General features: G+C 42.0%; 1 protein-coding gene across 3 annotated transcripts; it reads left to right on the top strand.

The window, feature by feature from the left end:
* Positions 1–6,608: 6,608 nt before the first annotated feature.
* NOL10 (nucleolar protein 10) lies at positions 6,609–85,318 on the top strand. Of its 3 annotated transcripts, none has more exons than XM_030555431.1 (21): positions 6,609–6,774; positions 8,919–8,964; positions 11,856–11,954; positions 13,114–13,191; positions 14,634–14,671; positions 17,977–18,113; positions 19,014–19,079; positions 19,683–19,743; positions 20,325–20,410; positions 20,783–20,861; positions 22,260–22,409; positions 26,303–26,369; positions 37,801–37,853; positions 62,732–62,858; positions 66,725–66,804; positions 66,945–67,043; positions 68,096–68,182; positions 70,506–70,679; positions 71,074–71,321; positions 78,190–78,292; positions 84,610–85,318. In XM_030555431.1, the coding sequence occupies exons 1-21, from the start codon at positions 6,709–6,711 to the stop codon at positions 84,724–84,726; spliced, it is 2,061 nt and encodes a 686-aa protein (XP_030411291.1). In that variant the 5' UTR covers positions 6,609–6,708; the 3' UTR covers positions 84,727–85,318. The 3 variants fall into 3 exon arrangements, with proteins under 3 accessions (XP_030411291.1, XP_030411293.1, XP_030411292.1); XM_030555432.1 differs by lacking the exon at positions 6,609–6,774 and adding an exon at positions 6,951–7,079; XM_030555433.1 differs by lacking the exon at positions 84,610–85,318 and having other exon boundaries at positions 71,074–71,325; positions 78,190–78,265.
* The last annotated feature ends 58,861 nt before the right edge of the window (positions 85,319–144,179 follow it).

A 144,179-nucleotide genomic window follows, 5' to 3' on the forward strand; every position in this document is an offset into this window, starting at 1 on the left:
AATGCAAAGTAATGCACATTGGAAAACATAATCCCAGCTATATATACAAAATTATTAGATCTAAATTAGCTCTTACCATTCAAGAAAGAGCTCTTGGAATCATTGTGGAAAGTTCTCTGAAAACATCTGCTCAATATACAGCGGCAATCAAAAAAGGTAACAGGATGTTAAGAACTATTAGGAAAGGGATAGATAATAAGACAGAAAATATCATAATGCCTCTATATAAATCCATGGTACACCCACACCTTTAATACTGAGTGCAGTTCTGGTCACCCCATCTCAAAAAAGGTATCTTAAAATTTGAAAAACTACAGAGAAGGGCAACAACAATGATATGGGGTATGGAACAGCTTCCATTTGAGGAGAGATTAAGAAGACTGGGCCTGTTCATCTTAGAAGAGAGATGACTAAGAGGAGATATGACACAGGTCTATAAAATCACGAGTGGTGTGGGGAGAAAGTGAATAAGGAAGTGTTACTTACTCCTTCACATAACACAAGAACCAGGGGTCACCCAATGAAATTAATAGGCAACTTAGGCACCACAGGTGCCAACTTTTGTTGGAGCTGGTGGGTGCTCATGCCCCTCCTTGACTCTGCCTCCTCCCTTCCCCATTGGATTCCTCCCCAAATTCCTGCCCTGGCTCTGCACCCCACTGGCCCCACTCTGACTCCACTCCCTCCCTGCCCCATTGGATCCCACCCCAAATCCCCGCCCTGGCGCTGCCTCTTCCCCCAAGCGTGCCACATTCCTCCTCCTCCCTCTCAGGATTCCGTGAAACAACTGTGCTGGGAGGGATGGTGGAGAAGCAGGACATGGCAGCCCATTCAGGAGAGGAGGCAGAGGTGGAGATGAGCTGGGGGGGGCGGAGTGGGGAGCTGGTGGTGGGTGCTCTGCACCCACCAATTTTTCCCCATGGGTGTTCCAGCCCCGGAGCACCCATGGAGTCGGCGCCTATGATAGGAAACAGATTTTAAACAAATACAAGGAAGTACTTCTTCACACAACACACAGCAAACATATAGAACTTGTTGGGAAGGGCTGTTATGAAGGCCAAAAGTATAAACAGATTCAAAAAGAATTAGATGGTACACCCACATCTTGAATACTGTGTGCAGATGTGGTTGCCCCATCTCAAAAAAGTTATATTGGAATTGGAAAAGGTTCAGAAAAGGGCAACAATTATTAGGCGTATGGAATGGCTTCTGTATGAGAAGAGATTAATAAGACTGGGACTTTTCAGCTTGGAAAAGAGACAGCTAAGGAGACATGATTGAGGTCTATAAAATCATGACTGGTGTAGAGAAAGTAGATAGGGAAGTGTTGTTTACTACTTCTCATACCACAAGACTTAGAGGTCACCAAATGAAATTAATAGGCAGCAGGTTTAAAACAAACAGAAGGAAGTATTTCTTCACACAACGCACAGTCGACCTGTGGAACTCCTTGCCACAGGATGTTGTGAAGGCCAAGACCATAACAAGGTTCAAAAAAGAACTAGATAAAGTCATGGAGGATATGGCTATTAGTCAGGATGGGCAGGAAGGGTGTTCCTAGCCTCTGTTTGCCAGAAGCTGGGAATAGGGGACAGGGGATGGATCACTTGATAATTACCTGGTCTGTTCATTCCCTCTAGGGAACCTGGCACTGGCTACTCTTGGAAAACATGATACTGGGCTAGATGGACCTTTGGTCTGACCCAGTAGGGCCATTCTTATGTTCTAGATACATTCATGGAGGATAGTCCATCAATGACTATTGGTCAAGATGCTCAGGGATGGAACTCCATGCTCTGGGGTCCCTAAACCTCTGATTGCCAGAAGCGGGGCCTGGACAACAAGGGATGAATCAGTTGATGAATTGCCCCATTCTATTCACTCCTGATGAAGCATGTGTTACTGGCCACTGTCAGAAGACAGGATACTGGACTAGATGGACCTTTGATCTGAGCCAGTATGGTCATTCTTATGTGCTTAGTCCTGGTCTACATACACAGCTTTTGTACTGGTATACAGTTTTTGGTTAGGGGTGTGATTTTTTTTTTATAATTGAAATAGTTATGCCAATACAATCCCAACTGTGGATATAGTTATACCAGTATAACACTGTTATCACTTACTTTCCTTCCTGGATGGAAACACCTATACCAGCATAATGAGCCTTTATACAGGCATAACTGTATCTGCTCTATGGGCTGTCTACGCTGAAAAGTTATATTAAGAACATAAAAACAGCCATACTGGGTCAGACCAACGGTCCATCTAGCCCAGTATTCTATTTACCGAAGGTGGACAATGCTAGGTGCTTCAGAGGAAATGAACAGATAATCATCAAGTAATCCGTCCCCTGCAGGGCAGGCTTTAGGGCTATTCTCCCAATTCCTGGGAATCGGGCCCCGTGCTTAAGAGGGCCCCGCATCCTCCACCGAAGTGCTGTCAGAAACAGTGGCAATTGATTGAGCTGCCGCCAAATTGCCACCACTATTTTCAGTGGCAGCTCAATCGCTGCTGCTGTCTTCAGTGGCATTTCAGCAGCAGCTCTTTCAAATCAGGCCCCGCACGTCCTAAAGCCGGCCCTGATCCCGTCACCCAGTCCCACTTTCTGGCAAACAGAGGCTAGGGACATCTTCCCTACCCCCCCCTAGCCAAAGCCATTGATGGACCTATCCTCCATGAACTTATCTAGTTCTTTTCTGAACTCTGTTATAGTCTTGGTCTTCACAACATCCTCTGACAAGGAGTTCCACAGGTTGACTGTGCATTGTGTGAAGAAATACTTCCTTTTGTTTCTTTTAAATCTGCTGCCTATTAATTTCATTTGGTGACCCATAGTTCCTGTGCTCTGATGAGCAAATAACACATCCTTATTTCTTTTTCCACATCAGCCATCCCGATCATATCTCCCCTTAGTTGTCTCTTTTCCAAGCTGAAAAGCCCAATCTTATTAATCTCTGCTCATATGGCAGCCTTTCCATTGCCCTAATAATTTTTGTTGCCCTTTTCTGAACCTTTTCCAATTCCAATATGTCTTCTTTGAGATGGGGCGACCACATCTGCACGCATTATTCAAGATATGGGTGTGCTATGGATTTATATCGGGAAAGCTATGTCTCTCAGGATGTAGAAAAATCATCCCTCCTGAGATGTAATTAAACTGACCTAACTCTCAGTGTAGACAGTGCTAGGTCAATGGAAGAATTCTTCCATCGACCAAGCTACTGCCTTTCACGGATGTGGGTTACCTATGGCAGGAATACTCCTCCTATCACTTTAGTGTCTACACTGAAACACTAAAGCGGCGCAGCTTCAGCTGTGCTGCTGTAGCCTTCTAAGTGTAGACACAGCAAAGTGTGCTCTACTGCTTTAACTATCCATCATAATTAAATCAGTACAACTTTTGTGTGTAGGTAGCCGTTAGTGATAGCATTACAATAGCATTTAAGACCCTAATTGTGATTGAGACCAAAATAGAGACAATTCCTGTCCCAGAGAAATCATAGTCTAAATAGACATGACAGACAAAGAGCGGGAAGAAGGAATTATCTCCATTTTTCAGAAGAGCAACTGAGGCACAGAGAGACTAGTAAACTTGGCCAAGCTCACGCATTTCTATGGCAGAAATAAGAGAGGTTTCCTTACTCCTACTTGAACACCGTTAATAAAACTGTTTCTTTCCTCATCTTTTTTAGGATCATTTCCCTCAGGCAAAAAATGCTGGAATAAAAGACCTCAAAAGGGATTGACCACTCTTATTAGGTCAGAACTTGGACATTAATTGGTGTTACAGCATCAATTTAAAGTGGCTTATGTTGTTACATTTTGGACTTGTCCGTGTACATGGGAGAAAACCTATGTTATAATTATGTTAGTCTTGACAAACTATTTTATAACCACACTGGGTACACGGCTTTGCTTGGAGGCATCAAGATAGCTGTCCTATTTTGGCATATTTTAAGCCTTTTTTAAAGGTGGCATGTAGACCCTTTTGTTCTGAATGACACAAATATGGGAATGACCAGGCCTTAAATGGCAAATAACCCTAGATAAGACTAATCTTCACATCAACTCCTGAACACTTTGAAGAGCTTTTCAGTCAGGAATTTAGCAAGAATATACTTTATTTTTTATGTATTTCTACTTGGATGTGTCTGCACTCAAGTAGATCATAGAGACCTGTTTTCAAGATGAGCCTTGTATAGGAGCTTTGAAAGACTGAAATATAACTGCCCATTTTAGTACCAGCAGCAGCCATTGTTCCAGTGTTATTAAACATGATTGCAAACCTGAATTCATGCACTTGAATGTTAGTAGTGATTGGGCATTCTGGGTATCAAACTCTTTCTGTGGAGAGGACTGAACTGCATTTTTAAATATGATCTATGTGCAGGGTCATATACTAACCTTAATAATATAAAATAGATCTTTCACAGGACAATGGTTCACTTGTGCATTTAGATATCCTAATTACATACAGTCATGGTGAGCTATTTATTGAAAGAGAAATACCCTGAAGATTAGACTCCTCATTAGACTTTATCACTATTGAGATGAACATGGAAGAGACTGTCTACCCACATACATGCTTATGTTCACATGGAGAGTTATACCAATATACTTATATCCCTTATGGACAAGCTCTAAGGTCTGGTCTACACTACAGAGTTAGATCAACACAAGGCAGCTTACATTGACCTAACGATGTAAGGGTCAACACTTAAATTTCACTCCTGCTGATATAATTGCCCTGCTATACCAACTTAATCATCGACCTCCATGAGCAGCAGAGTCAAAGTTGATGAGGTTAGCTTGATGCAGAGTCAGTATAGATACTGCATTGCTTAGATCAACTGTTACTGGCCTTCAGGAGTCATCCCTTAATGCCCTACATCAACAGTACAATTGATACAAGTGCTCCTGGTGAGGATGCATGTCTGCCAACACAAGAAGCAAAGTGTAGCCATGCCCAAGCAATGTAATTACTACAGTACCTGTATGCTGACATAAATTAGATCAATTTAATTTTGTAGTGTAGACATGGCTTAAGTCTTACATCTTTACAATACTGTGTCACTATTTCCGGCAGGAGTGAATTGGAGCCAGATCAACAACCTCTGGTTTCCAACCTGTGCTCCTGGATTTAACTTTTTTTTTTTTTTTAATTAAACCTTATGGTTGCAAGATTACATCTGGTTACATTTTTGAAGGTTAACAGACAACCTGAAAAACAGCTCAGAAAAGTGTGAACTGCTCCATTTCTCTCACTAGGTGCTAACTCTGAATTACAATTATGGCATTAACCAGTTCACCGGTGATCAAAGCACACAAGAAAGAAACAGAAGTTGCACTATGAAGTTCTGCAGTATTTTGTTGTAGTATCAGGAGCGGGTTGAGCTGAAATTGTAGAAACTTGATTATTGGGAAAGTAACATCCCTCACACCTGATTTGACCTCTGGTTTCTAGCTATTTGAACGTCAGGTACGCTGATCTCTTTCCTCCCCGTAGTTGGCTTGTTGTTTAAACTCTTGCAGACACTTTGGTCAGGTGTCAAAAATTTCTGTTAGTATGTTCTCCTCTTATCTATTTCTTCAACAGGTATTTTCAGCTCATGATGTCAGGCTCCCCCTAGTGCATTTCTTAAGTTTTTCAGACGGGTTACTGTGTGCTTTAGTCCACCCTGCCCCTCACACTTGGGAAGAGCTGCCTGTAAATATCCACAAGGCTAATTCATTATCTCCCTTAAAACTTTCCTGTTCTCTGATGCCTAAAAAAACCCCTGACAACAGTATCAGAGGGGTAGCCGTGTTAGTCTGGATCTGTAAAAGCAGCAAAAAATCCTGTGGCACCTTATAGACTAACAGATGTTTTGGAGCATGAGCTTCTCTGGGTAAATACCCACTTTGTCAGATGCATCTGAGGAAGTGGGTATTCACCCATGAAAGCTCATGCTCCAAAACTTCTGTTAGTCTATAAGGTGTCACAGGACTCTTTGCTGCCTGACAAAAGTAAAGCTATTAGTGGCCTGAGGCCACTGAACGCTATTTCTTCTTAGATTGTAAATTTTGTATGGCAGGGACCATGCGCTTGGTCTGTGTGCATCAGTACAGCCCCTTGCACCAGGGGCTCCTTGGCCCTTCATCAATACAAATAACGAGACAGACGAGCTCTTTATCCTGCTGCCGTTTCCTGACTCGCCCCTCTGAACCCAGTGACTTATCCCGTTTCCCTCCAGTTTCGCGCTCTCAGTTACCGCCTCCCGACCCCCCATTAGCGGGCTTTCCCCGCTCCTACCCCGGCCCGGCTCTGACTCATCACGCCCACCCCGCCCTCCGGTCTCCCCTGCGGGCCCAGCCAGCCCCGACCCGGCAGAGCGGCTCTAGCCACCGCCAGTGGTTCAGGGCTCGGCGCTGCAGACGCCAAACGGCCCCTAGCGGGGAGGGTCCTGACGCGCTCTGAGGCGCGAGCCACCACTACACCTCCCGTGAGAACGTGGCTAGAAAGACGAATTTGAAGGACCACGACCTAACGGCTACGTTCCGGCCCCCGGGATGGCGCTCGTCACTACATGGTCAAAGGGCATCCGGAAGTCACGGCGCGTGACATTCGTTCCGGGTCGGGGATTCCATCGCGTGCACTGACTTCCGCCTGGCCGGCCACCCGGCAGCAAAGCGAGGGGCGCGAACCGGGAGCCGGAGAAGGCCGCAGCCATGCAGGTCACCCGCCTCAACGAGGTGAAGATCTACAGCCTGAGCACGGGCCCGAGCCTCCCCGAGGTGAGAGAGGGCGGCCCGCACTCCCCGCCGGGCTCCCGGCCCCAGCCATCCCCCCCCGGGGTCTCCGCGAGAGGGGGCGCGGCGCGGCTCGGCGCGGCCTCTATTCCCGGGCGGGAGCTGCACGGAGCACCCCCGTGCTTCCGCTCCAGGACCTGCAGAGGCGTGTCTGCTCCAGGGGAACCGCGGCCCCTGCTCCGTCTCGTTTCCCCGCGCAGTCCCTGGGCGCTCCCCTCCTGGCCAGGCACACGTGTGCTGGGGAGCGGGCCCTCAGGTTGGGAAGACGGTTGCTGAAACCCCTTCAAACTGTGCGTGAAACTGACAGAGCGACGGTGTTTCTCCTAAAACTGCTGCAGCTGCCAATTTTGGGGCGTGTGTTTAGGCACATTTTTCTGTTTCTGTCAAGTCTGTTCCTGTCCGGTTGAAGAGCTGCTTGAATAACAGGCGAAACGGTGAAACTTTCTCGACAAAAATTGTTGCCAAATGCACAAACTTGCGGCGGGGGGGACTCCCTAGATCACTGGTTTTCACCCTTTTTCCATTAGTGGACTCCCTAAGAAATTTCCAGTGAAGGTGGGGATTGGGGCTGTGTACCCACTACAGTTTAAGCACATATAAGTTATGTTCCTCTGATGTGAATAAGCTCCCCCCCCACCCCCCAGTGAGGTACATTACACCAACCTAAGCGCTGGTGTGAACAGCGCTATGTCCCTACGACATAGCTGCTACTGCTCACGGGGGCTGGAGTAATTGAGTTGATGGGAGAGCTCTCTCCCATGCGTTCAGAGCATTTGCACTAGCAGTGCTACCGTGGCACAGCTGCAAGCTCTGTAGTGTAGCCATAGTCTGTGGAACCAAAGGTGTGTGTGGACCAGAGGTTGAAAGCCAATGTCCTAGTACTTTCTTCTCTAGTCTCTGAGGAATCTGGGATCAAGGTTTCAGCAGCATTCAGGAAGAGATTAGATCTGTGTACAGACAATGCTGGTATCCAGAGTTATATTAGTAAAAACTCTAAAAAGTAAATGTTTATGGTGGGATATAATACCTCAGGCTTTAGAGATTAAGACAACCTCTGACTATTAGATGTTGGGGAAATGTGACCCAAGGTAGATTATCCCCTTTTCTGTCATCCTGCAGGGTGAAAATTTTGCACCTCTTCTAAACCTTCTGGTATTGACTACTGTTGGTAATAGGATATTAGGTTAGATGAACCTGTGGTCTGATCTAGCTCTGCAGTTCCTCTGCTTTTACAGATGTTATAAATAGTGGTAATGTCTTAAAAATTGGGGTTTAAGTTGATGGTGTCACCTTAATATTTTTGTCTGTGTCTCACACTGATATCTGAGAAACATAGGAATAGGACAAAGTGAAAAAAACTGAAGAAAAAATATTTTGTCTCCTGACAAAATTCCAATAATTTTGAGTGAAGTCTTTGCTTTTTTCACCTAAATTCACTGCCCCAATAATGACCTTTTGCATATTTGTGGCTTATATCATTATCCCCCACCTCATTCCTAGTCGCTTTCTAGACTGCTGTCCTAAACCTTTGAATTGTAACCTGTAGGGCTTTTAGACTTTGATAAAAGTTGTGTTGCCAGTACATTAGCTAGCACATGCAAACTAATGCATTTGAAAAGTTTAGTATAGACTATGAGGTTTATATACTTTAATGCATGCTAAACTGTTAGAGTTACAGCTAGGTGGGAGCCTTGCCTGCACTAGGCTGTTAAAATGTGTTAGTTAATTAACATGTACTAACAGCACACCTTTAAGCGTCATCTAGGATGGCAATGCTGTTTTTGGGAGGCTGAGAATCTTAAGATTATATTTGGGAAAAAATGAATAACTGCTCTGATTGCAAAGATAAATGTTCTGAATGTAAATAGCTATGATAATCAGGTGAGTGTTGAGAGACTCACTAACAGCACACTAAAGTTTTCAATTACTTATTTTCTTAAGTATGAAATTATTAAATAGCTTCATGGAAATGCTTGCTTTGCTATACATAGCATAATAAACAGAACAAGAATTAATTTGATTTAGAGCCCAGTTTTGTTTCACTGACAAATTTGATAAGCCTAACTCTCTCACGCTTTTCCTAGCACTTGAAATTAACACTGACATCAATTATTTTCCTTTTCTTTCAGTGGATTTCCAGTAAGAAGAAGAGAGCAGTACAAAAGAAAAATGTGGGTAAGTTGTCCTTAACACGTGCTGTTCACTAAAAATGGGTTGCATTTATATAGCATTCTAGTCCAGAAGTAGATCAAAAAACTTTACAAACTGATTTAAGAGCTATAATTATATTTTGCTTATGTACATAGATAGTTGACAGCCACCTCTGGATTGAAGAGGCACAGCTGTAAATTGATCTAGATTATGGTGTCAAGATCTAAATTTTCTTATGTGCAGTATTGTACAGTTGACTGTATAAATTGTGGGTTGTTCTTGAATTCCTATAAAGCGCCAGGTGTTGGCCACTGTAGGAAGTGGAACAGAATATATGCTGGAGTCCTTTTACATATATGATAAGATTGTCACATTTCGGATGTAGATACAATTATGATCCTCAGGGACAATGCAGCTGGTTATACTCACATTTCTCAGCAGCAAGTACAATATCAGAGCATTCTTTTCTGGCAAGAAGTCCTGTCACCAAGATCTGTTGTTCAACTCAAAATGTAAAATCTGCATTTTAATTAAAGCCTCTTCTTCTTGTCCCAGACTCTGTGCTATTAAGAAATGCCCAGCAAACAAAAAAACCTGCAAACAAAAGTTCCTGCCCACGCATAGTCATGCTTTTCTGCCTAGAGATTGGGAGAGAAACAAAACACCTTTTTACTTTGGATTTTTATGCTCTTTTGGTTTAGGTATAAATACCATAGTGATAACTGCCATATGGAAAGCTAAAATAGATATATATTGGGTTTTATTGCGTATGTCCATAACAGAGGGCGATGTGATACACTATATCAGGGTTTCTCAGCCCATGGGTCAGGGACCCAAAATTGGGTCACCGGAACGTTTCAGAGGGTCGTGTGGGAACTCCTGTGGCTACAGTCCTGTGGGGCTGGCTGGGCTGCCTCCCTGCTCCAGGAAACCTCTGGGGTCCCAGTGCCACTCAGGTTAAACCCAACTGTCCTGATGACGGGAGTCCAGGTAGACCAAATTTGAGTGAGTGGCACGACAACCCCATGAGCCAGGTCAGAGCTCCATTCATACAAATTTGGTTTAGCCAGAGTGGTGAGCCCAAACCTGATAAGGCACTGCAACCCTGGAGGTTGCAATGCCTGGAGTGGAGAGCCATGCCCAGCCAGCCCCACAGCACAGGAGCTGCCACTGTGGGGTTAGTGCTGGGCAGAATCTGACTGAAACCACCCTAGGGCCTCCATCCCCAGATTATTTACTGGGTCGTGACCGGCTGTAAACCAGGGGTAGGCAACCTCTGGCAGGCTTGTCGAAGGCGGCACGCGAGCTCATTTGCAGTGGCACTCACACTGATGGGGTCCTGGCCACTGGTCTGGGGGGCTCTGCATTTTAATTTAATTTTAAATGAAGCTTCTTAAACATTTTAAAAACCTTGTTTACTTTACATACAACAATAGTTTAGTTATATATTATAGACTTATAGAAAGAGACCTTCTAAAAACGTTAAAATGTATTACCGGCGCGCAAAACCTTAAATTAGAATGAATAAATGAAGACTTGGCACAGCACTTCTGAAAGGTTGCCGACTCCTGCTATAAACATTTACAAATGGGTCCTGAGCCCAAAAAGATTGGGAACCACTGGACTACACAGTGTCTCAGCTATGTATGGTAAAATGCTATTTAACACACACACTGTACTATAATTGTACTATGTACTACAACTGAAGTGATGTGATTTGTTCTACATTGATATAGTCTGCTTCTGAAAATTCACAGAATGTAATGATCTGTAAATTTATCACTTGGCATATTTTTGGAAGCAGTATTAATCACTCTTGGGGGAATTCTGCGCATCTGTGGACTAGCAGAATTCATTTGTCTTTTGTATTATCCCGCATAAAAAGCACTTTGCCTAAGAAGTGCTGCAGTTCTGCCTTTTGCCCACCAGAGGCCCCTGTGGCACCAGAACAGCCAGCTGCTTTCATGCTCGCTGTTCTAGCTCCACAGCAGCCTCATCTGGGCAAAAGGTGAAACTGCAGCATGTCTTAGGCAAAATGTTTTTTATGTGGAAAAATGCAAAATTCTATGCCCAGTGCTACAGAATTCCCCCAAGAGTAGAGTTCATCACAGCACCTTGCCCGCAGAACCAGGTTAGGGCAGAGTGGGGCATACAGGGCTGCTGGGGGAAGACAGACTGGAGCATGGGCTCAGGATCTAGTGGGGTGACAGCGTTGAGCCTGGGGCAGGGGGGCTGCAGAGACCCATAGGGATGAGGGGTGTGGGGTATGGAGCAGACATGCCTGACTGAATGAGAGAGGCTTAGAGTCTGCCAGGGTCTGCATGGGGGAGGCTTCCTAACAATCTCTCCCTTCCCCCCAAAGAAAAACCTCTCACCCATACCTAGCACCCTCCAGGTTCACTCCTAAGCTCAGTCCTTGGCTCCCTCAGCTTCTCCCGTACCCCTGACTCACCCAAACCTTTGTGCTACATCTGACAGGTGCAGCAAATACAGTTCTGTATTGTGATTTAAATGAATTACACAAAGTTCTGTATTTATATGTCTCATAAGGAATTTATTTTTCAAAATTTTTTTACCAGAATCTTTTTTTTTTTTTTTTTTTGCTCTATGTTGTTACAGACATACTTTCTGACAGATATTTTGAAACAAATTACCAAAATAATAGTAACTGGCTTAATTGTATTGTGTTATTTTGACAAAATATGCAGAATTTTGCATAATTTTCAAAGATCGAGTGCAGAATTTTTAATTTTTTGGCGCAGAATTCCCTCAGGAGTATTATATTAAATGTTCCTGATGCTTAAAATGAGGTTTTTTGTCCTTTGTTTAGTTACTGATGATACTGCTTTAGAAAACTTTGTCTGTCAAACAAAAGATGTTACCAGTTTTCTTTAATAGGAATGTTTTCTCTTCAGACGTTCGCAGAAGAATTGAACTTATTCAAGACTTTAACATGCCCACAGTTAGCACAACTATTAAGGTATCAAGGGATGGACAGTATATTATGGCAACTGGTGAGTTAACTAAATGTTTATGTATGCCAAAAGCTAAAATTTTCGAAAACCTTTACCTGGAGGTAGCTTACTAAAGCAGAGAAGACTTTCTAGATAATTTTTAAGTGTCAGTGTATAGATGCCTTTTTGGCTTACTGTTACCATGTGGTGAACCTGATAGCATACGTCACGATACTCTGTGAGGCACTTCTTTGTAGCACATGGGTATTTATAGAATTTAATTGTTGTTATTTTGCAGATGGAGGCTGCCCTTGATACTTCTATTATGTGTATATGAATCTGACTTTCAAAATAAGTTTTTGTTTGTTTGTTTAAAGTTTAATTGATTGACGATCCCAGTGGCCGCCAAACTATTTAATGATCTAAATTTGCACAAATAATGAAACCTGGTTTTGATTGTTTTTTTCAAAAGTAAAAATCAGTGAAACTCTGTAAACATTTCATGGATTGGCCGACGTTGCTGTAACCATATATTATTTGAGATGAAATATACTATTTTAATACATGATAGCTGCATGTCTTAGTTGGTGAATGAAAAGTAAATGTTGTCTTTAGTTATGAATCTCACTTTAATGGTAAAGTGTAAAGAAAATGTTATCTTCCTATTTCTTTCTATGGGTATTTCAAACCATTTTGGTTAGAATGCTCCTGTTGTTGTTGTTGTTGTTTGTTTTTATTATTCTTGTACAGTAATCGTCTTTTAAATTAATCTAGTATTCTTTACAAGGATGGAGGCATAGTACTACAACTAAACTTCACAGATATAACAACTGAGAATTAGTGATTTAGGTAGACCTGGGCAATCTAAGACTGTACACAGGCTTAGCCTTTTGGACCGATTAGAAGGTACTGTTGTTGTATCCAGTCACAGAGACTGTTATCTTCAGCTTAGATGTGTATGTGGTTTTCAGAATAAATTTCCTGCACCAAGGTCAAGGTTTTCAAAAACGGGTCTCTAAAGTTATGTCCCTACATGGCTTGATTTTTAAAAGTTGCAAGCACTCAGCAGCTACCATTGATTTCTGGGATTGAAGGTTCAAGCAGTTGAAATAACAGCAAAAGTAAACACTGTGCATACTTAAGACCTGACTATGTTTAACTGATTATTTTGAAAACATATTCTCTGGTTGCTTATGTCAGGGATAAAACTGTTTTGCAGGAACATATAAGCCAAGGATCCGGTGTTTTGATACCTACCAATTATCCTTGAAATTTGAAAGATGCTTAGATTCTGAAGGTCAGTAAATTATATGCCTTTAAAGTGTACATGGGAGGCAAGGTGGACCTGTAAGTAGGGCACTGAAGTGGAGTAAAGAGACCTGTGTCCAGTCATTAACCTTCCTGTGATTTTATGCAAGTCACTTTTTTGTACCCTCATTTTCCCATCTGTAAAAGGGGGATAATGTTACTTAACATTTTTTGTAAAGCATTTTGAAATCTGTGGGAACTTAAATAATGTATCTAAAGCAAAGCACAGGCTATCTGATTTACCCTGTAACTTAAGTTTGTAAGATCATAAGATTCTACATTGCACTTTTCTTGGTAATTGTTAGATCCAAATGTCCATGTGTATCTTCGATCAACCCAAATGGGATTTCTGTAAATCAATAAGATTGCTAGGAAGTGAGCCATCAATCCTAGATAAACATGTTTGTATATCTAGCTGGCCTTTTACATATTTTTTTTTAATTACAAAAAAATCTAATTAAATAACCTTTATCTAATCAGCTGTCAAGAAAAGCAATAAGTACAGAGTAAATTTATTAATTTGCATACTCCTGTCTTGAGTAGTAGATACTGTTGTATCAGTATTGCACTTTCTTCTTTCTAAGTGAATCAGTTTCTAGTTAGTGTTCTAGAAAACTCTAAAAAGCTTTAATTTTTTTCATTCGGTATCAAATTTAAATCTGTAAGGTAGTTACGGTTATTAATTATACATTAATTGCTTACATTCTTAATAGAATTTGAACTTATTTGCCTCCTTTGCTATCTGAAAAGCATTTTATATGTTGTGAGTGCTACAAGAAATGAATAAATAATTTCATCTAAAAAACTAAATTAAGGTGATATTAAAGTTTTGTGGTTAAGTGCTCCAGATATGATAAAGGCAAGGTTGTACTTGCAATTTTGTGCATATTCGTTAAAATAACCTTTAATTTCATGATTACATTTCCATTTGTTTTAAACTTCAAATGTGTATAGTCTTCTAGTATGTGAGAAAAACAACAATCTGTGAAAGTCATTAATTTTCACAAAGAACACAGTAAACATTCTCCGCAACTTCCTTCACATTAAGTAGAACAGTTAAATGGTGGACTCCTGCTGGCATATAAAAGCTGCCTAAATTCACCAAAAAATTTTGTCTTTCTCTGACTTAACTAGCATCTGACTAGACTGAGTCCAAAAAGATATACTTGAGTATTATTTTAAGGAAAATACATTGTTTATGAGAATGATAAAACATTGAGTTGCTACATGTGTATCTCTAAGGCTTTAGAAAAGTATATGAAGATTATATTTTATCATGTAATTAAAGATTGCATACATAATGCATTGATGTCAATATGAACTATTTACATGATGGAAGTTAAGCATTAAAGATCTAGGTCAGTGTTTTTAAATCATGTTTACGTAATTGATTCTTAAACTTTCTTTATTCCTCCTCCTTCTCCCCCCCAGTGGTTACATTTGATATTTTATCAGATGATTACTCAAAGGTATGTTTAATATTTTATTTTTAATGTCTGTTGAGAAAAGTGAATTATTTTAGACATCTGTGTATTAAAGGGATACTGCCAATACAAACTTTTGACGTTGATGAGGTTAAAAAAAAAAATAAAGTCCAGTTTCTTTAAATAAAATGTCCTGACTCTTGAAAATGATCTTTAAAATATTTCATTTTTCTCTGCCTCTGTTTGAATGTTTTCTCCTGACTAGTCAGGCTACAAGAAAAAGAACAAAACTGGCAGTTAATGCAAAGTTTGGTCTAAAATACAAATAAAATGAAATGTGAAAAAGAAGGAAATGTCTTTACTAATTTCTTTCAGTTATAGACATCTTAGGCCTTGTCTATATTTGCAGCAGTGTATAGGGTATGTGTACTATATGCCTCAGTGACAATCGGGCTGAGTCTACACTGCAGTGTACAGCTACCCATGGCAGTGGATGGTCCTCTCCCCACTGCTTCTTCCCTTTCCCTGTAGTCGGAGCCTGCCACTTTGGCAGGGAAACACTCCGGCAGCAGAAAGGGGCAAGGCAGTACACTGCTAAAAATAGCAGGGTAGATGTGGGAGGCATTTCTCAGGGGTGTAAAGAGCTGTGTAGGATATGTACTTCCAAGGTTCTGGTGTGTCTTTACTCGCCTAAGCAGTTTCTCACCATCTGCAGTAGTGTTTATACCTATGCTAGGGGGCTGTTCTCAACATGCCGCTGTTAAGTATAGACATAGCCTTAGTTACAATCATTAATAACTACAAGGTAGGTACAAATTTTTCAGACAGAAATGGGATTTTTTTCAGATTAACTGTTCCTTTAAATGTTAATGTATTTAAGGTACTGATTAGTCACATGTTAATAACCTGATTAATGTTAAGCACGTGAGTAATTTCATTGACTTCAGTATGACTACTCAGGTGTTTAAATTTAGACACACTTAAGTACTTTTCTGAATCAGGACCTCATTTTCCCTGGACAGACATTGCCATTTTATTAGATACGTACAGTATGGCTTTTCTAGATACAGAATGTCTAAAATTCTGCCACCTGCTAGAAAACTAAGAATAACTGTGTCTGCATTGAATGGGGGAAGGAGGGAACTAATTTTATGAGTTACAGCAGCCTTCCACCTGCTTTCTCTCTAAAGGTACATCTACACTCTGGAGACTATACTGGCATAGCCTAGTAGGGTAGGCACAGCGTATGTTAACGGAAAGGGGTTTTCTATTGGTGTAGGAACACTGCCTCCTGAGCGATGTTAGCTACATTGATGGAAGCACTCTTCCATTGACATAGCTGCATCTACACTGGGGTTTATGTTGTCATAGCTATGTTGGTCAGAAATGATTTTATTTACTTATTTTTATTTCCATATCTGTGACCAATGTAGCTTTCTAGACAAAGCCTAAGAGAAAATGCTGGCCATGTTAAGGACTGAAGAAAGAATTTGTGAGGTTATCAGAAGACTTTTTTGTTTACAAATTAGTTTCCTGTCTGGTTATAAAAAAAAGTGTTGCTTTTTTGTGTTTCGTTCTGAAATTGGCAATATATTCAGATGCAGAAAAACTATCTAGAGAGCTTGTCTAATTCCATATTTTTCTTTTTGTATGTCTTTTTTTTTTAACGTTATTATCCAAAAACATACTGTAAAGTCAGTAAGGAGAAAAACTGAAAACCAGTCCAAATAAATCCTACTTGCTTAAAATTAGCCATGCATTCAAGATATTTTTGATCAAAGAGGCATTTCTCTGGAAGTATTTACTAATTGATGATTATATGACTCACTGTGTAGGTTTAGAAAGGAATGGTGTTTTTGCCTTTTCAAAAAAGGTTGTCTTTCCCTTTGTCTCTTACCCATACCAGTAGCAAGATACATTGGAGAAGCTGGTCTTGTCATCCAGTGGTTTTATTTTCTAGGAATAACTCAGTGGTGGCAGAAACTGACATGATGCTAAGGAAAAGCTAATATAAAAAAGTTCCACTGAGTTGGATCTGTTTATTAATAAAGGAAAACCTGAGTGTTTTTTGTTTCAGTATTGTAGAGACTTTTCCCAAAATTATATAAAACAACAATTATTGGAGATTGAGGGAAACTTCAACATTTGTATGTCCTTCGGTTACTCTGAGTTTACTTTATGAAGGCATGAAATTTGAGTGTGTTTTATTTTTAAGGCACATTTTGAAAAGTCTTTAAAAATTCTTTTTGTGGGAGAAATGAAAGAGGATGAATATTCAGATTTGTCCTTGAAAATAATCTGCTCCCCCTGAGAATGACCCTTTGATGTCTTTCCCCCTTTCCTTCTGTCCGTGGACTTACAACATGCTATTGAAGCTTAAATTGAATATTATCTCATTTTGCGTTGATCTCTTTAACTTATTTTCTGTAATGCTCCATGCTTCAGAAACTTCCTTTAGTTTTACTAGACTGTCAAGTTAGAACAGAAGAGATTCTAGTTAGACTAGAGAAGAGAACGCACCTGGGCATCATTGTAAAAAGCTTAATGACAAGCTGCTCTTAATGTGCAGCTGTGGTCAAAAGCCAAGCAAGATGTTAGGATGCATGAGGAATTGGATGGAGAATAATTTGAGAAATGTTGTTATGCCATCATATAAATCAGTGGGGTGGCCTCATTTGCAATATTAATCACCCACATTGTAAAATAAAATAAATAAATTGCAGAATGGTCAAGGATGTGGGAAAACTGTTGAAGAGAGATTGAAAAGATCTGGATTGTTTATGTTAGAAAGGAGATGAATAAGAGGGGAAATGATAAAAGTATATAAAATAATTAATGGTCTTGAGGATGTAGATCAGGAATTTCTGTTCTCCCTGTCTCGTAACTCAAGAACAACAGCTATTTAATGAAATTAAAAGGTTAGACATCTGTCCTTCCCTTCCCTTCAGGGAGTGGTGATGGTAGGAGAGCTGTTCATATAGGCATACAAATGAACAGAAAATGCCACCATCATTATGCAACTTTTTAAACACATGTTGAAATTTCACTAAAAACATTGATCCAAAGGCTGCAGAAATCATTTAGAAAGATTCTCTTAAAATTAATTTATCCAACTCTCCATATCCAATTAAATAGTGAAGCAGGATCCATTTTAGTAAATTTTACTATTGTTATTTAAATACAATGTTAATTAAAAATAATAGCCAAATCAGTTGGTTTTGATAAAAACCTGTGAATTTGAAAAATCACTGGAGTTTTCTTTAAAGAAAAGAGTGATGAGGGTGGGGAAGTGAGGAGGAAACCATCAGAAAAAAAACCTAACCCCCAAATCCTTTCCGTTTTGTTTTCAGATTGTCTTCTTGCACTGTGACAGATACATTGAGTTTCATTCACAACATGGCTATTATTACAAGACAAGAATACCAAAGTTTGGTAGAGATTTCTCCTATCACTACCCATCATGTGACCTGTATTTTGTAGGCGCAAGGTATTGATCCTGATGGGCTGGTCTCGGTTTTCATTTTTCTTAGGACTGTTTTTTTCAAGTATAAAATGAAGCTAAAAATATGCTGTAAAAATTGACAATTCCATCTGAATGCATAGTGGAAAATGCTATTCTTTAGTGAAGAGAGAAAATGTTGGTGATAGAAAAAATAAGTTGGTTCATTAAACAGAAGACTTTACAATCAATAACTCTCAGGAAGGAAAAATCATACGCAAATACTAATTTAAGAATAACTCTTTAGGCAGTAGTACTGCAGAAAAAGATCTGGGGGTATCTTGGATCACAAATTGAATATGGGCCAACAGTGCAATGCAGTTGTAATATATGGGAGGTAATTGGCTCTCCTTAGCACTCTTGAGACCTCAGCTGAAATACTGTGTCCAGTTCCATGCATCATACTTTAAAAGGATGTGGTCAAATTGGAGAGAGTCCAGAAGAGAGCAACAAAAACAATAAAAGATTTAGAAAAGTTTAAAATAAATAAATAGAAAATGCTGAGAATTGTGAAGATAACATGTTAGAAAATTAATACATTCCTTATCTGGTAAGGTGTAGTTATTGGTATAGTACCAATACTTTGTTGGTGAACATTTAGAGAGGGAAGGAAGATTCGTCGGGGGACAGGAGTTTCCCTGCTCTATTAAGATTAAGTTCTGAAAATTTATACTTGCTATAAAAATGAGATCTAAACAAGAATTCATAGATTCTAGGACTGGAAGGGACCTCGAGAGGCCATCGAGTCCAGTCCCCTGCCCTCATGGCAAGATCAAATACTGTCTACACCACCCCGGATAGACATTTATCTAACTTGTCTTATGGTTTTCACTCATTTAAAATATTGAGCATTTAGAGAGAGAATAATTAATGTTAGCTTCTTTGTAGTTCTGAAGTATACAGATTAAATCTGGAACAAGGAAGGTACCTGAATTCGCTACAAACAGATGCTTCGTAAGTACCTACAGTTTATCATGTTCATTACAATTTTTCCAGCAGGGGGAGCCAAATATTTAACTTGCTCCTTATCAACAGCACATTCCATGCAAAATCCAAATGCTCCATAATGTAAATTAAGGTATAGTTTGAAAGAAGCATGGTCAATTCTGAGCTTCGTACTTTAAAAAAAATCTTCACTCGGACAATTAGACCTGTTCATCTTATTTCTATGTATATTTTTTAATTGTCTAATCTGCTCTTTAAAATAGATATTTTGAAACTTTCTTTTGATAAATGTGCCTTCATTTAACCATCCCCAGTGCTCTTCAGTCTAGCCATCATATGTTGGCTGATTTCTTGCAGTCTTCATGGCATAAGTGGGTCTTGAGAAGGGACTTGGAGGAGGTGATAGACTTGTAAATCATTTCAGGGAAGATTCCAAATACAAGAGGGGATGAGGAAGGAAACAATAAGATATCTGTGGAAGGATAAGCAGGCAGTTGAGGGTGGGATTGTTCGTAGGATGGTGGTGTTGGGACAAGCATGATCATTAAAATTGTTTTAGTTCTTGTAAGTAATTTTGTGGGTTATCAAACTCTGCCCCTCTTTCTATTCTAGGGAGAATAATGTCTGTGACATAAATCCCATCCACTGCTTATTTGCTACTGGGACAGCTGAGGTAAATGTTTAAATTAACCTTTCTAAGAACTGTGGCAATATTTCTTTCTCATTTCTTGGTAATCATATGCAGATCATAGAAGTAAATCATAATATATAGCTGAAGAATTAATTTGATCCTATTTATTACATTAAATGTGAATTGATTAATATGTTGGACAGCCTGGCTGTTTTCCGAGCACAATGCAAACATAATTTCTTGCACTGTATTGGATGTGGAGATACTTATGATTTCACAAATAAGCAAAGAAAATAATCATCACATTTAACTTTAAAATATAGACGTATGTATAATTTAACTAGCCTATGCACATCCTGTTACTCTTTTAGGATTTAACATTTTAAAGACATTCAGATCTGATCATATTTTTTAAAAATAGAAGAAAACTAAAATGTGGCAATTAGCATGTCATCACTGAAATCCAATCCTTCCCTGAGCTGTTTACCTTCACAATTAAAGTGGATAGTTAATAGATCCAGCATCCTCTATAGTTTGATTTCTGGCTTCCAACAGGGCTAAATAATTGCACTGTTTAATCTTGAATTATATTTTTTTTCATTAATTGTTTATACTGTGTTTAGGGGAAAGTGGAATGCTGGGACCCTAGAACTAGAAATCGAGTTGGTGTGTTGGACTGCGCTTTAAGCAGTGTGACAGCAGATACAGAGTAAGTAATGATTGGCTGTTAGTGCATAATGTTAGGTCCTGATCCTGCTCTACAGTGCAAGTACACATCAGTAATCCCATCAACGGTAGTGTGTAAACGCTGTACAATTGGTCCTTTATCTGGAAAGTTAGGTCTCTTATTTCATTGGTCTGGCAGGCAAAGGCTAAATGCACATCATCCCAGAGTTTGTGAAGATGAACAATAATATTTCTGAAAAATGCATGTCATTGGTGTCCCCATTAGTTTTTGTATCTAATTTCTGAGTATATAGACAGACAATCAGTATTTTTAGCCATTAACTTGAGGCATTTTAGCAAATATTCAAAGTCTTTACTAAAAGGAAAATATAATTGTGAACATTGTTCTTTTCAGGATAGATGGCTTGCCATCTATTTCAGCACTGAAGTTTAATGGAGCTTTGAATATGGCTGTAGGCACATCCACTGGACAGGTAGGCATGCTGTTGAATTAACCTTTCTTGCCATAGATCTTGAGAGATACAGTTCATGTATCAAAGGCCTGGATCTTTTCAGACATTCAGTATAGTTGTTTTGAAGCCAGTTTGTACTAGTGGAAGAGTAAAATATACACACACAAACTTGGCATTTGTGTTTGTATACAAGGTGGTAATACTCAACCTTAAGGTGCAGAGTAACTTCATCAAGAGGAATTAAAGAGCTACAAAATAACAATGTAGTGATGTCCTGATGTGATGCTGCAAAATCCGCCCCCACATGTATAACATCTCAGTGTAACTTTCTGTTGATTCAATAGTGTGAGAAAGTTGCTGTTTTTTGTGATTCTTCTGCTTTTCAATTAATGTATCATATCCACTCTCCTCCTACCCCACCTCCGGGCTATTCTAGTGAAAGGGGTTGTTTTTCATCTTTCTTCCAACTGCTCCTGGGTGAAGTTAGGGATTGCCCAACTCCAGTTAAATGGCTCTTACTTGGGCTGTCCATGTGCAGTGCAATGTTAGGATTTCTTCTGTATTCAGTACTCTATTTGACTGTAGAGCCCCAGGTTGAGTATTGCTCATGTATGTCTGCTTTCTGAGTACCTGTTCTGGATGTTTTGAGAGAGCCATTCTCCTCAATACTTGGGGTGCAAAGTCAAATGTTGCTGATTCAGAAGAATATTTATCACTAGCATAGCTCTGCTCATTTGTAGAACTGGGTGCTTTACAAAGATAAGTTAGCATTAGTATCCCCACTTTACATTTAAGAAATTGAGACACTGCCCAAGGCCCAGTGACAGCTCACTGGGAGAGCCAGGACTAGAGTTTCTCCTGAATCCCAGGCCAGGGCTGTTACCTACTGGACCACGTTACTTCCCATAAAGGGAATGTGAACACTAATGTTTTCAATGAAAGCGTGAAAATGATGTCCCCAGGTAGTAAGTTGATTAAAAACTGCTAAATCCCAGGGGCTTCTAAGAATCTGAGTTACATATTTCACTTGAAGTTGCCTTGCTTTATCACCATCTTGTGCCATAAAGGAAAAATAGCACTCGAATACACTAGACAGATGACAGCACATGTAACTCTTGATTTTTGGTAATTACTAGGAAGTATAGTAAATGCTTACATTCATATATAATTATCATAGTACTGAAGCATCTGTGTGGTATTGGTATAAGAGATTATGAAACAAGCCCAGTTCAGAACTTCAACTGCTTCTTAGTTATATTTTTACAGACTTGTCTAAACACAAAAGTTGTACCAGTTTAACCTAAAGGTGATGTTGCGCAAATGTAGTTTAACTGGTACAACACAGAGTGTAGGCCAGGTCGAGGTTGAACACTCTTGATTAGATAGTACAGGGAATTTCTAATGTCTTTATTTTTCCAGATTTTGTTGTATGATCTCAGATCCAATAATCCATTAGTAATCAAAGATCACCTATATGGCCTGCCTATTAAATCAATCCTGTTCCAGGATCCATTAGATTTAATAATATCTGCAGATTCACGAATCATAAAAATGTGGAACAAGGACACAGTAAGTCTATTAAATTATTTTTTATAATTTTGTTTGTATGTGATTTAAACTTATGTCTGCATTTCAATATAATGAGTTTTTTTGTGTATCCTAATTTGCTTAGTATTGTTATATTCTGTTTGACTTTACAAATAGATCATTGGGAAAATCTTCAGTAAGCTGTTGAGTATACAGATGCACAGACAGTTTTCAACAGTTATATAGCTGCTCATAAGCCTTTTTTAAAAAATAAAGGTCTAAAACATTTGTAAAATTGGTGAGGTGTAAAAAAGCAAAAATACAAAATGTTTTCCTTCCTCTGTCCTTTTGGCGTAAAGTCTGTTTTTCCCAAAATGCACTTAATTCATTTCTAACCGCTGTGATCAACGGTCTGTAATTCAAGGAGTCAGATGCTCATAGGTCCATAACTACAAGTACAAAGAAGCAGAAATTAAGCCTACACTCAAATTGCAATTTGCAATATGTTATATATTGCATTAACTGACTACTTTACAGTAAAAAGCAACACATAATCCTGTGGCACCTTATAGACTAACAGATCTATTGGAGCATGAGCTTTCGTAGGTGAACACCCACTTCATCACCCACGAAAGCTTATGCTCCAATACGTCTGTTAGTCTATAAGGTGCCACAGGACTCTTTGTTGTTTTTTACAGATCCAGACTGACACAGCTACCCCTCTGATACTTAATTTACAGTAGATATTTTTAACCTTATAAGCTTAAAAGGCAGGCATAAAGTTGAGCTTTCAGCATAAATATCCATATGATACAGGAGATGTCATGTTTGTTGGGTGTTTGACAATCTTTGTCTTAATCTGTGCATTCATACTAACGTTGTGTATGGAATTTACTATGCGCGAATTGGCAGATCCATAATAGCGCTGTTGTAACTTAGTTTCGTTTCAGGGTCTTTCATTACTTGCTGTTTTTCCTCTTAGCAGTGCTTGCATTACACTCCTCAAAGGCTCACTAGCTGTTCCGCTCCTGCACTCTTCTTCTCTTCTGACTTGATGATGGACCTTATCAAGAGAAGTCATGGCCCATTCAGTAGCTTCCAAATGCTTTATAGCCTATTTCAGACAGTCATCTAGGGTTGCACTATTATTTCTCCCCCATAGGAAATCTACTTGCCTTTACAAACACCCAGAGGCCTTTTAGGTTCATCAGCTTTCTTACAGTTTTCTCTGATCACACATGGGTTGGTTGGGAACAAGCCCCTTTTCAGTAATTGTATAGTTAGTTACAAGACTTGATAAATCCTTGACTGGTGTTTAAACACCAGTGCTAGCCTCTCTCCATTTTTTTAATTGCATACATTTCTCCCAAGGACAGTTAAGCACCATAAAGGTTAGTAGGTGGCTCCTGAGGTAGGAAGAGGGAGAGTTTCTTACCGCAGGAGGCAGTGCTGGGTTTGGACTCTTTCCTAGAGTGTGTGCCAACTGGCCCCACCTCCACCAGCTGTTGGTTCCTGAATATCTCTGGTTGAGTGCCAACTGCGCAGAGGCAGATTGGGGTGGAGAGTCTCTGGCTTTGATACCAGAATAGCCCCATGCTGAGACGTGCCTTCGGGTGGGGAGTGTGAGACTTTTATCTGCTGAGATGAGGGTGGGAGAATGCTCTTCTGTTAATCATCAGGGAAGAGACCAGAGGTGGGTGGGGTAACAGCATTCACTTGGGAGGTAGAGAAAGCGCCTGGAAGGTAGGTGCGACTGCTGCAGGGAAGGCAGAAGAGACAAGAAATGGGATCCAAATTTGCTCTGCCTTTGTCCCTCATTTTAGAACACTGAGGACATGTATACTCATGCTTTTAGTGCTATGGCCCAATTCTTATAGGTTTCTTTCTTAATGGCTGTTTTACATGTTTGCTTATAAAGGTACCTGACTGTGCTGTCTGGGTTTTCCCACTTTTAAAATAGTCTTGCTTCTGAGTCCCTCTAAATTTGCACAGTAATTCTGGATACAGTGCAAAGCAGGTTCTGACCATTGTGATCATTAAAGCTCACTTGGCACATTACAGATGAGTAAGAGTAATTGTGCCATTTCTTCAGTGATAACAGAAAAGGAAAGAATAATAGGAATAACTACCAGTTAGCAAGGAAGGGTATGAACTAAGTGGGTGCCAGATGGCTATTTTTGGGCTGCAGCTGCTTTTCTCTGCCCAACTCAAAGGGCCAGTTATCAGAAAATTATGCTGGGAAAGTTTTCTATGAGCGAGTGACCCTGCACTCTGCATTCGGAGAGCGGTGCTTGCAGAGAAGGGACCAAATTCCTACATTTTCAAGCAAATCCTTTGCCTTTAGACATCTGCATCTTTGGTGGTAGCCTAATGCTTGAAATAATTTTATATATTATAATTTCAAGCGCTATGTTTCAATGTATTTTTTTGCTGATGTTTCTATAATGAAATAAGACACAGACATCCACTGCTTCCCTCATTCAGTGCCCTGCCACACGCCGTAGTTTCATCGTCCAGGCTCCATTCTAGTTGGTAATCACATTCTTCTTAGCTAAATTCCCCCTGTAGATTCTACATATGATTTTCTTCACTTCGTCTAAATTGATGTGTAGTGTTGCTGTGCATTGTTAAACAAGTCACGTTCCATCCAAGAACAGGCTGTCTTTCAGTTATGGATGAAGTGATCAGCATATATCACTCATGTATCTCACTTCGTGGCTGAGGACTTGAGATCCGCAATTGAATGGCATTGTATAAATGCCAAGTGGTATTAAATGGCTATTTCTGATATAGGATTATACCCAGAATATACTATTTTCCCAGTTTTCACCTCAGTCTAATTAATTAAAAAGCAGGTTTGATACCCTTCTCAGTCAATTGGTTAGAATAAACAGACTCCCATTCCTTGTATGCTGTCAGTAAAAGGATCCATTTTAAATATTTAAAGACAAAACTTTTTTTATTAAAAAAAAAAAAATTGGGTCACAAACTTCTTTGTGCCTGTCTTGCCCATCAGTGGGATTGTGTGTAGCAACATGAACTGAAAATGACAAGCTTGTTCAGCAACAGATCGTACCCTTTTCTTAATGTTGTGCAGCATTGATTCCTGTTTATCTTTGTTTCTCCTGTTCTTTTATTTTGGAGATATATAAAATAATTTCCTTTTCTCTTACTTTACTATAGTGGTTTGGCTGTAAACTGAGAGCTGTCTGTCCCCTCCTCCCCCCGGGCGATATATCGAGTCAAATTCATGAAGTGACACACAATCCTTAAACTGCGTACTTTTAATATCATTATTAAATCACTATTAACCTCTCTCCTGGTCTTTCTAAATTATTTAAAACTGGATCCTTTTATTCAGACCTCCTTAATACGATGTTAATAAATTACAGGTAGTGTAAAGTGCTGTGCCATGCCTTGTGTTCCCCACAAGAGTGAGGTGGGAGAACCAAAGCCCAGACCCAACCTATCATTTCAGCTCTCTAGTATAGATCGGTTACTTATTAAAATGAGACTACATAGAACTGGCACATTCAAACTTTGCCGAAATGAGGGCTACATTAGCAACTTGCCATGAACCTGAGGGCCCCATCCCACTTATATAAAATGGAGTAGATTGCTGACATCTCCATCTTCAATGTAGCAGTTCCAAAAGGGAGATTACAAATCCCGGCATGCAGTGTTGTATTTTGAGTTGTGCAGCAGGTAGGCCACATATTCTTATTGAAGATCTAGTCAGCCAGGGGCTACAATGTAGAATTCCTTGAGCTGCCTTTGCCATCATAGTGCAAAGCCTTATTTGTATCATGCCTTGCTTGCTGTACTCTTCCACTATATTTTTAATTTCCATAAGGGCTACTTTTTAATTGGTTTGTTTTATTGAACTTCGTAATTGCATCATTTGAAGTCTCTAATGTTCTCTTCCACTATTTCAGGGGAAAATATTTACTTCCATGGAGCCAGAACATGCTATCAATGATGTCTGCCTTTATCCTAATTCAGGTATGTAAAATACCCTAAATGTCTATTACATTCAACAGGTAAAGCACCTGCTGCCTGAGGCTGTGATCTCCTTAGCTGTCATAGTGAAGGAGAGTCAGGCTTGGCTGACTTTGGTTGGTAGACTTTTGATGGAGCTTCATGTGGTCATATCTGTATCCTTCTTTTCTCTGAGTCGGTAATGAATCAATGTGACACTATGGTGGTAGGCCACTGTACTGTCATTCAGAGGATCAGAGCTGCTTTTGGCCAATGAAAAGTCAATGCCATTTTTCATAAGAGTAGCGGTTTTAGCTGTGCGTCCAAGTCAGAACCTCATTTGAGTAAGAAAAGTTTTCTTTCTAAAACTGGTCAAAGTTTTTTAATCAGTATTTTGACAAAAAATAACTTGTCAACAATATTTAAAATGTTTGTTTTTTGTCATAATTTCTCATTTCAAAATCGCCAATTTTGATTGTTTTGAAAAATAATAATTTATTTTCCCGTTCTGTCAATTCTCCCTTCCTACAGATGTTTTTTCAGTGTGGGTGGGAAGTTAGATGGATGGGGGAATCTCAAAAAATTAAATGTTTGAATCTGAAATGAAAGATTTTTTTATTAGTTTTGACTTTTTTGGTTGAAAAATTTTTGAAAATTTTGGTCAGATTGGTTCTTTGGCAGTAGGCATATCCTTTGATTCACTTTTGTTTGGGGGGAGGGTAAGAGGGCTGACTGTTTTCGCAGTAAAATCTACCATGTCATTGGCATGTTACGTCATGGCTATGACACTACTGTCTTACAATTCAATTTGGTCTTGCCTGTTATACAGCAAGCCAGCTCTGCTATAGTTAAGATTCAGGTGCACTTTATAATCTGCATGCCTTCTTGGATTGTCTTGAAATTTGCTATGCTTCATAGAGGTCTGGGTGGTGGTAGTTGTCCTTGTTTGGACTCAGAAGAGTAAGGGGTTCCTGAGATACAGCCCCCCTGGAAAAAACCAGCATTTTACAAAATCTGGTTCTTAAAATATTTTTTGCGTGCACAACTGACTCTAACTATGTCTCTAATCATCCTCCAACTGATCTTAGTTGCTCTGTATTTATCTCATCTGGTGCACGGCACCCATTGCTTCTTTGGGAAAACAATATTGACGAAGTTATTAAGGAAGAGTTTAGATCTCTAGAATGCCACATACCAAAACTATCAAGCCAGCAAGACTGAAATACAGATGTGCAGCAAAAGTAGGACAAGAGGGTTTCCAGATAGCCCGTTGTGACAGTATCTGGGTAGCTCAAGAGAACACACTGTGGTCACTGAACAGACCTACACCTGTGCACTCAGAGTTCAAACCCTGGCCTTAACAGGAATCTGAGAATTATCCGGAGGCATACTGCTACTGTCTTTCTCTATTAAGGGTTTTTTGGCTTTTGAGAAATGCTCCCAGTTAATTTACAAGGAGCTCTGTTTTCTTAATGATGATCAATTGCATGTGCTCTGCATAAATATGTGAGTGAGATTGCTGGGTACTTGCTACTTTTCCACCTGCGGATTATTATAGCAGAGTGCCAGCATTGATTAATTGGAAGGAAGATGAAAGGAAAATGTAATCGTGTTTCCTGAACAATGAAACTGTGTGTCATTAAAGGAAACCAGGTCACAGGATCATTTGGTCAAGGGGTTCCTGATAACAGTCCTCTCATACATGGTGCTCATAACGTTGTTAGATTCTAATAACTTTGTTGGTGCAGAGCTAGAGAATACAAGGGGTCAGAACAGTGAGGAGTAATGCAGGAGGGTGTTGCAGTGTTGCTGGAGGTGTGGGGGGGAATAGGAGGAGAGGGGTCTGGGACTGCGATGACGGGGGTGTAAATGGAAGGATGGTAGGGACAAGAGATTGTGGGTGTCAGGCCAAGGAAAGGGAGTGGGGATTAGGGATGGTAGACGGGATGAGTGGCAGGAAGTGGGTGGGGGATTAGAGGTTGGGGGCTTGTCAGCTTCATTCTCCCCTTCTGTGTTCTGAGTCCCTCTCCTTGTTCCCCTGTGTGTGCCATCTGGGGAAATCTGCGGCTGCCTCCCCCCCCCCCCCGCCATGTGTGTGCTGGAATCTGGGGGGAGGGGGGTTCTGCCCCTCTCAGTATTCCCCCATGTGACTTGGTATCTGATGGGACCATGGTTCCCCGGGAGGATCTGAATTCCTCTATCTGCCCTCATGTGTGTGCCAGGATGCGGGGAGTGGGAGGACCTTGCTCCTTTGCGTGGTGAGCTGAGAACAAGCATGCATGGAAAATGCACCAAGTATACAGTGCTGAGTCCAGGATGGGGAGTGGCAAGAGGTGTCTGTCCATCCCCTCAGAAAATGTCCCCACTGACTCTATGCTAGTACCTATACAGGTCCTGCAGCCTCTCCCTAGTTCCTCAGTCTGCAGCTCCCAGCCTGACACCTGCCTCTCTGTGGGGAGGACTCTTGTGAAGGGAGAACCAGGCTGTCTTGAACAGCAGAGACAGACGAGGAGAAGATAGCAGGAAGAGAAGGGATTAACATGTGGGGAGTGCATTCTGTGGCCAGGGTAATTATTGCTAGGAAACCAGAGGCAGTGGAAAGGGAGAGCTGGACTGTGGTACATGGAGATGCTAAGAAATTTTTTTTTAATAAAAACAAGGAAATTAAATGTCCCAAACATCCATTATCTCAGAATTAAGATTGCCTAGTGGTGCCTTGTACCTTTCTGGAATGTGGAGAGTGGCTAAACTTCTGAAAACCAGGAAGTAGAGTTACAGTAATGCAAACTTCTGAAAACTAGTAAGCAGAGTTAAGGTGCAATCCTGAACTCTGCCCTTGGAGTGATGCTCCAGCGTGCCCATAACTTGCCTCCTAGCAATCTGCCTTTGCAGTTAGTGCAGAACACTCAGGGAACAGGGCACATGATTACTGCAGTACGGAGTTTAATACTTTATGTTTGCTAAGGCAAAACTTGTATTCGGGTGAAGGGTACTAGCCAGGAGCTACCTATACCTGCCCTGCATTCAAACACAGCTTTCTCCACAGACACAACAAGAAACTTGCTAAATTGTACAACCCCTTTGCCCTTATGCACAGGATTCCATCAAACACTGTACTTTCACTTACATTCACGGGGTGCCTTGGAGAGAGGCTCAGATCACTCCTTCTGTATATCTCTTTATATCACAACCACAGTTTTGCCAACCTGCTCAGCTTATCCCTCCACCACTCAATGCAACTACACAGACCACAGTGAAGGCAGCTGGAACGCATGCAGATAATTCCCAGTCATCTCGAGGGTGGGGGTGCAGTGTTAAGGTTGTGTTTTCATGTACCTTATCTGTACTTCCTGGTTTTCAGAGGTTTAAATTCAGCCATTCTCTGTTTTTGGAGGGCATGAGGCACCACTGGCCACCCTTAACTCTGCATTATCTAAGTTATGTTAACTAAGTTTTTGGTTGTAAAATATTGTTTGAGACATAATCATATTTCCATTGAGTAGAAGTCTCTCTGCCCCATCTGCTTCTGTTCATTGTAAGTTTCTAAAGAACTTGCTTTTTTCAAACAGGCTCCAAATTAATACTTCCCATTGAAAAGAGAGTTATTTCTTATTCCAGTCTGTGAAATCTCTTGCATATAAGATTAGTCTGGTCTGTGGTTTGATAGGTGTGTCTCTGTTCTCATGAAGGATGGTCAAGGCTAACAAGCTGAGACAGCAGAAACATGAATAGAAGACTTCTTTGATCAAGACTCTCCTTTTCTATTTCTCAAATTTCCCCTCTAGTATACACTCAGGTACTGTCCCTGAGACTGTTTCCTCCTCTAATTGTTGGTGGAAGCTTCCCAAAGATGCTTACCTTTACTGTCTTCTTTGAAGCATTAGGCATAATTGGTAAACTGCTTCTACCGTTCTGTCTTTGGGGTTTTCCCTGTTCATTGAATGAACTGTTTTTCCTTTTCTAGTGGCAGTGAAGTGCTAATGCTCCAAGGCACTGTTAATCCATGAAATATACCATAAATCTTTCTGATTTTGTTTAGGTTGCCTGTAAACTTTTCTGGGCTTGGTTTTTAACCTTGCTGCTGTGACTCTCTTAGTGTGCCAGAAATATCCAGCCCTTTTTTGGTCTTCTAGAGTCCAACTGCATTGTGTATTTTTAATAAAGGGATTGGCTGGAAGGGATTATCCCACCCATATTAATTGTGTGCCTCTATCTGGGTATAAATTGTATTTCTCTCCTCTGGCTACATGATGATTGACCCCGTTATTCATAGTCTCAGTGGAATCTTTTAGAACATTTTTAGGTCAGAAAGTTATCTAAATTGACTTTTTTTTCCCCCACACTCCTCCCATCATGCTTTTCCTTATCTGTATTATTTAAAGGTCATTTTTAGGAAAGTAAAATGACATAAATGCAGAAATGTATGCTGAATGCCCTTCCTGACCAGTTCTTCTTCGAGTGGTTGTTCATATCCATTCAAAGTAGGTGTACGCGCGCCGTGTGCATGCCAGCCGGAAGATTTTCCCCTAGCAGCGTCTGTAGGGTCTGCCCTGGCACCCCCTGGAGTGGCGCCACTACAGCGCCCTATAAAGGGGCCCGCCGACCTTCTACCCCTCAGTTCCTTCTTACCACCGGTGACGGCTAGCTGGAACTTATTTTGCGCATAACAAGTTAGCAGCGTCCTATCCTTGTGTATAGTCCATATATATAGTTACGTTATAGTTAGTTTACTTAGGTCATTGTATATAGTTCTTGGTAGTTGGGGGTCCCCCCCCACAGTTTCAGTTTCGTCGCCTGCTGGGGCATGCCCGGGTCCCCCAGGTTTAAACTCTGCAAGGACTGCAGGAAACTCATGCCCAAGAGTGACCCGCACTCTGCTTGTTTGAGGTGCCTCGGAGAGAGCCACCAAAAGGACTGGTGGTCTATCTGCAGAGGCTTCTGCCCGAGAACTCTTGAAGACAGAGCTCAAAGACTTAGAGTCCTCCTGATGGAGGCTGCCCTGTGGCCACCCTTGGACCCGGAACCGGCCAAGGCGGTGCCCAGCACGTCTTCCTCGGTGCGGAGCGCCCCGGCACCGGCATCAGGACTTAGGGCCCAGTCCAAGTCATCTAAAACCTGGCACCGGATGGAGTTGGGTCATAGGAAGTCGGCCTCGGTGCAGCACCGCTCACCGTCGCTGGTGCCCGCTAAGAAGAGAAAGCCGGTGAGGGAACAGTCACCCCACCAGGACTCGAGGCTGACGCCGTCCGTGGGTCCAAGCGGAGAGGCCTAGACTACAGACCTCGGCTGCTCCGTCGACTCCCGCACCACAGAGAGGGCGATCGAGTCCAGACTGGCCTAGATCCCCGGACCTCAGCGGAGACTTGCACCTCACTTCGACACTGGAGGCATTTGAGGCGGCCTCAGACTTGATGGGACTCCCGGTGCTGGCCTCCCCGCACCGTAGGGAGTTGCCTACTGCGGCCCATCCCCCAGTACAATCGAGGGGCAAACCGACCATGCTGTCTCCTCCCTCCCCGCACCGCGCTGCTAACGCGGCACTGGACCAGATAAGAGGCTCCCCGCCACCTCAGCATCGCTCTCCAACGGCACCGGGTGCTGCTATCCCAGGTCCTCATACTCAGAGACTTCAGACTCAGAGGCAGACTCCTACCGCTCCAGCCGGGCGCGGAGCAGGAGATCAGTTTCGGGGACGAGCCACCAGCGTTACCCACAGTGGCAGCAGCTGTGGCATCCACCCTTGCAGTGACTGTTTTGGGCCCCCTGGGCCTATCACCAGTCGGTAGGCCACGCGTTTGGTCCTCGATCAAGGTCGGCCTCGGTCTCCTTGGCTTCGATGGCCCCAGCGCAGCCGCCTCCTCCACCAGCACCGTCTCTGGGCAGGAGTGTGCCATATCCAAGTTCAGTACCCCCTAGCCAGGCAGCGGCACTGGTAGTGGCTACAGTTCGGGCTCAGCAGGCACCGCCCGATACGCCAAGCTGCTCACTGGCGACCCCGGTACCGGTCACAATGCCGCATTTAGAATCGGAACCGGCCCCGCAACCACAATACTGTGTGCCGCAGGACCCCGAAGGACTGCACGCACTGCAGGAAGGGCCGATCCATGTAATTTCCTCATCTTCATTCCTGGATAAAGCGGTCTCGGGCACGGCTGCGGCACTGGCCCTAGAGGACGCCCGAATCCTCCAACAACTGCAATGGCAAGCAGCTCAGAGCCTTGCAATCCAAGCCGAGGAAATTGAGGTGGATGCGGACCCTGTAGTAGACATCCTGGCTCCCTCAGGGCCATCCAGGGTGGCTCTCCCGCTGATAAAGACCATAGCAGATACGTCCCATACCTTATTTCAAACGCCAGCCTCGCTGGTCCCTACTGCCAAGAGAACGGAGTGGCATTATTTCGTCCCCTCTAAAGGGCATGAACACTTGTACACCCCTCACCCCCCCCGGACTCCCTGGTGGTGGATGTGGCCCACCAACGGGAGCGTCAGGGTTTCAGGGGTCAACACCAAAGAGCAGGGACGCTAAAAGACTAGACCTCTTTGGCAGAAAAGTATACTTCGCGGCAGGCCTACAACTCCGCATTGCCAACCAACAGGCAATTGTAAGCTGATATGGTCATAACACATTTTCAACCATGTTGAAGTTTACAGAGCTCCTTCCCCAGCACTCAAAGTCAGAGTTTTCGGCCCTGGTGGAGGAGGGGAAGCTGATCTCCCGAGCCTCTCTCTAGGCTGCTGTAGATGCGGCGGACTCAGCCTCGCATACCCTGGCCACAGGCCTGGTCATACGGCGGGGAGCTTGGCTCCAGGTCTCGGGCCTCCCCTATGAGGTCCAGCAGGCCATTCAAGACTTTCCCTTCGAGGGGCAGATGCTGTTTTCAGAAAAGACAGACAAGCGTCTGCATAGCCTAAAGGACTAGCGAGCCATGCTTCACTCGCTGGGCTTGCATACCCTTGCGACCCAGCGCAGGCTAGTTTAGATTGCAGAGGGCCCCACGCCCCTACCAGCTTCAGACTTGCCAGGAGCTGGGGCGCAGGCGGGGCAGAAATGGCAGGAGGCGTCACAAACGCCACCCCTCCGGCCAGGCGTCCGGTCGATCGAGACCACCATCGGGGCCTAGACCCCCTATTTGATGGTATGGTTGAGGGCGACCTACCTATCGAGACTCTGGATCCTTCTACCCCTACCTTTGGGTCACATCTGTCCCCCTTCTACCGTGCCTGGTCCCGAATCACATCGGACAGCTGGGTGCTCCACACGGTAGAGAGGGGATATTCTATCCAGTTCTCCTCCCTCCTGCCCCACCAGCCCCCCTCCCCGTCCCTCTTCAGGGACCCATCTCACGAGCAACTTCTAAGTCAAGAAGTGAATCCCTCATGGACGCAGGGGCAGTGGAGGAAGTCCCTCAGAAGCTCAGGGGCAAAGGCTTCTACTCCTGGTATCTCCTAATACTGAAGGCGAAAGGGAGCCTGAGACCCATCCTAGACTTGCGGCAGCTGAACAGGTTTGTACGAAAGCTCAAGTTCCGCATGGTCTCCCTGTCCTCGATTATTCCTTCCCTGGATCCAGGAGATTGGTATGCCGCCCTCGACTTAAAGGACGCTTATTTCCACATTGCCATAATTCCCCGACACCGTCGGTAACTTCAGGTTTGTTGTGACCGACGCCCATCTACAGTTCACGGTGCTCCCGTTCGGCCTGTCAGCTGCTCCAAGGATCTTCACGAAGTGCATGGCAGTCGTGGCGGCCTTCCTGCACAGGCGGGGCATCCAGGTATTCCCCGACCTGGACGACTGGCTCATAAAGGGCTGCTCCAAGGAGCAGGTGGAGACCCAGGTGTTGTTCATCAGGCGGACCTTTCTCAGTCTCGGCCTCCTCTTGAACAAAGCCAAGTCCACCCTGTCTCCTATGCAACAAATAGAGTTCACAAGAGCAGTTCTGGACTCCACCCATGCCAGAGCATTCCTGCCGGAATCCAGGTTCCGTGCGATTTCTGAGCTCATCCTCGGACTGCATCGCGCCCCAATTACCACGGCGCGAGTCTGCCTCCGGCTGTTGGGTCACATGACGGCGTGCACCTATGTGGTAAACCGTGCCAGACTCCGGCTTCGCCTGCTACAGTCCTGGTCAGTGACAGTATATCGGCTGGCCAGGGATCCCTTGGACTCAGTGGTGTCCATTCCCCACTTGGTGCTAAGCTCGCTGCTGTGGTGGCTCGACCCACAGAAAGTGTGCATGGGTGTCCCCTTCGCTGCCCCTCAACCCTCCCTCCCTCTCTCTGGTAATGGATGCCTCGGATTGGGGCTGGGGAGCGCACCTGGGACACCTCAGGACACAGGGCTTATGGTCTCTGGAGGACCTCAAGTTGCATATCAATGTCAGGGAGCTGAGAGCGGTTCACCTGGCTTGTTTGACCTTCCGGTCCCACCTGGCCGGCAGATGTGTTTCAGTCCTCTCAGACAACACATCAGTAGTCTTTTATATCAACAAACGGGGGTACACGCTCCTCTCCCGTGTGCAGGGAAGCCCTCATGGTATGGGATTTTTGAGTCCACAGTGCAACCCACCGGACGGCATTCTACGTTTCGGGGGAGCAGAATGGTTTAGTGGACACCCTCAGCCACTCGTTCTGGGGTCACGAGTGGTCCCTCTGATGGGATGTGGTACGCTCAATTTTCCAGCTCTGGGGCTTTCCCCGGTTAGACCTGTTCGCCTTGACGGAAAACAGAAAGTGCTGACAGTTCTCCTGAGCTGCAGTCAGGGGTCTCTGTCGGACGCCTCCCTACAGTCTTGAGGGGTCGGTCTGCTCTACGCCTTTCCTCCAATCCCCCTGATACACAGGGTGATTTTGAAGATTCGCAGGGACCACACATGGGTAATCCTGATAGCTCCGGCTTGGCCGCGCCAATATTGGTACACGTCACTCCTGCACGTCTGTTCAGGCACCCCTGACGCTGCTCCTGCTCCCGGACCTGATCACGCAGGACCGGGGCTCCCTCCGTCACCCGAACCTGGAGTCCCTTCACCTTACAGCATGGATGCTCCATGGCTGAACCCGGTGGAGATACAGTGCTCCCAGCAGGTCAGACAAGTGCTGCTCGGTAGTAGGAAACCATCAACTAGGGCCACCTACCTGGCCAAATGGAAGCACTTCTGCATATGGTCAGGTCAGCGAGGTCAGAATCCGCAGGAGGTCCCAATCCCCATTGTCCTAGACTATTTGCTCCACCTCAGACGACTGGGCCTCTCCCTCTCCTCAATTCGTGTTCACTTGGCGGCCATCTCTGCTTTCCATCCGGGAGAAAGGAGTACCTCGGTGTTTGCGAACCCCCTGGTCGGGAGTTTCCTCAAAGGTATGGACAGGGTATTTCTGCATGTTCGTCAGCCGGCCCCTTCTTGGGACCTGAATCTGGGCCTCTCCACCCTCTCGGGACCTCCCTTTGAGTCTCTGGCTTTGTGCTGTCTATTGTACTTGTATTTTAAGACCGCCTTCCTGGTGGCGATCACCTCGGCCAGAAGGGTGTCGGAGCTCAGGGCGTTAACATCCGAGCCCCTGTATGCTGTCTTCTGTAAGGACAAGGTCCAACTTAGACCTCACCGGCTTTCCTACCCAAGGTCGTCTCACAGTTCCACATGAGTCAAGATATTTTTCTCCTGGTGTTTTATCCCAAACCACACTCTTCCAATGAGGAGCAGAGGTTACATTCCCTGGATGTCCACAGGGCCTTGGCTTTTTACATTGAGCATACCAAGCTGTTCAGTCTCTTAACTCAGCTCTTCATCGCAGTGGTGGATAGGCTGAAGGGGCTCCTGGTCTTCTCTCAGCGAATCTCTTCGTGGATCGCGACCTGCATCCGAGAATGCTACCGCATAGCTAAGACCCCTGTCCCTCCGGTCACAGCCCTCTCCACTAGGGCGCAGGCCTGCTCTGCGGCGTTCCTGGCTCAGATCCCGACTCAGGAGATTTGTAGAGTGGCCACGTGGTCCTTCATCCACATGTTCTCGTCACACTACGCCGTCACGTACCAGGCTAGGGATGATGCAGCCTTCGGCCGTGCAGTACTCCAGTCAGCAGTGATCTCCGACCCCGCCACCTAAGGTTAGGCTTGTGAGTCACCTACTTTGAATGGACATGAACAACCACTTGAAGAAGAAAAAACGGTTACCCACCTTTTAGTAACTGTTGTTCTTTGAGATGTGTTGTTCATGTCCATTCCATGTTGTTCATGTCCACCCTCCTGCCCCTCTGTCGGAGTGCCGGCAAGAAGGAACTGAGGGGGTGGAGGGTTGGCAGGCCCCTTAATAGGGCGCCGTAGTGGCGCCACTCCAGGGGACGCCAGGGCCAACCCTACGGATGCTGCTAGGGGAAAATCTTCCGGCTGGTGTGCATGCAGCGCGTGCACACCTACTTTGAATGGACATGAACAACACATCTCGAAGAACAACAGTTACTAAAAGGTGGGTAACCATTTTTTTTGTGGGGGGAGGTATAGCATGTAATTTGTCACATTAAACTTGCACAAAGCCTGTTGCCAGTTCTGGGTTTGCTTAGATTTAATAATACTTGACAGTTGTACCTCACTTCTCATCTTCAAAGCATTTCAGTCCGCACAATACCTCTGTACGGGTAGGTATTTTCCATTTTAAAGTAGCACAAATTGAGGTACAGCAGTAAACTGGCTTTTTTCAACAACAACATAAATGCAGTTGCCATCTAAGTCACAAGATCCTGGCTCCCACTTCTGTACTGAGACCATACCTCTGATTCCCAGAATGATGTATCCTGGATCATCACCAATACTGTAAATGGCAGTTGCTTCACTGAGATGGTCTATAGATCCCCAAGTAACAGGAAATTAAAAATTGCTACAGATAAGGACCCTATCAACGTGAGGGAAATTTTTCAAAAATTTCACCCCAGAATTAACATGGTTTCATCTCCACCAGGGTTGTCCACCATGTTAAGCACAGTATTAATTAGATGCCCTCTGAGCAGAGTGAGAGGACAGTAGCAGCACCTGACAGCCCACATACAATAGGGCTCATAACAGTGCTCACGTTGGTGGAGATGAACCAGTATTGGCAATAGTGGGATTTTTTTAAATAGGGCAATGAGGCAGGGATAATCAACTTGCTTGGAGCGCAGTTGGCAGGCTCTATTCAAGTCCTAATCAGTTCTGTTTAGATATGCTGTAGTTAACACTATTTTTTTTCTCAAAGATCTTTCATGTTTACTCAGATTGCTATTCTAATAACTTCCTTTTTAGTCTTGTTTTATTTTAATAAAATTTGCAGTTAGTCTTTTTTCCTAAAGCCCTGTAAAGGCAATGGAATTGATGTACAAATCTGCTTTGTACTGAATAGGACCTATTTTCTTCAAACATTTCTTAATAAAATAGATAAGCTAGTCTCTTATGGCCATTGTTTACACCATGTAATTGTGTTGCTCTTTAGGAATGCTGCTGATGGCCAATGAAGACCCTAAAATGAACATCTACTACATTCCAGTAAGTAATGCAAATAAGTTTGGCCCTGCTAGAAATATTTTATGAAATATTGTTTTTAAAACTGTCAGCACTTTAATGTAGCACATTTTCTTGTCAGATTGTTCTGTAGTAAATTTTGTGTGCAGACTGAATTCATTCTGGAAATCTATAAATAAGGCTTTTAGGCATGTGTAATAATTTGTAAGTAAAATCTATTGCTTAATCTCATGCTAAACTAGGTATGGGAAATAAAGTGTGGTGTTTTTGTACTACATCATTATTTTATTGAAAATCAACCCTGAAGCTTGCCACACTCTTAACAATTCCTAAATTGACTAGTGGCAAGTGGGAAATCCAGTCTGAGCCCAAGAGAGAAAATCTGCATATTTTGTATCAACTTGTTAAGATAGATCATTAAATATAAAATGTGGGGCTTACCGTCAAGATATAAACTGTCTTCTGAAATAATTACCCTAGCATCATAGTACAGCTATAGGCACTGTATCTCTGGCTGCTGCTTTCTCAGCCATTCTATGTTGGTGGCAGTTTTTAGCACCTGGTTACCCAATGTCCTATTTGAATTGGAGCTTTTGATTTCAGAAATTTAAATATATCATCAATCTTGAGGTATATTTTAGCCAGGCTTGTACCCAATCTCCAGTTGCTCACATACAGTTAGTTATGCCTGCATTTTAGTCTCATGTTTGGACTTTTTAAAGTGTGTGCACGTCTCTATCTCTGCAGGGTTCAGGTGCAAATATACATGTGAGCAATTTTACACGCAGAAAGGGAGGCCACCTCTGAAAATAGGCCTTTCACCAATCATTATATTCATGTTGGCTCTTGATCATGCATTTAAACCAAAAATGTTGATATAGCTGAGCACAGATAGGGCCACTAAGCCTTTTCAACAATCTGGCAGTGCTTCCCTTCCACAAATCTGACTTGCTCTACAGATTGGCTCCTTAATTATCATTGTTCATTCAATAATTTGTTCCTTCTGAGTCCAGCATGTAGTTTGTAAGCTTTCTGTGGTAGCATTTGAGTTATTGTAAAGTTCTATCTTTAGGAAGGTTGAAGCTGTGTTAAAAATGTTTCAATCTAGTGTCCCGTCGGTGTTTCCAGTTCAATTGACTAATTTAGTGACTGTATTGCTTGTCTCTAAAACAGCTTGAAAACGTCCTGAATATGTTGCAGAATCTTTTTTGTGCATGTTATGAAAGTTGCATGTGCTTTACAGATGTAGTAACTTACCTATGTTCTATTGTGACAGTGCTGGGTTTTGCAGTGACAAACCCGATGTTGTTTCATAATGAACAAACTGCATGTATGCCTTCTTTTTCATGGACAGGCATGCTGTGTTACAAAATGCTATATTAAGACTTATTTTGGCTAATTTCCTTTCCAATGACTACACTTGTATAAATTGTAAAACAGCTAAAAAGAGAATCCATTTTGTCCATCTCAAAAGTCTGCCATTTTTAAAATCCTCCTAGGACTGTTGAATTTACACAGTGTTTCTGAATGCAACATTTTGCATTATATTTTAGAGTATATCTGAGAAATGTAAATCATGCATAGCCAGATGTTCCCTAGTGACGTAGCATATGTACTTGTGTAGAGCATGTTATTCTAGTTACAGTCAGCATTAGCCTAGGCTCAAAATTTTCTCCTTTCCCCCATTTTCTTCATTTTTCTTCATACTTTCTGGCGTCCTGAGTGATGTGATGGTTCCCTTGCAGAGAGACAAAAATTGCTTTACCCTGTGGCTACTCTGAGCAGATCTTAACCTCCAAGACTCAGCAACTTGCTGTTCTAACTAGTCCAATTTTCCCCAGGCAAGTTTTCTGACTTTTCTGGGATTGGTTTGAGCCAGGATTCAATTTTACCAATAAATAAGGGCTTAATTTATTTATTTGCTGCAATTTAGGCATGAATAGTGCTTCAGATGTCCTGTCTTTTTGAGATGCTGATTTATTATCCTTTAGTTTCACAACCAAATAAATGCCAGCGGAATGGACTTACTAATGTACAAGGCAGTGTTCCTTCAGAACCTTTGGGGATAGTTTAATGTGCCACACTAAAATAGAATCAGTTCAACTGATCCTGTCTCTTAATTATTTAGCGTGTGCCTAGTCGTCTAGCCAAGTGATGGCATCTTCAGTGGCATGATACAGTCCTAGGCCACTGCTGAACCTAGTCAGCAGGCATTCATTGACAATGTCCATCATCGTCTGTGTTGCACCGCAGCTGCGCAAAGGGCTGTCATGAAGGCCCCAGCAATACTGGTTAGCTGCACAGAGACTTTGCCCGGTCCGGAACCCGTTCAACAGGGACAGTTGGCAACAGGGCAGGTCAGAATCAGGCAGGCAGATTGTGGGGTCAGCGATGAGGGACTGGTTGGGGATTATAAAAGAGACCCATTTCTATCACCAGGGTGTTTCCACCCAAACATCCTGGCGTGGCGGATGAGGCCATAATGGGCGACATGACAGCAAACATGCAGCTGCAGATTTCAAAAGGTTATTGTGCAGTTGGAGCCCTCGTCCAGACTAACCCGCGGCATCGGCGGGTTAAAATCGATTGCTCGGGGATCGATATATCGCGTCTAGTCTGGACGCGGTGTATCGATCCCCGAGCGCGCTTACATCGATTCCGGAACTCCATCAACCCCAACGGAATTCTGGAATCGACACGGAGAGCCGCGGACATCAATGCAGCGCCGTCCAGACTGGTGAGTACCTCGATTTTAGAAATTCGACTTCAGCTACGTTATTCTCGTAGCTGAAGTTGCGTATCTAAAATCGATTTTAATTCCTAGTCTGAACGTGGCCGGAGGCTTGGTTTGGTGTGTGCTCTCTCCAGTAACTTGCCAGTGGCAATCTCTCATCTGATATGAGGAGGAACAATATTGCTCAGAACTGGAAGCCATAGAAGTGGAGTCGGATGCAGGGTGCCAGAGATGATGCGCATGGCTGCATGTAATTGCATATCCATGAGTTTGATCTGTGACGATCAACTCCAAACTGGTGCACAGTGCTCCGCCGCCAAATAAGAGGTGGCAAGAGCTGACATCCGCAAAGTTGGAGCACAAGCACCCCCTAACTAACCTACCAGTTTGCCCAGAAGGTTGTTGTCTGTCTTAACTTTAGCTGCTGTCATCTTCAGGTGTCTCTTAATGCCCTATTGTACTAGTAACAATTTAAGCTTTTTGAAGCCTGCATAGTGGAACAGCTACAGGCAACTGTTTTGGTGATGGTCAGAGAGCATTTGAAGGGACTCTGTCTGAGAGGTTCATCTGTATAATGCTTTGGTGCTATGCCTGCAACTATTAAAAGCAAGTTTGATGTTCGGGGAACAGACAGAATAGACAAACATCATTATGGAGACACACTGGCATCTCCATTCTGAAGGCCAAAACTAGCTTTCTGACTGTGATGCTGATTTGAAGATTTAGGAGTTGCAGAGTATGCCTCAACCTTTAGTGCAAAGTTGAATACTAATTGGACAAGGGATCTGAGATAGAAGAATTTATTGCACTGTACTACTTAAAAATTAGGGCTAACTTGTATCATATAGGCACATACCTGTTTTGTGGGGAAAAGGCCACATTAGGACCAACTTTCCACTCATACAAAACTGAACACCCTTGCCCACACCCAGTGACGCCCTCAGTCCCTGCCCCTTCTCTGAGGCCCTGCCCACTCCATCTCCTCTCCTTCCATCGCTTGCTGTCTCCCACTCTCATTCACTTTCACTTTCACTGGGCTGGGCAGCGGGTTGGGATGTGGGAGGGAGTGAAGGTTCCAGCTGGGGGTGTGGGCTCCGGGGTGAGGCCAGGGATGAGGGGATTGGAGTGCAGGAGGGGACAGGGGCCTGGGGTGCAGGCTCTAGGAGGGAGCTCAGGGCTGGGGGAGGGGGTTGGGATGCACGAGAGGCTACGGGCTTCTGGGAGTCACCTGAGTTAAGCGCCTCCTGAAGTGGCCGGCATGTCTGGCTGCTAGGTGGAGGCGTCAGGGGGATCTGCATGCTGCCTGTGCCTTTAGGCACCACCGCTACAGTTCTCTTTGATTCCTGGCCAATGGGAGCTGCAGAGCCGGTGCTCGGGGTGGGGACAGTGCACGAAGCCCCCTTGGTATCCCTGCAGCAAGGAGACGGACATGTCACTGCTTCTGGGAGTTGCACAGAGTCAGGGCAGGCAGGAAGCCTGCCATAGCCCTGCTGTACCGCTGACCGGTCTTTTAGTGGTCCAGTCAGCAGTGCTGACTGGAGCCGCTAGGGTCCCTTTTTTACCGGGCTTTACGGTTGAAAACCAGACATCTGGCAACCCTAGATAACATTTAGTCATGTCCCAAAGGGAACACAGAGGCAGGATGCCTTCAGGAGCTCCCTGGTACACAAGAACACAGATGTGGCTACACTCATATATGTAGCCAGGATAGTCATGGATTTGCCTGCTCTGTACCCCATCGCTACCCCTCTTGGGGTGCAGCATCTACCCTCAGAATAGTTGTAAGAGAGCAATGCCTATATGCCCCGGGCCCAGAGACTGCAGTTCCGTCAAGACCTTGTGCAGACCTTTTAATGGTTCCTTACTCCCTCCCTGCACTGCATAAAGGCCAAGTGGAATTTGGCCCTTGATAAGATGTTTTAGTTTTATTTAGCTTATATGTCAAAGGACCTGGCCTAGAAATTCCATTCTTGTTTTATTCTGTTGGCCTTAATGAAGGCAAGTGCCTCTGAACTGTATTAGGCAGTTTGGCAGCAGCTTAATAGTTACCTACAGCTTATGCAAACATTTAGAACCTGCATCCCATCAGCCTGCTTCCTGATACATAGTTTGATGTGTGCCTCAGGAAGCTTGAAATCAAAGATATGTGTGCTTTGGGATATTTGAAGGCTATTGATGTTAAAAGTGTACACTGAGCCAGTAGTGTACCCAGAGACTGCTACCAGGGAAATGAGGAGCAAAAACTCCGCTGGGGCAGGGAGGTCCAATGAACTGAGATCTGAAATCGGAACCAGAAACTTTCGCTCTAATTGCAGCTGTCAGATAAATTGATTCATAGGTTTTAAAGCCCGAAAGGACCACTGTGATCCTCTAGTCTGTCATCTATTTACATAATGCCATCTGTTCAAGGATTTCAGAACCCCTGATAGAAGGGTTTGAGAGTCTTAAATTATCATTATGAGGTAGAAAAACGTTCTTATCGACATTTTAAAATGAGATGTTGAAATTGAGTCTCTGAAAGGTCATATGATGAATATATAGGGACAACCAGGGTTAGAATCCAGGGTTGTGTGTGTTTCTACCTACAAATTATGGATATAAGATTGCTGACATGTAAATCCTCAGGATATCTCTGTGAGGTAGATGTTTTACTACTGAAAATGGGAAGCTCCGTATTATGGAGGGATAACAATCACTCCACATTTAAGTTTTTGACCAGTTTTCTGTTTAACACAGTCTTTACTCCTTGATGTTGTTAAAATTACATTCATCCACCTGCAGCTTCTTGTGTGGTGTAATAAAATGACGGTGACACTAGATCATTCTCCAGCTGCTAGCTCAGAGCAGTCATAATACTGTTACAACTCCTAGAGATTTGTCATTTCATTTCTGGAGCCAAAGGTCCTGGATTCCCATCCCGGCTGATGACTGTTATATGGGTGAAATATGTGGGATGTTCTCAGTTTTCTCCCATTTCATAAGTGTTGTTTTGTAAAGTTTGGAGCAATTGTATAAGGCTTGTCTTAACTGACAATTTGAAAAATCAGTGTGTTGTACATTTTAAAAAAGTTCTTAACATTTTTGTAATTTGAAACTGAAGCAACTGTGCAGATGCCAGTCTGGCAGATGCCTGCCTACATCGTAAGTTAGAGCTGACTGCTTAATTGAGATCAGAAATCCAGTTACAAATATCCTGGAGTGCCTGTAAGGAGGAACAGTTCATTCAAAAATTCTAAGGCCAAAAGGGACCATTCTGATAATCTAGTCTAACCTTCCATATAATACAGGCCATAGAATTTGCCCAAAATAATTCCTAGAGCAAATCTTCTAGAAAAACATCTAGTCTTGATTTAAAAATTGTCAGGGATGGCGACTCCACCACAACCCTTGGCAAACTGTCCCAATTAATTACAGTTACTATCACTGTTAAAAATGTATGCCTTATTTCCAATCTGAAGTTTTCAACTTCTGGCGATTGAATTGTGTATACCATTCTCTACTAGATTGAAGAGTCCATTACTAAATATTTGTTCCACATGTAGGTACTTACAGACTATAATCATATCATTCCTTAATCTTCTCTTTGTTAAGATAAATAGATAGACTCAAGGAGCTCAATCACTATAAAGCACGTTTTCTAATTGTTTAATCATAAACCTGGCTCTCCTCTGAATCCTTTCCAATTTTTCAACATCTTTCTTGAATTGTGGGCACCGGAACTGGACACCATATTCCAGCAGTGGTTGCACCAGTGCCAAATGCAGAGGTAAAATAAACTCTCTACCCCTACTAAAGATTTTCCTGTTGATGCATTCCAGCTCTACCTTTGCTTCCCTTCCTTTCCTTTTCCCTCCCCTCCAATAGCTAGATTTCATGGTGGAGAGCTGATTTCATCGTCCGTGACATGTTTTTCACGGCCCTGAATTTGGTAGGACCCTAGTGATTATATTGCTCCTGTTGGTCTGATCTATGAACCAGGTTCGTTTATGTGTTGAGGTCAAGGCTGAAGTAGTCTGTGCAGGTGCAAAGTATTGTGCCTCTTTGATGCTATGGAACAGATTCTTGCAAGTTATCTCTGCTGAACAAAGTGCTGAGGAAAGCAAGGGGCTGAGGCTGTTTAATACTGATGCTTCAAAACTGGATACACTGACGTAGTCAGTCCTTGCTTAAGTATCTCCAGGCAGACTAACTCTCATTTCCCAGACTCCGAGACAACTGGTGTGGGGTTACATACTTATACCAAGTCTGGAAACTCTAGTGTGTTGGTTTGGATGTTAAAAGAGGAGGGTGGAATTTTTCTAAATTAAAGGTGTCTGCTTTAGAAATTGTTGATTTTCCTAAAGTTTTGGCATACAGTCAAATAGACTGGCTTCTCTGACTGGAAGCAGTTTAGCTTCTGGTGCGAGGAAGAGATGTTAGTCTCTAAACCTTCCTAGAACATCTTTGCCTTTCAGGTGGCTTTGGAAAATAACTTGATTCCTTAGCCCTTTCCTGGTTCAGGGCTGTTGTCCTGCGTGAAACTTGAAAATGCTTCAAGATTATCTTGTGGGATTTTGCCCCTCAATGATTCATTTTTTCCAAGCAGTATCTTTAAAAGGTTCTGGTTGAAAGCTTTGGCCTTAAGCTGTGCTAGGAACCATCTTGGTTTGCTTTCTCTCTGTCCCTTCATCAGTCTTGATCAGAGCTGCTGTCTCTCTCCAAAGGCCAGCTTTTACCACAGCCGCCTGACGCCTTTCCATTTGTTCTCTGGCTCAAGGCCTTTCTCTGCTTCCCTGCACGTGGGGTGGCCATGGGGGCAATCTCCTGCCTCTTGCTGTTGGTTGCTAAGTGTGAGTGTCCTGGCGATTGAGGTTTCCATTGTCTTTAGGGATCCTCTGCTGATATGGTTTAGTTTCAGCCAGTCCTTAAGAACCCATCATATCACCTCAAGCAGTTGTCTGACCTAAACACCTCATGTCACAGTGCATTTTGATCTTCTGCTGATATGGGTTGGTTTCAGGCAGTCCTTAAGGACCTATTCATATCACCCTAGGCAGTTGAATGACCTAAACACCTCATGCCTCCCACCGTGCTCCAGGTGCATTTTAGCTGTTGTGCACCCACTGAATAGTCACGTAAGTCATTGTGGTGCATATCATTCATAAAAATGTTATGGAAAATTCCTGCCTCATCACAGTTCAGTGCTGACAAAGATGTTTTGGGAGCCGTGGGCTAAAGGGTGGTGGTATTAGAAGCACAATTTTTTTTTTTAGTAATAAGAAAATCATTTCTTATTAAAAACCAAAGATAAACTTGTTTTAAGACTTGGTACATCATCCTCTTTAAAGTATTTGGTTGTTGTGTAAACTTGAAAATAAGTTCTATCCATATCATCCTGATATCTTAAACATGAGTTTGAGCAAATACACTATGAAATGAGTTTTAGTTGAACAATATGTGGCCTGTCTTACAGTACGTTAACAAGTTTAACGCAAAAAAAAAATTTTGTTTGTGCAGACGGAAGTGTGAACTTCCTATCTTTAACCTGAAGGTTTCAGGCTGAAAAGTAGCACATTGGGCATATTCCCAACAAAGGAAATCCTCTATTTTCCATCACCATTAATTGGTTCAGAAGAATCACACCCTTGTAAGCATAAATACCAAAAGCATCAATGTGTGAGATTCAGAAAGCAATTTCCTGGTCATCCTGTGGAATCTTTTTGGAGTTGTTCAGCTAAAATCACATGGATGCATTGTGAAAGTATATGAAGCCTTTGTATTCCCATTATATCTAATACACGATAATCCAATAAATTGTCCAATTGTCCAGGATGATATGGATAGAACTTATTTTCAAGTTTACACAACAACCAAATACTTTAAAGAGGATGATGTACCATTTTAAATTGACACTACTACACTGACTCTAAATGCAGGCTACACCAAACAGCTCAGGTTGCTTAGTTAAACAGGACAACATTCCTTACAAAATACGTTACTCTTGGCTACTATTTTTTATGCTCCAATTTTTACATTCATAACAATTACTGAATATTATTATAATATCAAAAGTCCTTCAGACTGAATTCTAGACAATTAGCAAATTTTACTGTAACTGTGGTAAGGAAAAAGCAAGTGTCTTCAGTCATCCTGTGAGTTAGAAGGGACCAGTAATTTTGAGTCCTTAATTGCAGTGTTCTCTGTCATTTCTCTGGCAGATTTAATATTCCAAGTTGTGCACAAATTTTCGTTGCAGAGCACTCCTACTTTTTGAAGGTTAAATAATGTGCATGAGAATTTTTGAACTGAACTGCAGACTCCACCTTTCACTTGATAGCAGGGAGGGGCTTGAGACAGAAGTAAATTCTTTGCCACTTACATGGTATGTTTCCTTCACCACCATACATGCAGATGCTGATTTTCTGAGAGATTTTGTAGTATGCTTCTAGAGGGGTGAAGCATAAAACCGAGGTGTATGGCCCCCGGAATAACTTTAGTAGTCCAGGAGGGCAGCATGTCCCTGGCTGCCTAGAGGCAGCAGTACTGCTAAGAATCCTGGCAGTGCTACATGCTGTGGCCCCCTCCCAGTCTTATCTAGGACACCCACCCCACTTCACCCCCATGTGTTACAGCTTGCATGTGGAGCACTGTAATTGGGCTATTGCAGAGAAGAGAATTCCTTGGACAGTCTTTGTTGTAAAGTTTGGTAGAAGGGGGGGGGGTCATTGACCTACAGATAGCGGCTGTACCCTGCCAATTGATTCTGTGGGTCTTAGCTGAATATCTTTTACATAGATGTGCAGAGAGTTGGTTTGCAAAGGAATCAGTAGTATAGGGACCTCTATTCTTGGGTTCTCATTTTAAAAATAAAAATAGTTCTTGGATTTTTTTTCTCTTTTCCTTCTCTAAGGAGGCAGAAGATTTGAACCTCAAGCTTCTCTTTAAAAGTTGCACTTGGTAGTTCAGCATATCCGACCTTGTACTCTGTGTGTGTTTTTCTTTGTCATGTTTGTGCAAATATAGAGGCAGTGCAGTAATTTACTTAGCCCTGGCCAATGAAAGGGTGAAGGAAACCATCTGTAAGTATTTGAAGGATGTAATAATGGTGGAGGGAGAGTTTAGAAACTGGTATTGTCTAGCAGTACATAAAAAAGAGTAACTGGATATTTGTCATGGTAGACTCCTTCTAATAAAGCAAGCATTTGTGATTTTTCTCTGAAGGGTAACTTTAAATGTTTGTGCGGCTACCCACTCTCTACGTAGTTTCAGCTCATATAGGTATCAGGTAGATTACTCTTTCCTGTGAGTAATTTATACAGATTATACTATATTATAGTGTGACTTACTATTAAGCTAAATCCTTCCTCGATTATGACTCCTCATAATTATAAACCAACAGTCACAGGATTATGAGGCTATAAAGATGTGTTCCCTTTTCCAACGCCAAAAGCTGTGCGCTAAATACAATCAGCAGATGGATGAAAGCCAACATTAGGAATTACATATTTTATTTTTATATTGAAAACTGTTTTTATATTCAGAAAAGCTTTTAAAAGAACTTATTTCAAATCACTAACTGGTCCCTAACTGAAACTCAGCTCTGTACAGTTGCAGGAATAAACTTTTACATTTTGTCAGTTTATGCTGGAAATCTCTACGTTATCTGAAGAGATAATTGGAGACCCCGACAGTTACTCCTCCTTCCCTGTGTATTATCAGGCTGGAGTTGTGAGAACTGATATGCCAGTCTTCCTTCCTTCAAGGCTTATAAAATAGGACATTGTGAGGGAAGAAATTAGATTGCCATGCCAGTGGCATAGCACACGCTTGCTCATCACCAGATTTCCAACTTAACCTTTCAGTTACACAAGCTAGAAGACATGCCACTAGACCTGGTATTCCTGATCCTTTGTCATCTTTCTCTCACACACCTCCCATTACTCCTCCCCCCGCCCCACCGGATTCCCTTGAACACGGCCAACACTTTAGACTCCACAACTATACTTAGACTAAATGTTTTTGATACATTTTAATTCCAGTGGAAAGTCTAATATACTTTAGAGTAGTCGCCTAAGGAAAGTGTCAAACCATCTATTGCTCTAAATGACTTAAAACAGGGCTATGGACAAGATGACGTGATAGAGCTTTCCATTTCTGGCTTCTAGAAATAACTCTTCTTAGCAGCTTTTGTCAGTTGTCCTCTATAATACAATATAAACTAATACAAGCTTATTGAACTCCATCTCTTGTGTTCCTTTCCTGTATTCTTTAGATTTTACTGCTTCAAGTTGGGTTCTGAGCTACCTTTAGTCTTAATGTTGCTCTAAAAATACTCTTGTAATGGAATTCTTTTGAATTTTGAGATGACAAATTCTAAAATTTAGAACAGCTTTAAAGAGTGGAATCTTGAAAGAAGCTTTTTTTAAAATAAATAGTGGAGGGTCTTCATTAAATGTGTTCTGCCACAGTCCGTGCCATGTTCTATCCCCTGGGATTTTAAAATGCTGTTAGTGGAGAAACGTCTTTCAGAAAATTACATATGAGCTTGGTTGCTGCACTTCATTAGGAAGAATAGGATAAAATAGTCACAGAGGCTATGCTGACCAAGAAACAATAACACACAAGTTTCATGGATAATATTCTAAAACCATCTATGTGTTTGCCGGCATTAAAAATGCAAACTGTGTCTTGGTATAGACATTACCATGCAGCTGGTGGTCAAGATAAATGAGACACATATTTGGGCCGGGAGGTGCTATCCTTGAGCCTCTACCATACTGTATGAGCATAGTATCCTGTGCACCAAAGGTTTTCTTTGGTACACTTGGAAAACAAGGAAAAAATGCTCTGCCACTGTTCAAAGTTACTGGGTCAAATTCTCCAGTCTGCAAAGGCTTCTTTGCCTTAATTCAAGTGGAGGTAGCCAGTGGAAACTTCCCACTGTAGGGGAACCCTCTGCAAGTATAAAGCTCCACTATGTCCTGCACCAACAATGGTCCTTAGAGTAAGAAGGAGAGGGCATTGTAGGATTTATGTTCCAACAGAATATTATTGTGTATTTATGTCTAAATAATATCAAACGACGGAAATTATTTTCTTAGTTAACCAGATTGCCCATGAAAAGAGGAAAACACACACACCAATTATTAGTCCTTAACATGAATATTCTGTTCAGAACCGCAATCGGAAAATACACAGGATGCAAATACCCTAGAGGCTGTAAAGCTTATGAAAAGTATTATTTATTTTTATGACTGTAGTACCTAGGAGCTCTCATCAAGGACCAGGAACCCATTGTGTTACATACTGTACAGTCTAAGACAATATGGACCCAGAAAGGAGAAGACAAGGAAACAGTGAGACGGTATTGAGCAGCATGATGGTCCCCATGCATGGCCTCTACAAATTGTACAAGCATCCTTTTAAAAACATACTAATCTTGTGCTTAAAAATGACACTTAGGAAACTTGTGTGCTTTTTTTAGACTAAAGTGCTTCTATTGATGCAAAACCAGTGTGTCTCCTACTTTTGTTTAGCATTTTCATCTGCTAGGCTTTCCTGCTGTTGGTGAGTCACTATCAATTTTTAGATCAGTGGCTGTCAGGAAGAAGAAATTCAGACGTAAATAAATATAAATAGTTTTGTAGGTTCCAAATCTAATTGGAAATGGAATTTCTGCAAATTTAAAATGTGGTAACAAAAAAAGCTCCCTTAGGGCAACTTATTTATCAGAAGGTTTTATATTGGAATCCATGATCATAGTGTTAGTGCTTCCCAAGTTCATTAGATTGGATTAATGAAGTCTTTAGTGAGCCTTTGATTCTCCTTCCACTTTCGATTGTGAGACTCTGCTTGAAGCTTGTGGTCAGGGTTTGTATTTGTTTTCTATTTTAAGTCCACTGGCAGCCTGTACTCCAATCAGTTTGCTTGAGTACTCTCACATACCTGTTCATGTAGCTGCACTTGCTGCACCACAAGTGTGTGAAAGCACACACAGTCATAGGTGTGGCTGCAGGGCATAGTGGTCTAGTAGGAGGATCTTCATTAGGCCCAGCTCAGATGCTGCACCTTAGCAAGCTGGGGGTTGTGCAGAAGTAATAGTCTGGCATGTGGTAAAAGGAATGTTGAGTGTCACTAGCCCTGTTTGCTCCCACAGCCCTTCTTAGCTTCAACTGATTAGTTTATCTAATGTAGAGCCATTGGGATTTTAGTCCCGTTTCCCTGCTCCAACCCCCCTCCCATTCTCTTATCTTATCAAGGCCCCTTCAAGAGTTAAAACAGTAGGGAGCTACTCCTTCTTGGATGTGTGGCAAGCCCAGTATGAATGGGAATGATTTTTTTTTACTCTCAGGGTACGTCTACACTACAGGATAAATTCGAATTAGCTTAAACCGATTTTATAAAACAGATATTATAAAGTCGATTGTGCGCATCCATACTAGGCACATTAATTCGGTGGTGTGTGTCCGTGGTTCAAGGCTAGCGTCGATTTCTGGAACGGTGCACTGTGGGTAGCTACTGTAAAATAATGAGGCCAATAACGTCGATTTGCGTCCACACTAATCCTAAATCGATATAGTAATATCGATTTTAGCGTTACTCCTCTCGTTTTGTACGAGTACAGAAATCGATTTAAAGAGCCCTTTAAATCGATATAAAGAGCAGTGTAGTGTGGGGACGGGTGCAGCATTAAATCGATTTAACGCTGTTAAAATCGGTTTAACAGCGTAGTGTGGACCAGGCCTCAGGTATATCAGGTATATATCTACGTAGATTTTCCTTTTCCCGTGTCTTCATATCAAAATCTGAAAGGGATTATGGTGAGAACTTAAAATCCTGTTGATGGTCCCTTAAAACCACTGCTGGTTATACTGAAAAGCAAGACATAAAAGATGAAAACTGAATCTGGTACTATAGAAGGACAAAAGAATTTTTAGTGGACTTGCCGCGTCTGACAGCAATGGTGAATTTGGCCCCAATATGTTCCTCACAAGTAGGAATGTTCAAAAACTTCTTTAGGGAAAGGAAAGATCTGCAGATACAAACATAATGTAGGAAACAGTGGAAGTGGTAGCAAGATGTTGGGTGATAAAATACTAGAGACCAGGAACCAGAACCTAAAACTAAAAAGGTAAGACAGTAAACAAAAAATATCACCAACCAGGGCAGACGGGGTGACAACAAAAAGAAGAGAGCAGAGGTGGGCAAACTACGGCCCTCTGGCCCACAGGTCCGTCCGTCCCAAACCCTGAGCTCCCGGTCCCTCCCTTGCTGTCCTCCCGCAGCATGCTGCACCGCCAGCTCTGGCCCACCGCTCCTACTGGGCAGTGCGGTAGTGTAGAGGGTCTTGGGGGGAGGGTCCTGGGGGCGTCTGGGTGGGGCAGAGGCTGGGGGGGCGGTCAGGGGATGGGGAATGGGGGGGTTGGATAGGTGTGGGAATCCCATGGTGCGCTGCCAAGGGGCAAGGGTGTGGGTAGGGGTCAGGGCAGTCAGGACAGGGAGCAGGGGCGATCAGATAGGCATGGGAGTCCTGGGGGAGGGAGCTGTCTGGGGCGGGGGTGTGGATAGGGGTTGGAGCAGTCAGGGGACAGGGAGCAGGGGTAGTTGGGTAGGGGGTGGAGATGCGGGAGGGCCCTGGAGGGGGTGGTCAAGGGACAAGGAGTGGGGAGGGGGTGGATGGGTCGAGGGTTCCGAGGCGGGCAATCGGGGTGGAAAGTGGGAGGGGGCGGATAGGGGACGGGGGGTCAGGCTGTTTGGGGAGGCACAGCCTTCCCTACCTGGCCTTCCATACAGTTTCGCAATGCTGAGGTGGCCCTTGGGCCAAAAAGATGCCCATCCCTGTGGCAGAGGAATAAGACGACTTTCTTTTTTTTAATTAATTATTTTGTTACTATGGGGACACTTGAAGATCTGAAAAGACAGCTGTTGGAACAACTAATAAGAGCAGAATAAATGATGTATTAAAAGGAAGAAACAAAGGGAAATTGCCTCGAAAAGAGTCTTCTGTTAATTTTATTTATCTTTTTTAAGTGACTATCCTGTCTACTCTGAAAAACTATTACTTAAACTCTTAGTGATTCCTGTTCCTCCAGGCTGCTCCCACAGACGATGAGCAACGCATCCATTATTTTAATCAGAATCCCAGAAGTCACCCACAGTATGTGAAGTTGGTCCTGTCAATGAATAATTGACTGCAAAACCCTGGCAGAGGGCAGGATATGATGCATAAAACTGTAAAGTCAAACTGTCCAGGATTAACAAAAGTAATGGTTATTATCAGATAATGCCAGAATGGGAAGATATTAAATATTACACACTATACTAAATCTGTACAAGTTCTTGCAGCAGTCTCTGTGTATCAGCATAGAAAAACTTTTTAATAAGAGTGTGGCATTCTTTGACATGCTGAATAAGCAAAAACAAAAAGTGGTGTTTTGGCAAAACTCTTGTATCACATTGTCCAGGTTTTCAGTATATGAATGTTTATGCATGGGGAAGCTTTTCTGTCGGATTGGGGAGAACATAGCAATGCCCACTTTCCTATCTTGTTATGACTTTTGAGCTAGTGACACACTAGCTTAAACTACAGGGAATGAACTTTTGGTAGGGGAGAAAATTAAACTGGACCTACTTTATATACAAGTGACCTGTTACTCTCTTGTAAATCCTCAGAAGTCTGTCTCATATGCTGGACGGGGCATATCAAAGAATTATGGAAGTCAGGTTTTACTGTTTGATGTCAAAATATCTGCAGCAATGTCTCTGAGAATACTTTGTAAACTGATTAAGAGGTAGAAGGCTTAAGAATCACTTGGGAAAAAATAGTCTTCTAATGCAATTCCCTCCTGAGATAGAAAACTGAATGGGCTGAATGGTGTCTAAATCAGAAGGTGGAAAGGATAAAGAGATAATTGGAGAGAGAAGGTATGAAAGGCCCAACAAAAATGCTGCTATATGCTTGTAGCCAATTTTAAATTTCTCATTTGACTGGGGGAGGGAGGGGAGCAAAGGATATGGATCCAAAGAAAAATGTGGTTTTCTGGGGGAAGGTGAAGTCTGGTTTTCCCAATTGTAGAAAAATTGTAATTGGGTCCTAATGTCTGATCTGTGCCACCTATTCTAAGAAAATAGAGTATGCAGGCACAGCGGAGTTAGTTTGTTTCTCATTCCTCAATATGATTTACAAATGATCTGCCAAAAAGGGCTGCTGAGACACACTGGACATACTTGGGTCGAGAGCCAAATTGATCCAATTTGGAATTGTCCCCTCGTTTATAAAAGCAGGAAAGTTATGGGACCATCAGACCTAAACTCACACGGGCTGAAAACCATTTGTGATATTGCTACCACAAAAACTGAAATGTGGGGATCTCACATCTGATTTCTTGTTTAAAACTGCATTCCAATATGCTCCTGGCTGACTAAAGAGAAGATGTTTATAGTGTTAAATCTCCCACGTATTGAGTCTAATGAGAATGTGAAATGTTAAATAGAAATTTATGGGAGAGAGTCGTGGGGTCAATCCCACAGACCCTTATTCAGCCAGGTTGCTTCATTAAACTAACTGGGAGTACTTGCCAAAGTAACAGTTTGCAGAGTGTAAGCTGGTTTTAGAGATTAAGTTGGAAAGAGCAGATTTGAGACAATCTGGGACAAGCCTGTGGAACTCAGAGGTAGCAAATTACAGTTGATATCTAATTTTTATTACTCCATGTGATTTTGCAAAATTCTGAGCATGGATATATGAAGTATTGGATCTGGGCTATATCTGGGATGCAGTCAGACATATACTAACAAAGGCACAAGATTCTTAGATTTTAGGCTCTTTTGGACAGGGACTGTTTCTTATGTGTCTATATTGGAGATATCTCATACTGGGACCCCTTGGGGCCTCTGGTTCCTTCTACGCTGCAAATATAAATGAAGTCTGGAAACATACATTTCAAGCTTTATTGGATTTTTATAAAAATTACTGAGCAGCCTGACTCTGCAGTGTCAGAAAGATAGGGTAGCAGAACAGAGAATTTAGAACCAGAGAGGTGTCAGGGTCTTGAGGTCGATCATGATATGATTGCAGAGGTACTCTCGACTGGAAAGGCTGATTTTGATCATTTATACCATAGATACGAAGAGATGGATTTATACAGATTATTATGAGATGGTTGAAAAATAATATTTGACGGGAAATGGATAGAAGACTAGTCCTTCTGATCATTGACTGTATCTGAAAACAGGAATGCCTTGACCTACTGTTTAAGCTTATTGCACTAAATGTGTAGTAGATTGTTTTGTCCTTCATTAAGATTCCAACTAAACAAGGTAGCTAGTGAATAAAGGCTGTTTTTGTGCTTGAAGTCAGACCCATGCCATGAATTACAGCCTAAAAAGTTAAAAAATAAAAAGCAATGCTGTCAGAGCTATAACTCGGAAACATTAAAGACTTGTTTGCGTATTGGTTTTATTTCAGACTTACTCCCGTTTTATAAATTAAAGTGGACTGCATCCACACAGTGCAATTCGTCTTCTGAATTAACTGGCTGGTTAGTGCAAATTGGATAATTCATGTTGAAAGTTGGTTAAGTTCATTTCAAAATTAAAGTAATGTGGGAAAACTTTTGTGCAGTCTGTATTTTGGGTTAACATTTCAGTCCTCCCTCTGATATTCCACAGTGCATTGTTTCACCCGAAGATCAGCCTGTCTTTTTACGTGTGCCCTCTACTGCCCCAGGGTCATGATGGTGGGATGTTGTCTCCCTGTTTTAAATGCTGGTGCACAATATTCTGTTCTTGGCTAGTAACTGTGTTAAAGTAAAAATGCCTTCTTCCTTCTCTTGCCTTTTCAATACAGCTGATAGAAAGATGTTGCACATTCAGATCAATACCTCTAATTTTAAGAAATAGAGAAGAAAGCATTAAAAATAGTACTCTTTACATGAGTCATAATTAATTACTCATGCAAGTGCGTTGACTAAACTTGGTTGTGCAATTAGAGAACTCATTATGATGAAAATGCAATTGCACATTTAAATCGCCACCCAGGCCCTGAGGATCACCCATTTGTTTCTCCTTCCTCATTTAGGCTTGCTGTAGTCTCTCTGCAATTAAGCAGCACTATTGAAACCTGAAAGCATGTGCATGTGTGATTGTGCCCATTTAGACATACTTAACATTTTAACAAGTGCATGCTATTGAAAATTTAACAAGTAATTTTGTAATGTTAATTAAAAATATAGATACATTAAGACCAGTTTTGCATGAAAGCCCTAATCCAGTAAACTCATATACATGGATGGACTCTGTTGAAGTAACTGGGGCTCTGCATGGGCATATGAACTTGCATCATCAGAGTCTAAAGAATATACCATGTATACTGGATCATAAGCCAGTTTGTTTATAAGCCAACCCCCCTAAGATGGATAAGTAAAAATGGAGATTTTTTATAACCTGTTCATAAGACGACCCTATAATTCAGAGGTCAGCAAACTTTGGCTTGCGGGCCATCAGAATAAGTGACTGGTGGTCCGAGATGGTTTGTTTTACCTAAAGTGTCTGCAGGCACGGAGGTAAACCTAAGTAAACAAAGTATCCATGTGTGCCAGTTGCTTACCCTGATGGGCCAGCTGCTCACCCTGATGGGCCGGGACAGCAACTGGTGGGGTAACTTTTGGGGGCAGAAGCTGGGAGTCAGGGGAGTAACCCCTGTGACCACCCCACACGACCCCACCCCTAGCCCGGGATCCCCCCACACTTTCTCCATCTCATCCTTTCCCACCTTATCTGGGGAGGGCCAGGGAAGGATGTCTGTGACCTGGCTGGAGCTGCGCTGGCAGGCTGGGCAGCGCCGCTGCAGCATGTTACAATGGGCTGGGCCGGGCACTGTGGCCACAACATGCTCCAGTGCCAGGGTGGCACAGCCACAGCCTGCTCTGGGGAGTGGGACTGAGTGGCACGGCTGCAGCCAGCCAGCCCCAGAGGGCAGCATGGCCAGAAGTGGAGAGACTCTGGCCCTGCCTCTTCCCTTCTGTCTCTGCTGGCTGTGCTGCCTCTCCTTGCTCTCTCTGTTGGAGGGAGGGGTTGTGTCCCACCTCTCTCTCTCTATACCTGTTCATAAGCCAACCCTGGTCTCTGGTGCTTCCCTTTTTTACTAAAAAATTTTGGCTTATGAACGAGTATATACGGTATACCTTTCATAACTATTCTAGTTTTGTCAGGCTAAATACACAGGAAAAACTACAAGAATTCACCTTTAGTAGAGAACCTTCTGTTTTAGGAAGTTTTCCTCAATGCATTCCGCAAACATAAGGGGGAAGGATTTCATTTACACTAAGGCTCCTTTTTACCACATTTTGGCAGCGTAAAGGGGCCTTGCCATGAGAATATCTTACATTTTACATCCATTTTAAGACCTATGTGTATTACCAGACCAATGTAAAGTGGCCTTAGGGTATGTCTGAACTGCAGTGTAAGTCCAGGGTTGTTAGAATTTGAGCTAGCAGACCCTGGGCCTAACTTAGGGCTTGAGTGTTTGTCTATGCACTTGTAACCCCAGGTTAGGAATTGTTGAAACCTGGGTCTCCAGCATCTATGCTGCATTAAGTGGGCGTGAGTGTCTCCCCTCTTCCCTCATCCCAGACTTCCTAGTGCCCTCCCAAAGTGTGGCTGCTGTAGCCATTTGTTCGTGGGACGGTGCGGGAAAACTTGACAGTCAACCAAACTTGACTGAGGATAAAGAAAGTGAGCCTGTGGAGTTGTGCAATACTTTTGGTAGACTCCCAGAGCATGAAACAAGTGGCGCTGTGCCTACACTGCAAAGCAGTAGGGATTGAACGCTGGGTCCTAGCTTGACTCCAGGGGTACTGGGAGCCTGGGTCCGATTCCTGGGTTAGCACAATTTATGACGAAAGGGGGTTAGGCTTGAGCCTGAGTTCGAACCCTGGGCATACATTGCAGTGTAGACAAACCTTACTGTAAATGAGATTGACCAACCAAGAACGATTCTGTTCCACCTTAATTTAAAGACCACCATTAGATAATTTTGTGTTGCCTGTTGAAGACAAATCTGACCGCACAGTCAAGCTGTAGTAAAAGGCTGTCTTTGTTGTTTGAACTAGTTATTCAAATCCGATGCACATTTTTTTGTTGTTTTTATTTTTTAAATACATTAATACAGTTTTGCCACATGGCTAAGATCTTGCATTCCAAGGTAAATAACCAGTTTGGAAACCCCTAAAATAGCGGCTTATTTAATATGAAGACTGGAGACACAAGTTATATGGTGTTAACTATGCAGCTGAGGTAGGAATTACAGGGGGGATGTGCCTAGCATTGCAGCACCTGTCATCTAGGCACCCTGCTGCCAAGTGGAATTCACAACTCTGTTAGGCACCCAGGCTCCCTATGCATTGCAGGGGGAGTTAGTTGTGCGTCTATAGTGGCAGTTAGGAACTGAAGTCTCCCTTTTGAATCCCACCTGTAAAGCCGCCGCTGTATATGCTGTGGAACCCATAACAAAGTGGTAAATGGATGTTTTACAAGATTACACATTAATCAATACTGACCTAAAATAAGAATCCTAAGATCGACTGACTGATACTTGATAACCCATATATCCTTGTGTGTTTTGTAAAATATGAAGCGTTAATTTGAAGCGTTACAAATTAGTTTTGTGTTCTGCCTTCAGGGCAGTTTAGTGCAGTTTAATCTATATAACTGCATTTGGAAATCCGATTTCTGCTGTTTTGTAAATATATATTTTAATATTTTTATTGCAGTAGATAAATAGTACAAAATATTTTTGTGTGCAGTAGGAAGACTTACTGCAATTTCTAGCATCCCATTTACAATTTGGTAATTCTACTATAAACTCTTTTTTTAGGGTCCTATAATGTGGCATTTTATAAACTAGAACTTTGGACTGGCTTCTGCTTCCTTTGAAGTCAATAGCAAAATTCTTGTTAATTTCAGTTGTATGGGATTGGGCTCATAAACTGCATCATAGTTTTCTCCCCTCCTTAAAGTCAACTTCGTTCTGTTTATCTCATACAACTTGATCATGTGTGGTGCTGAGCCCTCCACTTCCTTGTGAAATCAGTAAGAGTTTAGAGTGTTCAGCACCTTTTGGGATTGGGTCTGTTGTTTCTATGGCTCAAATGAAGTTGTGGAGCTGACTATGAAACTGACGAGTTAAACAGCATTTAACTGCTCAATTGCTGTCAAAAGTACCAAATACAGATTAGCAAGCACATGCTGTGCTTTTGAAATAATATCTGGTGTATCTTAACATTTCATTAACTTCAGTGGAATGTTAATGCGAAGACAACAGTGTGGTATTATCAGGAGAGGTCCGCAGGGATTTCATACATTTTCTTTAAATTATTTTCATTAAATTCATCTGCAACAACATAGATTAACAGTTGCATTGTATCAGAGCTGTACCACAATGAGGCTCTTGGATTACAGTATCATCCTCTTAATGTTAGTTTAATTGCCCTTCAAAATACAAAGAATATTAAATCTAAAAAAAAAAATCTAATTTACGGTAACATCTTTTTGGGGAGGTTAATCCCACTAGAAATTGTCTCCCTTTTATAATTAATATTTGAACAAATTTTAGAGGCATTTAAAACTCAGTTGAAATCTCAGAACACTTCAATAATAGAGGACCCATTACATTTTGTCTTGTGTTAACAGTGAAAAGCTGATAGAATTCTTGCCCAAATGCTATAATGTGGATTAGGGAAACTAGGCACTGTGTCTGTTGATTTTTGCATCTTTGCCTGGTGAATCGGAGCTGTCATGGCTGATATTTTTGTCCATATTAGATTGTAGCGCGGAGACTTAGGTGTCCAGCTCTCATTGATTTTTCACTGAGAATTTGGTGCCTAACTTCCCTTTGTGCCTTTGAAAATCATCTACTTCTTGCTGAATATTGCTAGTGATTTTGAAATTTCTGTGTTTATAGAAATATAGAACGTGAATAAAAACGAATTTAAGTGTGATTTACAATTTGCTAACTTTATTAAAATTGACATCTAAACGGATTAGAAATGTCATTTTGTTAATATTGTACAACTGGGAACTTTCTACTTTGAGTCTAGTTTTCATCACATTGTTTTCATTTCCTTGTGTATCTGCAGTTGCATCAGCTATCCTGTTCCTGACCTTACTGCAAATTTCAATGCATTTTTCTCCATTTGGATTTAGTAGAATTATCTCAATGTCGGTTCACAGGCATATTAGCCACTTAGGCAGTCCTCCCACTTAACTAGCACCTCTCTCAGAGCAGAGCCTGATCCCCAGGTGGGGAAGGAGTCTCTGTTCCCCTGGCTGTGGCATTGGTAACAGGGAACTGGACAATCGGACCCTCTCAGCTCCCAGAACACTTGCTAACCCATCAACAGAGTGTGTGTTTGTGCCCGGGGATGATTTGTCTCTGAGTAGGGGGAAGCATAGAAGCTATCTGATGGTGCCTAGGGCCCTGTGGAGATGGAAAGGCTAAGGTTGTTTGAGTGGTTGCTGGAAGAGAGGAGAAGAGAATGTAATGTGTTTTAACTAAGGAAGGAAGTAAATGGAGGAAAGGGGTTAACAGTTAAAGATGAAAATAAAACTCCTGTAAATTTATTAAAATGGAACATGCTATAAAGCAAAGGGTGGGCAGGAATTCAGTTTCAGAGGGCTTAAGAGGAGAAACAAAAGTGGTAAAACTAAAAAAAAAATAATAAAAATCTGTATTTAGAGAGAGAGTACTGTTTTAAATGTAAATTACTAAAAAAAAAGTTTTAAAAAAGATTTGACATGGTAAAGAAACTGTTTCTGTGCTTGTTTCATTTAAATTAATATGGTTAAAAGCAGCAATTTTCTTCTGCATAAAATTTCAAAGCTGTTTTAAGTCAATGCTCAGTTGTAAACTTTGGAAAGAACCACCATAATGTTTTGTTCAGTTACCAACATTTCAGAGTTATCAACAACCTCTATTCCTGTGGTGTTTGTAACTTTGAGATTCTACTGTATTCAAGATGTCCTTTGGAGCTCACTGTGCGTCTGAAGTAGCCTGTGCTTTAATGGATAAACCTGTAGTTTTTAAATCTTGTTGGACACAACCTGTGGTGTCGTAGCAGTGGATGAGATCTATTTTTTAAAAAGTTGTCCAAGTGGCAAGCAGGAACCTTGTATTTGTTAAAGCAATGTGACAGCAGGATATTATGAAGGACTAGTTTTTTTGTGGGATTAAAATATACATGAGTTAAGAACTCCACTTATTTCAAAGACTCTTCAGGAGACCGACTTTATTATGCTAAGATCACACCGACAGAAAATGTTTTTCAGCAGTAACATAGAAAAAAAAATTAATAGAATTGTGTCCAAAACTACAATATCGGTAACCACAAAACATATGACTAGGAAAAGTCCTTTCTTTTAGCTGTGGTAATGAAGCAAGATTTAGCAGTAACCGTTTGACTTAGCATGAAAGGCTGGAACACTTGTACTCAGTTGACTGAAATCTAATTTTATTAAAAGCTTTTCATTTAGCTTTGAAGCAGGGAAAAACAGGAGATATAATTGGAGACACTTAAGATCTAAAAGGAGGAAAAAAATATCTGGCTGGAAGATTCTGCTGAATGTTACCCATATTAGTCAAGTGGTTACTGCTGTTCAGACAGCCGTAGAGATTTGGTTCATCCGACCTTATTGATTAAGTAGGCAGCTGTTTCTGTTGTCAGAGACAAGTTAATTGTGATCTTCCGAGGAAAGATCTAATCTGGGTAAAATGTATGGTTAACAATGCCAGTGTACATCTCCAGTTGCCATGTTTGTTGTGGTTGCCAACTTTGATCACAGTTTGAACTTATTCTTATTTCTCGTGACTTTTAAAAGATAGTGCTGCAAATTTCTAAACAGCAAAGGATATTTATAGAGCTAGTTAATAGAGCAGATTAAACAAAATGAAGAACCCTGCTAAATTTGCCAGACATTTTTCTTGGTGAAGGAAATATTGCTTCAGGGGCTTTTAAATTTTACTAAATACATTTGAATGTTATGGTCTGGAATACACTACAGTTATTTTAAGGCAACTATAGTTATTTGAAGAAAAATGCATTTTTAAAAAGGGGACACTTGTTTTTTTTCTAATTGGAGCAAAATGATTTGTCACCACAGACTTTGAGAGATCCTTATTGGTATAACACAGTCTTCACATTAGGAATGAATTACATGTATTGCATTATCAAAGTTGCCTAAAAAATTCTTTTGAACAGCATCCATTGCCGTATCTATTGTGACTTTTTTTTTCCATTTCACGTTTTAGTAATGATGGAACAAAAAAGAAAATGGATTATTAAAAGTTCCACTCTGCTGGAGTTGGTGACCTCCCTAACATCCCAGGCTTCCCACTGAGTCTCCACTTTGCCCCCTGGAGAGAGAACCTTCATGTTGGCCTTTTTCCCATAGAGCTAGCACACCTACTAAAATAATAGGCTCAGCACAATGGGTGAGACTGTATGCATCAAGATTGAGAAGGATTCGTATCAGCAGTGGAAAAAGTTAGGGGTGTTAAAAAAAATAATAATAATTACTTGCTTTTGGGGATGAGGAAGCATGAATTGAAAGTACTTTGATAGTCTAGCAAAACTGAGTTCAAATCTCACATATTACATATTTAAATTTTTTAAATATTTCCAGTTATCAGCTCACAACAGTGTGTTTTTCCTTGAATGAAAGTATGTGAAATGCACACAGGCATCTTAACTAAATGAGCAGGATAAAATGGGATTTAACATAATTGCCCAGTGAGCTAATAACGTCAAGATCCAACTGAGTGTGAAAGATTTGTTTGTTTTCTAGTATTATTATGTAAGTTCAAAACTATATCCGTCATGTTTGGCTTTTAATATATAATCAGCCCAATTTGTCACATTTTAAAGCTGTTAAACTAGAAACCTCCAAATTGTTGACCTACATTAAATTACCTAGATTGTAACAATAGTGCTGTCAAAGAGTATACAGGGTTATTTCTGTTTGTATTGCAAGCAGTAGGTTTGACTGTGCTCTCAAGATGTTGTTTAAGCATATTTGGCTTCAGTGTTGTGTATTTCCTTTCACACTGCAGTAGAGCAGCAGGTGTGAGGAGCTGGGTGTGCTTTTATTTTTGAGTGTATGTATAAATTCAGAACTCTTCTTAACATGCCCACAGGTTTTAGGTCCTGCCCCAAGATGGTGCTCATTCTTGGACAGCTTGACAGAAGAACTGGAGGAGAATCCAGAGAGCACAGTTTATGATGATTACAAATTTGTTACCAGAAAAGACCTTGAAAATTTAGGTAAAATTTTAGAGACCTTTTATTTTATTTTTGTGTCTGTTTTTTGTCCTCTTTTCCTTCAGTTTTAAAGCACTCACATTGCAGTTGGGGTGTGCTGTATAATAAAAGGGCTGTTAAAAAGTTACTCCAAGTAGTTCTTCCCAACTCTTGCCACTGTTTCTAACATGCCAGTCCTGATTGCCCTACTTGGTGGTAATCTTTGTCAATTCAATGAGAACCTTTGCTCACAGCTTGTCTCCTGAGGATAGGGTGACCAGATGCCCTAATTTTATAGGGACAGTCCCAATATTCAGGGCTTTTTCTTATATAGGCACCTATTATCCTCACCCCCGTCCCGATTTTTCACATTTGCTATCTGGTCACCCTACCTGAGGAGAAGGTTGATATACAGTGATTCAGTGTGTCTGAAGAAGTGCTTTGAGGTTCTTTTAGCCCAATGTTTCTCAAATGGCTGCATGCAGCCACCAGGGGGTTTCCTTGCAGCCAGGAAGAGCAGTGATGGGGGGAGGGAAGGGGATGGCAAAGCATTGGCCCTCCTCCCCTCCTTCCCTGTTCCTCCTGGATGCACAGCCATGCCCAGCCCCTGGAGACAGGTGGGGCACAATGCTGCAGGAGCATGGTGAACTCTCTACTGGAAGGGGGGGTGGGGGGCAGTGAGACTCAGGCTTCAGCCTTGGGGTGGTTGGGAGGCAGGTTCCAGCAGCGGGACTTAAGAGATCCTAGCTGCACAGACCAGGACTCCAGCCATGGTGCTTCAGGTGCCAATACCCATTTCCAGCTGCAGGGTTTCAGGCACTGACCCCCCAACTCTGGCCACACAGCTCCAGCCTTCAGCCATGGGGCTTCATTTCAGGCTCCAACCCCTGGCCATGCAGCAGCAGGCTCCAATCCCCATCTCCAGCCATGCGGCACCAGCCCAAGGCCCAATCCCGGCAGCAACGTCTGGCCCTGGGCACCAATCCCCGGCTACATGCTCCAACCCCCAGTCGTGGCCGCTGACCCTGGATGCCGACCTGTAGCACCAGCTGCATTTCAGAGGGTGCCGGTCTGGGAGCCAATCGCCGGCCCTGGGTGTGCGACAAGCCCTGTCCCAGGTGCGTGGCAGTGGGTGCTGGCTTCAGCCTTGTGGCGGTGGGCATCGACCCCCAGATCCAACCACGCAGCCTCAGACTCTGTCACTAGGCTCCAACCCCCTGCCTCTACCATGCAGCTCCTGCTCTGGCCTCAGTCATTGACCTCCAGCTACACAAGAGCAGGTGCCAATCCCTGGCTCCAGCTGTGGGGCTCACCACCCACCCTCCTCTCTCTTCCATGCCCCCTCCCCATCGCCCCCAGACCCCACTGCCTTCCTGACCCTGCATAAACCCCTCCATCACCCCAAGCCTCCGCTGCCTTCCCTGGCCCACATCCATCCCACTCTGTCCCCCACTGCCTCCGTCTCCCACCCCACCCCTCAATCCAGGGCTTAATTTGCCCTGGGACTTGCTGAGAAAAGTGATATTAACAAACATGCCAATATCACTTTTTCACTGTAATATTTTTATTATTGAGCGTGCAAAAATACTCTGCATAAATAAATTAAAATGACATGTATGTGCTATTTATTTGTTTTTCCTAAAGTTAATCAAGTATTTTCGGCCACTTTGAGGCCACCAAAAAATTTATTGCGAGTACCTCTTAGCCACACACTGAGAAACAAATGGAAAGGAAGAGAAATTGTTTCTACTTTTTAAATATTTAAATATTTATGAGATGCTCAGATACTGTTGTGCTGAAGCCATAGTAAGTACCTTGATAAAGGAATCCACTTGCAAATGGTATCATCAGTAAAGAGAATATTTTGGACTTTTATACAATGAAATTCATACAGATGTCAATGGAAACTTATTTTTATAGGCTTTTTTATGGTATACAAGACCCATAAAGATTTATCTTCATAACATCACTGAGAGACAGGGAGATATTATCCCTCCTTTTTGTTTTAAACAGATGGGGAACTGAGGCACAAACTATTGTCTGGTCTCTACTTGAAACTTAGGTCAACATAGCTGCAATGCTCAGAGTTGTGAAAAATCGCCAGGCCTGAGTCCTGTAGCTATGCCAGCCTAATCCCTGGAGTACACACAGCTAGGGTGACAGAAGAATGCTTCCATTGACATAACCTGCTGTTGCTAGAGGAGCCCTTCCATTGCTGTAGTCTCTGTCTATGCTACAGAGTTAGTGTCATAGTCACGGTGCCATAGCTATGCTGCTGTAGCACTTGTAGTATAGACATGGTCTTAGCAACCTGACCAGCATAATACAAGAAGTTTGTGAAAGGCCCAGAAACAGAATCTGATCTCTAAGGCTGTGTCTACACTAGAGAGCCTACAGTGGCACAGCTGTACCCATGCAGCTGCACCACTGTCGGATCTCCCACAAAGCCGCTCTGTGCTGATGGAGAGAGCTCTCCTTTCGACAGGAGGTCAGACTGGATGATCAGATTGGTCCCTTCTGACCTATGAGTCTATGAGACATCATTAAACCACCCCCAATGAGCAGCGATAGCTATGTCGGTGGGAGAGAGCTCTCCTGTCAACGTTGCATTGTGCACGCTTCCACTTATGCTGGCAAAATGTATATCACTGAGGATGGTGGGGGGGTTTTCACACCCCTGAGCACCATAAGTTTTGTCAACATAAGTGGTAATATAGACATGGCCTAAGACCGAGTCCAGTGTCTTAACCAAAAAGACCATTATTCTGTGAACTTGGAGAGGGTTCAGAATGTCCCTTTTGAGCAACTAAGCTGCAGTTTTGGGATTTTCATTAACCTGCAGAAGCTAAATCAGATTCATCTAGGATTGACAAACCAGGTTTATTGGGGCATCTTACACCTAAAACTTACAGGTATTACTGTTTTATGCTATTAGATGTCAATTGATGTAGCATATTTTGGGGCTATAAATCTATATAAGCTCAAGTCCTTTCTATGAACGGTTGTCTACTAGTAGCAATCAAGTTTATAAAATTTAGTCCCACGTTTTACAACAATAGCATTCTTTTTTGAACTCAGTAACTTTTTCTCCCTGAAGATGATGCCTGTGTCTTGTTTTTAAAAACATTAAATTAGTTTGGGAGATAAGAGAGAAACTCAGTGTAAATATCTCATTTCTGGAATTGTCTTTTAGCCAAGATTTATTAATTTCTGGAACTATTGGATCTGTGGGTAATGTTTGCTTTAAAGAAAAGTTCTCCTTTTTCTCAACTATACAGAGTTGCCTGAAGATATACACAATCTTCTCCCATTTGGAGATTTTCATTCTTTATTTAGGTTAGGGCCTAGGGTGACAGTTTTATGAACTGCTGTGGTGCTGTATTTATATCTTTCAACATACTTGTTCTTCAAAGGTAGTGACCCAAGGCAAAAACTCTTAATTAAAACATCAGTATGCCACACCAAAACCTGTAATTCAAATGTGTATATCAAACACATATATATCTTCAGAAAGCTCTCTCCTCACAAATAATACTTCTTGGTAAACTATCCATTGATTATGAGCTAATGGGCATTTTTAAAAAGTGTGCAGTAAACATTTACTACAGCAAAAAGAAAAGACTGTTTTTGTTGTGGGGCTGCTCAAAATCTTTGTGAGCTTAACAATGGTTTGTGGTGCTACAGTCTCGATAAAATGCACATACATATGGATGGGTTTGATACTTTCAAATCAGTACTATTGTTTTCCTTTAATCAAGTATTCAGTCAGCTTAACTGGGAGAATTTCCTATATCTTACTCTTATTTGAGGTCCTCTGATAACATTATGCTATTTTTTTTCATTTTATTCCTCCTCATCTCCCTCCCACCTATGCTCCTCTCCCCCTCCAGGCCTTGCCCATCTCATTGGATCACCACTGCTCAGAGCATATATGCATGGCTTTTTCATGGACATAAAACTGTATCATAAGGTAAATAATGTTAATTCATTAAGGCTGATCCTTATTTTGGTACATGTTTGCTATTATGTATACTGTATATTTACTAATTTATATATTTACTCCTGCATTATTTGTTTCCTTTCTTTAATGCCTTCTGTTTTGTTTAAAAGGTGAAAATGATGGTCAATCCATTTGCCTATGAGGAATATAGAAAAGAGAAAATTAGACAGAAGATAGAAGAAACACGTGCACAAAGAGTTCAGCTAAAGGTAGAATCCTATGTATGATGATTAAACTTTTAGAGAAAACTGTTCATATGGAATAATGTAAAATAACTACACCACAGAGCTGTAATTGAATTGGGAGTTTATGGTGTTTTGCCTCATAAGTGAGTTTGTTGATGTTGCAAGAGCCCTGAAATCAAGTTGCAACCTCAACCTATATACCTCTTTTATATGGAACTGTGGCATTCACATGTTTATGGAACCCAGTTTGATGAAAAGAAACTGAGATGAAGCGGTAGAAGAAAAAGGACACTTCAGTCTCGTTATGCTTCAGAACTTCCACAGACCACTCAAGGCATAAAGCTTGCACTTTTTTTTTTCCTACTTCTACATGTAAAACTGGAGGTTTACCAAATGACTTGTATCCTTAAAATGCAGTTATGATCTGAAAAGTGACTGTTCAAAATGGTATCATGGGCTTCCGTGTTTGTTTATCAAGGCTTTCCAGATCAAATCTGCTCAGCGTATCTGTCCTGATATCTTATCCCTGCCAAGGCCAAAGATGCTTCAGCAGCTCAGTACAACCCTACCAATTCCTTTGGACTAGTGATCAGAAAGAATATACAGCTTCTGCATCTTTCTAGGGGTTATGTTAACACTGGTTTTGCCTTGTGGTTATGGCAGATGAATGACCTCTTCTGAAACCATGATATGGCTTTGCAGTCAACAACTAGAATGTTGAAGCATGTTATGCCATTTGCTAGAAGACTCAGTACTGCTTTGGGGACCTTGACTTTTCTTATCAACTTGACAGGGAATAGTCCCATGACTGTTTCTATGCTTAGGTCTTAGGAAGCTTTTAGTTAGGTGAACCATTTTTATAATAATGCCTGTAACTGTACTGGATGGGTAAACCCAGTTTTTCATTAATTTGGCTTGAACTGTGTGATCACAGTGAGGAAAAAAAAGTAGAGATGGTAGAGATTATTTTTGTCCCTGGGACTAAATTCATGACTGTAAAATGTGTAGCGTAGCCAAAAATTTTTTGGCATGAAAAAAATATATTGATGAGTTTTACATTTCCTTTTCTTCATTAGAAACTTCCAAAGGTTAATAAAGAGTTGGCACTCAAGCTGATTGAAGAGGAAGAGGAACAGCAGCCTGCTAGAAAAAAGAAACGAAAGGTAAGACTTGACTTAGGAGGTGTCCAAAACTCTACAGAAGCTCCAGGATAACAAATTGTTCTGTGTGTTCATTACTATAAATGGTTAGGCAGGTTAGTGTTCCTTTGCTTTTTGGATGATAAGGCTTTTGCGTGTGATCATACACTGCATCTTCTAATTAGGTGGTTTTACAGTGGAATTCATCAGTGGTAGGGAGTCAGGAATACAGTGCAATAACATCTGGCCAATTGTATATCAAACTTGTAATGGCAAAGCACTTGCTATGGAGATGAAGTGGGAGGAAGAGTCCAAAAACTCGCTAACTGTTTGATCAGTAAAGTATCAAAAAACTAAACCTTTTTATTTATTTATTTATATCATGGTAGTGCTTACAATGTGCCTAGGCATTGTCCATATTGTAGGAAGTGACAGTTCATGCCCCAAAGATCCAACAGTATACATTTTTTACTTTGCTCTTTCTTCCACTTCATAAAGTAGTCAAATCTGTTCACTCTGATGCAACAGTAACTCTTGTATAATTGATACTGAAAATGCCATATCTGTTTTAGATAAGTCAGGTCTAAACAAATGTTTAGTATCTGGCGGGAGAGAAAAATAGCATATTGCAAATCAGTGGCGGTGTAACACCTTTTGAAGGCTCTTTCCAACATGGTATGCAGTAGAGGCTCCCTTTACTTTATATAGATGAGAAGGGTGACTGAGCTATATCCTCCTACAACAGAAGAGCGTTGGAATTCATATAGTTAGCAGAGCAGACGTAAGGTTTATGTGGTGTCTGGTCTGATGAGAATTTCGAGCTCGCAAGTGGGATGGTAGGAAAAGATAAAGGGGTGAAGAAGTAAGTGATTGTGGTGGAGTCTTCACTGCAAACTTTCTGAGCCTCTATCAAAAGTCTCAGCTTTCACTTTCTTAGTATGTTTGTTTGGAGATATATATTATACACTGTGCATTAAAGTAATAATAAAATTCCATATAAAAATATAGGTTCTGAATATTTCCCTGAAACAGTATTAAGGATTTTACCAAGGACAGGTGGTTTATTTTTTGTTTGTTCTGCTGTTTATTTTTAGATTAGACCATTAGCCAGACATTTGTAGATACTAAGCTTCTCTAACTTAAACCTATCCCCTTTTATGTTTTTTCCTTTCTGAGCAGCTGTGAAAACAAATAGTTGGACCAGAGAGAGCCCTCCTGGTAGTAATTTTGCAGCTGCATCAGACAAAAGGATTTTAATTAAAAGAGAAACCTCTTGAGGAGATCTTTAATATGAAGCATAGTAATACTAGTTTAAATTATAAATTCCTTATGCCTGATCCTGTGTCCATTAAAGTCAGTGGCAAAACTACCATTGGCTCCAGTGTTGCATGATTAGGCTCTTTAATGAGACCGATAAAATTGCCTCTTTCCTTGCTATATTTGGGATTGGGAGGGTGGGGTGGTAAAAGAAAGTATGCAGGATGCATACCCTTTGGGGGGGGGTGGGGAGTCGTAAGTATATTTGATACTAAAGCAGTTTTATAAAATATGAATGGAAATGCATCTCTGTGGAATATTGTTTTCATATGTGACGGAACCATCCTGGTGAAGCAGTAAACACAGCTGACTAGCTAAGAGATGCTGAGGAGTGTCCAGGTTAACGCATATTCAACACATTGTCAGTACTAGAGTTGGTTTCATCGAAACATTTTTTGTGTCAAATTGTTTCATTAGGACACAGAACTTTTAGATCTAGAAAAGAAGGTATCCTGTTTCAGTACTAAGCACCTGTCCTTAATGATTTCAAAAATAAAAATAGATTGTTTCAACTATTTTGTAATCTTAGCGGTAGTACGCATAATGCCATGTCATAACATAATGTACAAATAATAAAATAAAAAAAAAATCTAAAATAAATATTTGAAATTCCCAAGTGAAATTATTGGAGCAAAAAGAAATTTCAAAATCTAAAAGTCAGAATTTCCCATGAACTGGAAATTTGGAGTTTTTACCAGCTCTAATAAACACTTACCTTTAAAATATAAAACATTGGACTGGAGGTTCCTATAGTTTGAGTGGCAGAATATATTATGTTAACAGATGTGTCAGAATAGTTTGTATGTGATTTATATGAAAATAGTAAAACCATACTATAGATAAATTGAATAGATCTTGATGTAAATGGTCTGGGAGAACCAAGCAATCAATATTTTATATCCAGTTGTCTTTTCTTGCTTAATTCAACCTGAGTAGTGCTTGAAGGAGCTTTACATTTTAAATCATTGTAGCAGCATTTGTTTCAAAGTTTTGTAACCAACTCTTGTTTTGTTTTTCTTCTGTTTTGTAGAATCTGCCTAACATTCTCACTGATGACCGGTTCAAAGTCATGTTTGAGAACCCAGATTTCCAGGTGGACGAGAAAAGTGAAGAATTTAGGCTGCTTAATCCACTTGTTTCTAAAATAAGTGAGAAAAGAAAGAAGAAACTAAAGATTTTAGAACAGCAAGCAGCACAAGAGCAGGTACAACCTTTTCCTTCTATGTTAGGATTACCTATAGTTCTTTGTTTTTTATTACAAGCATTCAGAGTTTTCTTTTATATGACCTTAGAAAGGAGAAGAAAATAATGGAACATTATCAATCTGTCTATAAATGAGTGTGACTAAGATTGATATAAATAAGTTATTAATATTAAATATTAGTATCTAAATATATTCATTTATTGTTGTATCTATCACATAGTGTGTCTCTGGATGTAATTAGAATCTAACCAAATACAGCATGCAGAGTAATGTGTTAGAATTCTAGTTCTCTTCAAATTGGACATACGTAGAGATTGTCACGTACTCTAATTGGGCAAAGAGTTTTTTAAAAAATCAGTTAATGGTTCCTTAGAGTAACTATTTTTGTCTGCAGGAAAAGGAGGAAGAACCAGAAGGAAAACCAAGTGATGCAGAAAGTTCTGAGACTTCAGATGATGAAAAAGGCTGGGTTGAAGAGGTCAGGAAACAGCGCAAACTTATACGCCAAGAGGAAAAAGTAAAACGGCAGGAAAGGTTCAAGGAGGATCAGCAAACAACACTGAAACCTCAATTCTTTGAGATTAAAACAGGGGAGGAATTTAGAAGCTTCAAGGACTCTGTCAAAAAGCAAAAGTTAACGAAGTAAGTCTTAACAGTTCAGTTTAATGAAGTTTGGTTGGGTTGTTTGAAACTGTCTTTTTGTTATGCGGATCCAGCTTATTTTATTTAGCAGGCACAGTGATCCTGGAAGCAGTTTCTACAGCCAGACATGGTAATTAGGGGGCATAATTTGAGGTGACACTCATTTAACCTCTAATTCCCCTGTTATGTGAATGTGGTATATGTAGTCCCTGTGCCTTACTTTAAAGGAAAAGAGTTAGGGTTTGATACCCTGAACTAGATTGGGAGGCCCTTATCTCACACCGGTGAGAAGTTTCTCATATAGATAGTCCCATTGATGTTAGTGGTACTACTCCATGTGAGTATCGGTTCACCAGTGGGAATAAAGAGTCTTACAATTTCACCCTATGTGATCTCTCCCCATTAGAAAACATAGAATACCCCATGATTTCTCCGTGCTTACCAAGTAAACCTCTCTTTGCTGGGCATGGACAGTAAAAATATCTTTTGACCTAGATGGGTCCAAAATGTCTGGATTCTATAAAAACTAATTTGCTATCTTAGTTGTCAGAGTTCTAGAATCCAGGCTTTCTCCTTGCAGTGCTAAAAGCCAGAGTTAAATATTTTGTCTGCGTTTCATATTTTGTTTCTATACATTGTTGTTGTAGACTGGTTGGTTCCAGGATATTAGACAGACCAGGTGGGAGAAGCAGTATCTCTTATTGGAACAACCTTGGTTGGTGAGACATGTTTTTGAGCTTACACTGAGCTCTTCTTCAAGTCTTGGAAAAGTACTGAGTGTGTCACAGCTAAACACAAGTTGGAACAAGTTGTTTAGCACAATAGTCACCAAATTGTGGGTTGCATGTCCTAGGGGACATGGAGGAATGTTTGGAGTGGGGCAGGGAAACACACATTTTAAGGGATCATTCAAGGCAAAGTAGCCAGTTGACACTTTTCCAGTCATAGGGGTGAAAGGAGACACTAAAAATCACTGACTGAATAGAGACACTGGATTTATGGCTTATTACAACAATCTATAGCCCGCTAAGCTGCCTCCTCATTTTTTTTTCCTCCTTCCTTGCCCCATGACAGGAGAGGTGTTAAATACAATTTTGTTTGTATCTTTTAACTCAGCTGTTAGCTAAAGCAGTAGGGTTCTGTATCTAGAGTATTTCTGCCCTTTAGAGATGCCAGAAAGTGTCCTGACTTTCCAGGTGTTTAGTGCCAGACATTTTCATTGACCTCATTTAGATATCCGGAGCATTTTAAAAAATCAGATTTTTCTTACAATTTTATTAACTGGAGATCTGTGCTGAAACTAATAAAAAGCCTTGAAAGACAGCAACTGCTGAGATAGATAAGTCATAGCATGCCAAGTGCTCAGCATAGCTAAGTAGAATGAATGATATAACAAGAGGGAGATTATACATGCCAAAATATTTCTCCCTCACATAGTGAACAACTGTATCCATCCAAATATCTGATGATCATTTTGCTGCCATTCAGATACGGCAGATTTGTCAAGGTACCATTTTGTCACTCAGCTGCATGGTGATGGGCATTTTAGAAATAGGTAACACAATGATGTGTATTGAAGGGAAACATTGAACGCAATGCGTTTAGGACCGTTTTTTTTAAACTATAAAATCGATTCTGTAATATCAGCCTTTTGGGTTCTACTATAAACACTATAGCAATCCCTAAGATAAAAAACGACACAAGAAACAATTTTCTTACGGAGTGCTATCTAAAACAAACACAAAGCATCATAAAAACTCTGCAGTTCATATGCATATGAGGGGTTCTTTGCTCATAAATGTTATGATCAACATGTGTGAAGAGGCTAGTGCTCAAAAATCTCTGCACTCGGCCAGGTTAAAGAATCTTGGGAAGAGACCAACACTCTACATGTTCTGTCTGTAAAGTGACTGACATACACATCTTGGGCACCATATTATAAATCCTCATTGAGATTAGTACTTCAACCTTTGCCTCTTCTGCAGGTGTTGCTTGCATTTTCTCTCCCTTTTTGTTAGCAAATTTTACACATAGCAGGTTTGTGTTCATTCCTTTATTCAGCGTACACATTCTGGATGCTTCAACTCCTTATCTAGAATCTTTTTCAGCTTATGTATTAAGTTTTCAGTTTACTTGCTCCTGGCAGTTTTCCTTCTTTTCGTTCCAGGGGATGGGGCTGCTTTTGTGCCCTTTTGAGTTTTTCAGAGGTATAGAGATTGTAGTGCAAGGTCACTGGGTGCTCTGTCAGAGGGGAGTGGATCGTGTGCATCTTTGTTTTGCCATTCAGCCAATGATCTGAAAAGGAGAACAGATTGTGATCAGGTGGCACGTGCTCTGATTTCCATTGCAACAGGGGCAGAAATGGAAGGACGTTTCACTATTGCCAACCTAATGTTTTTGTAAATTCACGCAATGACCTCTGACTAAGGTGCTCTATCCCACTGAAGGAAACTCTCAAATGCTTCCTTCATCTTAAATGAAATGACTGAGGAGCAATCACACACAGATGAGAACCTTAACTGGAAGTGAGCAAACTGAAAGATTCAGTTAACAAGCCAAAGTCAGCTCTAGGTAAGACTGAAAAGTTCAGAAAAAATAAGTACTGCACAACACAGCAGGAAAGAAGCCCTCACACTGAGAAAATTACATAATGCAAAGAATCTGTGTGGAAGGGTGTTGGGTGTGTGTGTGTCTGCGCAAATACTGTAGATCTCTTCATGGCATAAAGGAGTACCAGTGATGACAAACTGAATAGACCGTGTATGGAAAAAGTGCCTGTTGTACTACCGGTGGGCATGAGGTTTTACAAACTTAAAACAAGACATGATCCTACCATGAGGGGCTTAGGCAAAACATAGTGACGTGATAGCAGATGAAATGAAGAAGAAATAGAATAATTAAACAAGTGAAGTGGACTAGAGTGCACATCGCATCCTTTTCCAGTAAGCTGCTGTTGTGCCATATGAAATTCTTTCTCCATGGGGGAAAAAATGTTTAAATTACAAATTCTGTGAAGAATGATCCTATTTACACTCAGTCAAGAAACATTCAGACTGCACGTGGGTACTCCTCAAACTCTTCCAAAACCTTTAATTATCAGCTGCTTTCAGTTTATAATCCCATATAGCTGATCTGATGCAGAGCATGATTTGTCCTGATCTGTGCTTATCATAAAGGCAGTCATCATAATGTCAGCTAGCTTTACTATTTAGAACCATATTTGAACATGGTAGAATTTTGTAAAGAAGACTAGCCCTAAAGAGATGTCTACTGGCCCTATACCATGATAAATGCTCAGCATTTTTATGCTGACTCCTTGAGCAATGTATGGAAAATTGGAAAGATTGTAGTGGCATGTACCATCTGGTGATTCTGGCATATTTGTGTTTCATTTGATTTAGCCAATTTAAAGAATGATGGTCTGTGACCAACATAATTAAGTACCTTAATGCCTCCACTACCCACTTAATGGCAAAGTGTTCTTTTTTTTCTATAGTTGTATAATGTTCCTGGGGAAACAGTTTATGACTTATATAAAACTGGGTGTTTCTTTGCTAAGTTCCTGACTCAGCGCTGCTCCAAGCCCAACTTCTGAAGAATTAGTGTATACTTAAATTTCTTCATAAATTCAAGGATTCTCAGCACAGAAGCATTTTGAAGCATATGCTTAAATGCAGCAAAGTCCTTAAGAGTAGTCTCTAATGACATTTACGTAGTGAGCAGACTGAGCTCAGAACCAGTACTCCATCCTTGTTCTACTTTGACCTGTCAGCCATATTAGACACTGTTGACCATATTCTTCTTGAAATTCTTCCTTGCTTCCGTGACACACACGCACCTGCTTCTCATCCTACCATTCATCACTTCTTCAGAGGATTCTCCTCATTCCTGCTCCAACTTTTTGTGGGGATTTCACAGGACTCTGTGGTTCCCTTCTCTTCTCCCTCTACAGCTTATCTCTGAGTACTTTTTTCACAAATTCAAATACCATCTCTGTGCTGACAGCTTCACAGATTTACCTATCTACTCCAGGCATGTCTCTTGTCCAAATTAAAATCTTGATCAGCCTTTCTGACATCTTCTCATAAGTATGCAGCCATCAGCTCAATTTCAAGATGGCTAAAACAGCTCTTAATTTCTCTTTCCTTTCCCTCCAAAACCAGTCAAAACAAAACAACCAAAACCCACCCTGCTGCTGCCTTTATTTGTCACGCTGAACAACACCAACATTCTGCCTGTTGCCCAGGCCCACAACCGGGATGTCATCTTCTACTCAGCCTGCACGTGAGGGCATAGACCTCTCACTATGTCCAAATCTTGCAGACACTTCCTGTGTAATCTCTTTTAAGATACAACCTTTCATATCCATCTGCTATAGCTAAAACTCTTGTCCAGGCTGTCATCATTTAATGTCTTGATTACTGCAACATCCTTTTCTCTGGGCTTGACAAATGCAGTCTTACCCTGCTCATATCCATTGAGAATGCTGCTGCAAAGATCATTTTCCTACCACAGTGCTTTGACCATGTTTTCCTATCTCTTTGCATCAAATATAAGCTGCTTGTCTTCACTCTCAAGCCCTTCCCAATTTATCCCCACCCTATCTTTCATTCGGTGTCAAGATGTCAACGTCATGACAGCCTCCATCATCCACTTATTAAAGTTTCAGATAAACACTTTTGGGTTTTCTCACATGCTGCACCTCCTTAAAATTACTGTACTCTGATGCCTGCAAACACTTGACAATAATTAAGCCGCTGGTGTGCTGAGATCAGCTCATTATGCTGACCATTGTCTCCTTGTGCTCCTGTCTGTCTGTATCCATATTTTGACTCCTGTCTTACACTTCGCTTCTGCCCCACAGAGCTTACAATCTGTCATCTTTTTCTGTCTTTGTACAAAGCCTAGCATGATGAGATCCTGGTCCTTGGCTGGGACTCCTATGTGCTATGATAATACCAATAATAAATAATAATTGAACAGCACTCTTAGCATATCCATTGGGCCATCTTTTTGGAGGCGATAAAATGTGTTTCCTTCCCCTTTGCTGTGGCTGGAGTAGTTGTATGTCACAACACCGATATTTAAGCAATATTTTTGTGAGTGCATACTACACAGATACATATATGCCCCTCCCCTCCTTACTTATAGAATAAAGCTATTATCCCATAGCCTTTTCCTACTATCTCCTCACATTAATTTTCCTCTGACTGGAGCACCATCCAAGCAGTCATGCTAAAGAATTGCTGGGTAGTAGCCACATTTCTCTCATTCACTTTCAAAGGGGAGAAAAGTGAACTTCAGTTTAAAGTAGAAATCCCGCTACACTGTCAGTGACTGATCTGCTGCCATAGTTAGCTCTGAGGCTTAGCTTGTCTTCTCAAATAGCACAGATGGAACAAGTTTTTACAAGTTCTCACTGAAAAATCTATTGGAGGAAAACCAGAATCAAAATACCTAGTCATGGTGGGAAAAGCAATTATTGACAGTAATTTTGTATAGTTCATGTGAAAAAGCCTTTCATATGCATAAATTACTTTTTAACCAAGATCCTGCAAACTCCCCTGGCTCCGTGCCGAGGGCCCAGTCTTTCAGCCACTTCATCCACAGAACTTCTATGGACTTCTGTGACTGCCTTTCACATGTATGTTTATGATTGTCTGTTTTTTCCCTTCATAAAAGTAATCTGTGAAATATAAACACGAGTACCTTGCTGCTGATTTGCACAAAAAAGACAGTCTCTCTCCCCATCTCAACAAAGATCTACGACTTCATTACAGTTATGAGAGCATTTATAACGAATACTATTTAAAAGTAAACAACAATTGTCAGACTAAATGATGCATATTACATAATAAAGTTCAGTCTTCTTTACTGATTGGTCATTTAGGCTGTGTCCTATTTGCAGTTAGTATTACAGTACTGTACTATATAGGACCCCAATCATGGATCAAGGCCACATTGCGCTAGGGACTGTGCGCAAACATAACAGACACAGTCCCTGCCCCAAAGAGCTTAGATTCCGTGTCAATGGGAGAAGGGGTCTGTCCACATCAAGCTCCTTATGGAATCAGGGTCTGTCTTGCTAATTCAGGAAAATTCTGTCATTCACAAAGGTCTGCCATTCATTAATGCAGAATCATGAGATTTGGCTCTATTTTTAAATTTAAACCTATGATAGGTATAGAATATTTTCTCCTGATATTGAAGTAGGATGAAACTTTCAGAATCACTTACATTGAGCGACCATACTGCCAGTGTTATTTTAATCAGCTCAGGTAGCTGCTGCAAATAGAGGAGTCAGAAATGCCAATTATAATGGGGGAGGTGGAAGAGCAGGAATCAAAATAAATGTTAGTCTTTCATGGTAGAAAGTATTTTTGGCTGTAGAAACTAAGGATTTTGCTTTAAAATGCCTGTTTTAAAATTTTATTTAAGATCAGTACACTAGAATATCTACTGCAATTGAATTATCTGGCACTTCCAGATATTCCATAGAAAAATGCTGTCATAGGACATGTTGGTTTGGTGGGAATGGCATGGACTAATTGGATCCGGTTTGTCTTAACTAGGGCCTGAATTTAAAAATTAAAAAAAAGTGTCAGAAGTTGAAAAATGGCTGTACAATGAGCAATACCTGAAGGGAATAACTGAAACTTGCTTTCCATGTGTGTTGACTGCATATGTGTTGCTTAATAATTGATGCAGAATGATAGAAGTGCAACCCAATTGCAATTTTTTTGCGAGTTGTAGGATTTACAAAGCAGTCAGAGTTGGTGATTTCTTCTGTTTGCTATTGTAAAAACTGATAATACAATGTGATGGTGACAAGAACAGAAACAGGCTTTTCTTTAATTGTTCTCTGCAGAAAAACTCTTGGTGATCGCTTGAAGCTTCAAGAAAAGCTTGGCACCCTCAGTGTATCTGATACCACAGTAGGCAGCAAACAGATGTCATTCAAATTAAAACAGGTGAGTTAAAAATAATGTTCTGTAAAGAAGATAATGCGCAGGATGATACATTTATTTGTCATCTAAAAAAACAGGGAGTCCCAAAGCCATCGAAAACAAATGTCCCTCTTGATTTCTTCATAAATTGACTGCACCTTTACTTTTTTGCACACCCTCATGTGTGGGCAGCCCTACCAGACGCATGTCCTGGTGGGAAACACTAGTACGCTTAGTAGATCATCTAGCTCTATCATCCAGTGCTAGTACCTTGTCAATTCTCACAGTCTTGGGTTTGATCATACTTGATTCATAGGCAAAAAATACCGAGGATGCTGAAAGAAATGATGATGATGTCCTGTAGGTGAGAGTCTTCCCTCTGAGTTATTAGTGATGGGAGTGCCTCATATTGATAAAACAACTCCTGACCACTTTGGTCATTGAAGTTCCATGGCACTATTGACAAGAATAAGAAGTGTAGTTCCAATGTACTTGCCAAATTACAAATTGAGTGAGTAACTGCATTCTGCCCACTTAACTTTCCCAAGCAATTTCAACTGGATGGTGTTTTCATAATTCCTTTCTGGAAACAGTTGTGTAGTGTCTAAAAAGGTGTTTCACCCTCCAGGTGATTGCATTTTGGGGGTTGGGGAGGAGACAAGGAGGAAGGAAATGGATTTTGTGTATGTGTTTACATATTTTGTAAATCACTTTGGGATCTCTGGGTGGAAAAGTGATACACACGTTAAACATAGTTGGAGATGATGAAAGATTAAGAGCCATATTAGTTGATTCTTCAGCTGGTGAAATCTGTTTCAGTTAAAACTGGTCTTCCTCTGGGCAAGTTGTTCATCATGATCCATTTCTGTTCAGCACCTGTCAATTAACTCTCATCATGGAAGTGGAACTACAATAGTGTGATCAGAATGTCTGAAGTAGTTATTAGAATGTGCCACTTTGGATTATTGGGTCACAAAAAGCTAAGTAAACCAAAGTCACTGGAATTTCTTATTGTACTTCCTGTCACCAGTTTTTCACAAGCCTTTTTCATCTACGTTGTGCTTTGATCTCTGTATCCACTTTGGAATTTAAAATGTGCAGACTTTAGAATAAGTCACAGGTTCCAGTGAAGCTCTGCAAAGGATCACCATGTCAGGTGTAACCAGCAGGTATAACTGATTCAGTAGCTCCTTACAGCTAATTACATGAACTTTGCAGGGCTTCCTATGCATACTCTTTTTATAGGAGCTTTAAATTAGAAAATGCTGAGACAGAATGCATCCTACAGTTGATGATGAGGGACAAAAGAAAGATCAGCTTCCCTAAAGATTTTTGGGGGAGGGGAAGTTTTGGGAATAGTTTGAAATGCCATTCTGGATTTGATCCGGGCAGAATCAGTATATTACTTTGTTACAGTTCTGTTGCAAGTGACTCATTTAAGAGTTCATCTCAGTGTGATTGCCTTATTGAATATACAAGTGTACAAAATTTATAGTTAAAAGTAAATATGACAAATTGTTGAGTTAATGTGAGCCCCCAGTCTCCTCTCTGTGAAGTGGGGAGAAGAGATGAAGAAAAGTAAAATGGGATGGAAACTCCCCCTCTCCTTCCCTGAGTCAATGCCACTATATTCCATGGGAGCAGAAAAAAAATAGGGCTGGAAAGGAGCCATGTCATATGATAGGATCTTTTGCAAAGATGAAGAGAATGCAGTTGGTAAGCCTACAGGGAGTATAACGCTGCTGGGACTATTAACTCCTGCCTTTCATTGCCCCATCTCCAAGGTTTAGGTGCAGGTATGTCATCTTTTTGGAAGAAGACAGAAAAGTAATGCGTAGCCTTCATAAGAACGGCTATACTGGGTCAGACCAATGGTCCACCTGGCCCAGTATCCTGTCTTCCAACAGTGGCCAATGCCACATGTTTCTGAAGGAATGACGAGAACAGGGAACTATTGAGTGATCATCCCCTGTTGTCCACTTTCAGGTTCTGGCAATTAAAGGCTTCGGACACCCAGAGCATGGGATTACATCCCTGACTATTTTGACTAGTAGCCATTGATGTACCAATCCTCCATGAATTTAGCAAATTCTTCTTTGAACCCAGTTATACTTTTGGCCTGCACAACACTCCTTGGCAGTGAGTTTTACAGGCTGACTGTGCATTGTGTTGAAGTAGTGCTTCCTGGGTTTTTTTGTTTTTTTTCTTCAGTCTGCTGCCAATTTTATTGGTTGACCCTTGGTTCTTGTGTTATGTGAAGGGGTAAATAACATTTTCCTTATTCACTTTCTCCACACCATTCATGATTTTATAACCTCTATCATATCTCCACTTAGTCGTCTCTTTTCCAAGCTGAACACTCCCAGTGCTTTTAATCTCTCCTCATATGGAAGCTGTTCCATCCCTCTAATCATTTGTGTTGCCCTTCGCAGTGCCTTTTCCAATTCTAATATATCATTTTTGAGATGTGGCAACCAGAATTGCATGCAGTGTTCAAGGTGTGGGCATATCATGGATTTATTGAGTGTTATGATATTTTCTATCTTCTTCTCTTTCCTCCAGGGGTTTAGTATTTTTAGTTCTTGTGGATCAACGTAGTTGGAGGCTGAACAGGTTTTGGTTCCTGAGGTATCTGTGGTATCTGCTTCCCTCCAAATCCCAACTTCCCCCCACAGGAATCGATCATTGTTAACACTGCAAAGTTTATCTCCTGGCATTTCCTAGATGGTCTGTCTTTTTCCATGTTTTTTACTGTGGGGTCCACAATATTGTCCGGTGGCTTTCAGTTCCAGTTGTTTGCAGTGTTGTTGTAGCTGTTTTGCCCCAGAGAGAGGGGAGACAAAAAGTAGTTGAGATAATATCTTTTACTGAATCTGACTTACACACATTTTTTCTTCGGGGCTGGCCTTCTAATGTCCTTCATAACAAGTGACATTTGATTTAATCAGTAAAATAACAATTCCAATATACTGGATAAAGATGTGAAAGGGACTATGTGGAAGGAAAATCTTTGGTCATCAAAAGAGAAAAATATGATTCAAGTCAGTTCCATACTAACGAGCTAATGCTTAAATCAGTGCAACTTTATTTTCTGACGAGTACTTTAGAATGCATTCTGGACAGTGGTAGGAAACCCCTTTTTATGCTATCACATAGCAAGTTTGTTGACATTCACTTATAGGGTAAGAACAGCAAGTCCAAAAAGCAATAACTTTTGGCAGTATAGTAAGTGTTAAAAATTACTGTGGGGAGATTTAATATACTTAAGATAGTTTCTTGAACCAAGAAATGGATTGACGAAGGTTTTGTGGGGTATTCAGATGCTCTCAAGGAAAGAATACTTAAAATGCAAGAATAGTAGTTGCAAGTTATTTAAAAACAATTACAATTTGTTTTGGGAGAACTAGCTACATGCTATAAAGACTTCTATTAAACTAGTCAAAATGGAGACAGCTGAACAGTCAAAGCAAGGGGAATCTTAGGGTATGTCTACACTGCAGTTAAAAACCTGCCACTGGCCCACACCAGTTGACTCGGGCTCAAAGGGCTCAGACTAAGGGGCTGTTTAATTGCAGTGTAGATGTTTGGGCTACAGTCTGAGCCCGAACGCTCTGGAACTCTCCCACCTCGCAGGGTCCTAGAGGCCCAGCTCCAGCCCCAATGTCTACACGCAACTAAACACCCCCTTAGCCTGAGCCCCGTAGCCACAGCCAGCTGCAGGTTTTTAGTTGCAGTGTAGACATACGCTTAGTAACTTTTTTTAAAAGGAAAATCTTTTAAAAAATCCAAAATACATTTTGGATTAAATTGATCAGTTAATAATACTTATCCCATGCTCTGTGTGCCTTTCAGCAATCAAATTGTATAATTTTTTTTGCATAATACTGTAAAATGTTGCTAATGTACCAAAATGCTGAGTGGTGTAGTAAGTAATTTTATACACTGTTAAAAATATCTATGAAACTAAAGATACATAACTGGAAAGAATAAACTTCTGAATTAACTGATTCATATACATTTTCTAAAAAGCAAAATGATATGTATTGATTTAATTAATATAGAAACTAGTTCTTTCTGCATCTCCAGTAATTGGCTCTTCACTGTAGCAGACAAAGGTCTACTGGCTAGAAGCCAAATCTAGACAAATTCAGACTAGAAATAGGCCGCGCATTTTTAACAGTGATGGTAGTTAACTATTGGAGCCACTTACCAAGGGTCGTGGTGGATCCTCTGTCATTGGCAATTTTAAAATCAAGATTAGATCTTTTTCTAAAAGATATGCTCCAGTTCAAAACAGGAATTATTTCAGGTAAATCCCCCGCCCTCTTATACAGGAGATCAGACTAAATGATCACAGTGTGGTCCCTGCTGACGTTATCATCCTATGAATCTGAGCATGACACAGGTTTTTATGATTAATACAACGGTTAGTACAGTGTCTCTCCTGTGTTGCATTGCATTCCTGACAGGATCTGAATAAAAACAATTCAAGCTTCTTGATTTATTTTCCATTTTATTTATGGTTTGACAGATATAAGTTATCTTATAGCATCTAAAGTATACTAGCCACTTTACAGCACACAGAAAAGATACGTCTGTGCTTTGAACACCTTCAAGTCAAAGGCCCCGATTTTGAAGTCTGAGCCCAATGGGCAGATTCCTGCTCTCAGGTGGATCATGAGGGTCCACTCATATTAATCAGATTGCAGAGGCAAGGCATAAATAGTCTGTCTGCATAACTATTAGGTTTGCTTTGGTTTTATTTCCCTATTAATGTGATTTTTTTCCCCCTCCTCTTTTGTATATTTCCATGACTCATTATTGGTGATATGTATTTTGTGCTCTAAAGGGAAAACATTTCATTTAACACTGTGAATTCACACTCTAGTGAATTTCCAGGATTACAGTTTATTGCTAAAATCAAAACAGGTGAAGTTGTGCTGGTGCCTCTGCCTCCTTCCAATGTGAGTGGAAGAGAAATTGTCACCACGGTATAACTCATCCCTGTTCTGGCTTGAGTGAGTCTTTGGGGCATGGGGTTATGCAGTTCTCCCCCACTGGCCCATGGAGAATGTGCATGCTGGCCTCTCTGCCCGTTACTCCCTAGGCCATGTTTTGCCAGTCAGTTCTTGGGCTAGCCCCACAAAAGTTCTGACTAGTGAAGCTCTACTGTAGTTTCTTGTCTTCTAAAGTAATAAATATTTTGCTTTTCCTGAAATTACAGATAGGATTTGTAGAGAGGCATTTAATTTGCACTGGGTAACTACGTACCTGCCTTGTTCCTGTTTGTCCTGAAACGTACAGTGTGCTTTTTAAGGTTTTGTTGAGCTAGTATTTTGTAGTCAATGGTAGTTGAGAAGGAGGAGTAACATTATCAACAAAGCACCGAAACATGCCATGTTGGTACAGAAATCTAATCAGTTTTTATGTAGAAAATATGCCTAGTAATGTAATCAGTAGCAGAGCTATTGTGTAACACGATACAGGTTTAAAAATACAAAACAAAAACCTTTGGTTCCTGGAGTTTCTCATATTTGTCTTTTGAAATACTTTTGTGTAAAGTCTAAATGTGGTAGCCATCGTTAGCCAACATAGGAACACACTCTTCTGGGCTTGAACATGAGTAGGTGGAATAGAACACATGGAAGCCTGCCATGAACTGTAAACAGTGTGTCCCCATTCTGGAGTAGAGGTGACGTCAAGAAAGCACAGAGTAAAAATCTTATGTATGTTTGGAATGTAAATAATTTTGAGTTCAAACTAGAGAGGCAGAAGACTTGGAGAACAAAAAGATTGAAGGTTTTTTTAATGTTTACATTAAACAGTGTGCCTCTAAAGTACACATTTTAAAGCAGCAATGCTAGAACCAAAAGATATCGTGCTGAACAAACTCTTATAACTAAACCTTACTAGTAACATTTTTACATTACGTTTCACATGCATCTGATGTGATGCAAGCTTATGCTCCAGTAAGTCTGTTAGTCTATAAGGTGCCACAGGACCTTTTTACATTAGAATTCTCTGCTGAAAACAGCTTTTTATGCTCAAATAACATGATGAATGCATGTATAAGAACCTTAGTTTTACACAAATTCATGCAATGTAGATAAAATAAAAAGCTTAATGTCTGTGGTGCCTGAGTGCTTGACAGTTTAACGGGGAAGGTTTTTGTAAACTGTAAATATTGCGTGCAAGTTATCTTGTTCCTTTTCATGTTTATGTCTAGAACTGTACAGTTTTTACTACATGTAGCTCAGGAACTGTCCTGACTTTGTTAATGTTGAACCATTTTTGCGGGCCAATTGGAATTCTAACTCAAGTCTGTTTTGTAAATATTCCAGTCAGAGCAGCAGAAGAAACAGCAGGAAGCTGAGAAGCAACATCATCAGGAGAGGAAAAATATCAGGCGTTCAGCTAGCCATCTCAAGAGTAAACGTGGTAGAAGAAGACCCTTTTAATTACTTCTTAAAGAAGCTGCTTTACTTTCACTTGTCACCTGGAAAGTGGGACTCTGCAGCACAGGCGTACTTCTTTTTGTATCTAAAAGGTGGACTCAAGAAAACTAGAACCTGTTAAACTGGTTGTGAGCTAATGAGAAGTTCACAAAATGCTTGGAGTATTTGGAGAAGACACCATGAGAACAGTGTTACAAACTCAGTCTTGGTTTTGACTTGTGCGTGAAGCAGCAGTGATTGGTTATTGTGTAACCCTGGATGTGATTTATATGAAAGTCCTATCTGTGTAAACAGGACCTTATCTGTGTATTTAATTGGACAAACGGTGATTATTTTTTTAGCATCATGAAATGTTCACTGTTTAAATGTGGATTGAAAAGTTTTAGGCTGCTGAGAGATCAAGGGTTAAGTCACTTTTCCCTATAATAGCTGACATCATAAATGCACAAAATAGGAATCACCATAGCTTTGGGTATTGCTGTTGTCCTGATAGCAGATGAAATCACACACAACCCTGAGTAGGGCCGGCTCCAGGGGGTTTGCTGCCCCAAGCATCTCCCCCCCCCCCCCAAAAAAAAAAAAAAAAAGTCTCAATCTGCGGCATTTCAGCAGGAGGTCCTTCGTACCGACCGGGAGTGAGGGACCCTCCGCTGAATTGCCACCAAATAGCTGGACCTGCTGCCCCTCTCTGGAGTGGCCGCCTCAAGCACCTGCTTGCTAAGCTGGTGCCTGGAGCCGGCCCTGACCCTGAGCATTGGCTTTGATATGTACTGGTACATAGGGCCATGATTCAGCAAAGTAGTTAAGTGCTTACGTGTCTGCAAATTGAAGTCAGTGAGACTAGTTGCATGTGTAAAGTTAGGCACGTGATTAGTACCTTGATGAATCGAGGCTTAAATTAGGAAGCGACCAGTATGTTCAGTGTACAAACATGGGGCCTGATCATGTAAACCCTTTTTTATGCAAGTAGTCTTTACCCACATGAGTTAGTACCATATTACCAATATGGTAATAAGTACCAATCACCATAGTACCAATCCAAATATTGCAGGATTGGAGTCATGTCAAGGAACATACCGTAAATTGGATGTCTATCATATGCTTTAAAGATAACTTAGTTGTAACTTTAAATCATACACTTTTCAACTGGCGTGAAATTAATTCCAGTGCAGAGAGGGCAAATACGAGGTCCTGGGCAATGTTTTGGATCTCAAAAGAATTTAATCTTCTTTTAAAAAAAAAATCTACTTACTGTTTGGCTGGTCCCAATAAACTGTGAACTTTCTGGATAGAGCCAGTTTTCAGAATCTCCTTAATTCAAAGCACTGAGCAATATATCTTCAAACTTGGGACAATGAGATCATCTAGCCCGATTTTTATGTAACAGACCATATAACTTCAACTAGTGATCGCTGTATTGTTCCCAGTAATGTGTGTATGACTAAAGCATATATTCAAGAAAAACATCTAGTTTGATTTGAAGACATCAAGAGAAACCTCTGTTTCCCATGATATTTATTCCAATAGTTAATCACCCTCCATTAAAACTTTATGCTTTGTTTCTAATTTAATTTTATCTTTTTAACTTCCAACACTTGGTTCTTGGTGTCTTTTTTGCGGGGGCGGGGCAAGATTAAAGTGCCCTCTAATACCAGGACTTTTATGTCATCGCCTTTGTCGTTTTTTTTTATTGCGCTCCTTCAGTGTCTCTGTGAAGAGTGTATTAGGCCCACAGGCCCTCGGCTAGAGGTCTCTGGGCCCTACCACACCATGTCCCAGAAAGGAGCAGAAGAGAAGTCTTCCAGCCTGCCTAGAGGGGCTTTGGGGGTTGCAGCCAATTGGAGAGAGACTGCAGGGAAGCAGCCAATCAGGGCCCATCAAGGCCATATATAAAAGGAGCTGGAGTACAAGAGGCAGTCAGTTGCTGCCTGGAGCTGGAGGAATGAGGACTGTGTTCCTGACTGATTTCGTGGTCCTGCTGCTCCTGCACAGATCAGTTGCTGGCAAGATCCGGGGGAGCAAGAGGGAGCTCCTGGCTGGCTGCTGGGACTTAGTAAAAGACTTCAACCCTATGGTAAGGGTGAAGCATTTGTGCAGGTGCTGGGACTGCGGGGAAGTGGCCCAGAGAACTGTAGCTGCATAGTGAATAGTTAAAGGGGATGCAGTTGCATGTGGCTGCTATTCATAGGGTCTCAGGACTGAGGCTGGAGTAGTGGTTGGGCCTGGGTCCCCCAGCCATTCACTATGGGAGTGAGGAAGAGAACTGAGAAGGGGCTGAATATTCTACTGTGAAACACCCCCCAGAAGGTGATTGGGTGGTCTAGTGGCCCAGCTGGAGAGGTGGGACCAAAATGGCCTAGAACGGGCAAACACAGTGTCTCCAAGGAGGAAGCTCTGGGGGTATAGCTCCCTACCAAGACCAGGATTATTTAGAGATACCAACAGAGGGGTACTGGGATAGGCCTCTGTTGGGCTGTATATCCTGGAAGGGGTCTGGTTTGTTTCACATACACACTGTGTGAGAGACTTGGCTGGAAGGCTGAGTAGTTGAAAACCCGCCTGAGAAACCACCGACAGAGGTCACCGCAGACTAAGAGTACAGACGCACTTGGCCAGGGGGCACTCATGAGAGGTGGGTGACACCCGTTACACTCTTCCTGCAGGACGTTTATTCTAGCTCTCAAATCATTTTTGTTACTACCATTTGCATCCTCTCCAAATTTTCAACATTAAAATGTGGACACCAGAATTGTGCACAGTAATCTAGTATTGGTCTTACTAAGGCTGTATAGAGAGAGGTAAAATCATCTCTCTATTCTTCCTCATTATGCCTGTTTATACATCCAGGGATTTTGCAAGCTCTTCTTGCCAGATCCTCATATCAGGATCTCATGTTGAGTTTTGTCCACTATGACCCTCTAAATCCTTCTCAGTCACTGCTTTTCAGGACGCAGCCCCCCAATTCTGTAGCTATAGCCAGAATTCTTTGTTCCTAGACGTTGTATTTGGCTTATTAAAACATGTTTTGTTTGAATGGGCTCAGCTAACCAAGCAATCCAGAATGTATGGCTGCCCTGTCCTCATTATTTACCACTCCACCAATCTTAGTTGCTCTTGTGGACCATCTCTCCTCCCAGTCTTGATTCCACTGCTTCCGTATAGCAACATGTGTTATATAGTGGTGTTCCGTGAAAAGTAACGTTAGGAGGATACAATATGAAAATAAACTCTACTCAGTGTAATGGCTGCAGCTACTTGGGCCTGGTCTACACTGGGGGGAGGGGGAGAATTGAACTAAGATATGTCGACTTCAGCTACACTATTCTTGTAGCTGAAGTTGCGTATCTTAGATCGACTTACTTCGCGTCCTCATGGCACGGGATTGACGGCCGCTGCTTCCCCATCGATTCCGCTTCCACCTCTTGCCCTGGTGGAGTTCTGAAGTTGATGGGGAGCACATTCAGGGATTGATTTATCACATCCAGATGAGACGCAATACACTGATTCCCTGATAGCCTTGATTGCATCTTCCTTTCTTGTGCTTGCTTTCTTTTGGCAAAGGGACTCTGTACATATTAGTACCAAATCTCCCTTTACTGCCTACTGCCCCCTGTACTCTCTTGTCTCCAGGTCACTTTGAAAGTGGGTTCTGTCTTTGTGTTTGCTTTCTCTGATTTTAGTATTGGCAGAAATATGACCATTTGTGCCGCAAATATATATATTTGTGCGGCAAATATATAGGAGATAAAGAGAGAAGTATTTGATTTATTTCTATGAAGTTGGTGACATAAATATTTTTGAAAATGCATGATGAGAACAGTGTATTTTAAAGTCTCACCTGCTTGAAGATAATGGGCATGTTGCGGTTGTGATAGAAGCAGCTCTGTGGAGTTCTCCTGTGGTGGCACAGTTTGAAAATTGCTGCCAGACTGATTTTGAAACATGATGGGACTCCAGAACTCACTGAGCCCATTTTTTGCTGGCATGTTAATATAAATGTATAAACTTAAGTGCCTATTTGTAACACCGATCTCATTTAAGCCTTTTGATCTGATTCCAGAGCTCAGCGTATAAACATCAGAGATGTTCATAGCAGCCCTTTTCTGCAAACTCTTGAGTATTGTACAGCTAGAGCTCTTTTTCTACAGGCCTATGCAAGCAAGAACGTTTATAAAATGCTGCTGTAATACTTTTTGTGATTTATTTTTTTCCAAGTGGGTCTCTTGATTGTGTTTAAACAGCTACAAATTTCTCAGGCCACTGCATCATAATAGTAGAAAGTCTGAAATCCTGGCAGCCCATCTCAGGATTGTATACTTTTTCAGAAGTGCTACCTTTAGTCTCACATCACCCTTGGTTGGCTATTCCATTATAGGCCTTTTGAGCTTTTCCAGTGAAACACGGGACAAGCCTGAAGGGCCACTGCCCTTATGACCAACCTCATAACTATAAGATACCCTTTCAAAAGTGGTCAGATAGGCCTCTAGATCCTTTTAAGTTTTGCCATATTAGGTCTTTCCATATCAGAACATGGCAGACTTCTGTCCCTTTAAGAACCTTGAGAATTGCAGCCTATTTTGGGGGTGGTTAGTTGTTCTGTTGTTGCTGTTCTGCCTAGATCGGGTGTCTCCTGCCTTTGATTTTCTTTCCTTTTTGCTACTCTTCCAGCTGGAATCTTTGGAGTTCCTCTGTTGTTATATAGCTGTCCCCTCCTCTGTCTCCACATAAGCCACACAATAATGCCCTCACTTGTTCAGGTAAAGAGTCACCTATTAGCCCAAACCACGTGATGCTGGTGGGCAGAGGAAACACTTAGAAATTTGTAGGAGTGGTGAAGTCTCTTCTGGCTGAAGGAAATTACACACCCACAATTGGTCACTCTGGTTTAGGAGTGCTTGTGGATTCCTCCCTGATGCTAAACTCTCACATCACAGCATCCACCAGTAATGTTTCTATCATTTCTGGTTGAGTAGGAGATTGTCCCTGTCATAACATTTAAGTAGCTTGGGCGTGAGGAGACACCTGGTAGGGTGGGGTTCTAATGGGGTGAGCATTACCTGTGTCAATGGAGTGGTATGCCCGTTCAGTACGTCCTGGGGTGGCTGAGAACAATGGGGCGAAGCTAGTGCACAGCTCCTTGATTTGTCGCCGCTGCAGACAGTCCAGGGTGGTTGAGAGGTACACCTCTTCCACGCCACCATCTTTTTTCCTGTTGTAGTAGACACCTTCAGGCCACTCAGCATCATCTCCCTAGACTGTAAACTGACAAACCTGTAAGTCTCTGGAATAGAAAGGCTTGAGAGAATTAACATGGTACACTCTGGGCTTTAGTGAGGAATTGGGAAATGCTATGAGGTAGTTCACAGTTCCCAGGCGCTCTTGGACTGTGAACGGCCCTTCCCATGATGCTTCCATCTTATGGGCCTGTTGCGCCTTCAAGACCATAACCTGGTTTCCTACCTTGAAGGAACGCTCTCTGGTATGTTTGTCATACCAGGCCTTTTGCTCTTCCTGAGCATCCTTTAGGTTTTCTTTAGCAAGGGCTAAAGAGTGTCGGAGGGTGCTTTGTAGGTTGCTTACAAAGTCCAGAATGTTAGTTTCTGGAGAAGGCGTAAACCCCTCCCATTGCTGCTTCACCAACTGTAATGGCCCCTTAACCTCGTGGCCATACACATGTTCAAACGGTGAAAACCCTAAACTGGGATGTGGTACAGCCCTGTAGGCAAACAGCGACTGCTGCAACACTAGGTCCCAATTATTGGAGTGTTCGTTGACGAATTTATGTATCATGGCCCCCAAAGTTCCATTAAACCTTTCCACCAGGCCATTGGTTTGATGGTGGTACGGGGTGGCAACCAAGTGGTTCACCCCATGAGTTTCCCACAGTTTTTGCATGGTCCCTGCCAGGAAACTAGATCCTGAATCTGTAAGGATGTCGGAGGGCCAACCTACCCTGGCAAAAATGTCTGCTAGGGCCTGACACACAGCTTTAGCCCTGGTGTTGCCTAGAGCTACTGCTTCCGGCCATCGGGTAGCAAAGTCCACGAAAGTCAGTACGTACTGCTTTCCTCTGGGCGTCTTTTTTGGGAAAGGACCCAGAATATCCACAGCTACTCGCTGAAATGGGACCTCAATTATGGGGAGTGGATGGAGAGGGGCCTTGACCTGGTCTTGGGGCTTTCCCACTTTTTGGCATACCTCACAAGACCGGACATACTTGGCAACGTCCTTGCCCATCCCCTCCCCGTGGAAGGACTTCCCCAATCTGTCTTTGGTTCTGTTCACCCCAGCATGGCCACTGGGATGATCATGGGCTAAGCTTAAGAGCTTCCCCCAGTACTTAGTTGGAACCACCAACTGTTTTTTCAGCTGCCATTCTTCCCGGTTTCCACCAGAAAGAAATCTCCTTGTATAAAAGTCCTTGGTCTATAACAAACCGGGATCGATTAGAAGAGCTGAGAAGCGGTGGGGTGCTCCGTGCCACCGCCCAAGCTTTTTGGAGGCTGTCATCTGCTTCCTGCTCAGTTTGGAACTGTTCCCTTGAGGCTGGGGTCACCAGTTCTTCCTCAGACTGTGGACTTGGGCTTGGTCCCTCTGGAAGCGATGTAGGTGATGTGGTTGTTTCTGTTGCTGGTGAACCGCTCTCCGCTGGTGCACCTGAGGGTATTTCAGGCTCTGGCTGAGCCTTTTGGGTATGGCTGTCTGTTGCTTCTGCCAGTTCTGGCTCGCTGGCGCCCTCTGGTTTGAGTTTGAAGATGTGTTCGCAATTGCTGGTGCTGGTTGCTGTTCCAGTTCCGGGCCTGGGACTGGAGGTGCTGTGGCTGTTTCAGTGGTTGGCATGGAATCTGGGTCCACTACCTCTGTCTGGGTCTCTGGTAACACAGACGCGGCGTCTGTGGACGGCTCAGGAACAGGAATGGGTCTGGAAGCTTGCCTGGTTTGGCTACATGTAACCATTCCCACTCTCTTGGCCCGCTTCACCTGGTTGGCCAAGTCTTCCCCCAGTAGCACGGGGATGGAATAATTGTCATAGACTGCAAAAGTCCACATTCCTGACCAGCCTTTGTACTGGACAGGCAGTTCAGCTGTAGGCAAGTCTACAGCTTGTGACATGAAGGGGCAAATTGTCACTTGGGCCTTTGGGTTGATGAATTTGGGGTCGACGAAGGATTGGTGGATAGCTGACACTTGTGCCCCCGTGTCTCTCCACGCAGTAACCTTCTTTCCGCCTACTCTCAAAGTTTCCCTTCGCGCCAAGGGTATTTGAGAGGCATCTGGGCCTGGGGATCTTTGGTGTGATGGTGGTGTAATGAACTGCACTCGGTGGGGGTTCTTTGGGCAGTTGGCCTTGATATGTCCCAGTTCATTACACTTAAAGCATCTTCCATCTGACTGGTCACTGGGTCGAGGTGGGTTACTGGAGACTGGTGAGGTGGAAGAATAGGGCGTCTGTGGCTTTACTTGGGCTGTAGGTGGGGTCTTTGGCTGCCCTTGGTTGTAGGGTTTATTGTCGGTGTGCCCTCTGGGGTGTTCGTTCCCCTTGACAGTAGCTTTCTTGCTTTCTGCCACTTCCATCCATCTGGCACCAATTTCCCCCACCTCGGTGAGATTTTTGGGTTTTCCATCTTGTATGTACCATGTTATGTCCTCAGGAACACTATCCAAGAACTGTTCCATTTGTATGAGGAGGTGCAGTTCGTCTAAGGATTTAATGTTGGTTCCTGATACCCAAGCCTCATAATTCTTTCCAACGTAGTAGGTGTGTTTGGGAAATGACACATCTGGTTTCCACTTTTGGGTTCTGAAACGCCGACGGGCATGATCTGGGGTTATCCTCATTCTGTATCTGGCCTTGGTTTGAAAAAGTTTATAGTCGTTCATTTTCTCCTTAGGCATTTCAGCTGCCACCTCTGCTAAAGGTCCACTGAGCTGTGGCCTCAATTCTACCATGTACTGGTCTTCAGAGATGCTGTACCCAAGACAGGCTCTTTCAAAATTTTCCAAGAAGGCCTCAGTGTCATCACCTGCCTTGTAGGTGGGAAATTTCCTGTGCTGTGGAACAATCATTGGCGCAGGGTTGTTAGGATTGGCTGTGTTTTGTTGCTTAGCCTTTTCTAATTCCATGGCCTGTCGGTGGGTCTCCCTCTGGAGTTCTATCTGTCTTTTGTAGGCTGCCTCTTCTTCTTCTTGTTTCCTTCTGTGGGCCACCCCTTCTTCTTCTAGTTTTCTTTTGTGGGCTGCCTCTTTGGCTGCTTGTTCTCTTTTGTAGGCTGCCAGTTTGATGTTTTCTTCCTTTTCTTTCAGCTCCACCTCTTTCTTTTTTCCAGTTGTCGCCTGTGTTCTGCTTCTTAGATTTGTTCTTCTGCCTCCCTTTTTTCCTTGGAAGTCATGGTTCTTGTTTTCTTGCGTTGGGGTGCCCTCTGATGTTTATTGTCTGAACTGCAGGTTCTGTTGCCTCCTGGGGTCTGCCTAGCAACAGTGCCTTTTTTTCCTCTAGCTAATCTTTTAAATGTAAAGTAAACCAGAAAAAACACTTTATTTGCACGTGTATTGTGCTGGGTACTTGACTCTCAATGGGAGTGCTATGTTTAACAAAAGACCCTTAAAAGTTCCTTGCTTAATATGCAAGCCACTGCAAGGAGAGAACAGGGAAAAAAAATTCTCTCTGGTTCCTTTTAAAACCAAAACCTCTCTGCTTAAAAGCCCCTAGCAGAGAAAAGAAAGATACAATATTACTATTGGCTTCTGGATTCTATCTATTCACACCACTGCACACCATGTCATAACATTTCTTCCCAGATCTGGACCTTAGTGTCCAAAATATGGGTGTTAGCATGAAAACCTCCAAGCTTAGTTACCAGCTTGGACCTGGTACTTGCTGCCACCAGCCAGGAATTATACAGTGCCTAGCTCACTGTGGTCTCCCCAAAACCTTCCCTGGGGGACCCCCAGACTCAGATGCCTTGAGTCTTACAACAAAGGGAAATAGCTCCCTCCCCTTGTTTCCTTATTACTTCCTCCCAGGCTCCCCTCCCTGGACGACCCTAGGAGATTCCCTGCTTCCAGTCCTGGAAACACAAGTACCGAGAGAGAGAGATCTAATCTCTCTCCCCCTCACCCAGAGGGTATGCAAAGTCAGGCTTAGTAAATCTAACACAAAGAGATTTTCCCCCTGACTTCTTCCTCCCACCAATTCCCTGGTGAGCTGCAGACTCAATTCCCTGGAGTTCCCACTAAAGAAAAACTCCAACAGGTCTTAAAAAGAAAGCTTTATATAAAAAGAAAGAAAAAGGACATTAAAAATAGGCTCCGTATCAAGTTGACAATATACAGGGTCAATTGCTTAAAAGAAAAAATGAATAAACAGCCTTATTCAAAAAGAATACAATTTAAAACATTCCAGCAACTACACACATGTAAATACAAAAAAACAGTATAAACCTATTGTCTTACTATCCTTGTACTTACAACTTGGAAACAGAAGATTAGAAAGCCTGGAGATAGAAAAAATCACTCTCAGAGCCGAGAGAGCACAGACACAAGACAAAGAACAAAGAACTCACACCCAAAACTTCCCTCCACCCAGATTTGAAAAAGTCTTGTTTTCTGATTGGTCCTCTGGTCAGGTGTTTGGTTCCCTGTGTTAACCCTTTACAGGTAAAAGAACATTAACCCTTAGCTATCTGTTTATGACAGTCACATCCTGGCAGATGATGACCTCACCCTCCTCTATACTACAGCGATGTAATATATTGGCTATGAGGCAATCAGCCCTTAGAAAACGCCAACTAGCACAGCACACTGCAGCACATTTCAACACAATGGTGTATCATGGACACATCAGCCCAGTCCTTCACTCTCCACACTGGCTTCAAGTTCTTGCTCCTTATCTTCAAGTTTCTCTTAGGAAGAAAAAATCACCTAATGCTTTGGGATGGAGACTGTGGCTTACAGTTAAGATCCTTTGGTACAATGGAACTTTTTGTCAAATGGGTAAAATGCATCTGAATGGGAAATAACACTTTTCTTGGGGGCCACTCCAAGATTGGAACTAACTGTTCCCACAGAAACTGAGACCCATCACAAACCTCGCCACCTCCTGCTCCAGGTGCCAGGCACACTCCTTCAGTCTTACTTTTGCCAACAAACACATAGCAATGTGTACAGTTTAAAAATAAAAACAAAACACACAAGATTACCAAAACAAAACACAAGAAAAATTCTTTTATCTGTAAATCCAAATCAATGTTTTGCCTAGATTTGTCTTTGCAGATATTGGGAAATTCTGTTTAAATCAGTTATTGGAAACTTTAAAAAGTGTTTAAATACTGATCCATTAGTCCTTTTTAAAATCCCCAATCTAGCCAAGATAAGTGTCTTTTTCAGACAGATTGTTTTATAGACTGGAGTCTGCAGAAAAATACTGTATCATTCCACTCAATCTCTCATAAAAACTGCCCCTGTTCCAGAGGATTGTAGATTAGCAAATGTTTTACTTATAAAAAGGCTCCAAGGGGGATCCAGGTAACTAGACCAGGAAGCCTTATATCTGTATCTTGGAAATTGGATGAAATAATTTTAAAAAAATCTGGTAGATCATGATATAATAGGGTCTAACCAGCATGATTGCTGCAAAGAGAAATATCTCACTAATTTCTTAGAATCCTTGGAATGTGTCAATAAATAGAACCAATAGACATGATTTAGACTTTCCACAGAGTCTTACACAAGGTCCTGGACAAAAGGCTAATAATGAAGCTAAGTAGTCATTAGGTGAGAGGCAAAGTATTGTCATAGATCAAAGCCTGTCTAGGAGACAGAAAGCAAGAGTGGGATTAAATTTTTTTTTCTTCATTGCAAAAGTTACTAGCAGCTGCCTCAAGGTTCCTAACTAGGTCCCCATGTTTAATGTATTAATGATCTCGAAAGAGGGATAACTAATGAGGTAGCAAAATTTTCAGATGCCATAAAATTACTTACATTAGTCAGAATGAGAGAGAACTTTAAGGAACAGAAGAGAGACCTAAACAAACCAGGCAAATGGGCAGATAATGGCAACTTGAAATTCACTGTCAGCAAATGCAAAATAATGCACATAGTAGGGAAAATGTAAGTTGGTGGGGTTCTAAATTAACTATTAACCCTAGAAAGGGACCTGGGGTCCATATAGTTAGTTCAATGAAAACCTTCATGTACAGCTGCGGTCAAAAAGCTAACAAGTTGCTAGGATACATAAGGAACGGAATGGTGAATAATACAGAGAATATTATAATGCTGTTATATAAATCAATCATGCAGCCTCATTTGTAATCCTGTCTACAGGAGTAGTCACTCCATCTCGAACAGTATAATACAGAACCAGAGGAGGCTCAGAGAAGAGTAACAAGAAATATCAAGGGCATAGAAAGAGTGATAAAATATGGGACTGTTTACCTTAGAAAGGAGACAAATAAGCAGCAACCTGATAAAGGCTTATAAAATAATGAATGGTGGAGAGAAAGTAGATCAGGAAATTGTTCTCCTTGTTTCATAATTCAAGAACAAAGGAAAATTCAATTAATTTAAAGTGAGAAATTCAAAAACAGTAAGAGGAAATACTGTTTCACAAAATGTGTCTTTTTTCAAGTGCTGCTCCCTATGTGTATTCCACACATGGATACACGTGTGCAGCATGCGCCTGAGATCAGATAGTTCTAGTAGGTTAGTATCTGTTGATTCACACCTGCACAGTTGCTTGTGCTCCAAACCAAGAGTATAAGGGCTAATGCAGACCAGTGCCTCTTCAGTTCCTTCTTACCATTGCATGGCCTGACTCAGACTCCTCTGTGTTCAAAGCTACTTCTATTTAACAGTGGTTTGAGTATTAGCCTGCTAAACCTCAGCTTGTGAGTTCAATCCTTGAGGGGGCCATTTAGGGAACTAGGGTAAAAATCTGTCTGGGGATTGGTCCTGCTTTGAGCAGGGGGTTAGACTAGATGACCTCCTGAGGTCCCTTCTACCCTAATATTCTGACTTGTAAATAGTTTATTATTCTTCGTAGTGTTACTGTTTTAGTCTAGTTAGTGTAGCTTGGTTCTCCTCTCCTCGGGGAGCCTTTCCCCATGGACAAAAACTATGCCCTGGATCTCAGGACTGCTGGTAGTTTAAGACCTGCATCTCCTGCCCTTTTGTGAGTGATGAGCTCCAGCGTTGCTTTTACTGCCTTGGGATGATGCACATTTTTGCTAGTACATTCTGGTTGTTTTAAATAAGAACCTTATTACCTTCCCTGTACTTATTCGGCTTGGTGTGAACCCAGTAGTGTAATGAGCTGCTTGAAAAGACTGAACTGTGCTGAAGAGAGGGGGAAAGGGGTTCAAATGTCCATATCTGTAAGATGAAGTCCATGCATTCCAGAGCTGATGAAATCATTTTCCCATGTAGGACGAGGGGAGGTTGAATTCAATCCAGAAATTTGCCAGGAGTGAAGGGGGATAGCAGTGGAGTTGCATGCAATCCTAACAGGCTGTACTGGAAGCTATGGATAGGCACTGAGCCACACAGACACTATCACAGCATCCTGTTGATTCCTTCATGAATTCTGACCCAATCCTAGGTGCTGATTGCTGCAGACTTTTCCTGTAGCAGAAACTCCAGGGAAGAGTGTATTTTTCAGGGCCATCTTGGTAGCTCACCAGCCCATTCCCCTCAAAGATGCATTGTTCAGTCACTTTGGTGGCATACACACCTGTCTGCTTGGAATAATATCACTTCTCTTTGCCAGTCTGGCATCACAAGAACTGTAATGTCCTCCAAAATGTGCAATTCCTGAAATGATAGAGAAAACTTATGTAGTATGATGAGGCTACCAACCTCCCCACAACTCTAGTTGCAGGGCCTGGGGGTGGAGAGAGAGTTGTGATTTTTAACTTATCATTCTCTCAGCTTTCTTTCACTGTGATTAAACCAGCTGTGGTCTGAAGCAGCCTTCTGCCAATATATTGAAGTTCAGTTTTCAAAAAGTAATATTTTCTGCCCTTGAAATTCCAAAACTTTTTTTTCTGTGCTCGGGCACTGGGCTATTTAGACAATAACCCTCCATGTCTTGTCCTAATCCAGTACTCTCACCCTCTACAAGCTATAATACTGTCAATGCTCCCCCACACTGCAGAAGCATGTTTAAGAATCAGAGAGATGCATGATTGAAATACTAGCTATTCAAAGAAAAGCCTAAGGTCAGATACTGATACCTTTATTCATACTCGGTAGCACCTTGCTCCACTTCAGGGGTGCTATTTGTGGTGTTAAATTACTATCCCACTTAGGTAAAGATCAGAATCTGGCTTTTAATTATTAAAGTTTAATACCCTTCCCAAAATAATTATGAAGATATTTTAATAAACCAAGATATGTGTTGTGCTCCTATGATGCAAAATTCACTCTGAAATCTAAAAACACCCATAGACTTACCCTAAATAATGAAATAACATTGCCCTCCATTAAGACAATGTCCTTTGCCAATATGCCCCCTTGCTTGAATAGGCTTAGTGAAATAAGATCCAAAATATTTTACTCTGTATAAATGTTTGTTTATAGATGTATTTTATAATAAGATTTTACAAGATGAGTAATCCATCAGCATACCGTTCTTTAATGTATTGGTTATAGAACATGAGAGCTATAATAATTGAAATATGGGTCTCCATAATATATTCTTCCTCCCCCGCCTCCCCCACAGAGTTCTTCTGAATTGCAAAGCAAACCACTTGCTATTTTTGCCTCTCTCCTCTTTTTCCATAAAAATGTAATAGCACTTCTCTTAGTTTTGTTATATAGACACGTTGCTTTGTGTCTGAGCTCAGCAAACCTAGCTTTTATATGCTGAATAGAAGCACCGCAAGCTTCTATTATTAGCTTGTAGTCCTTGATCACATTGTTTTCCCTCTAAGCCTTTGTGTTAAATAACTGACTCTGTGATGAGCCTTAAGCAGTCCTGTTGTATCAACAGAGGAGACCATCTGCATTACAGTCTCCAAAATATATACCGGTATATTAGAATTTAAGGCTTTTGCAGTAAATATATATTTAAAGACCATTTACTGGAGCCAACAGAATCCCAGTTGTTTAAGCATTAATGCAACTGGTTGGATAAACATAAAGCTCTTAATACAAAGTGCTGCTTTAGTTATTTTGGCTCTGAAACTGCACAGCAGAATCTCTGTTTAGCTGATTTTTCTCCCCCAACCTCCCTAAATCCACATCTAACACTTGTTGTTGTTTTCTTTTAATGTTTACTTCCTTCTTCTGTCTCCTTTTTAATAACTTTTCATCTAATTTTAAGTATAGCTTCCTCTCTGCCCCCTTTTTTAATTTTGTTTGGGACATATCCTGGTTCCAATTCTGTCCCAGTGGCAAAATTCCCACGGACCTTAATAGGACAGAGTTTGGCCTCATATGTGTATGTACAGGCTTGGAACTCTTTTATTTTCACTTTCCTGTTCATTCTTCATTTTGTATGTTGTTTCTTCTCTGCTTCCATAGTGCTCTTTGGTTGTGACAGAGCCTACGCTTATGGAATACTTGTGCACAACCTCAGGCACCTCTAGCTAGTTTATTAATACAACCCTGACTCAGGGAAATAGGTGAATTGTATACACCAGAGTAAAAACTACATTGGTTGAGAATACTCATATTTTAATTTCTCTCCTTCAACATCCAAGAAGGAGAAATATTTATCTAATTGTCACTGAATGTTAATTTAGCAATCAGGTGTGCATGTGCAGCAGATTATTACAATTCAGTATAAATGAAAGAGAGAATCCTAGCAAGAAAAACCTAATGAAATCTAGCATGAAGGCTTCCATGCCTGGACTAGTGTCTACCGCTATAGAAGGTTTAAATGAGACTGTAGTCTCATTTATTATCATAATTATTTATTATTAATAAAATATTATTAATTTACACTACAGTCTCATTTAAACCTTCTCTAGCGGAGGGCTCACGCAAATGCTTCCACAGGTTTAGCTGGGCCAGTTGGAATATGTACAACAGTTTAATGTTCCCAACTGTTATAGTATAGGAGGCTGTAGTACTGACCTATGGTACAGATGTGTGGCATAAATTTGAGATTAACACATTTTTAATACTTTAAAAAGAGCCTCCAATTTGAAACAGAACAGCTTTTTATTTCTAGAACACCGTATTTGGTGGTGGTTATCGTTATATTGCAATAATCTGTCCAGTATGTGCCAGGCACTTTCCAAACAGAGGAGGGCACAACATCTGCCCTGCAAAGTGTACACTAGAATGTGTGCTTTACACACACTTAAATAGTTTGCAGTCTAAAATAGTATACAAGCAAAGGAGGAGAAAAGGAGCTATCACAAGGGTATTCATCCCAGAATGCCCCCAGTGTGTGAGTGTGAGAGAGAAACTAATCCACTAAACTACTTTGAATTTAAGGGAGGAAATGAAAATTATTAATAAGCTAGAACTGATTTCTTGGAGAGTGGGTTGTAAGGAGTTAGAAGTTGCTTGGTTGGATAGGTCGATAGAGAGTGACCAGGTGAATGTGATAAGAGGTTCAAATCAAAATTGGGAGGAAACACCAAGGGCAGGGTGAAATGAGAGCTGAGGAAGAAGAAGGTGGCAAGATTATCCAGGACTTTGTAGATGGGGAAGACAAGCTCAAATGTGGTGCAGTAGGAGACAGCAAGTTAATTCAGAGACTGAAGGAGCAGTTGACCTGGCAAGCTTGGTGGGAATGAAAGCTGACTTCAGCCATAGTATTTTGGATAGACATACGGGGGAAAGAGTCAGGAAGACTACACTGGAAATTGAGATTAATCAAGACAAAGGAATGAGCACTGCAGGGGAATGTGTTTGACCAGTGGGAACAATGAGAAGAGGACAGATTTTGGTGACGTTAAAGAGGAAGGAATCAGACTTCAGGAGAGGCTAGACATGCAACTCTGTCACCACTGAGTGATTGCAGGTGCAATCTTCCTTAACAATCTATCTTGTCTCCCTTGTTTGAACATGTGTGAGGCCTCCTGAAATAATTTCTAAACATTATGAACACAGTATAATCAACATGCTGATGATATACAATTGTGGGTATCCTGTCACTTGTGGGTCTGCACGTTCCCTTTCCATCCCGGTAAAGTGGTTAAACTGTATTGTCCTCTAGATGTATGAAGGAGAAGGGGGAGGAGGAATACCTTACCCTAATTTCTGGGAAAACAGAACTCTCACTACTCTGCAGAGATTGTCCATCTTGCTCATTCCTTTGTGGGACTCCAAGTAGAGGGAATTAGTTTGATGCTGTGAGTCACTTTCAACTATGATAGTGAAAGAGCTGAATGGGAAAAAAAAGTCACTTGTAGAGTTGATCGAAATGTTTCCATCAAAACATTTTTTAGTTGGAAAATGGCTTTTTGATGAAAATGGAAATCTTTGCAAAAAAATCAAGTTTAATCAAACTGAAACAATTTTTTCCCAGTTCAGAGAAAATAATTTTCTGATTTGATCTGGTCATTGTACAAACTGCACTCAGTCTCCAAGATAGAATATTGGATTTTTCCACCCAGCATGCAATGTAATTAGAGCTGATAAGAAAACCCAGAAATAGTCACACAAACACACTCAAACTTTTTGTTTCAATTTTCATTGAAATTTGGACTCATTAGGAATTTTCCATCCAGCTCTATGGAATCACAAGATTTATCAGTCAAGGTTCATATATTCCAGTTGGCCACTAAGCTTCCTTAACCTCCCAGAACTGTCTTCACATGCACTTCCTGCTGGATTTATGTATCCACCTTCTTGTACTGTCTGCAGTAGAAAAATGACCCGTTGTTGATAGTGGTTGTTATCAATAGGTCTCCCGGTCTGCCCTCAGCTGGTTGAAAACAGTTTGTGTTATTAGCATAGTAGTCCAAAGCAGTTATAGGAAGTTTGACTGAAAACCTCTTCTCTTCTGTATTTCATGCTATCTGTACCTGTTTTGTCCTAGCAACTATGTGGGATGTAGAGGGGATGAGTTGATGACAACCACTATCAACAATGAGGTTTTTTGCTAGTATAGGCAGGAATTGGTGACAACTAGCCCTGGTAAGCTAGAAGAGGGGATGATTTCATTTTTAATCACAGGAAGTTGTGGCAACTCTGATAACTACTTGTGGCAGTATTTTTACCTCCAGCTTGCTAAGCATTATCCAAGGTCCAGATGCATTGTGACATTGACAAATCTGGATTTATTAAATTCAGTAATTTCAAGGCAGCTTGACTTATGCACAAAATAGAAAAAACCACTTAAAAAGAGAGGTTTAGAGAATCCATTGTTGTGCAATATGCTTATACAATCAACAAGCTTCCATTACACTTAAGTTACCTGGTCTCTACGGATCTAAATGCTTATCTGTTAATTAGAAGTGGGTCCAAGCATAGCCACAAAAATACAAACCAGGATCCCAAACTTCCTCAAAATTCAAAGGTGGTTTGAATCCAGAGCACGAATCTATCTCTACAATTAATAATAGAAAAAAAAGGACATTGTCCAGTACTCTTACAAATCTTTAGTGTAGCACCTTCCTAAAGGCTTCCTAAAAACATTTATCCATTTGCTTTATCCTGTTCCATTTGACCAGTCATCATTTCTGAATGGATCAGAAGCCAATATTATGTTGTACCTTCTCAGACCACTCCCAACAAATTCCTTTGTCTGTTCCAGTCTCTCTTTAGGCCTTGTCTACATACGCATGGTGTACCACTTTAACTATAGTGGTATAGTTGAAGTGCTACACCCCACCACCCAGCCCAGTGTGGATGCAATTATAGTAATCTAAATATGCTAGACTAGTATGACTATTCTGATACAGTAAGGGACATAACTGTATCCAGGCAAGAGGTGGTACCAGTAGGACTGGTGCCTATATTCAAACCAGGATGATTTTATCACTCCAGAGAGAATTGGCTACAGCTTCCATAACTTTCTAACAGAAGAAAGCTATTATGAGAACTGTATTATAACCATGTTATAAATCCATGCAATACTTGGTGATCTGTATCATGGATTGACAAGCTTGTTTTAGCTGTGCTACCTAGACGTGCTTTTCTTTAAATTAAAAATAGACATTTGTTGAGTGCATAAGAAAGCCTGCCCAAAGGCAGAGAAGTAATTTGAGCGACCAGTACTTCAAATTATATTGGTTCTTACGGACGTTGGTTGCATTAATTACAGGGTTCCTCCCTGCAAAGTATGAACTATTACTGAATCACTTCTCAGATTTATTGCACACAAGAAGGCTTTCATCCTACATGCGCAGGGCTTTGAACTGTTACTGAATAATTTTTCAGTTTTTTTCAGGCTTTCATTCCTACCTTTTCTCCCTCCCATCTCCCGCAGATCTTTTCCTTTCCACCTGCATTTTCTCCAAAAACAGGCTCAATCCTGCAGTCCTGATGCAGGCAAAACTCCCACTGATGTCAAAGGGTGGATTGCCTGTGTCAGGATTGGGCCCAGCATGTAGGTATGTTGTGAGGCAAATCACACTTTCTGATTTTCCTTTCTTTCTTGCAGGGTAGAGATGGAAGTAGGAGATATTGTTGCATTGAGGCACTGTGCCTATTGGCTAGAGGTGAGGACTGGGAGTTAGGAGTCCTGGGTGTTAATCCTAGCTGATTTGTCTTGTTGGTACCTCTGTTTCCAAACATGAACTGAACTGTACTTTTAGATCTTTAGCAGAAAAGTGCTTCTGTATCAGAGTGCAAAGGATTATAAATGTGCTCTGACATCTCTGCAATGATCTCCAGGGTAGCCTTCTAAGAGTGTTACGCAGATGTGGGTTATTGCTGATGCAGCAGGGCAGGTTTTTTCCCATTCTGTTGCTCACACTGCTTAGCAGACATCTTTGAGAATTATTTATTAGACCTTTAATGCCAACGTGGTGTCCCTTGTACAGAACAGAGAAAAAAGACAGTCCTCCTCCCAGGAGTTGGCAATCCAAATAGAGCCAGTACTTCCCAAAACATGTGGGTGCCTCCATGATGGTTTCTGAGTATTAATACCATGTATGCCTTCCTCCTTGGAGAAGTGCAGCTGTTTGGAGCAGCTTGCTTTTTTCATAAAAGAAAAAAAAACTGTTAAAACCGGCAACTAGTGTTACTTGCAACATTAGAGATGATTAGAGCTGAGATAGATGGGAGACGTCTGTGTTTTTCAGCTGGTTTGCTCTGTGCACTTAACAGCACTGTGTATAGTCAGTGTCACTGTTTCCGTTGGAGAGTAGGTTCCATTTCCCTGGTTGGTTGTGGGGGTCTTTCATACAGCAACAGAGGAGAAAAAAGCAGGCTGGGTAGGTTTTTTTGGTTTGTTTTGTTTTTAAAAAGTCTAGTGGGCTTGCAATATGGAAAAATAGCAGAGGGCTCCAGGGCAGAATTAGCCCTGTAATGGTTTTCAGTTCCCTCTTGGAAATTCACTAAATGTTGAGTTTATGGTGACCCTTTATAGTGTTCTAGGAACACTTATTTTGGATGGATGTGTGACAGCCTGTGTGGCCTGCCGGAGAAATGCTGTTGCCCAGAGGGCTGTTCCTTTGGGGCTGTACCATATTTTGCAGAGATGTTTCAGTCTGTTTCATGGACAAAGCAGCAGTGTGCCAGGGAGCTCAAAAGAGGCCAGCACCTTTTGTTCAGTCATTTAGAAGAGCCCTTCCAGTGATACTGGGCTTTAGGACTTGTATATAGCAGGAGCTTTGATCCGCCCAATCTAAGCTCAGAACAGGCAGAGAAAGCAAGAAGATCAGGCCTACAGTGCTAGATGTGATTCAGCCACTGTTGGGCAGAAACTCTCTCATTGTCTTTGCCCTCTGGCCACAGATGAGACGGCGAAGAACCACTTTCCAAGAACCTAGAGCTCTCCCTCTTACAGCCTCCAGCATTGGGAAGGGGAAAGAAACACCCAAGACTGAAGATGTCTGCTTTTCTCACATTCCACACCCCTATTCTGTAGTCAGTAAACAGGAGCAGCGCTGCTAAGAGGGGTCTGGGAGTTGTGGTGGATCACAACCTCAACATGAGTCAACCATGCTATGCTGTTGCCAAAAAAAATAATTAAAAAAATGCAAATACAAGCATAGGTTGCATTAATACAGCATAGCATACAAGTCATGGGAGGTGATAGTACTGCTCTATTCGGCACTGGTTAGGCCTCACTGGAGTAGTGTGTCCTATTTTGGTCACCAATGTATAGAAAGGATGTAGAGAAACTGGAAAGGATCCAGAGGCAACTGACAAAAATGATCAGAGGGATGGAGCACAAGCCATCTGAGCAAAGGCTGAAGGAACTGGGTACGTGTAGGTTGGAAAAGAGAAGATTAAGAGGGTATATGATAGCAGTCTTCAAATACTTGAAATTCTGCCATAAAAAAGATGGAGAAAAGTTGTTCTCTTTCACCACAGAGGGCCAGGCGAGAGGCAATAGGTTCAAACTACAACACAGTAAACTTGGATTAAATCTCAGGAAAAACTTCCTAGTTGTAGGAGCAATAGGACAATGGAACAGACTGCCTCGAGAGGTTCTGGAAGTTCCTTCACTGGAGGTTTTCAGAAGGAGGCTTGATAGCCATCTGTCTTGGATGGCTTTGAGACAACAAATCCTGCATCTTGGGAGGGGGTTAGACTAGACCATGGCGGTCCCTCCTAACCCTGTGATTCTATGAGAGAAGAACCTCTGGATGTTGCAGGGGGAAAAATAGGATAGGTGGGGCTAGGGAAGAAACTGGCAGCCTGTCTGAAGAATGCAAGTAATGGAACTGACTTGCTCAAAGCCCTGTGAGAAAGGAATTACAATACAATAATTAAGACTGCTGGTCCCATGGACATGTGGTGATGTTGTAAGTTCCTAATGGGATAGACAGAGTCACAGATTAAGCAGTTTCATAACATGTCTAACACTCAAACTTTCCACGGTTGAAATTGAAGCAGTCCATTAACTCAGTGTTGTTAAGTGACATGTAGGCAACCTTATTTCTAGCAGGTCTTCACTTTGCACCTTTAATAATGTTCTTTCAGTGCTGTTTTTTGTCTTGGATTTATTATTTAGACTGCAGTAGCATCCAGAATGTGTAACCAGCAGACACTTTCCAAAGGGAAAGGCCCTGCCCTGAACAATGAACATCCTAAAGGGGAAAAAAGATTAACAAAATTGAGAACTGTATTTACAGTCAAAGATTAATCAAGTGCTAAAGTAATTGGCATAAACATAACAAGAAACATTAAGAATGACAAAATATAGGAAGAGTAGAAAACATCTGTGAATGTGCACATATTCCCATAAATAAAGTCCTATCCAAAAAGATTCCTGACAAGCTCCTGCAGAAGAGGCTGTGGTTTCCGCTATCCTGTATTTTACCAGTCATGCAGTGCTTGTCTCTTATCTTGCCAAGCTAGCATAACTGCACCTTTAACACCCAGATCCAACTAATCAGCCCTACAAACATGAATATCCACTTCCTCTGGAGACTGTTTGACCACAGACTCCCAAGCCTGGACAACCTACCTCCAGGCACAGTAAAACTCCAGACCCAGACTGACTTTACAAGTTCAGAAACCAGAAGATGCACTCTATGCCTGCTTCATTGCGTGTTACGAGCCAAATACACAGTGTGCCAAGTCTACCACAGTGTTCACCACATATAAAATATTAATAACATCCCGACTTTGAACTACAAATAAACCACTTCAGTGCAATTCCACAGATATAAATCCTGTTCCTATAGTGATTGCCAGCAGCTACTCCAAGGCTATTCATGCTGCCCATGCCCTACAAAATCTTGATTTATCTTTCCCTATTGGACAAGGCCTTTCCCTGTAGGTGGCAATACAGTGGAATACAATGGAACTCATTTACAGCACTCTTTGTTACTCGGGGTCATTTCAACCCAAAGCTCTTGGTAACTTTTACTTTGTGCCAGGAGGTGTCAGGGGAGACATGACCATCTGCCCGATAGATGGCTGGCACAAACAGGACAACACGAGAGTGCTTTCTCTTAAAGCTAAACTTTACCTAGTGTCAAGCACTTACACACGTCCGCAACAGGTTAATAAAACACCCCTAACCCTTGATAATTACCAAAGCTGAGTGTGGCTCTCGAGTGACACAGCAGCAGGCTTCCAGTGGCCAAATCTTCCGTCTGCTGATAGGGACTGCAAGATGTATCCAGAGGGAGAGTCCAAAAAGAGTCCCCAAACAAATCCAACCGTCTCAAGCTTCCCCCCCATATTTATACATTGGTAATAGAATGATATGTCCCTTAAAGAAAACTTGTTAAGCAAGCAGTTCCAATGGGCAAGCAAGAGGCTTCTTCTGATTATTGATTAACCAGATGTGGGTTTTTCCGGAGTTTGCAATCTTGAGACCCCAATAGACATTCCTGGGGTACATCCTGCTCTTCTAAAATGCATGTATCAGCAACTTCAACACAATTCTTATCAGGAAGGACATGGAGTCAAGCTGCCCTTTCTGAGGCACTCAAAACTCCTCCCTGCTCCTGCCTTGGTCAAGCTGAGACTGCTGAATGGCCAATTTACAACTTGCTGACTAGGCTGCCTTTAACAATAAGCCGTAGTGGTTTCAGGCACTTTACTGGCTTGCCAAAGTCTCCCTGTACATCTTCATGTGAAAATATCTCCAAATGAAACAAGTAGCAAGGAGATTTTAATATGGCACCTATGGAGTAAGCCTAGCAGAGGAACACTGGGAGGTGAAAAATTGTGCTTATGAAACAAAACCTAGCTGGAATAAAGCTAATCCTCCTTGTACTGCCTTTGACAGTGTTCCTGCAACTACTGGGAAATTGAGCAGAATATTGGCATAACATGTTCAAATAGAGCTGGGTGAGAGTTTTTGGCTGAAAAAGTTGATTTGTCAAAACCAAAACCTCTCATGGGGAAAGTACCAAAACTTTTGTTGGCAAAGGTTTCTCATGTCCAGGAGAGGGAGAAAGAAAGGACTTGAACCTGGGTCTTCTGCATTGCAAGTGAGCACCTTAGGCACTAGGTGCTTAGAGTGTAGCTCTGTCAAGCTCTGCTGTTCAACTTGTGCATCTTCATATAAGAATGAAATACTCATGGTGCATGTAACCCAGTAGCAAGGTTCTCAGTTGGGATACAACAGACCTGGGTTCAAGTCCCAGGTTTTTGTGATTCAGAGAATTTTTGAAATCTTGAACATTTTTGCTGAATGGGACAGTCATTTCCTGCCTAGCTCTATAAATAAGTCAGCCTAATAATAAATCCCTATCTTGTTCTCTTGGAGAGGAATTGTATCTAAATGTTTGGTTTGGGGTCTGGGCCATTGCATCATGGTTGCAACATGGCAGTGTGAAGTACTATCAGCTTATTGGGGTGTATTTCTGTTGCAGCTCACAGAACTAGTGAAGTAAGAAGATTAGATTTCAACCTCCTGGGGTTTGCTTAAAGGACTACTTAAGATTCTTGAAACAGCTTTTGTTGCAACTGGATTGTGAGATGATTATTATTAAGTTGTCTAACACTTCTCACACACATATTCTTGGAATGAAAAAGCAGATCTCAAAAGATTAGCTAACATGCAATTTTATAAAATTTAAAAAGGCCATTTTTTTTTAGTGTAAATTGCAACTTTTTAATTTGATGGTGAGGTTTTTCCCCTTCCATTTAGATTTCATCATAGATGGAAGAATGTGTATTGTTTCTTTAAATTAATAGAACGAGGAGTATGGGTATGTTTCTAGGAAGAAGTTCTACAGTGAAGCACAGAGAGACAGAATAATAATCTTAGGGCTGATTCCATAGGTGCTGAAACTCAGGGTGCTACCCTGGCTTGAAGTGGTTTCCATCATATACAGGGTTTAAAGTTTGGTTCAATGGCTCTCAGCACCCGCACTATACAAATTGTTCCTGCACCCCTGGATAATTCTGCTTTCTTTTTTGTAATAAAGTTCTTTGGTGAATGATAGAAGAAAGATTCTTCCCTGAGTCTTTACTATTATCACATAGAATTATAGAAGATTAGGGTTAGAAGTGATCTCAGGAGGTCATCTTGTCCAACTCCCTGCTCAAAGAAGGATCAACACCAACTAAATCATCCCAGCCAGAGCTTTGTCAAGCCTGGCCTTAAAAACCTCTAAGGATGGAGATTCCACCACCTCCATAGGTAACCCATTCCAGTGCTTCACCACCCTACTGGTGACAGTGTTTCCTAATATTCAACCTAAACCTCCCCCCACTACAACTTGAGACCATTGCTCCTTGTTCTGTCATCTGCCACCACTAAGAACAGTCTAGATCCATCCTCTTTGGAATCCTCCTTCAGGTAGTTGAAGGCTGCTATAAAATCCCCATTCACTATTCTTTTCTGCAGACTAAATAAGACCAGTTCCTTCAGCCTCTCCTCCTAAGTCATGTGCCTCAGCCTCCTAATCATTTTCATTGCCTTCTGCTGGACTCTCTCCAATTTGTCCACATCCTTTCTGTAGCAGGGGGCCCAAAACTGGATGCAGTACTTCAGATGTTGCCTAGCCAATGCCAAATAGAGGGGAATAATCACTTCACTCGATCTGCTGGCAGTGCTCCTACTAATGCAACCCAATATGCTGTTAGCCTTCTTGGCAAGAAGGGCACACTGTTGACTCATATCCAGCTTCTCATCCACTGTAATCCTCAGGTCCTTTTCTGCAGAACTGCTGCTTAGCCATTCAGTCCCCAGCCTGTAGCAGGGCATGGGATTCTTCTGTCCTAAGTGCAGGTCTCTGCACCTGGCCTTGTTGAACCTCAGATTTCTTTTGGCCCAATCCTCTAATTTGTCTAGGTGACTCAGGATCCTATCCCTACCCTCCAGCATATCTACCTCTCCCTGCAGCTTAGTGTCATCCATAAACTTGCTGAGGGTGCAATCCATCCCATCATCCAGATCATTAATAAAGATGTTCAACAAAACTGGCCCCAGGACCAACCTCTGGGGCACTCCACTTGAGACTGGCTGCCAAATAGACATCGAGCCATTGATCACTACCCATTGAGCCCAATGATCTAGCCAGCTTTCTATCCACCATATAGACCGTTCTTCCAATCTGTACTTCTTTAACTTGCTGGCAAGAATACTATGGGAGACCATATCAAAAGTTTTGCTAGAGTCAAATTATATCATGTCCACCGCCTTCCCCATATCCACAGAGCCACTTATCTCATCATAGAAGACAATCAGGTTGGTCAGGCATAAATTCATGTTGACTGTTCCTGATCATCCTCCTCTCCTCTGGACCCTTTAAATCCAGCCCCTTTGTTCAGGCTCCCAAATAAGCCCTACCCTCTTCCTGGGGTTTATGCCACTTTACCTATGCCTGGTAGGGGAACCCAGGCCCACCCACTACTTCAGGTTTCAAGGAACCTCAGGGAACCTCTGCCCAGCAGCCACATATCGCTCACCAAAATCCATCGTTGCTGTTTCCCTGGGCCTCTTCTACTGGGCCCTTGTATCTCCAGCCCTGCCTCAGTGACAACATACTCAGGTTCTTCTCTCAGCATTTCCTGCAATGTAACGTCAGCCTGCCACACTTCTGTCTGGTTGCCAGGCCCCACTAGCCAGAGAACAGCACCCCTCTGAGTCCAGCCAGGACATCTCTTTTTATCTGTGCCAGCACAGCCCTGCTTGGCTGTTGCTAGCCACTCTAGCCTTGGAGGACCAGGCCTCTTTAGTCTCCAAAATGGCTTCTCTGGAGAATGGTCTCTACACGAGCTTGGAGGACCTACCTTTGCTGCTCTTTCCCTCTCAGCTTGCTGCTTCTTGCAGGGGGACTGTAATAGGACCACAGAGTCCCCAGCTGCAAAGCCTGAATACGCCCCGTCACACACTTACAATGGGGACTGAAGATGAAATCATTTGCCTTCACTGAGTGAGGAAATAAGAGTAAGTATATTCTTTAAAAGAGTGCTGGGCGTTGAATGTTCAAACATAATAAGCCAATGGGTGTCCTTTAACTGAAGGATACGGAGGCCTTGACAAATCATGGCCATTATTAGAAGCATTGTGGTATTGGTAATGAATTCCAAACTTTTGTGATAGTCTGATTTAAGTATTGCTTCCAGCCCCAATTGCTTGCAAGGGAGTGGACTAATGGACAGATGAGCACTGATTTCTAGGAGAGCTCTCCAGTAAAATGGCTCCATATTTGTTCTACTGAGCTATAAAATAATCCCATGTCCGGCACTAGAGAAAACTTTTCTTACCTGCTCCTGGGTTCACAGATCAGAACAGCACCCCCCCCACAGCATTAAAGATTTTTTTAATGATTTTAATGAAATAAACACTACTGGGAATTGTGTGATTGTGGGACATGTTAACTTCCCAAATATAGATTGGAAAACAAATGCTACTAATAATTGAAGGGCCTAGATCAGGGGTCTACAACATTTCCGAAGCGCTGTGCCGAGTCTTCATTTATTCACTCTGATTTAAAGTTTTGCGTGCCAGTCATTCATTTTAACGTTTTTAGAAGGTCTCTTTCTATAAGTCTTTAATATATAACTCAACTATTGTTGTATGTAAAGTAAATATGGTTTTTAAAATGCTTAAGAAGCTTCATTTAAAATTAAATTAAAATGCAGAGCCCCGCAGACCAGTGGCCAGGACCCGGTTAGTGTGAGTGCCACTGAAAATCAGCTCGTGTGCCGCCTTCTGTACCCGTGCCATAGGTTGCCTACCCCTGGCCTAGATTTTCCTAGATGTGATAGCTGACAGAATTCTTGACCAAATAGTTGCCAAATCTATAAGAGATGATGCCATTTTAGGTTTGCTATTGATGAGTAGCAAGAACCTCATAGAAGTATTGGTTGTAGGGGATAACTTTGGTTGGAGTGATCATGAGCTCGTTCAGTCTAAACTAAATGGAAAGATAAACAAAAATAGATCTGCAACTGGGGTCCTTGATTTCAAAAGGGCAAACTTTAAAAATTTAAGGAAATTAGGGGATTGGACTGAAGAAATCAAGGATCTGAACATGGAGGAAAGTTGGAATTACTTTAAGTCAAAGTTGAAGAAACTTTCTGAAGCCTGCATCCTAAGAAGGGGTAAAAATTCATAGGTAAAGTTTGCAGACCAAGCTAGATGAGTAAGCATCTCAGACAGGTGATTAAGACAAAGTAGAAAGCCTACAATGAATGGAAGATGGATAGATCAGCAAGGAAAGCTACCTCTTGGAGGTCAGAAAGTGTAGGGAAAAAGTGAGAAGTGCCAGAAGCCAAGCAGAGATGGACCTTGCAAGGGAAATTAAAACTAATAGTAAGAGGTTCTATAGCCATATAAATAAAAAGAAAACAAGGAAAGAAGAAATGGGACTGCTAAACATTAAGGATGGGGTTGAGATGAAAGATAAGCTAGGCATGGCCCAACACCTAAACAAATACTTTCTCAGGTTTTAATAAGGGTTATGAGGATCTTAGGGGTAATAGCAGGCTGGCTAATAGGAATGAAAATATGGAGGTGGAAGTCAAACTCAGACTGCTCAATGGAACTAAATCAGATGGCCTGGATTATCGCCATCCAAGAATATTAAAGGAACCAGCATATGAAATTGTGAGCCCAATAGCAAGGTTTTGTAATTAATCTGTAAACTTGGGGATCAGACCCTATGACTGGTAGATTGCTAATATAGTACCTATTTTTAAGAAGGGAGTGGGAAATGATCCATGAAACTACAGGCCTGTTAGTTTAACCTCAATTGTATGTAAGGTCTCAGAACAAATTTTGAAAGAGAAAGTAGTTAAAGACAGAGCAGTAAACAGTAATTGGGATAAAATACAACATGGTTTTACAAAAGGTAGATTGTGTCAGACCAACCCGATATTTTTCTTTGAGAAGTTAACTGATTTTTTAGACAAAAGAAATGCAGTATTAGATTTCAACAAGGCATAAGATACAGTGCCGTATGGGAAACAGTAGCATAGCTAGTGGGGTGCAGGGGAAGCAGCTGCTTCCCCTCAGCACATTTTCAAAAAAGCCACCCCTTAGGTGGGGTTACCATGGTGCCAGGGGCAGGGCCCATGCTCTGCTCTGAAGCTTGGCCTGCCTGGCTTCCTCGGCTTGCTGCATACCCCTCCCCCGCCGATCAGCTGTGTCTCCCAGCAGGAGGGAAATAGCTGATCACGTTGCAGGGAGGGGAAGGGAAGAGAAGAACTGAGCTTCAGCATGCTGGGCTCCTGCAGGCAGGCTTTGCCGGCTTCCCCTAGTGTGCTGCATTGGACAGAGCATGGAGGGGGTGAGGCGCATCTCCTGGTCTCCTGTGGGGTGTGGTGTCCCTGCTTACCCTCCCTGCTCAGGCAGAGATGCCCGCCTCTCTGAGACAGTGGCCATGTAGTGTGTTTGGTTCCCCCTCCCTGGCATCTGGGTGACTGCCTCTTAGGAGGTGAGGGGTGGAAGGGAAAAGGCAGTGGGGAAGGGATGGGGGTGGGGGGTAGGAGAGGAAAACTGAGACTATCAGGGGAAATCTTCATAGCAGTACAATCTCTGCCTTGGGGGTGTGGATGGAATTGTCTCCCAAGGGAAGGCTGGAATGAACTATCTGCTGTTGTAGTATGTGTTTAGTTTAGTCCATGTGCTCTGGCAAACACAAGTCCAGGCACCATGTTGAGGGGTAGGGAGAGGTAGCTTGATTTTCCCTCTCCTATCAGGGGAAACCTGAATTGTCTCCTAAGAGAGAGGCTTGTGATCATGTTGGGAGGAGGGAGAGGCATTGCTGAGTCTCACGGTTGAGTACTTCTCTGGTGATGGTGGTCATTAAGTTACTAATTGTCATTCACTTGCTGCACACAATGGCTGGGGATGGTTGTTTAACATCCACCCAGCCATTTGGTCAATGCCTTGTTTCTTGAGAGTTGCCTTCTGTAACTTCTCTAATTTCATCTCACTCTCCTGTGAGTACAAATTCTAGTTCTAAGGACCTGGTGCCTGGATCCCATATTGCCTGGCACTGGGATTGGGAATTAGTGCCCTGACATGCAACTCCTCCTATTGTGCCAGTGTAGATCCTGCTGTTAGTACAACTATTTGCAGGTGCCCTTGTGTTTAGCTGAAACTTTGGACTTAGTTTAGTGGGGATGGACTCAGACTGAGAGCTAAACTGACACTACTATCCTGCTGTGTGGATCCCAGTGTGCTTGTACTGTGAATTTTTGGCACGCACATGTGACTATATTTATCTCATTGTGCTGATAGCACTACTTCCTTGGTGTGATGATGACATTATGCTAAGATGAATCGGGAAAATAGTATCTTGGTGTGATGGTGGTCACTCTGTGCTGTTCATGTGAATCTTGCATTTTTGTATGCTGGATTGGTGTAGCCCTTTTGTTCCCAGGAAATTAGAACCGCAAGGTGGGTGAGGTAATATCTTTTATTGAAGAAACTTTTGTTGGTGAGAAAGAAAGAGAGACAAGCTTTGGAGCTTTCATGGAGTTCTTTCTTCTTCCTGAAGAAGAGTTCTGTGAAAGCTCAAAAGCTTGTCTCTATCACCAACAAAAGCTGATTCAATAAAATATATTACCTCACCCCCCCACACACACACACATTACCTCACCCAGCTTTCTAGGAGTGAGTTTTCATGATGACATGGGAACTGCTCTGACTGGTCCTGACTTCTCTGTATCAGCCCCTCTAGCTTGCACTGCTGCCCAGTACCTGGGGGCTGGGTACCTGCAGCGCTGAGACGCTGTGAGATCAGGGACTCACAGACCCAGCTGGGAGGGGAAGGGCACTCCACCTCAGCCTCTTTCTCTTGCTGCCTCCTTTTCCCGAGTGCCTCATGATGCAGAGAGCCAGCGTGGCTAGGTGCTGCATTGGAGAGTCTCCCAGTGCAGCCCCCCACCCCCTTTCCCCCATGTGAACCCCTAACAGACCCTGCCCACCTCTGTCCAATTGTCTCTCGTATGTGGGGAACTGTGCCCCCCACGCCTGTTTGCTGCCTGCTTCCGGGGGCCACAGATTGCAGAGCAGCCCCTTCAGAAGAGATGTGAGGAGCTGTCCCACCAGCTGCATGCGCAGCCCCACCAGAGCACTGCTTTGTCCCATTAAATCCAAATTTGTGTTATATCGGGTCACATTATATCTATGTAGAGGTGTAATTTGATATGTCAGGTGGTGCCTTTTTTTATGTGGTCGCTCCCCCTGATGTTAGAACCTGGCTATGCCACTAATGGGAAATCACTAGTTAAATTGGAGAAGATGGGGATTAATATGAGACTTGAAGGTGGATAAGGACCTGGTTAAAAGGGAGACTACAATTGGTCATACTGAAAGGTGAACTGTCAGGCTGGAGGGAAGTTACTAGTGGAGTTCCTGAGGGCTCAGTTTTGGGACCAATCTTATTTAACATTTTTATTAATGATCTTGTCACAAAAAGTGGGAGTGCGCTAATAAAACTTGCAAAATTGTGCGGTATTGCCAATACAGAGGAGGACTGAAATATCATACAAGAAGATTGGAATGACTTTGAACACTGATGTAATAGAAATGGGATGAAATTTATCAGTGCAAGGTCATGCACATAGGGACTAACAAGAAGAATTTTTGCTATAAACTGAGAATATATCAGTTAAAAGCAACAGAGGAGGAGAAAGATCTGGGTGTATTGGTTGATCACAGGATGACTATGAGCCACCAATGTCATGGGACCATGGAAAAAGCTAATGTAATCTTAGGATGTATCAGATGAGGTATTTCCAGTAAAGACAAGGAAGTGTTAATACTCTAGGCACCGACTCCAGGGAGCACCCATGGGAAAAAAATAGTGGGTGCTTAGAACCCACCAGCAGCTCCCCCATGAATGGCTCTCCCTCCCCGCAGTGCCTTGTGCCCACTGGCAGGCCCCACCAATCAGTGCCTCCCCCCTCCCTCTCAGTGCCTACTGCCTGCCACTGATCAGCTGTTTCACGGCATGTGGATGCGCTGGGGAGGAGCAAGAGCACAGTGCGCTTTGAGGAAGGAGTGGAACTGGGTGGGAAAGAGGCAGGGTGGGAAGAGGTGGAGAAAAGCTGAGGTGGGGGCAGAGCAGGGATGGGAAGAGTGGGGCAGAGTGGGGCATCAAGGGAAGGGGTGGAGTGTGGGTGGGGCCTGGGCACAGCTGGGATGAGCTCCCCCCAGCAGATTAGAAACTTTATACAAGGCATTGGTGAGACCTCATCTGGAATCCTGTGTGCAGTTCTGGTCTCCCATGTTTAAGAAAGATGAATTCATACTGGAACAGGTGCAGAGAAGGGCTACTAGGATGATCCAAGGAGTGGAAAACCTGCCTTATGAGAGGAGATTCAAAGAGCTTGGCTTGTTTAGCCTAACCAAACAAAGGCTGATGGGAGATATGATTGCTCTCTATAAATACATGAGAGGGATAAATACCAGGAGTTATTTAAGTTAAGTACGAGTGTTGACAGAAAAACAAATGGATATAAACTGGCCACCACAAATTTTGGTTTGAAATTAGATGACGGTTTCTAAGCATCAGAGGAATGAAGTTCTGGAACAGCTTTCCAAGGGGAGCAGTGGGGACAAAAAACCTAACTGGCTTCAAGACTGAGCTTGATACATTTATGGAGAGGATGATATGATTAGACTGCCTACAATGACATGAGGCCCATCGCCAATGGCTGGAGACTGAACACTAGATGGAGAGGGCTTGGAGTTATGACAGAGAATTCTTTCTCGGGTACCGGTGCCTGTTGGGTTTTGCCCAGATGTGCTCAGGGTCTAACTGATCACCATATTCGGGGTTGGGAAGGAATTTTCCCCCAGGTCAGATTGACGGAGACCCTGCGGGGTTTTCACCTTCCTCTGCAGCATGGGCCATGGATCATTTGCATGTTTAAACTAGTGTAAATGATGGATTCTCTGTAACTTGATGTCTTTATATCATGATTTGAGGACTTCAGTAACTTAGCCAGAGCTTAGGTGTCTATTACAGGAGTGAGTGGGTGAGGTTCTATGGCCTGCAGTGTGCAGAAGGTCAGACTAGATCATGATGGTCCCTTCTGGCCTTAAAGTCTATGAGCCTAAGGTGAATCTTTGCTCTGGCTTCTCAGGGATCCCCTAGGACCAGACAGATTTGGGGTGGTCCTTGAAGCATTTTCTGGTAGGAGTGGGAGGGAAGGGGCAAACCTCTTCCAGCACCTGCTTGTTCCTCTTTTATTGAAGGAGAAGATTCTCAGGACCCTAGTGTGACTCAAACTTTTGAGAGCCACATTTGAGCCTTTAGGCTTCAAACACCCTTTTCACCTTCTGAGCTGGAGTTTTAATAGCTGAAATATACTGTACAATGGATTAACATTACTGTAAAAATATAGGACCAGATTCTTCCCTCTGCATCATCATGGTAACACCATGTACTCAATATTAAATTTGATACATTAATATATATTTGCATATATCATAAATATATAATTATAGTGATTAGCTGACTTTCCTAATGTCCATAGGCTCAGGGATGCTAATGACAAATGTAACGTGCTAATTTGTCAGAGACCAAAGTGGCATTTACCCATTCATTATACAGTCATTAGTTCATCTCTGTCACTTTGCTCCATTTGCTGACTTTCTACCTGATTTCTTTCAAGAGCAAAGGAAAATAATATATTTTTATATGAAGAGGTTGAATCTAGGGGGCCAGGTTATCAACTGATGTAAATTGACCTAACTCCACTGCAGTCATTGGAATTTGGCTGATTTATACCATTTAAAGATCTGACTCTGTTTTGTGGTATTAAACCTTGTCCAGCCTAGATTTAGTAGCATCTGGTTTTAAGTATTCTCTGATTTGTAAGAGATTTGTTACCACTTTATCTGAAATGTTTTACTCTTGTGTAATAAATGTAGTATTGTATTATCTGAACATCGTTTTTCACTTTAGCCAGTTGCTGTGAAGATGTATTTGTGTACGCACAGCCGATCTCAGATAACTCTCATATAAAGAGATAATCATAATCAGTTTCATCTGTTGACCTTGGATAATCTAACTACAGGAAACCTTAACAGGTCAGCCCAGCTTCCAACATTCTTCTTACTAGTGTTTGCTTTTCAAGGCCATTATCTCTAATTTCAGAATCATTTTAAGACTCTTTAACATCAGCTTGTTCTATTATTTGCAATTGTTGATTTCACTTGTGTTGTGGCTGGTGCTACAGTGGGCTATTGGGTAAATGGCTTTATGTGCTTGACTGTGTAAAAAGGGACTGATAAAATGCTGTGAGCATACATATGCTATTTGTTGTAGACAAAACCTAAGAATAACTTGTAAAGATGAGTACCAGATTGCCAGCATGCCTTAATCATGATTTAATACCTTTGAAACTCCATTAAATGGCAGTAGAGCAATCTCTCAGCTTAAATAACATGCACAATGTGCACATCTGATATGCATTGGCTTTGCTTTTAATTTCATAGATGCTATTAGATGATCCACCTACATGTATCATTCATTACTCCTGTCATAGATGGTACAAATGTCTCATTGTCATTGTACATTTACCCATATTAATAAGAACCTATTTAATAGTTTAATGGATAGGAGCTGTGAATCTCATACTGTGCTTGCAACAAGTCATCTTTATCTGACTTTTTGGTCACTTTCATGGCTTGTACAAAACTCCCATAAATGGATTGATTCTGACATGTGATGAGCTGTCAGCTCATTTCAAGCCCAAAATGGCAGGAAGTGAGAATGAGGGGTCAAAATTTATGACCAGAAAAACTGGCAGTATTGTTATCCCACTGAAAATCTGTTTCATTTTTTTGAACTTGTTGTTAACCTATGCCAAGTTTCAATAGTATTATGTAAAGCAATTGTTTCTAATTATTTTGCCAAAGGTTCTAGTATCTCGGCTATTATGTCTGATACATTAAAATCATCAACATTGTGGCAGAAGAAAGGAAATCTAACAAGGTCTTGGGAGTTATGGAGGCTGAGTATAAACTGACAAAAGATACTTGAGTTGTATATAAAGCATTAGTAAGTTAGAATTTGGGCAAGCTGATGAGACTAGGAAGGTGTAATTAAAAAGAAAAGATCATCACCACCATGGCAAATCTCAGGGCTGGTCTACACTGGGGGGGATCAATCTAAGATACGCATCTTCAGCTACGTGAATAGCGTAGCTGAAGTCGAAGTATCTTAGATCGATTTATCTCTCATCCTCATGGCGCAGGATCAACATCCACGGCTCCCCCGTCGTCTCCGCTACCGCCGTTTGTGCTGGTGGAGTCGACGGGAGCATGTTCGGGGGTCGATATATCGATCCCCGAGAAATCGATCGCTACTCGCCGATATGGCTGGTAGTCTAGACGTACCCTATAAGTGGCATGGCCGCCTAGCAAATCGAGTGCCATGCAGATTGACCTCTGGCAAGGTGCTTAAAGTAGCTTGATTGTATATTCAGTTTATGTCCATCATTGGCAATCTTGTTATGCCACTGAAGCTTTTGTTGCTGAAGTGATCACCAATCATGTAACAGCATTCCTTGGTATGCACATGTTGGGATTTGTTGGTCTGGCATTCTAATAATAAATCCACACCCAGAAAGCTGCCAAAACTGAATCAGTGCTGAAGGATGCTGAATTGACTTTAGAATATCCTCATTTCTGACCTGATCCTGCCATTTAATATGGATCAGCTGACAGAAATAAGGAGAATAAAATTTTTTAATCCAGAGTTCTTCAGCCTTCCTCAGCACCCATGTGTCACTCCTATATGACAGAGTTGGTATAACTAGCTTCATGGCAAGTCTGAGGTCATGATGTCCCCACGGAGGCCACTGAAGAGATGGAAACATGGCAGCAGCTGCTGCTATATACAAATGTTCACAAGTTTCTAGCATCCTCCTGTATTACCTGTGACGCTACCCAAATATTTGGTAGCTGCTACCTGCTCACTGTCTCGTCCAGACAGGTTAATATTGACGTGCTTGTAATCTGGAGCTGAAGGCTGAGAGCCCCAGGCTTCATGGGGTTTGTCTAGATTTGATAATAGGAAACAAAAGAGAATATGATAATTTTTATTTATTTGGTTTATTATTCCTTGATTCATATTTCACTCTTCACAAACCTTAAAGCACCTAACCGAATTACAAACTGCAACCCATACTCATGAGACTAGCTGTCACTCACCAAAGTGATCCCATCAAAGTGAGTGAGACTGCTCATATGAGTGAGTTTTATCGGCATAAAGACCCTTAATTCAAATGGGTGATCTCTTCATGTTACACGCCACTAAAATATAGCCACCTCTGGAGTGGAATGTGGCCAGCGTTATAATGGTAGTACCTATGCTACACAACAGGTTAGAGCCAGGAAGTGACAAAATACCTTAGCCAGGCAACTGAGGGCTATAAAATTCTCAGAGAATGGGCCAGATATATAGTGTCACAGGATGTTAATATCCATAAATGTCCAGGATTTCCATTTTAACATGACACCTTCACCAGCACATTGTCCCTAGAAATGGGCTACCAAGGTTGGTTCTGGTTTTACTCAGAAGAGTGTTGTGTATAGAACAGCCAATGCTAACTAGTGTTTCCTGCATCACAGTACTTAGATACTGTAAAAATGGTGTGATACATAGCAGGTTTGGTAAAAGATTGCACCATATTTAGTGGATCCCATCTTATGGTAAGTTCTCAGAAGGAATGATAGTCTGATGGCTAAAACACTAGAGTAGGACTTGGTAGATCTAGGTCTATTCCTAACTCTGAGACTTCCTGTGTGACCCTGGGAAAGTCACTTAATCTTTCTCTGCATCAGTTTTCCTATTTTTCAAAATGGGGATAATAATACTTTCCTGCCTCATAAGAGAGGAAAATGAATTACAGCTTAAGGGCTGATCAGATAATATGGTGATGGAAGCCCAATGAGCATCTAGAGAGAGGTGGGATGGGTTAGGTCCACAAAAGGTTTTCAGTCTCTATCTGATGACAGGTGTCAAATATTCACTGACTCCAGTGGCTACTGTAATAGGTTCTAATTGTGTTAATTTTTAATTATGTTTCTAATTGTGTTAATAATTTCTAATTATGGTGACTGGCACCATAAAAAAATCCTTGAGTTTCTTTTTTTTTTTTCTTGGAGGTCTCCCATCCAAACACTGAACAGGTCCAGCTCTTCTTAGTTGTGAGATCTAATGAGTGCACACCCAGGAAAGATGGCTGTAATAGCTCTTTTTATATAAGAATCTTGAAGTTTCTGCATATAGGCATGTGTAGGAAACTACCTCAGAAAGTCTGATTTGGGTAAGCAAGGTAGCATTTACAATACATTTCTGTTATATCATTGCCCAATATTAATAATTTTCCACCTTCTTTCTGAGTTGAATTTCACCATGATTAGTAGTTTTGATTGATCTGGACTGGTTGCCTTTACCATGCATGTTCCTCAGTCAGCAGGAGTCACTTTAAAGGGAGCATCTTTGTACCATTGACTATAGCAGTGCTCCTTGAATCAGGGAAGGGAGCAATTTATAGATAAAACACGGACACCCAGCCCAGAACAGAATGAGCAGGGGATGCTTCAGAGATATGTATGTTTGCTGAATTAAAAAGCAAAGGATCACAAGACCTTCAGGAAGAGTATTTTATTGTTGCAAGGCCAGATTTTCAGATGGTTTTAATCAGTGCAGTTCCCTTGAAGTCTGTCTTCTAGATGAGTAAATGTGGATCTAATAGTTGCTGAAGACAGGTAACCTAATAGAGTTGTTGGTGATTTTTCAGAGGGCTGGATGTTGATCCCTAGTTAAATAATATAACATTTATTGTTGTTAGTTTTTTTCCCCAGTGGTTTAGGTGGGATTCTCCATAGGTGCTGGAACTAGGGATGCTGGTGGTGCTGCTTTATCCCCTGGCTTGAATTGGTTTCCATCATATACAGGATTTACAGCACCCCCACTATACATATTGTTCCAGCACCCTTGGGGTTCTCTAAAGATGACCTGCAAAGGAAAAAGAAACTTGGGCTTGTGCATTAAGTTTGCTTCACTGTGATGTAAAAAGGTCTCTGAGGTAGGTGTTTTAAAAAAATAAGAATTCTGCTGGTTTTTATATTAAAATGTAGGTTTTGTCTTCCTTTCAGCCACTCCTGCTACCAGGGCTACATTCTATTTTTAGCATATTTGCTCAATCAGAGCTAGCGAGAGTATAAGTTGTTGAGCTGGGAATCACACCCCCAGCTTGAATTGTAACTCATGTTTGATTTAAGAACTTCTAACCCATATTGTTACAGCCCCTTAGTGTGGACATTCTTAAACCAGTTTGTCTTAAATCAGTTTCTATGTCAGTTTTTAAATCCATTGATCAGTTCAAAAACTGTGGGTAGAGATCTTGTATCGATTTTAGAGCTGGCTTGCGCTGGCTGGCAAGCATATGAAAATCAAGAGTTAGGTGCCAAAAAATCATGAGATTTAATAAATTTTCAGTTCTTTTTATTTCAGTTCTTTCTGGTTTATGAGGCTTGAGGGCACCCTCGGGTCAAGTTTCCAAGTTTTTCCTCTGCAAGCACAAGGCCTAGAAACCTCCTTTTAAAGTGTAAATCAAGATTCTCACCTAATCACATGGCTGCAGGGGTTGATGATTTAAGAAATACACCAAATATTGCAACACTTGTGATCAAATTGCAAGAGTTGACAGCATTGCCGGTATAACTGTGTGTGCAAATCAGGCCTAATTTGGCTTAATCTAGCTCATTATAAACCAGGTTGATATTGTTTTAAGAGTGTCCGGATAGCCTTTTGCACCAGTTTAATTAAATTGATTTGAAACTGCACCTCTAATTCAACTGGTGCAACTTTGCATGTAGATAGCCCTAAGCTAAGCAAATAAGAAGACAAAGGAGTGTTCAGGTGTCTTGGAGTACATCTACATTGCAATTAAAAACCTGTAGAGCCTGGGTCAGCTGACTCGGGCTTGCAGACCTTGGGCTGTGGGGCTATAAAATTGCAGTGTAGACATTCATGAGAGGGCCGAAGCCAGTCTCTGAGACTCTTCCTCCCCTTGCTGGGGTCTCAGAGCCCAGGCTCTAGCCCAAGCCCAGCTGTCTACACTGCAATTTTATAGCCGTGCAGCCTGAGTCCTGCAAACCTAAGTCAGCTGACCTGGGCCAGCCACAGCCGTGCCATGGGTCTTTTATCACAGTGTAGATGTACCCTTATTTTTTTAGCTATTTAATTCCAATGTCTAATGTATATTTTGGACTCTTTGTTAAAAAATTAAATGTTTCATCCCTTTACCTAAGGTGTAAGAGACCACACTGTATATCTGAGATATCCAAGAAATCCTCTAGCAAAACTAGGAATACCAAACTTGACATTGTTGGTATTACCAAGGTAAAAAAATAAGCAGGAAATAAAACTTAAAAAAAAAATTCAACCCTTTTTATATATCTTAAGTCAGCAAAAAGAGCTCAAACGCAATTTTTAAAAATCCTTTGCAAGTCAACATTAAAGCTGTTTACACTGCTCTACAGCCAAAATGCTTCTGAATAAATGTAGTCCAACTTTACTAATTCTGGCTCACTGAGAACGAAAATGATGCTTAAAATTGTTGATTGGCTCTAGTTTTCAAGATATGCTATTGGGTCAGTATATATGACCCTTCACGTGGGAATGGAGGAGGATAAGTGAGTTATAAAGGGAAGATATCTCAATTTAAACCAGAAATGACTAAAATACATTTTTGACTGGATCTATGAATAAATCTATGACTGGGTTTGGACAGTACTTGCTTTTTAGGCAAAACAATGAATGATGCAATCTGAAGCTGGTATTGTATCATACATGATATGAATTGCATCATGTTATTCCTCGAAGTCATGGATGATGCAATCATAACGAAGCTTACATCACTCTGCTGAAGAAATTGCTCTATATCAGCTCTAGAAATCATACAGTGTGGTGCTCTCTTATTTGTCAGTATTTGATTTTGCAAAGGGACACATTTCTGTTTAGCCAAAGTGAGCAGAGATGCCTCGTACTTGTATGAACAGTGCAGATAACTTCTGCTATGTTTGTGGTGAAGTGACTTTTGCATCACAAAAGCGCAATATAACCACTACGGTTAAGAAAGCCTTTCACCTTTTTTTGGCGGCAAAATTGGAGATCAGGACAAGAGGTGGGCCCCATACATATGCTGCAACACTTGTGCAACAAATCTTCACCAGTGGTTGCACAGGAAAAGGAAATCTATGCTTTTTGCAGTGCCAATGATTTGGAGCGAGCCAACAGATCATCCCAGCAATTGTTACATCTGCATGGTGCCTCCAGTTGGGAAAGGTGTGTCAAAGAAGAAAAAGTGGACTGTACATTATCCAAACATTCCATCAGCTATACGCCCAGTACCCCACGGAGAAGGACTGCCGGTTCCTGATGCACCAGAATCATTCTCACTTGAGTCAGATGAGGAAGAGGATGAAACTTCTGGTCCTGAACCATCAATGTCACTGGACCCCCATTTTCTCCCACCTTCTTCCTCTGAACCACACCTCATAACACAAGGTGAACTGAATGACCTTGTCAGGGATTTGGAACTACCCAAGAGTAAGGCAGAACTGTTGGGCTCCAGACTACAGCAGTGGAATCTCCTGGCAGGCTATCAGGGCAAGTGGAGCCCATCAATGCTTGCAGACTATTGCTGGACAGTGATAAGAGATGCTCCATTTAATGAATACAAGAGACAAGCTAAGAAGCACCGAGTAGACACTGAATAGGACTAAACTATGTACAGAATAGTTTTTTGCCTTTTGTTTCATAATAAATTTTATTTATATAACCCTTTTGCTGATTTTTAAAGTGTTATATAAACAGGACAGGTGAAATATTATCTTGTAAACCAACCATCAACATATGAAAAGACCTAGGTTTACAATTTATGATTAAAACTCTATCTGCACAATATACAGACATAAAATGTAAAAACTTAAATATCTTAGAAACAGTAGCCAATCAGTTGTTTTAATTGTCATATTGAATTCAGCACATCAAAATACCTAATAAATATCACATTTTATCTCTGAAGCAGACGACTTCTCAAAAATTGTAGACCAGTGTTATCTTTGCCTGGGTGTTTCCGCTCTCTAATCTTCCTATTTTTGTCTCTTTTGAAATGTATTTTGGTTCTGCTCCTTAATGATTTCCCTCCCTTATCCTACACCAAGACTAACTGGGCTGTGATTTTCTCATGGTTCATTTCCACACTTCCTGCTCCTGTTGACACGTACTCACTCATAGTGATTGTGTAGTTTGTAGGCAGAATGGAACTGCGGCCATGATGACTGTGGTTATATGCTATTTCCAGGAAGGGGGCTGAAGTTAGTTTCCATGGGACTGGATGAACCAGGGGATGGATAATGGGTCCTTCCACCCTCTAGATTGCTGATTAGACTCTGAATCAGGTCAGTAGAGATCAATATTGCCCATTGGTGGCTTTTTAGTAGTCTATTTGATATGACATTAATTAATCTTAATCCAATTCCATTTGTGGAACCACTACCACAGCTAGGACTCTTGGTACTCATCCTATGGAGCTCAGGTAAGAGGCCATGGATGGCATGGGCTTGTGTCAACTGAGCTACTTTCTCATCCCTACATGAGTTCAAATCTGAGGCACATTGGTGGGGCTGGTGCTCCTACTGCCTGTTCCATGGACGCAGCACTTCATATTCCCGGGGAGTCAATTTAGAACCTTTCATCACCACGAAATTCGCGTATCAAAAGACAAAGCTGTGTACCTGCTGCAAGTGTTGGCTCTAGGGCTGAGTCTAGTGCATTATACACACTTAGCGTATGGCTACGCTTCAAACTGGGGATGTGATTTCCAGCTCAAGGAGACATACCCAACCTAGCTTTCATCAAGACAGGGCACTACAAATCGACTGCAGCTGCAGCAGCATGAGCAATGGGAGAGGCCAGCTGCCACGGGTGAATGCCTAGTACCTTGTTTGGGATTGTACTCAGGCAGCTAGCTCCTCCTCTTGCTTGCATCATCATGGTACACTCTAGTTTTACCAGGCTACCTCAGGCAGTGTTTGCATGGGAATGTCTTCCCAGCTCAACATGTAGTGTATCTATGACTGAAAGCACCTCAGTATTCACACCCTCTGTACTATTGTAATAATCTTGTAACATGCCTTGTGAGGTCTCATTTGAAAACTAATAACTTGCTGATCAATAATATCATGATGAAATCTATGTATCAACATCATATATCAAGTTATGAAACTCCCTTGTACAATATTCTTAGCATATGTTCAAAACCACACAGCCCTGCCCAGGCAGAAGTCTCCTGAACAGAGAAATGTGTGTTTACCTCAATTTACATATAAATAGTAAGATCCTCAGGCCATCAGGGAAAAGGGATGGCAGGACATAAAGCAAATTTGCATTTCAGCAAACCCAAGTGAGAAAAAATAACATGTAGCCTCCTTCACCACCAGACTCCATGTCACCTTCTTTGCTGTTTGAATAAACTTTACTTTGAGCTGGTCTACCCTGGTCCGGGGGAGGCCTACGTAAGATATGTAACTTCAGCTATGGGAATAGTGTAACTGAAGTCAATGTATCTTATTTTGACTTACCTCCCATCTTCACGGTGCAAGATAGATGGCCGTGGCTCCCCGGTTGACTCCACTTCTGCCGCTCGCCCTGGTGGAGTTCCGGAGTAGACGGGAGCGCATTCGGGGATAGATATATTGCTTCTAGATGAGACGTAATATATCGATCCCCGATAGAGCGATCACTACCCACTGATCCAGTGGGTAGTCTGGATATACCCTTTGAGGGGACACCCTTAGAAGACTTCACTTCAAAGATTAACTAGATTATAAAAGACAAGGGTAGAACACCCCAAGCTATCTCTCTCACTTTCTCCTGAGAAGACAAAGGAGGCAGGCCTTTGATTTTGGGGGAAATCCTGACATGAGAATTTGGCCAGCCACAATTCTGGGAACTTGTGATAAGGATTTTACCCTGAACCAAGTCTAGCTTATTAAGTTTAACTACTAGAAAGTGTTTTATCTTTATTTCTTTTGTAACCATTTCTGACTTAATATCTTATACTTGAATTCACTTAAACTCCTATCTTCTTTTATTAATAAACTTCTTTTATTTTTTAATCTAAACTGATCCAGGGCTGTGTTTAAACTGAACTGTTTGGTAACTCCAGTTAAAGTAGCAAATTGTTGATTATTGACCCTTTAGAGGGAAAACAGACCTCTAATATCTGAACCATCCAGGAGAGGGCTGGTCAGGGCAGAACTCACATTTTGGGAAAATTTGGAATGGGGAGTGTGCTGGGGTCACCCTGCAGGTAATAACCCAGGCTGATGGAAGCTGCAGCATGACTGGTGCATTGCTGACAGGCTGCTGGGGTCAGAGCTGCTGGACTAGGGCTGCAGCTCTACACCGACACTCAGGGCATGACCTGCATGCTGTTAGGCTGTTTGTGAGCAGCCCAGGTTGGGAGCTACAACAGCAAAGCATTGTGAGGCACCCAAGGTTGCAGAGCAAGTGGTGACACAACCACTCACTGGTCTGGATTGCACCATGGAATGTGATGCTACCCTTCGGGTCTACACAGCCCTTGGAAGCAAGTCTTCCAGCTGGGGTCAAGAGACTCATCCTAGTGGGGTGCACACTAGCAATCTAAAAATAGCTATGTAGATAGCACTTTGAAGTTGTGGCCCTAGGTTTCAGAGCCTGAGCTCCAGTCTGAGCCACAACTTCAAAGCACTGTTTATACAACTGTTTTTACAGCACTAGTGCGAACCCTTCTAGACCGAGGCTGTTGACCCAGGCTGGGAAGCTCACTTCTACAAGCTGAGTAGACATCTCCTTAGTGACCCCATAGAGAGGTAAGTGTGCTCGAGCAGATGAGGAGCTGAACTGGGAGTCAGGAAGCCTGGATTTTCTTCCTGCCTCTATCACTGACCTCTGTGACGTTCAGCAAGCCACTTCACTGCTCTGTGCTTATATTTCCCTCCCACCCTTTGTCAGCTTGGCCCACTTAAATGGAAAGCTCTTCTAGGGGGACTATTACTATGTATTTGTACAGCACCTTACACAGTGGATCCATGATCATGGTTGGTGCTTCTAGATGCTACAGTAATACAAATAATAAAACAAGAACCACTGTACAGAACTTTGATTTTTTTATTAGCTTTTGTTACTGAATTCAAACTCTACTGTTAATAGATTTCTTTTGTGAAGCAACTGAACAGTTGATTCTCACATCCTTCAGGTGTCTTACCAAACCTTAGTTGGCTTGCCTGCCCGACATTATGTGGAGGCCTGACTTTGTTTTCCTGGAGGTGATCATGATCAGGGCCAATCAGAGGAGGAGTGAGGATGGCCATTTGTCCTGGGCCTCAAGCTTAAAGGGGGCCTCAAATTTAGACACCTGTTAATTTTTTGGCATTTGATAAGTTTCACAACTTGTTTTTATGCACATCCCTATCAAATCAAAATGTGACACACTATCTCAGCTTAGAGCTGCAAATTTAAGCAAATAAGAGACGTGATTTGGTTAAAGACATCTTTTTTTGTTAACTGGTATAGATTTTGTCATATTAAAGAGTTAAAAATGTTCATAAATATTGTGTATTTTTATCAGTTTGCCTGCATCAGTGGCTTTAAGTGAACGCACTTTCAAAAGCTGGCAGTGGCCCAGGCCTCTCTGGATTTCTGACAGGCCTGATCATGAGGTACTTTGCTCTTATAATCAATTCTTTCCTTTTCCTGGTCATAGTCACTAGTAATTTTATTTATTTATTTTCACTGCATTCTCTGTGCCTTTGATCTTGTGGTTAAGGCATATGACTGAGAACTGGAAGGTTTGAGTTGTTTACTTGCTGTCACAAACTTGCTGTTTGACCTTGGCCAAATCACACCATGTCAATTTCCCCATGTTTAAAATAGGTGAAATACTTAACAAACATGGCTTAACAGTTCATTGCTAGTTGCAGACCATTTTTAAACTCTTGGAGGGAAGGTGCCACAAAGTAGTAGTATTTCTTCGCATTATTTCTTTATAAGGCTCCTCTCAGTTCATTAAAAGGTCTCTCTACTTCATTTAACCTATCTGGAATGTGTGGCTAATGATGCCATTGCTATTCACATAGTGGTGCTTCATCTTTGGGTTTAAAAGTCTATTGCACGCTTGGCCTTGGATATTGTGACCAAGCACATGTGTGACTTGCTGGCTGACTACTGTCTCCTAAGGCACAGGAGTGGGTGTGCCCCCCTGGGGGGGTGCAGAGGAATGTACAACGAGGCACATCTGAGGCCTAAGGCCAGCCCTCATAGGGAGTGGGGCAGAAGTGCCATCCAAATCCGCTCCTGGCCCTGGTTGCCAGCCCCGCACCTGGGACCCTGGCCGCTGGCCTTGGCCCCCAGCCAAGGCTCCACTCCCACCTCCAGCCTTGGCCCCCTTACCCCATCTGCATTCCCCCCTTCCTGGAACCACAGCCCCTCTCCTGGCCTTGGGTCTGGTGGGTGTGGGGAGCACAGACGGGGTAAAGGGGGGTGTGAGGTAAAAGGTTTGGGGATCGCTGTCCAAAGGGTAATGTGGACAGGCCCAGGGAGTAGCACAGACCCATTAACCCAGTGAAGAGCAGATTCAGCCCGGAGGGCAGCAGAGTAGCTATGTTTGTGCCTGTGTGCTAACCCCAGGCAACGCTGATGACTCCATTTTCTCAAATCCACATATAGGTCTCCCTTGGCATGGGAAATAGGAATTTTTCCCAATATTTGTTCAGATTATTGAGCACAAACCTTGCCCTAAATATTGGTGCTGAGCACTGGCTTCAGCTATAAAATGGTGCTTGATGGAGAGTGTGACATTGCACTCCATATATTTATGGAAATATGATTATGAGTGTGAATATAATGTTACTGGAATATGCTTTATGCAAAAGGTCTTTTGTAAGGTATCATTACAAAGCTTATAATCTACTGAGTGTATTCATCCTATTTGTATGAATGTATCATTCTTGTATCTGAAACTAGAAATATGAAGTATTGCTCTGAAGTCCTATTGTAACTATGCAAAGTGTGGGCCATTAATAGTGTGGTTTAGAATCCATTAACCAGGACAATTGGTTGTAAATGGCTCTTTTTACTTGTAAGCTTTCCTGTGTCCATGTGAGTCAGGCCGGAAAGAATGGAGGCTTGGGGTCTCACAGGACATGTGACCATGTCACCTGGTACTGGAATCCATCTTAAACCTGGTGCTTTTCCATTTAGAAGGAGAGGTGGGGACCCAGAGAGACAAAAGATTCCCACTTTGTACCAAAACCTTAGAAGGGGATGGAACAGAACAAAAGGGACTACAGTCATGAGAAATCCTCTAGTTATCACCTGAGCTGGAACTAACAAGGACTGTACCAGGGGAAAGGATTGGGCCCAGACTAAGAAGGAGTCTAATCTGTGAAATAAGTTTATTGGAACATTTCTGAGGGTGAGATTTACCTGTATTCAGTTTTGTAAATGTTTTAGGCTTAGACTTGTGTGCTTTGTTTTATTTTGCTTGGTAACTTATTTTGTTCTGTCTGTTATTACTTGAAAACACTTAAATTCTACTTTTTATACTCAATAAAATCACTTTTGTTTATTAATTAACCCTGAGTACATGATTAATACCTGGGGAAGCAAACAGCTGTGCATATCTCTCTATCAGTGTTATGGAGGGCAGACAATTTATGAGTTTATCCTGTATAAGCTTTATACAGGGTAAAACGGATTTATTTGGGGTTTGGATCTCACTGGGAGCTGGGTGCTGGAGACAGGAAACCTGCTGAGCAGTTTTGGTTAAAGTCTGCAGCTTTAAGGGTGTGGTTCAGTCCCTGGGTCTGTGTTGCACCAGACTAGCATGTCTGCCTCAACAAGACAGGGTTCTGAAGTCCCAAGCTGGCAGGGAAAACGGGCTCAGAGGAAGTTTCAGCACATCAGGTGACAGTCCCAAGGGGGTCTCTGTGACTAAACCCATCACAGAGAGTAAATATAAAAATGAATGAACCCATGTCACAATTTTGCAGTATTCAGACCATGCACAAACTTCAATTCCTGGCTTTCTCTAGCAATTACATTTGCTCTCGGCCATTGGTGTTGATTTCTATCATTCTTGTTGCTGATGATGTGGACTTAAATCAACACACTAAAGATTTCTCATTCAAGACTTGATCTGAGTCATGTTCAGCAAATTTCCCTTCAAGAGTGTGGAGGGGGCACAGTTAGAATTTGAGCATTTCTATGGGTTTGTCACTTGCTACCTTTTTTTTAACACTTTGGTAGCCTCTCAGATTGTTTCCTTGGTACTGATCCCTTGCTGTTCTCCTTTAACTTAGGTCACCATTTGATGGTCACAGACATTTTGTAACCCAGAAAAACAGAGCCCTGCCTTACTGGGTGTTGCGACAGGCTCCACGTGAGGAGGTTCTCCAGTGTAGTGCCCCGTATTAGTATGCCCCACTTACAAGCCACTTTGTCACCAGAACAAATATCCCTGATACCGTGAGGATCTTAGGGTATTTAAGGTGAAGAGTTGTTGACTAGAACTGTACTGGCATATACATACCTCCTGATATGTGCAGTCCCATGTCTATCTTTTGTGAAGTCTTTGCCCAGTAGAATGCAATTTTTCTATAGCACTCTATGTAAATATTTTTTGATATGCTAATAAATTGTTTCATACACCAGATTCTTTAGTAGCCAAATTTCTTCAGTTAAAACAATATTTGAACTGAACAAACAGAGGCATCAAAGACCAAAATAGTGAAATTTAAATTTCAAAGGATACATTGACTGAAACAATCAATGAACAGCACCTTTTTATCTAAGACGTGCACAGAAAAGCAAGTGTTATGCTACTAGGAAATTAATAATCAACCCCAAATGTTGTATAACACTGTATTATTCTTGGCCAGAGGCAAACCAAGAAGTATTTTATATGGTTAGGTTTACGGGAATCAAGTCTGGATGGGCAGTAATATACCTTCATGTTCCAATAGCTCATCTTTGTCCTGCATGCTAAAGGATGATTCTGTCTGTCCACAGGCTGTGCATAAGCTCCACAAATCTACAAACAGCTGGGCCAGTAATTTTCAATTATACTTAACAACTAATCCTTTGTTGATGCCTTGGCAGCATGCCTAGTATAATGCTGGAGCATCACACAATGACTATGAGATCTCGAGTCTTCACATTTTTAAAGGACTCCAGTGAACAATTATAAAAATGTCTTGTTTTAAGACAAATGAACTGCAATGACTCCAGAATGTAGAAGGCCATTCTGTTTCTCAAGGGAGTGTTCTGGTCCACTTTCGAGCCTGTGCTGTCTATGTCTAGAGCTTAGCAATCAGAGCTCAGACAACTCTGGACATGTACTATGTGTATGCCAGGCACTTCCAGTCACTGTGTGTAACACTTCTGCCAGTCAGCACTGGCAGCAATAAGGGCCACGTTCAGCATCTAGGGGTTCCTTTTCAAAAGTACAACACAAAACAGGCTCAAGCCTCCACCCAGTGACCTGGGACAATTACACACCACCTCCTGGGTGCTTCTAAGAGGCAATACTTCCCCTCTTGCAAGCACAGAGTCTGAGTGTAGCGAAGAAACTTTTAATAAAAAGGGGTGAAGTAACCCGGTACCAAATTGGGGAAACACTGCAAACAGAGTTCATAAACATAAATCATGAGCAAAACACCCACCTCAAAGTAAGTTGGATAGTGTCCTTTTCCCTCGGGTTCTTAAATTCAGCAACCCAAAAGTCCCTTTAACATGCCCATCCTTTCTCTGCACCCCACTCACAGTTGCTGTCCTTAGTCAGTGCAGACCTGGAGGTCAGAGGTGCAACTGCAGAGTTCACCTCCCACCCTGAGTCGAGGGTGTGTGTGTAAAAAGGTACCTTATTTTCTCTGCTGCCCAGGCACTCACTTGCTGCTTCTCTTTGCCAGCCACCCTGCTGGCCGATCACCATGCCTCTCTGTGGGGCTCCACGCTGGTGGCCGCCTTGCCGGTCATTTGCCATGCCTCTTTGTTGGCCACCCTGTCATCTGATCACTGATCCACTGGGATGTCTTCAGGACCCCTCACTTAATATAGCTTTCCATGATTTCAGCTGTTAGGGGGAAGCCTCACTGCTGGTGCATACTGGGCAATCTTTTGCATCAGAGGCACTGCCCCAAAGCAGGTCTAACACTTAAACCTAGATATCGGTGATTTCAGCTCCATAATGGGTAATAGGACCCTCAACTGAATCTAAATTAACTCTTTTATTACACAGTGGTATCTAGTACAAGTGCCCATCCCCCACCCTCTCTCAACTCACAGGGCTGCCACTTTGGAACTCATGTTCCCTGCCTAGCTAGTGCCATTTAGTTGAGGGTGAGTCCCTCAATCAGAGCATGCCAAGCACAGTTCTGCTGCCCTTGATTCACACAACATGGATACCCATTTTTTATTACTCTTGCCCCCATAACAAGGGAACTGGGGATATAACACCAGCCTAAAGTGATCATTTGGGCAAGCAGTCCCATCATGCTGAGCACGTATGCTGTGTGGGAGTGCCCGTGAAAACAAGATCAGCTCTTGAAGTCCTCTCCCACAGCTCATCACCAGATGTCAGTGGAGAGCTCATTCAGACTCTGCTTACATATGCAAGATCTAGTGTCTGAGTTAGAAAGTGGCCTGCAGAATAAAGATGAACAGCATGGTCCAAGCAGGGCACACTTGGTGGAAAATTATTTTATTTTTTGGTGGGGGAGGGGAAGGAGGAAGGCATCTAGTAAAAAAACAAATGCACGTCCACTTCCAAGTATTGTATAAAAAATGACCTTTCTCTCCCCCATTTTACTCTTCAGGTAGTGTTTGTGGCTTAGCAAGGCAGTGTGGTTGAGTGGCTAGTGCACTGAACAATAGATAGGGCACTGGGCCTCTCAATACCAGGGTTCTATTCTCATTTCCACCTGCAGTGACTTCAGGCAAGTCACATCCCTTCTCAGTTTCCTCTGCCAATTCTTTTCAGATTACGAACTCTTTGGGGCTAGGGATCATCTTACTATTTGTTTGAATGGTTTCTAGCCCAATGGGACCTCAGTTGTGGTTGATAGATCTCTCCTTTAAACATGCTTAACACAGACACACCCCGTTACTTCTGCCTATTAGTTGCTGGGTGGAGTTTAACCTATAAAATCCTGAATGCCCTGGGATATGTCTGCCTGCAAGACAGTCTCATTCGCGGTGCTAAATTGTTGCATGTACAATTGTCAGAGGTACTGGGGCCCCTTCTATGTATGAGAGAGAAGGCTGGTGGCAAGGTAGTCTCCCGAGAATTGGAACTTTCTCCCTATTGGCCTGAAAGAGCCAGACTCTGTTCACCTTTAGGGGATACTGCAAAGTTCATATATTATTCTCCCTGGCTTTTGGGGAGGAGGGAGAACTCTGAGGGGCTGAGTGCTGGGAAGAGGAGTGGATTTCCCATTGTTTGTTTCTGTTTGCCTGGCTGTGGTTGGTTTGGCATTTAGGTGAAATCAGTGGACCTGTAAACTCAATTAGTTATTTTTCTAAGCATTTTTGTCCAGGGCACGTACAGCCTAGAATAGAGACTTTTTGTTTTATCTTGGTTATAGAGCAAACTCAATCACCACTGTGGCTGTGAAGAATGTTGCACTTTTAGGGTCTTCCTTTCTCATTGTGCAAAAATGGTGCATGGTCTTTAGGAATGTTATATAACCCCAGAATATTAGAGTTAGTAAAGGCATGACCTAGACTGTAAACACTCTGGGGCAGGGACTGTCTGTTCTATCTGTAGAGTTAATCAAATATTTTCCAACTGAACACTTTTACATTGGAAAATACTGATTTGATGGAATTGAAATATTCTGTTGAGAACATGTTGATTCTATCAAAGCTTTCAATGGAAACCAAGCAGCAGGTTGCCTTCCTCACCAATTCCTTGGCAGCCAGCTTGGTGGTTCTTCCCAGCTTCCTGGATTGGCTGACCGGCAGGTGGGGTGCCCTACTCCTTGGATTCCCCAGCAAGTTGGCGAGGAAGTTTGGGGAGGAAGTTTGCCACCTGTCTGAAATTTTAAATAATTAAATTTTTCAAAAATGTCCATCCCGTGGAAAATTCTGCATTTCCAATTTTTATTCCAATTCAGAACAGAATTACTTCTGAAAATGTGAAATTTTCCAGATGACAGAAATTCTGATTCCTGCATAACTAGTGATGTGTTTGTGCAATTCCTGATACAACTGGTCTCTAGGTACTATTGAAACAGAATCAACACAAATGTTGGTTTTCTCCATTGTCACTATCTGGATAAAGCTGAACTTTAAAACAACAAACCTTCCTGTAAAAGGCTCATTAGGGCTGAGGTAGGTTAGTTTTGTTATTCAGGCTGACTATTTCTCATAGCAAGAAATAGGAAAATGCAAAAGAGACTTAGTCACACCGCAAGATGCTAGTTTGATATAATTTTAGTGTTAATAAAAAAAAAGGAGACTGTTTGTTCTAGGCAGAGCTATCAGTAACTTTTAGTGTTTGTTTAATATTCTAGCAAACAGTCTGATCCAAAACCCACTGAAGTCAGGGGGAATCTTTCCATTGACTTCCATGCTGTCTAGAACCAGCACTTTCTGATTATATGCAATGACAACGTCACATGATTTTTGAGTCCTGTGGAAGGCTTTTTCCCACGGCAGCCAGTTTATCTTCTGCTGAGTGACTTTAGAGCTGTGGAGATAGCTTGCAGGGGCTGTGGAAGGAAATCCATAGCATTTCTGGCTCCAGACTGCATGGAGCTTGCATTTCATCAGCAGACTTGTGGCTTCTAATTTCCATCTCCATTATGGCTGGCAACTGACCTCAATATTGCAAATGATGTAACCCAGCCTAACAAGCTCTGCCAAGTCACTCAGGCAAACAGAGCAAAGCAAGGAGATGATAATCCTTCTGCAAGGGAGTGAAAATTAGAGAGGAAAATGCTCCTTTTTGGTAAATGGCTTTCAAATAACACCACCATGACAGGATTGTTTAAAGACCTTTAAATCAGTCAATTTCCCTTCCACTGTTTCACACTTTTTTTTGCTGCCAAGCTTTTTATTTGCTTTGTGTCTCTCTGCCCGTTAGCATGGTAGTTGGGCTTTGTGACTCCCAATTTCCACTTCTAGTTTAAGGTATTTAGTGCCATGGTTCGGGACATTAACTGGGGTTAGGGAGTCTGTTAGTGCAGTGGTTCTCAATCTGTGGTTCACCAAGGGGCTTCCTGAAAATGCCAGCAACCATGGGCAGTGCGTGACTCCTGCATTGGAGGAGGCTGTGTGTGAGTGCTGGAAGCTCCCTAGTAGTGGGGGGACCACCAGTGCCCAGATTGTTTGAGAACAATGCACAGGAACACAAGCCTGATGTGTTTAAATTACTGAAGTAAATGCTGAGGCTCTGCATTTTTTTTTAATTTATCATGTGCCAATCACACATCTGGTTAGACATTCGTTTAACATGGACCTTGTAATTCAGCGTGGGAAGAAAAATGCTATTTCATGCTATAAAAATGCTATATTTTTCAAAGCTGCAACTGTGAAATATAATTAGTTTGTTTAATTTCTGTAATGGATACATTTGTAATTCCTAAGACGACTCCATCTACTCTGGCAGTTCTTGAAGCAGAAAATGTCTCAAATAAAATGGGAGAGAAAAAAAGCTAAATTGAACCCCCTTCAGAAAAACAAAACCTGAGGAAAGATGATGACAGCAATATTCAACTTGGTTTTTGCGTGTGTATGTGTCAGTGGAGAATCAAGACCCCAGTGTGTAACTTGTGGAGTCTTCCTTTCTAATGAAGCACTTAAGACAGCAAAACTTACAAGATGTGTGAGCTCTTTGCGTGTGGAAAGCGTTGACAAGGCAGTGGCGTATTTTGAAATGAAGCAGGATTGCTTACTAAAACAAAAAAAGACTATACAAACTGTGTCAACTGTACAAGAAAAGGCTCTCAAAGCATTCTACAGGGTTGCAATTAGAATCGGTAAAAACAGAAAGCCACATACAATTGCTGAAACTTTACTGATGCCAGCTGCAATTGATGTGTGCCATGAAATATTAGGGGAGGAAGCTGCTAATAAATTGAAAAATGTGCCAGTAGCAAATGATGCCATGAAAAGGCGAATTACAGATGTTGCAGCTGACATGAAAGACCAGTTGTTACACGGGATTCAAGCAAGTGGGAAATACAGCTTACAACTGGATGAATCTTTGGCTGTGCCATGTGAGGTTCTGCTGTTGGTTTATTTGTGATACATCTGTGATGGGAAAATAGAAAAACTGCTGTTTTGCAGATCCCTACCAACAAAAATGACAAGTGATGAGATTTTTAAGTGACTGGATAATTTCATGATGTGCAGCAACGTAGACTAGGGGCAATGGCATGGTGTGTCCACAGACGGTGCTGCTGCAATGACAGGGAGGCATAATGGGATTGTAAAAAAAAATAAAAGGACATGTTGCACCACTCACAAAAGTGTAATGCACTGCATGCTTCACAAGGAGAACCTAGTCATGAGAATGATGCCAGATGACCTGAAAGATGTACTTGACAAGACAATAAAAGTTAACTACATCAAAGCACATGCATTAAATACATGTATTTTTTGAGAATATGTGCAGAAATGGGTGAATTGCACCACATCTCCTGCACACTGAGGTCAGATAGCTTTCAAGGGAAAGGTTTTGAATCATGGTTTTTGAGCTTTGTGAGTCTCTGAAGGTATTTTTGGAGGAGAAAATGCACAAATCAACAGGGAGATTCTCAGAGGAGAACTGGCTTGCTCGGCTTGCTTATCTTGCTGATATTTTTGATCACCTCAATCAACCTAATATTAGCATGCAAGGACGCCAGTCTGCTCTTGTCACGCTGTCAAACAAAGTGCCTGCGTTCATTGAGAAACTGGATCTACAGCAGAAACGAGTGCACAAAGGGAATTTGAGCATATTTACGCTCTTTCAGGAATGTTTGAACTTTGACAAAGTCAAGGCTGACCACCTGACTTTGTGCTATTATGACAAAACCCAGGGATTCCCTTCTTTACCAGTTCAGAACCTACTTCAGTGACAAGGTAAGCAATACTGAAATGATGTGACTCACAAATCCCTTTTTATCTACTGATGCTTGAAATGATTCCTAAAGAGGAGGAGGGTTTTATTGAGCCAAGAAACATCATTGATATGAAATGTGCCACGAAACCATGCCGGTTTGCTGAATTCTGATTGCACATGTCTGGTGAATTTCCTGAACTGGCTAACCGCACTCTGTGAGTCCTCCTTCCATTTGCTACCACTTACCTTTGTGAAAATGAATTCTCAGCCCTCACCTGCATTAAAAACAAACACCTTTTAAGAATGAATGTTGAAGTTGACCTTTGCACTTGCCTAAGTGAAATTACTCTTCAACTGGACAAGCTGTGTGCTGCCAGACAAGCCCAAGGATCTCATTAGTATCAGGTAAGCTGTCAATATTTTAACTTGATGTGTTTTTGTTGATCTGTTCAAATAATAAAAATTTCTCTACAGTAGCATTTGTGATTATGAAAGAAACAAATTATGAGCAACAAAATAATGAGGAGGGAACTGGGGGTCTGCAGGTTTGTCTTCAGTTTAGGAGTCCCTAGGTTAAAAAAAGGTTGAGAACCACTTTGTAAGTGGGACAGTTCTGTGCAGGATTCTGTAGCAGACTAGCTTGCTGTCAGTTTTGATTTGTTCTTCCCAGTAACTCATATCTTAGTATAATAGGCACTGGTCTAGCATCTTGAATAGTTTGGGGTGGGTTGATTCTTCCCACAATCAGAAAGTGGGAAAGAGCTGGCCAGCAAGATAAGAAGGAGGGTTGAGTGGTTAGGCCACTAGCTTAGCACTTGAGAAACCTGAGTTAAGTCCCTGCTGTACCACAGGCTTCCGGTATGCCCTTGGTCCAGGCAATCTCTGTGCCTCAGTCCCTCATCTGTAAATGGGGAAGATACTGCTCTACCTCACAGAGTATTGTGAGTGAGGATAAGTTAATGAAAAGATTGTGAAGTGCTCAGATATTACCATTATGGGGCCATGTAAGTGCCTCAAACAGTAGCTGGCTAGAAAGTTGGACTTGTTAAGCCCAGCAAGTGATGGTATGTAGGACTGGATCATTTGAATTCAGTTTTTGATCCTCTGGTGCTTATCCCTTCTATCCTGTGTACTCCCTCTTTGCAGTGCTGACAACTCATGATATTTGGTGTTTTTCTGAAAGCCCCAGCTCCTGGATTCATATGATTGTATGACCATCTCAGCTTTCATTTTTTAAAAGTGAGCTTTTGCCCTTCACAGTTGCAGGGAAGAACTTGTAAAAGTGAACCCTAAGGGCTGAAAACCCAGGAGGCAAATAAAAAGAATAACTCCTCCTTAAAAAAAAATCATTATTTTTAAAGCCAGTCTTGTGATTTCTGGGGCTTGAATAATAATTTTTTCTCTCTCCTACTGCAGTCAATGGGGTGTATTTGTTGATACTCTTTTGGTGTATTTCAGGTTTGAAACATTTTCCCAATGCTTACTACCCTGAGGACTAAATCCCCTTAATGAGAATGCAATATACCTTTGACTCACCCCAACCCAAAGCCATCGCTGCTGCAGTTTAAAGGGCCAAAACATTTCTTTGACAGTTAGACTTTATTTTTTTTACAGATTTTAGGGCCAGAAGGGATCATGAAGAGCTAGTCTGACCTGCTGTATAATACAGGCCACAGAATTTCATCGAGCAATTCCTGTATCAATCCCATATTATTTCAATTCGTATTTTATTTTGTTTGTTTATTTATTACATAGGACCAGCTTTTCAAAGGTATTTAGGAATCTAAAATGCAAAATCCCATAGAGGATTTACAAAAGTCCCTGAACAGGTTAGGCACTTAACTCACTTAGATACTTTTGAAAATCTGGCCCTTATGACGAGTGGATTAGAATAAGCGTGTAATAAACTACAGTGTGGACAAGAATTCTGATGCAAACAAAAAGTGCAAAAAGAAGAAAAACTTTGAAAGGGACAGTAAGCTGATTTTAACTGACTGATCTTTAAAAATTCCATTTTCTGATATTGCACCCTTTAAATAACAGGTCCCTTAAAAAAATTAAGGGCAGAAAAAAAAGCTAATAGAATATTCGGAACCATTAGGAAAGAAAGAGATAATAAGACAGAAAATATCATAATTCCTCTTTACAAATCTATGGTACACCCACACCTTGAATGCTGCATGCAGTTCTGGTTGCTCCAGCTCAAAAAAGATATATTAGAATGGGAAAAGGTACAGAGAAGGGCAACAAAAAATGATTAGGGGTATGGAATAGCTTCAGTATGAAGACATTAAAAAGCAGGGACTGTTCATCTTAGAAAAGTGATGACTAAGAGGGGATATGATAGAGGTCTATTATATCTTGACTGGTGAGACAGTGAATAAGGAAGTGTTATTTCCTCCTTCACATAACACAAAAAGAACTAGAGGTCACCCAATGAATTTAATAGGCAGCAGGTTTAAAACAAAAGGAAGTACTTCTTCATACAATGCACAGTCAACCTGTGGAACTAGTTGCCAGAGGATGTTGTGAAAGCCAAAACTAGAACAGGGTTCAGAAAAAAAGTAGATTAATTCATGGAGGATAGGTCCATCAATAGCTATTAGCCAGTATGGTCAGGGATGCAAAACCATGCTCTGAAGTGTCCCTAGCCTCTGTTTGCCAGAAGCTGGGAATGGGAGAGAGGGGATGGATCACTTGATTACCTGTTCTGTTCATTCCCTCTGAAACACCTCGCTTTGGCTACTGTCAGAAGACAGAATATTGGTCTAGATGGACCATTGGTCTGACCCAGTATGGCCATTCTTGTGCTATTCTGTTGCCCTGTTTCTGTTAGAATGAGCCCAAGAGCCATGCTACCAACCATGCTCATGCCCATCTTTTCCTGTCTCCTGCTTATTGCCAGTTCACTTTCAGTTTGTACTCTGCTGCTGTTGTATTGGGTAAGCACCTTCCCTCCCCACTGGGAAGAGCATGCACCATCAGTGAAAATAACTATACACAAAGTACTGTCATATACACAAAGTAAGCACACTGGAATGGGGAGAAAAGTATATATTTTCTCTAAATGCAATGATAGTAAATTGAGAGGTTGCTTATAATAATAAGTACATTTTCAGACAGAAACGTGACATTCAAGTTGACAGGCTTTCAATATGATGAGTGACTTTGCTGTCAAAATTCCATCAGTCAGTGTCCCTTCTGTATCACAGTCCTTAAGAGATGACCCATTAATTGATATCATTATCAATTCATTTATGCTACAGTTTCTAATGATGCCCAAAGCTTGTTTCTGAGTGAGTCCCATCTCACACAAAGCAGTAGATGTCAGCAAAATAGCTATTCTGGATAGCAGTCTGCTGAGCACTTGAAATTTTGAGTTAGAAAATGCCCTTTCCAAAAGGTCACCCAACCTGAAGTGTTGGCTTCCAACTTTAAATACGCATCACTCATTAATTAAGTACTGGCCATGTCATCATCAGAATCATAGGGCAGAGAAGTGGGATCCTAATAAATGAATTTCTTGTTTCCTAAGTTATTCTAATGCTTTGCCAGTTGGCCGTGAAAGTATGTCCAGAACAGAGCAAACATTTGGGACATCACCTTTCAGCAATAAAAACCTGTTACAGATCAGTAGCTGCTGATATTCTAGTCTATAGGTGGCAGCAGCAGTTGCTATGGAAGGACTGTATTGCAGTCCAATGGTTTGCTCACGTGTTTGGGAGATAATAGTGACTTCTGCCTAGTATCTTACTCTGGCTTTGTGCTTGTCTTCAGTATGTTGTCCCTGTAGCTTCCTTTAAGAGATGGGGGCCATACTTATTCACTTGTACAGTATTGAACCTGACACGGTAGTAGATCGTGCCTCTGAAATAACTTGTTAATTGCTTAAAAACTTTGCATGCATGGAGAAGGAAGTTACCACAATCCCAAAGTCCTTCATTTTCCTGCAGGAAGATACCTTCATCGCCTTTGCCTGTAGTGGATTTGGCCAAGATTTTCAAAAGTGGCTCATTGGGTGCCCAGCTTTGACTCTTTTAAAGGGGCCTGACTTTCAGCAGGTGGGTTTTCAGCCCTGTCCAAAAAGCAAGCTCCTTTAAGACTCCTCAAGTTGGAGACCTAAAAGTTGAGGCTCATAAAATGACTAGTGGCTCTTGAAAATCTTGGCTTTAATCGTGTCTCGGAGTGCTGCACAATCCTTCCACTCTATCCACTTCCCCCATCACACATGAGGCAAAAAGCTGAACTTTGATTTCACAGCAGCAAGACTTCCTCCCATTTCCCTAGCTGTCCAAATAGTGATAAAATCTGAAAAACATTGAGGAAATTTGTCAATTTCATTTAAAAATTGAGTGCTTCTTAAGGACATGTAGGTTGAGATTACGAATCACGAAGTGCCCATTAATGAGGCACTTAACTCCATTTTCATTACTGTTCCTCAACCAATCTGACATTCCATCGCTGCTGCACTGACAGTACCTATCCCAATGAACCAGTTGCGGGTCAGCAAAGTCTGTTGTTTCCTAGAAGCCATTATCTGCTGCTTTTTTTTATCACTGTTCACCATGTTTTATTCTTGGGTTTGTAATTAATGAAAGCCAGCAGGGTTTTGTATCTGAAGCCTGTCTCCTCAGTTGGTTAACTTCAGCAATTATTTACAACCGGAGTTCCAAAAAGACTGTAACCATTTAAAACCCATCTTGTAGCACTGGCCAAAACTGAGCTGCTTTGTCAGTATCTTGCTCTTTCTTTTATTCCCTAGGTTTTTATCAAACACAAAAGCAGAATCCAACAAACCATCATTAGCATTCGCCAAAGTTAAGATGAAGGAAAATAAGAGATTTCAGATCTGTCTTATATGGAATGACTTCATTTCTTTTCTACACAAAATCTAATTAACAGCACTGCCAAATTTTGAGAAAATCTGAAGGCTTGTCTAGGTGGTAAGTTAGTGCGCACCAGATGGTGTGTAAATCCTAGTGTGCCCCAGTGTGTGTTGTGCACTAACTCTCCGTGAGGACTCTGGTGATGTGCCATAAAAGTTCCCTAGCGCACACTGACGTAGTACTGTTTGAAATAGTACTGTGTCTCTGAGGTCTCAGCTGCTTCTCCATCTCACCCCTGTACCAAGGTCTGTGCCTTCAGCTCCCACTCTCCTCCATGATACTACTCTACTCTACAGATTTCCACTGACAGAAACAGTAATATGCTTGGCAGGGGAGAAGGAATGCATCAGGCCGGAGGAGCACCATTTGGCACTGCACGCAGGAACTGCATCAGAAGTGTTCCTTAAACCATCAATGCAAACGTATTTGGATAGTGTTAGTAAAAGGAAGGCAGAGGTGAAAGTAAGCCAGTGCACCCCGGTACGGCGTACCAGCAAGAGTCGGTTTCCCTTACCCAGGCGGCCCAGCCTCCCCAGGCAGCAATTTAAAGTGCCTGGGGCTCCCAGAAGCAGCTGGAGCCCCAGGCCCTTTGAATTGCCACCAGAGCCCTGCTGCTGGAGCCCTGGGATAGTGGCAGCAGGGCTCTGGGAGTTATTTAAAGGGCCAGGGCTCCCAATGCCTCTACTGCCCTGGGCCCTTTAAATAGCTGCCAGAGCCCCTTCGCTGCTACCCCAGGGCTCCAGGGGCTATTTAAAGGGACCAGGACTCCCCTGCTTCTACTGCCCCGACCCTTTAAATAGCCCCAGAGCCCTGGAGTAGCAGCAACGGGGATCTGGGGGCTATTTAAAGGGCTCAGGGCTCCTGCTGCCTCTACAGTCCCAGACCTTTAAATAGCCACAGGAGCCCCACCGCCACTCTGGCAGGCTCCAGCGGCTATTTAAAGGGCCTGGGGTGGTAGAGGTAGGAAAGGGCCAGGCCCTTTAAATAGCCTCCGGAGCCCTGGGGTAGCAGCGGTAGCTGGGGGCTCCGGCAGCAGTTTAAAGGGACCTGGGCGGTAGCAACAGCCAAGCCCTAGGCCCTTTAAACTGCTGCCAGAGCCCCTGGCTGCTGTTGCTACCCTGGCAGGGGAGGACACTCACTGGTACAGGGTGGGCCGGGGCTGGCTCTGACCCTCATCCCCGCCCCTTCCGCCTCAGGCCTCACCCCTTCCGGGGGCCAGAGCCGGCCCCAACCCAGCCCCATACCGGTAAGTCCCTATTTCTGCTTTCACCCTGCAGGAAGGCAGCACCTGGGCCTCCTGCTCACCCTTCCAAAAGTTCCCAGATGGTTTTTCAAGCCTTACTCTACAGCTATCTAACACGATAAGTTAGACAATTAGCAAATAGATACAGAAATCTTTATTGCTCTCAGCTCTTTTGATATAGATCAAGTTTAGTACATGCCTGAGATCAC

The sequence above is a fragment of the Gopherus evgoodei genome, chromosome 3, assembly GCF_007399415.2.
Source record: "Gopherus evgoodei ecotype Sinaloan lineage chromosome 3, rGopEvg1_v1.p, whole genome shotgun sequence".
Classification (NCBI taxonomy): Eukaryota; Metazoa; Chordata; order Testudines; family Testudinidae; genus Gopherus; species Gopherus evgoodei.

Coding starts and splice junctions, on each gene's coding strand:
- NOL10 (XM_030555431.1), top strand. CDS start 6,709: ATGCAGGTCACCCGCCTCAACGAGGTGAAGATCTACAGCCTGAGCACG. Junction 20,862..22,259: donor TAGGCACATCCACTGGACAG/GTAGGCATGCTG, acceptor TTATTTTTCCAG/ATTTTGTTGTATGATCTCAG. Junction 71,322..78,189: donor AAAAAGCAAAAGTTAACGAA/GTAAGTCTTAAC, acceptor TGTTCTCTGCAG/AAAAACTCTTGGTGATCGCT.